Below are 144179 nucleotides of genomic sequence, written 5' to 3'. Positions count from 1 at the left end.
AAAATTTTGTACATTTTAAATTTACTAACAATATGAAAGTTATTCTTACCTTTACTTTATAAAAATCAGTAGACTTCACAACAATATTTTACAGTAAAAAAGACACGTGTACCACATCCTGAAGGTGGAACTTTTCAGAATAATACTTATACTGTATAATTCTTTAAGTATGCAATAGTTTACTTGCTAAAATGTAAAAACAAACAGAAGGCATTAAATAAATTGTGTATAAAGGTTTTCAGCAAAGTATGGATCATGTTAATAATTTAGAGGCCTTGGAAATGTGCATTTCAAATAAGATACAATAGTCTAAAAAGGCTAAATCTTTTAAAGGACTTGTTCTGACTTGCTTTCTTCTATGGAATTAAATGAAGACATTTTGAGAAATGGAAGGCAGTGGGCTCCAATGTTTTTTGGATCTCAATGTTCCTCAAAATATCTTCATAATATTCAGCAGAAGAAAAAAGTCATACATTTTTAGTAAGACATGGGGGTGAGTAAATGTCAGAAATCTTATTTTTGGGTGAACTGTTCCAGTAAGGACCCATGATTGTCTCTTTGAAACTAACCTTGGGTTTCAAAATAAGTTATAAGCATCTCCTTGATTCGTCTGACCAGGTGATGGGGTCAGGTCTTCAGGGGCTTCATCACCGCTGTCTTTCCCATCTTCACCTGCAACAAAAGTACATGCTTCATTTTCTAACTGCATTGCATTGAACTGCATTGCAACTTCAACTTGCAGACGTAAATAGACATCAACAAATATGACAGATGATGTCGTCATAGATGTTTAACCGTTACTTGTTTAGAAGTTGATGCCTCTCAGCATGTCGGCCATATCCTCCATGTTGATGATGAAGTGGGCCATGCTCTCGAAGCCCGCCTCTGTCGGCTCAATGTTGGAGGCCTTGGCAGTGTCTGTGATCCTGTCAAGGACGTCGTAGTGGCACTCAGACAAATATAAAAGTGAAGGATAGCTTTAGGTTCCATTCCTCCGTCTCCCTGCGGATTCTTGGAGGCAACATGTTTGTCTAGCAGCATCAGTAGAAAACTTGCATTTACTGAAGGAAATACCTCTGATAAAGTTAATGCTGAAATATCAACTTTCTAAACATATTTTCCCTTGTCAGGCTCAACATAACCATAAAAACAAAGATTTGTGCTCAACAAATAAGACTTTTCAATATCAGATTTTTCAGATATTATCAAAAATCCTAAATAAAGTATGTGGCAATGTGGTGCCATGCAGACTACTGTAGTTATATATAGCTATACTTTTATTATATTTATTATACTCTTATACTTTTATTATATTTTTGTTCCTACTTTTTAGGGTTGAATGTTTATCCAAAATGGCTAATATAGACATGCAAATACTGCATCACACTACACACATAATAAACATTAATTTCTGTTAATATTTGCTACTTTGTGTTAAAAATAATCTGCATTGATTTTTTTTTCCCATAACAGTTTTAAAATATTGCTTGACAAGGCCATGACAAGAGTAACCATTAACTAGTAAACAGTGATATGATGTAAAGACTATAAGAGAAAAAGATTCTGTTCTTAAAAGGGTTAAATATGGCATAAAATCTTAAAAAGCCTCAGCCTGAGGGATTTTACAATTCAGTCTTATACTTCTTTTGACATGAACTACATTTAACCACACACACACACACACTTATTTTGAAATAAATTAAGTACAAAAATAATCATTTTATTTTTAATTTGCAATAATATTTCACAATATTACTGTTTTAATTGTATTTTTTATTTAAAAGTTTGTAAAAGCCAAAAAATATAGCATACCTAAGGTTAAAATTATTCAGTTCAATACAATTATGAAAATATTCAAGTTCAATGAGTCTAAATTAAATGCAGACATCAGCAGAAAATTAATAAATGATAGAATAAGGGATTTCAATATGTACAGTACAGAATATTTCCTACAATATTAGGCCAGATGAATGCTCTGAACCAATGCATAATACTGTGGGTTGTTATAGGGATGGGAGGCTTGTTGAGTCATTGTTAATCATGATTGTTAGCCTTTAGAAGGTATCAGTTATTAATGAAGAACACATGCTGAATATGGTGTAGCTTAAAGGGACAGTTGACATAAACATTTTAATTAAGAAAGTCACACAGGTTTGGAATGACATGAAGGTGAGAAAATTATTTTTTGGGGAACTATCCCTTTAAGACACTCCTAAATGCATCACTCATAGCTGACTTTGCGTTCTGTGAACACAGCAAAGAAGAACACTCATTTTCGGACTAGAGGATACAGCAGCCGATTAAATCATAAAACCTGCAGCCCTCTTCATCACAGTTTCACTGCATACACAAAAAAGGACACATACTAAATCACTGGCACTTGTTATGCAGCCTATTTTGACACTCTGTTTACACTGAGAAGTGTTAGTTAAAAAAAGAGCAGTGCTGCATCTGAGGCTGCCACTTTATAGTGAAAGCTGTTTCAAAAAACAATTACACCTCTCCATCACATTTATTTAAAGTCTGTTTCCATGGACTGCAGTTCTCAGCCATGGTGAAGTATTGACCATTTGAGCCACCAGTCAAAGGACAGGGGTCTCCAGCTGTATGAGGTACTGCACATACAAACCTTCTCTTTCCTCTTGACAAGACAGATTACGACAGATGCTTCTTTAAAACGTCTGTGTGAATAATGTGCTCTTTTTAGGACAGACTATCATATTAGTTGCATCAATGACTTTTAAATGCACCAATAGAAATTGGAATAGAAAAAATAGAAACACTGAATATAAAGTTCAAAAGAGTAGCATTTATTTCAAATAGACTCTTTTGTAACATTATAGATGTCTTTACTATCACTTTTGATCAGTTGAATGCATCCTTGCTTTCTTATATACAGTCTTGTTCAAAATAATAGCAGTACAATGTGACTAACCAGAATAATCAAGGTTTTTAGTATATTTTTTATTGCTACGTGGCAAACAAGTTACCAGTAGGTTCAGTAGATTGTCAGAAAACAAACAAGACCCAGCATTCATGATATGCACGCTCTTAAGGCTGTGCAATTGGGCAATTAGTTGAAAGGGGTGTGTTCAAAAAAATAGCAGTGTCTACCTTTGACTGTACAAACTCAAAACTATTTTGTACAAACATTTTTTTTTTTTCTGGGATTTAGCAATCCTGTGAATCACTAAACTAATATTTAGTTGTATGACCACAGTTTTTTTAAAACTGCTTGACATCTGTGTGGCATGGAGTCAACCAACTTGTGGCACCTCTCAGCTGTTATTCCACTCCATGATTCTTTAACAACATTCCACAATTCATTCACATTTCTTGGTTTTGCTTCAGAAACAGCATTTTTGATATCACCCCACAAGTTCTCAATTGGATTAAGGTCTGGAGATTGGGCTGGCCACTCCATAACATTAATTTTGTTGGTTTGGAACCAAGACTTTGCCCGTTTACTAGTGTGTTTTGGGTCATTGTCTTGTTGAAACAACCATTTCAAGGGCTTGTCCTCTTCAGCATAGGGCAACATGACCTCTTCAAGTATTTTAACATATGCAAACTGATCCATGATCCCTGGTATGCGATAAATAGGCCCAACACCATAGTAGGAGAAACATGCCCATATCATGATGCTTGCACCTCCATGCTTCACTGTCTTCACTGTGTACTGTGGCTTGAATTCAGAGTTTGGGGGTCGTCTCACAAACTGCCTGTGGCCCTTGGACCCAAAAAGAACAATTTTACTCTCATCAGTCCACAAAATGTTCCTCAATTTCTCTTTAGGCCAGTTGATGTGTTCTTTGGCAAATTGTAACCTCTTCTGCACATGCCTTTTTTTTAACAGAGGGACTTTGCGGGGGATTCTTGAAAATAGATTAGCTTCACACAGACGTCTTCTAACTGTCACAGTACTTACAGGTAACTCCAGACTGTCTTTGATCATCCTGGAGGTGATCATTGGCTGAGCCTTTGCCATTCTGGTTATTCTTCTATCCATTTTGATGGTTGTCTTCCGTTTTCTTCCACGTCTCTCTGGTTTTGCTCTCCATTTTAAGGCATTGGAGATCATTTTAGCTGAACAGCCTATCATTTTTTGCACCTCTTTATAGGTTTTCCCCTCTCTAATCAACTTTTTAATCAAAGTACGCTGTTCTTCTGAACAATGTCTTGAACGACCCATTTTCCTCAGCTTTCAAATGCATGTTCAACAAGTGTTGGCTTCATCCTTAAATAGGGGCCACCTGATTCACACCTGTTTCTTCACAAAATTGATGACCTCAGTGATTGAATGCCACACTGCTATTTTTTTGAACACACCCCTTTCAACTAATTCAACTAATTGCCCAATTGCACAGCCTTAAGAGCGTGCATATCATGAATGCTGGGTCTCATTTGTTTTCTGAGAATCTACTGAACCTACTGGTAACTTGTTTGCCACGTAGCAATAAAAAAATATACGAAAAACCTTGATTATTCTGGTAAGTCACATTGTACTGCTATTATTTTGAACAATACTGTATATATATATATATATATATATATATATATATAGATATATATATATATCTATATATATATATATATATATATATATATATATATATATATATAGATATATATTATATATATATATTACTGACTCCAAATTTATCTAGTTGTGTTTTATATAGTATGTTTGGATATATTGTATGCATATTTAATTTGATTAATTTGATACTTGTATACTTCTTTCTCTTTTATACTATAGAGCACTTTGAATCAACTACATTTATGTAAAACGTCCCCTTAAAATAATGCTTGACTTGACTCGACTTGATATCAAATGTTGATATATTTTGATATAGTCTATGTATTCGGTCGGAAATGGCTAAAAATGGTGAATCAGAGGATCCATCATTTTAACTTCAAAACCATTGCAGCCAAGAAGATTCAAAATGTTAAAATGCAATAATTAAATCATAATGAAAATATTATGAATATATCACCCAATCATATCATAATTGTTGTGGTTTACTGTACCATGTATTTCTCACCTTGACAGTCCTACAAATATCCTTAATCTGTGAGATCAGAGCCTGTGTTCTGTCATTTCCAGCCACCAAGATGGCTATGGCTTCACTTAGCTCTGTCTATGACAAAACAAAGTGACAGAACCTCAACAAAAAAATTAAAGAAAGAAAACACATGACCAATGCGAAAAACATGTCATCTTTCACAAGAAAGCCATGTCAGACTTGGCTATGCAAATTGTGAGAACCACACTTACAAACAGAACAGCGTGTGAACTAAAGGCTGAGATTGTAAGAATGTTACCAGTCATGACTGGTCAAACTTTGCTGATTTGCATTTGAAATGAGTGATTCAGTGTTTATTGTGGGCCATGACTAAAAGAGAAAATGTCATCATAGCCACCTGGCAGAAATGATGGCTCTTTGGGAGTCGGTTTGGGCATTGACCCTGGAACGTTATATCATACAGTTACTGTACCTCAAAACCAAGAGCCACAGAAGTAGATATACAATAAGAAGAACCCATTTCCTACAATGAGAACTGACCTTCAGCGTAGCAACACTGCAAATAACAGATCAACATACGGTGTCCACCATGCACATGGTTATGTATTTGGAAAGGCTGGTAGGTTTAGTCATTGTTCATCTGGTGGCTGCTGAAGGGAGCGAGAGAGCTGAGAAGAGCAGGCACTTACAAAGGACTCAAACACAACAAGGAGGAGTGACTCATTTCTCAGAGCTAGTTGCACCCTGATACAAATACCTTCATTATTAGCCATACCACAAGAGGTAGAGATGGTCAAGACCTCAATACCATGTAGGTCAAGAATACATCGAAAAATGAGATAATTGCTGTGATGTTGCATTTTTTTTTTGAGCATCATAAAACACATTCTTCCTGTTTGCTTTGTTTAGAACAATCCTTCTTTAAACATAAGTGTCTTGGACCTATTTTAAGCATATTGTCTGTTCTGTAACATGCAATTTTTGGTGCTTGCTAAAGCTTATTGCAATTCCTTATACTAAGGGTTAGCGATGTGAACAAAAACTCTAACCTGTTGTAAACTTAAACACTGGATCATTTGTGCTACAGACATGAACAACACCTCAAATTGTGTGGTTTGTTATTGTGTTATTAATACTGTAGTTTTTAAAGTGATTGGATTGGATTTCATAGAGAGGGGGGAGGGCTCTTTTAAAGGAATAGTTCACCCAAAATGAAGATTTGCTAAAAATTTACTCAACCTTAGGCTATCCAAGATGTAAATTATTTTGTTTCTTCATCAGAACTGGGCTGGAGAAATGTAACATTACATCACTGGCTCACCAATGGATCCTCTGTAGTGAATGGGTGCCGTCAGAATGAGAGTCCAAACAGCTGATAAAAACATTGTATGAAACAAAATCAACAAAGGCGTTTTAACTTTTAACTTTTAACTTTTTTTAACTTTTAACCATCGCCTCTGGTCAAAATACTGGTCCATGATCCATAAAAACACTTCCTCTAATGAAAAAGTTCATCCCCTGCTGTCCTCTGTCAAAATACACTGGACTGTTTTAGAGCGCTTTCATTTTTAAACAATGCTTGATCTGCATACATTTCGCTCCTGATTCAGATGAGATTAGTTTTTCACTGGAAAAAGCAGTTTTATGGAGAGAAATATCTTAATGATGGATTTGTTTCTTACAAACACGCAGCTTCAGAAGTTTTTGGATGGACTGGAGACATGTGGATTACTTGCACGTTATTGTGATGTTTTTGCCAGCTATCTGGACTCTCATTCTTACGGCACCCATTCACATTCAGGATCCACTGGTGAGCAAGTAACATAATTTGCCCCAAATCTGTTCCAGTGAAAAAACAAACTCATCTACAGGTGGCCTGAGGTTGAGCAAATTTTCATTTTTGGTTGAACTATTCCTTTAAACCTGACTTGAAAAATGAACATAAATAATCGCTTCTGAAATGCAAAACGCTTGTTTTATTAGACATATTAGAGGCAGAAAAAAAATCTGAAAAAGACGAAATGTTGGTTGAGGCAGGAGCCATGGCCACTGATGGTCTGTGTATGTGTGTTTCCATGTGGGTTGGTGTTGATGCTAGAGAAGTTAGGTGAGATCAAGCCCCTTGCAATGTGTGAAAACTGCTGGGTAGCGTGCTATACACACATCTGTCTGGTTCACAGCGTCACACACCACAGTCTTCATTTAATTTCATCATTTACACCAAACAAGCAAAGTTAAACAATGTAAAAAAGCATTGTCTAGTTGACGAAGACACAAATCCTCTACCTTCTGTCTCTTGTAGATGTCTGGCAGCGGGGCAACATCACAGCCGAACACTGTTGATGTCTCACAGGTGAGGCAGTATATGTTGATCTTCTCTTCCTCATGCTGGTCACACATCAGCTGCTGTTGTTCTGTTTTGGGCTGGGGTGGTCTGTAGAGTCAAAACAGAAAAAGATTTATGGCATGACATAAAGGTTAAAGATTTGCATTGGAAAATAATAAGTTGCAAAATTGAGCTATGATCACTGTGCCCTTTTGCAAGGCTCTGACAAGAAGTTCAACAACAATCATAAAAGAATAATTATATATAAATACATTATATAAAAACTATATAAATAAATATACATTAATATAATTTATTTATTTAATGACACCACTAACATGCTATTGGAGTTAAACCAAATTGTCTTTTTTTCAGGGCAATAACAGCTTCTTACAATACCTTTTTTATAGCTATGACTTTAAGGTGTGTGTCTGTACAGAAACTGACTTTCATATACAGGTGCTGGTCATATAATTAGAATATCATCAAAAAGTTGATTTATTTCATTAATTCCATTCAAAAAGTGAAACTTGTATATTATATTCATTTATTACACACAGACTGATATATTTCATATGTTTATTTCTTTTTATTTTGAAGATAATAACTGACAGCTACGAAAATCCCAAATTCATTATCTCAGTAAATTAGAATATTACTTAAGACCAATACAAAGAAAGGACTTTTAGAAATCTTGGCCAGTTTAAAAGTATAAAAATGAAAAGTATGAACATGTACAGCACTCAATACTTAGTTGGGGCTCCTTTTGCCTGAATTACTGCAGCAATGCTGCGTGGTATGGAGTCAGTCAGTCTGTGGCACTGATCAGGTGTTATGAGAGCCCAGGTTGCTCTAATAGTGGACTTCAGCTCTTCTGCACTGTTGGGTCTGGCATATCGCATCTTCCTCTTCACAATACCCCATAGATTTTCTGTGGAGTTAAGGTCAGGCGAGCTTTCTAGCCAATTAAGAACAGGGATACCACGGTCCTTTAACCAAGTACTAGTAGCTTTGGCAATGTGTGCATGTGCCAAGTCCTGTTGGAAAATAAAATCTGCATCTCCATTAAGTTGATCAGCAGCAGGAAGCATGAAGTGCTCTAAAACTTCCTGTTATACGGCTGTGTTGATCTTGGACCTCAGAAAACACAGTGGACCAACACCAGCAGATGACATGGCACCCCAAACCATCACTGACTGTGGAAACTTTACACTGGACCTCAAGCAACGTGGATTGTGTGCCCCTTCTCTCTTCCTCCAGACTCTGGGTCCCTGATTTCCAAAGGAAATGCAAAATTTACTTTCATCAGAGAACATAACTTTGGACTACTCAGCAGCAGTCCAGTCCTTTTTGAAGTGAGACACTTCTGACGCTGTCTGTTGTTCAAGAATGGCTGGACACAAGGAATGTGACAACTGAAACCCATGTCTTTGTGTAGTAGTTTTTGAAGCACTGACTCCAGCTGCATTCCACACTTTGTGTATCTCCCCCACATTTTTGAATGGGTTTTGTTTCACAATCCTCTCCAGGGTGCGGTTATCCCTATTGCTTGTACACTTTTTTCTACCACATATTTTCCTTCCCTTCGCCTCTCTAATGTGCTTGGACACAGGGCTCTGTGAACAGCCAGCCTCTTTTGCAATGACCTTTTGTGTCTTGCCCCTTCTTGTGCAAGGTGTCAATTGTCGTCTTTTGGACAATTGTCAATTCAACAGTCTTCCCCATGATTGTGTAGCCTACAGAACTAGACTGGGAGACCATTTAAAGGACTTTGCAGTTGTTTTGAGTTGATTAACTGATTAGAGTGTGGCACCAGGTTTCTACAATATTGAACCTTTTCACAATATTCGAATTTTCTGAGATACTGAATTTGGGATTTTCCTTAGTTGTCAGTTATAAACTGAAATGTATCAGTCTGTTTGTAATGAATAAATATAATATACAAGTTTCACTTTTTGAATGGAATTAGTTAAAAAAACAAACTTTTTGATGATATTCTAATTATATGACCAGCACCTGTATACAGTACAAATAAAAGGAAATATTTTTTTTCTTGACTAATAGTATATTTCCCTAAAAATGTGAAAAGCTCAATAGCATAAAACAATTTTAATAGCAATCAAAATCTTTTTTTTTTTTTTTTTCATACAGCACCACAAAATAAGCAGCAGATTGTTTTAACATGGCTTTATAAAAATAGATAAGGGAACACTTCTAAAACTACATATAAAACTAAAATTTGAGTTAGAATTCTGCGTCCTACAATAATATAAAAAGACGGTCTCAATTCAATTCGGAATTACAGATGACATTGATTGTTATATCCATCTAAATGTGTATGTAATGATAAACTACATACAACAAGCATACTTTCTTTGTGACAGAAGAGGTACAATATCACCTTCCTTGGGGTGACTCACTATAATAGAAGCTAGTGTGAAATTTTGACTTTAAAGGCATTTACAACAGGTGCTGCATTTAAAAGTCAGTTGATGCAACAAATATGATAGTCTGTCCTAAAAAGAGCACATTACTCACACAGACGTTTTCAACAAGCATCTGTCTTAATCTGTCTTGTCAAGAGGAAAGAGAAGGTTTGTATGTGCAGTGTTGGCAGCAGGCCTGCTCAAAACAAAGTCTCTGTTTATAAAAGATTGCCATCCAGTGGATGTCTGCTGATAGAACAGTTACATAAAATGATATTAGGGTGGAAAGCAAGATCATAAATATAGGTTACAAAGCTATTTATACTTTTTGCCTTTATATTTGTCATTTTTTCTAAGTGATCTGAAAACAAATTCTCAAACTATAGAATATATTTGAATAAGATTGTCTGAAAATTACAGACATTCTTGGAATACCTAAGAAAATAAATAAAAATAAGACATTTCACTTCCATAATGTGATGTATTTCCGAGTTAAGTTATAATAAATTATAGGAATTAATCAGAAATGTTTATATTAGAATGGAGCCAGTTTATAATATTTGTGAATATTGACTGAAATCAGAAACCAATCAGAAAGCAAACAAGTAATAAAGGGTTGTTTAACTTATTTAGATGAAAGATTGCAAACACAAAACTATTTTTACTTTATTATACTATTTTTTATTTTAAGGAAATAGTCTCTTTTAATTTCAATATTTTTTTCTTATAAAATCCAGTTTATTATAACACACACTTGATCTTTTGTGTCTTTGAAACAACCTCTACATTCTGGTGACCTGCTTTTTTGTCAAAGACACTAATAAACATGTTACATTACGTATTCATGATAAGCACCTGAGTGTTTCTTACCTCAAAGTTCTTATTATAATCTTATTATACCCAATTATGCATATTTTTCACAGGAGGTCTCATGACACATTGTTTATTGCCGCAGGGATAAAGCGTCCTAGTTATATTTAGTGTTTTGGCTATGGATTGGAGCAGTCACCAGAGCCTCAGGTCCCATGTCTTTGTTGCATTTACGTGACGTGGCAGAAAATCTCCTACAAGCGGGTAAATCACATATTTGTGTCACTACACAGGGTTTAAGCCTCACTGATGAAACAGAACAAGTGTCGGTTAGTGGTGTGTCACAAGACTTTTGAAACACAATTAAAATCTGTTGGCATACAGTGTATTTTTGCTACACCGCTTGAGGTATTGATGGATCTCTATACAGAGAAGACTGCTTTGAAGTATGTACAACAAATAGCTTTCATTCATAGCAGTGCTTCCAGAACAGAAATGTTTGTTCTTGGTGTATGGAACAGGTCTGAAAAAAAAAAAAAAAACACACACACACACACACACAAAAAGTGTGCTTTTGAGATGCATCAAACTTGAAACTGACCCAGTAGACTCAGATTTGTAAATATCAATGATATTCTCCACTAGCAGGTTCCTCTGAAGGCCATATACACCGTGCCGGTCCAATACCACCTCATGACAAGACGGGCAACAGAAATGTCCCCCTGTGACACAGTGCCCCGGTTTTGCCAAAGAGGGTTGGAGGCCTGAACCAGTGAAGGATAAAAGATGAATAAATATTTATCAATGAACATGATTTAATGTTATAGCATTTCAGAGAGAGAAAAAAATCCCCTGAGACCTGAATTTTTATGTAATAAAGAAAGTAAGAGTTATGAAAAGAGCTTACCTGATGTAAAAGGCAAAACATGTGACCAATTAAAGCAACACTATGTACATTTTTGGCGCGTCCCGCGGAATAACATTCTAACCGGAGCTTCTTCTCCAAGTCTCCTATCTATGGCGATTCACGCAGGTATGTGTTACTCCGCAGCGAGTACTACCCGAACAGGCTACAACAGTCTAAAAATAATCACTTATTTTAAATGTAGCGTAGTGATTTGGGATAATATAAAAAGGCGGTTTGGAAGATTAATTTATGAAATTGATCATTATATATCATTAAGTAAAAGATGAGAATTATTAAGGATGGATAGCAGCACTCAATCATGTTAAAGTTTGTCCCAAAGGCACCCACTCCACTCCACTAGAGGGATCACTAATGGCTCCACTGAAATCTATGAAGGTAATACAGTAGCAAAACTCCAGAGGTTGAAAATCTGAATGTGAGAACTTGTCTTTCATATTTGTAAATTGAAATTTAGACTCACAGTTCTGATGTTAAAAGCTGAATCTTTCAATTTACAAACATACAATGATCAAAACACAAATAACAACACAAATGTTATCAAATAATTGTGTGGAAGGGATTTTCCTGCTTATCTGAACACATGCAAATTTTTCAAGGCAGAATCAATCAATTACAGAGAGCATCAATCACTTATGACAGTGCATTTAAATAGAGCTGCGTTTCCCAAGAGTATAGCCTATAATAAGAGAGCATTTATGTTTTTCGAAAAGGCAGCACCGAAAAATGCAGAAAAAACATAGGCTATATGTTTGAGTTATTTCACAATAAACCTATTGAAATTTTACCGTAGTTTGTGCAGTACATTTATTTTAATTTGAATGTTAAAAGTTCATATTGCTCATGTTCTATTCTGTATTGTTAATATAACACATACACTCTCTGAATAAAAAGGTTGCATTTTATGCATGCAACAGCCTATTACTGGCAGTCCCTTATGACAATGAACCATGTTAAAGTGAACATAGTTTAACTATAGTAAATAAGATTTCCTTAGTTGCCACTACAGTAAACATATTTTAACCATGTGTAAACAAAAATATAACCTAATAAGTAGCAATTAAGGCATATTGAATGTTAAAATGCATATCAAATATAAAGGTAAGTTGGTATTACCAGTTGTACTCATAATAATTAAATACATTTCATAATCTAAAAGTTCACTTTCGAAGTATCGTAATCAGTATCGATGATACTGGCCATTAAAAGTACTCTATCGTATCGAAAACAAAATATGTGGTATTATCCATCCCTATTGTGCACTTGTATATGCAGATGTGAGAGAGCAGAGCTGGGGGTGGAGCTTTGGTGTGAATGAAGACATTTTATTGATCGATGCCCAACCAATGAACAACGGCAGTCATCAAGTGCCAAGAAGGAAATTTCTGTTATATGCATATCTATCAATTATTTGTAAAACACTGCAAACTATTTTCACAGAATATCCTAAGCTTTTATAGGATTTTAAGACACTGCATTAATATTGTCATTCAGGTATTATCTGGTAGACAAATAATGCAATATTCAGCTTTTCACATCATAGCTGTGAGTGCAAATTTCAATTTACAGATATTAATATGAAAAGTTCTCACATTAAGTTTGAATCACCACCGTTGCTTGGATAGATGGTTGATTTTGCTATTTTGTTTGGAAGTATTTACTTATCAGATAGAAAATAGATCGCCTAACTGACAATATTTTGTCTAAAATGTTGGTTATATTTTTATTATATTGTATCATGATGTCCTCAATATCATCACGGCTGTGTTTCAGTCTTAATCTAAGCTAACAACTTCACATGAGGACCACAACAACTGCCCAATTCATGAGAATTTACACTCACATCCTTATGGTAAATGTAGTTTATGGTCGCTGTATTTGTTGTAAGCAATTTACTTTTAGGCTAATATGAGGTAATATATGGTGTAGAAAAAAATTTGAAATTCTCTTCAAGTTAATTTAACCACAGAACTTAATTTACTCGTAAATCCAAATCCATCATTCCAAAAAACCACAAGGAAATCCAGAGGGAATGGATAGCTTTAAAATGTTGATTATCTTCCAGGTTTTAGGACTACAAAACTGAACAGCTCTGTTAATTAATTTTCTGGATGATTTAGAGAGAATGATAGTTCAACATGATAAATAGGACACTGCCACACTATATATTAACCAATACCTGGTAAACATCATCGGCACACTTCCTGCAGAGATTATCCTGACAGGGTAAGATGACCACAGGCTTGGTGAATATCTCTAGACAGATGGGGCAAATGAGCTGCTTCTCTAATTTGTCCACTGAACTCGAGTCTTCCATCGCTGGTCTGAAGCCCAAAGTAAAGTTTATCCCAGACTGCTTTTTGGACACCTTTCAAGTCTATAAAACAAAGATCCTAAACTTTCTTTCCTTCTGTTATTCTTTGGTCTTTACTCTAGTGCCAATCTTCATCCAGATGCCCACTCAGTTCCCAACCGAGTGGCTGTAAATATATTTGGGCTGTGTTTGTACTGGCTTGGGTTATTGTCCAAACTGCACACCATCTGACATCACTAAAAGTGATGCTTAGTCCTCTATCACAGGGGCCCAGGGCCAAGTGAGAGAGGGGTAGGAGGACGGATTCCTCTGTACTGTATTATCTCTTGTAACTTGAGCAGAAAGTGGGAAGGCTGGCAGGAGGAGACGTGGCAGCTGGTGTGTGCGGCTTAAAAGCTAACAAGACAACCAGCCCATGAGCCTGAGCAGACAATAACATAAGACACTTAAAACAAAACCTAAGTACACTGAACACATGCCCTGAGTTGTCACTGGATGACATGAAAATGACACGGATTCTTGCAAACCAAATGTTTACATATTTCATATAAGAAACGTTTTCTTATTTTGTTACTGCATTTTTTTCCCAAAAGAGTTCGGTTGTTGTGGGCATGTCTTATTTTGTCATATTTCAATGAATCTCTTATTTACATCATGTCTATGCATTGTTTGTTATAATACAGGAATGTCAATACCATGTCGTTTTCAAATTAGCCGGAAGGACTTGAGTAGTTGTATCAGGTGTATTTAATTAGTGTTGAATAGGCTCTGCAGGGCTTCTCTCCAGGAATTGAGTTTGACACCCGTTATAATAAATGAATCAATTAGCGAAGAGGTATTCTGTTGCAGTTAATGCTTAACACTGAAACTTTATTACCTTTTTGAGATAATTCATTAAACAAGTTGCGATTTGAGGAGGAGTGTGCACTAATATTTTCAGTTTAATGTTTGCTCATTGTCTCAAAGACCATGACCAGAACAGGTGAACTATGATGCATATTCATATGAACTCCACCCAATGGAAAAGTCTTTTCACAGGAATTAAACCCAACACAAATATTTAGAACACGTGTCACTGTGAAACAATGGAGTGTATTTGACCAAAGTGATGGGGACACTATGCTGTCAACAAGCACCGTCCTTCGGATGAGACGTTAAACCGAGGTCCTGACTCTCTGTGGTCATTAAAAATCCCAGGATGTCTTTCGAAAAGTGTAGAGGTGTGACCTCAGCATCCTGGCTCAATTCGCCCATTGGCCCCTGACCATCATGTCCTCCTAACAATCCCCATATCTGCTGATTGGCTTCATCACTCTGTCTCCTCTCCATCAGTAAGCTGGTGTGTGGTGGGCGTTCTGGCGCACTATGGCTGTCGTCGCATCATCCAGGTGCTGCACACTGGTGGTGGATGAGGATATACCCCCTGACTATGTAAGCGCTTTGAGTGTCTAGAAAAGCGCTATATAAATGTAAGGAATTATTATTCTATTTTTTCATCTGAATATTTCTCATTGTACTGTTTTTGGTATTGATAATTTTTTTAAAAAGCTTGACTGTTTTAGGATGTTTATCATTGTAGGGTGGTTGTGTCCACACACTGCTAAGACACATATGCAAATACCATGTAAAAATGAATTTTGCATCCTATGTCCCCTTTAAGGCTAGATGGGATACACCTACAGCCAATGGGCATGCACACATCAATACTGCTAAATTTTAGTTACAATGAACAATAATTACTAGTGCTGACATTAATAAAACGCAATCTAATTGATTACACAAGGTAACATTAGCACAATGCTGACAACAAAAAATGTTACGTTGCCCCTCAGAGGTTGACAGTCATGCAATGCATTTCCCATGATGATACAATTTCTTTCATTCAATTTTTTTACTTTTTATACGCGTTACATCAAATGTGTAATGCCAAATCAGTTGGTGAATTCTTAGAAAAGCTTTTTTTTTTTATTATTATTTTCATTATTACTGTTGACTGTACATTTTCATTTTGGTTAATTTTGTCAAGTTTAATTTAAAAAATTTCAAAAGTAATTTATTTTATTATTATTATTATAAAACATGACAGTTCTGGTCCTGGATGCAGATCTTCATGCTAAAGTGTTATAAAAAAATACAAACTTTTAAGTTACAAACATTCTTCATATTTCCTTCTTTTGTATTCCACAGAAGAAAGAAATTCATAAAGGTTCGAAATAAAAATTACATAAAACTTTTTATTTTTGGGTGAACTTTACCTTAAATATTAATGCAAAAAAAAAAAAAAAAAATACTATACTATATACTATATATAATACTATATTGTAAAATAGCCCTTGATAATGTGGCTGCATGTGGACTCAATTCACAAATTAGCATGGGCTCTTATATTTTATTGCTTGAACAACCAGACCTTCCCCAAACGTCTAGGAAATAATTTTTGACCCACTCTCGGCAAAGCATTGAAATTGGACTGCAGCGGTCATCACACACCTGAATCTAACCTTTCCACATTACCATCACCTTGGTTAAATCTGACTGTGCACTTATAACAGGGCTGTTAATGAGTGTATGGAGTTGTACGCTAAGCTGATTACAAGCTTATGGGTACAACTTTAGCACATGAAGCTGTAGTGTGATGTTAACGATAACAGGCCTGAGCTACCATTCATTTCCAAACATAGACAAACAGTACAAATAAAAAAATGAAAACTTGAAAGTCATGTCAACATGGGTGTAAATTTAAGAATGTAACCATGCAGCAGAAGTAACAATCACAATAAGAATCATCTTAAAGTCAAAATTTTACAAATCCCCATTTAATTAATGTATTTTGATTCAATAATATAAACAGACAATGAAATATGTGATGCATTACGAACCATGCTGAATAAAAACAGGAGGAGAATAGTGATGTAATGCATTGGTTCTTGGCTCGTTTTTTGCTGTTGGTAAATTCAGACCAGACTTGGCTTTTCCCCCTCATCAAACAGGTTATTACACACAGCATCATAAAACGTAACATGTGCACTGGTGAAGAGGCCAAAACCTCTCAAATTATTTCAAATAATAGTTATCATTTGAACCCCCAAAAAGTGGCAAAGAATTTAAGTTGTTGACTGCAGAAATGGGCATTGTGCATTGAAATCAAGTTATCCAGTGAGCATAGCAGATAATATCCCAATGAACGTCTGCTTTCATCTCGCTTTCTTTTGGCAAGTTTATTCTCTGAAAGCAATATCCAGTTTTTATGGAATGAAGGAAAACTTCTTGGCTATAAGAAAATGCCCCACAAAATGCCAACTAGAATAGACAGATGACCATACACTACTTGAAATTACTACATACATTTCTATTTGCACACAGAAACAAAATGGTGTACAATCCAAGTATATACTATTGCATTCAGAACAACAATTTACAGGGAAAACATTTGGCATCTAATGTACTGACTCTAATGTAATGTTTCTAACAGTAATTGGCTGACTATTGTTAAGTCGTTCACATTTAACACAACGGGCATTTTCTTATTGCTAAAATCACGAGGCTCTTGCACATCCAAGTTTTGAAATCAAGTTTACACAGTGCATCGTTTCACTCAGAACAAATCATACACATTAATCTCAATTCTGATATACTAAAAATAAATAAGATCATTAAAAATATTTTTGTTGTCATCATATGTCCTAAGAGCACAAAGAAAGCATGGGTTTGCTCGATGATTTGGCATAGCGCTCACCAAAAATAGGGTTGATCCCATTTCAGCCCCTGAAACTTCACATTTACAGATATTCTCGCTTTCGCAGTTGAGAAGTAGTTGTAAGTGTTGAAGCTATTAGGTTTGCATTAGAAGCCTCCTATGAAGGTAGTGGGGAAAAAAGTGCATAGAAACAAACATCTTTCACCAGCATATTCAAGTGTTCTGATTTTAGGGAAATGTACGACCATTTCACATGGCTTGAAATACCGAGCATGGCACATCAGCTGACATGTGAGGCATCTGCCTTAACTTTAGTCAGAAAAATTTGTTACACTGCTATTTCTTGTCATTTGCGTACGATTGACCATTTCAATCTTAAATTAAATGCAATATAATGCAAATGTAACAGATGACCGCAAACTCTGCAAAAACACTGGCATCTAAAGAAGCAAACTAAAAAAGGTGCCATGTTGTGCATTTGTATGAAGATAAGTGGGAGGGGTTTTTGCATGGTCCTTTATTGTATAGTAGTGGCATGCTGTTATTGCTTTGCATGCACTCACATGATCATTCCACTCATGTCCATGCTTCGAACAAATTAAAATAAATAAATAAATAAATACCCAGAACCAAAAAGAAACACCCCAAAAGTACAACTCACTTCCTACCTGAAACACTGCCTAGTGGCATCAGTCTCATAGCTATATTATTTTAAAATGAACGGGTAGTTATATACGCACAGACAGACATACACACCAATGGAGACACAGATGAAGAGAGACTGGCAGAGGCTTCCTTGTCTTTTGGCAAACTGCCACTCGATTCCAGTGGGTTAGAGTCAGGGTATGGCTCAGTGGCACAGTTTAGTCCTTGTGCCATGATGCCCTGCGGTCAGCACACTACATCAGGGGCCTTAGAGTCCATCAGAAGGACCCCCTCAGTAATGACTGGGACCAGGACCAGGCGGGTGGCTCATTTCTGGGTGTTGTACGTGGACTGCCTGCTTGCGAAATTTGTGGACTCTGAGGTGTTGATGGTGGAACTGGGCTGGATCAAAATAGGGACATTTGAGCCTACAAAAAAAATAAGAAAAGGACAGAAAAACAGAGAATAAGATAATAAAGGACAGAATTAGGATGCTTTTGCTTTAACAAAACTACAAAACAAGGGTCGACCAAAAAGAGTTTTGGACAATGTCAAGATCAGAGTAGCCAATATGAAATACAGATATTATAATATTATTTAATTCTAATAATAAAATATATAATTATAATATATATATATATATATATATATATATATATATATATATATGGGTCAAAGACGTTAAGATGTCCGCATCAAGAAAAAATTACAAAAGTGATTTTGTGTCAATAGAAAGCACATTAAATGTAAGTAAAATGTCTACTTTTAAGGTTTTAAATAAGTTTTTAGAGAATAAAATGTCAAAATTTAGTTGAAATAATGTTACATTCATTTCAGTGTAACACAATATTTATGCAAAAATTCAAACAACATGCTTATTCTGACCTGTACATATTAAAATAACTAAATGATTAATGGAGCATACTAAATTTGATTGTTTTAAATTAGTACAAAATTCTTACTGACAAATGGGCAAATCCTAGGATAGTGGCAAATTTTAAACATGTAAAATTTAAACTCATTAGTATTTGGGGTGAAAGTAATTAATCTTTGAATATGTCATAAATAGATTTTTGTGTTAAATATGCCTGACAAGATTGTAACACTGAATGACATTTTACTGGGTGTCTTCTGTAAATCAGGGCAAAATGTATGATATTTATGTTTTGCTCAGAAAAACAAAAACAAAATTGCAATTAAATAAAACTGAAAACTTTTTACATTTTTTTCTTGGGGGGGGGGGACTACAACAGTTTAAAGCAGTATTACACTTTTCTTTTATGGTTAAACACTTTTTCGTCTTTGACCCATATATATATATATATAATCTCAAAATGGTCAAATATAAGATGACTTATCGGTTTATTAGCACTATCATGTTGAAGTGAATTAAGTTGTGGCATGAGTTTATGCAGATAAACGCAGACTCCATTTGCCTTTCATTTGTATGAAGCCATCTATCTAGAATTAGCCAAAAGTACGGAACATTTTACTGGAGATGCACTGCCTGTAGGTTTTGAATGTCTGAGGGATATGTGGGATTTCATAGCAGGAAATATACACACTGGGGTGTAACAGTACACAAACGTGATGGTTCGGTATGTATCTCAGTTCTGAAGTCACGGTTCGGTACGTTCCAGTACAGCAGAGGGAAAATTTAATATTTTTTATTATTTATCAGTGGTTTTCTGAACAAACAGCTCTTTCTTAAAATAAACTCAACTACAATTTAAATTTTCCTAGGGATAAAAATCTACTGAAGCTTAAGTTACTGTTAACTGAGTTTACAATTAACAACTTAAAAAAAACTTGATTGTAAACAATCAACACTTAACTTAAAAAAAGATATATGCCAACATGTAAATAGCACATAATGCGGTATTTAAAATAACTTCTAAATTTTATAAGTTCTATTTGTTGTTGAAATATATTAATTCACATTGGCTCTCATAACAGATTTATTTAAAAATACATTAAATAATTAAGACATTAACAGGTAAAGTAAAATTTGATGATAATAAACTAATTATATTTCTTTTCATTTATAGCAAACTACTGAGCTGTGGACACTGATGACTTCCTGATCATGTTTCATGTTTCCGTGGTTGAAACACTGATTGAGCAATTACAGGAGTCATAAGATGTTCATTCATGTTTATTTCGCTTTAAAACTAGTAGTTTTAACATGTACTGAGGCGTTTATATGAGATATGTCACGCCACATCAAAGAGCATCAAAACAGCATTTTTTGTTCGAATTTCCTGAATAAAATGGACATAATTTGAAAAATGAAACTCTGATTCTTATCAAAAGTAATAATACATGAAACTAGAAGTTTTTCGTGAAGTGGTTAAAACAATGCTGTATTTATTTAGTAATCATGTACCGAACCGAAATTTTTTGATACAAATGCGTGTACCGTAACACCCCTAATACATACTAGGTCTACACTGTTCTCTATAGTGAAGCAAATCAGATGTTGTTTCCTTGGAATAAGGCCAAAGATGGTCACAGCTCTGCACTAAGAAACATACCTCCCTTCCCTGATGCAGCTCTTCCAAATCACCGCCTCACTAACAGACAGCATCCATGTGTAGCAAAGAATGAAAATAGAGGATTTCTTAAATTGATTTATGCTTTACATTCTAGCATTTCAATAAAATGGGGGAAAAAAGCCCTCATATATAAATATAAATCTCTTATTTGAAAAAATGGAGAGGTAAAGAAAAAAAAGTGACACGAAACAGAAGTGGGATGGTAAAATAGAGGTTTGAGGTAAGATGAAGTTGACTTTGCTGAACAGATGGCTGTGTGACAGACCAGTGGTGCCTCTGTATGAAACTGCTCATGTTGACTGCATTTCTATCGATGAGATGCACCTGCTTTAACAGCTTTGCTTCATGCTGACACAACCTTCTCAACAGAAATCCCTCTTCCTGCTGACTCACCCTTGCACTCACTAGCCTTCTAACATCCTCTAACATAGTGAGTGGTTGTATTGCTGGATAATAATAATAACTGTTGTTTTTGTGTGTGTGTGTATTCTTTCAGCATTTGATGCATTAAAAGTTCAGAAGAACAGCACTTTTGTGAAATATAAATTTTGCAACAATGTAAAAGACTTAACACAAATGCACTTTTACAATTATATTTTTTATAATATATACTTACAATTATTCTGTTATTATTATTATTATTATTATTGATATATTACATATTATAAAGCTAGTAACCTCTCAACTGTGTGGTCTGGCTCAATAATAAACTAAAGGGTCAGATAGATCCTGGTCAACAAACTCCAAAACCTACAAGAGGTTCAAAGTACTTGGCAGAAAAAGGCTCGGCCTGACAACATGCAAAACAAGGACATCCACAGCACGCACATGCAAAGAATTAGTTCATGCACGGGCCTAGTAAAGCAAACACAACTCGAGACCTCAAGATCTGTAATGCAGGTCACTGGCTTTGGGTTTCAGTTCATTGCATAGTCTTTCCTTAAGAAAACATTTGTCTACTTAATGAGCTTAGAAGGTACTAGCACCATTTAATAAGCCTCAGTGAGGTTGCCAAGAGACTGGGTCTTAATAAAAGTCTGAAGTGACCAGATCACTAAATTACATAATGTTTTTATTACATATGTACCTTGTCAAAATGTATCGTGGTTTTACTAAAAAAATAAATGCATTTGAAAAAAAAACAAAAAAAACATGGTTATTATAGTCAAACTAAGGTAACCACAAATTAACCATGGTTTTGCTGTACTGAAAATGGCTTAACCATGGTTTTTGTAGGAAAAAAAACCTGTGGTTATACTAACGATAATCAATCCGCATGACTATATGCAATGCACACATTTAGAGCATGTGATCTCTGCAACACCCAGATGTACCAAACAGATCCTCCCACCTCTCTAATGAACATGGAGATGTTAGTCCTGTCTGAATCGATATGTGGAATTTTAGACGCTGGGTGACAAGAACTGTAACTCAAACGTTTTTTAGGGGCTAAAGGAAATGCTTGGAATCACAGACAAACACAGGGTTGTGTAGGTAAACAATCACAATGGAGTGACTCATGCTGTTAATGAACATTCAGAGTCTTACAAGTCATTTTGCATCCGGTATAGTTTCACTGCAGATTTCGGGACCAGGACTAGGTATAGGCTGGACAATAATTATTGTTTCACCTGTCGAATAAAAGGGAAACCATTATCTTATATTAGAGGTCACAAGAAGGATTTCAAATACAACAAAGTAAATCCTAAACAAAAACATTTGAATGGTTTGGTGAACCCGCAACGTGGCACTACTCCTTGTTTACTCAATTTGACAGTCATACATTTGCCAGGGCTAAATTTAGACGCAAAAAAAATTGACCAAACTCCATCTGCTTGCACTGCATAAATAACAGAAAGGCTATATTAACATCGGGAAGACAAGAGGTGCTCAAAATACCCAATGCCCTTGATGACTGATACATACATCTCTTGAACACTCAAAATGGCCGAGGACAGACAAGTGAAATAAGTCTTTTCTCATCTGACGCGTCAGTTTCAGTATTAAACATGAAGTTAAACTGAATATACCTTCAAGTAATTTCAAACACTAGATTAGACCAGAATACAGACCTGGACTATTTATATAAAACACTGTGCAACATTTTAAGATTGATAAGTGATTCTGACTACCGGTATTCAATTTGATATGAATCTGGATGCAATCTATTTTCTTTTAGACTACAAAACATGTCCTTTGTCATATTTATCTCATAATTAAAGGACTTGAGAGTATGAGACAAGCATGTTTATGATGTTGAAATCCCAAACCTCAAGAATGAACAAATATAATAAACAACCTCAGAAGGCGACCCAACTAAAGCAATGACATCTATATATATACAGAATGGGAGTTATAAACAGCTGCATGTTTGATGTTTTTGCTTGGTCTGTTAAATTTGTTCCTGCTGTTCATGCCACCTGAGTAACATCATGTGCAGAGATTAAGACAATGTCTCGACTGGAGCTGAGGCTTTAGCATTGAGTTTCTCCTTCTAAAATAAAGATGTTACATGGCCAGCAGTGCTTGATATTAATAAATGGATTCAGTGTATTTACTGTATTTTAACTAAATGACTGCAAGTTGCTACATTCACTGATGTCTGCCTAAGAGTTGTATATATTTAAAAAGGTTAAATTATCCACTACCATTCTGTTTGGAGTCAGATACATAAAATACTTTTATTTAGCAATGATGCATTGAATTTATTCATCGGAGCAATTCAATTCGCCAATCCCTGAGTTCAAAAGTCTTCTGAACAACTCGTGACATCAACAAACCATAAGCAATATGTTATCAGTCAACTATCTAAAAGAAGATTGTTACTAGACCCCTTCCCAACCAACTCAAGGCTCACCTCCACCATCCTGCTCTGCTTTGATCTGGGCCTCCAGGTCTTCTGGGTCCACGTACTGGTAGTTCTCATCCTCCTCTGGTGGTTTGCACTTCCCACAGCAGAAACAGCAGCAGCAACAACAGCAGCAACAGGAGAAAACGGCACAGCACATGACCATAGCCTGAAGCAGAGACACAGACCTCAGATCAGAGAAAGGCACATTTAATGCCACATCATTGGGAGAAGTTTGCAATATGCAACATCCAGCTACTAGCCAGATTTAGCCAGTCATTCACTATGTTTGTCATGCTAGGAAGTTTGAGGAGCTTTCTGAAAGCTCCAAAGCTGAAACACAAGAGAAATTATTGGCCAAAAACCTAAATACATCAGCATTTATTTATAGGTTTGGAAATCAAAACAGGCTGATGCATTTTAATCAGGCTCAGTTGTTTTGCTTTCTACATTAAGCTTATTTGAGAAAATTATAACATGTGGATCAAAAGTCAATATTATCTGTAAAGTAAAATCTAAATTTTTAGCACCTCAAAGACAAAAAAGCACACTAAATAACGTCTGTTAACCAAGTCCACCAAGTGCCTATAGTGCTAAACACTGTTTATTTTTGATTGCCTTTCCAAAAATACTTAACAAACAGCAAACTTCACTCCAAGCAAAACTATGTAATTCATTATTTCATCAAAACGGTCTCTCTGGGTGGTTAACATCACTTCAGAATTTCAGTTTAGGTCAACACATTGAGACAATAACATAGCTTTTTTTATGCAACAGTAAATAAAAGCTCTGTTTAAAGTGAACTGAGTTCTCACCTTGAAATACCACTTTGACATGAGAAAATAGTATTTGACACTCTCTTCTCCAAACTGCTCAGACACGTAGAGCCCCATGGAACCGTATTCATCGTAGATCTTGCACTTGGTCTCATCAGTGAGGATTGAGTTGGCATTGTTGATTTCTTTGAACTTTTCTGCAGCTTCAGGGTTGTCTGGATTCTTGTCTGGATGGTATTTCAGAGCCAGTTTTCTGTAAAACAAAAGGATTTTGTAAGTCCTGAATCTTCTGTAGAAACGAATTTTGCAGAAAATTAAAACAAACAATCAAACAATTGATCAAACTTTGATTTTGTATATGACGGTTATGCACAATACATAAAAAAAAAAAAACAATAATGATTTTTTTTTGCAGAACTTAATATTATATAACATTTTTTTATGAATCTCATTATATCCATATACTGAAATAAGTTTTGTCAGAATAAAGGCAAACGCTTATCACTTTAAAGTAAAGATAATTATTTTGTTTAAATATAGAAATAATGATACAATGCTGAACATAAAACAAGTTTTAATAAATGTATTAATAAATAATTTAAAACCTTTTTTGTTAAATATAATGATATTTGAGGTTTAATTATCTGGAGGTTAACCATAAAATAAGAACAAAAATAATAAAAATTATTAAATTAGCATACTGTAATAAATACTGAAAAAAATTAAAATAAATGGTACATTTTTTTAATTATAGTGCAATAATTCTGGTACATAGTGCAATAATTGGCAGTATGATAGCAGCACTGGTGAATGTGGTCTTGAATTTCTATAAACAGGTTAAAAATATTTTTTATTCACTATTTCTAAAGAAACCTGAAAAACTGCAAGTTAGCATCAGCATTTAGTGTACCTGTAGGCTCTTTTAATGTCCTCTGCTGTGGCTCCTTTCTCCAGTCCCAGTACCTTGTATAAACTTTCCCCTGTAGTGGACATCTTCCTCTGAGGCCTGTCAGAGGGTGGCTTGGTGTCTGCCATGATTCAACGCTGAAAAATAGGAAAAAGAGACTGAATTACGCATTTGCATATATAAAAAAAGCATTCATTTTTGTGTCCAATGGGAGCTGCTCTTCAAAGAACTCAGCATCACATTATTGACATATAGAACAATGTACACAGCCGAAGCAAGCAGAAAGCACCCAGCTCACACTGTGCAAACATAAGGTGTGACGAAGCTAAATCCAGGTGCAGCTATCAGATCAGGCTTATCCTTCAGGAAATGTTAAACACTAGAGACAAAACTTTTATGCAATGCTTTCTCTCATAATCACAGGTTGCAATGGTAGGCAAAGCAACGACTTCCCAATTCTCAATTCCTTGGCTTAAAATAATTATGTTTTCCTGATCTCACAGATTACATCTCCATGTTGACAAAGTCTAATAGCCGCATAAATATACATGACACCTTCCCTGATTATTAAAGCCTATTTTAAGTGGTTTAAGTCCTAGAGGGTCAACTGAGTGTGGATCTTTCGGAGACATACCTGCTGAACCACATCAACACTATTGTGTAATTAATAATTCTCAAATTGAAACTGGCACACATTCCTTTTCTATATTTCAATATATTTATTTTGAATGCTGTTCTTTTTCACTTTCTATACATTATATAATATGAAAAAAAAATGTTTAAGTATGATTACCACAAAGATATTAGGCAGCACAACAGTTTTCAACATTGATAATAACAACATTTAAAGTTTCTTTCAGCATATCAGAATGATCGCTAAAGGATCACGTGACACTGAAGACTGCTGAAAATTCAGCTTTGCATCAGAGAAATCAATTTTACATCCTAAGCGAAGAAATAATGGGAATTTATTTTATTATTTTTAAATCAAAAACCCTACTGTTGCACTATTCCAGTCTGTACATGTCCCAAACCCAAGGCCAAAGTGACTTTTGAAGCTTGAAATAATTCAATTCATTAATTCGAGAAAAGTTTGGAGGCAGTTAAGAGATGATCACACGGCCAGAGGTATCAGAGGCTGCTAAAACAATCAGAGGACAGATTCAGGTCTTCGTTAAAGAACGCAGTACACTAGAAAGCCAAACAATCACCCGTATCAGACTACAGCTGTGCAAGCTTCAGATAAGCCTCTGTTCACCAAGCTGTAAGGTTATCTCAGACTTAACTATACGGTCAATGTATTTCAGATGAATCTAGCAGCTGTGCCTCGTCTAATGAGAATGCACACTAATTATACACTTTCTTCCCGATGATGACAACTGGCTCAATGCTCCTAAAATGTAGCAGTCTGACATGATGAAGCTGATAGAACTTTATATGCCATTTCTATTCAAACCGCATGCAGCTTACGTCAACACTTGTTTTACTGGGCAGCACAAAATTGTTAAAAACTGAACAACAAGCGCTTTACAAGCCAAGGTAGCTAATATAATAACATGATTTTCATAATTCTGCCAGACGTTTGAAGAAGCAGCTGACTCGGAGGTCCTGAAATTTATTCGGCAGTAAAGATATTTAGAATGTTACAGAAAATTATATTTAAAAGAAAATGCTGTTCTTTTGAACTTTCTATTCATCAAAGAATGATGAAAAACAATGTAACATGGTTTGCACAAAAATGTGTTTAACATAACACCAAATCAGCATATTAAAATTATTCCTGAAGGATCATGTGACACTGAAGACTGCTGTAATGGCTGATGAAAATTCAGCTTTCCCATCACAGAATAAAATGATTTGTAATATTTTACAATATTATTGTATTTTTGATTTTTTTATTGTTCAAAAAGAAGTAGAAAACAGTATTTATTAGAAACAGTGATATCCTCTCCTCAACTTCATTGGCTTTCTACATGAATAGTTTAGATGCACTTGTAAACAAGTACAGTTGAAGACAAACATTCGCTGCAGACACACCTGGATCGAGTCCTGTAATGTTATGTGTCCATTGATAACGTTTATTTTTATCCTGCCGTGGATATTTATCTGAGGTATTATGATAGTCATCATATTTACACTACTTGTTGGCTGTTGTAACGTGCGTGTGTCCTTGTAAAACTATAATCCAATCTTAATCCAGTACAGATTACTATCCCCTTTAGACCCCGTATTTTCCTTCAATCTCACAATTTAACTATGACCTGCTTGGTTTGACCTGGACAAGTGTAACTAAAAAAAAAAAATCTTTAAAGCATAGTTAAAACAGGCAAACATGGAGTTTACTCAACTTTATTCGGGATTATTGGTAAACCTATAAGGATATGAGACCAAAGCACGAGACGTTACTGGCCAATTCACATTTTAGCGTCAACAAAACCACTTCGAATATATAACCCGTGGCAGATTTACATTCATATTGTGACACTCACACACGATGCTGACTGGTTTATGAGTTCATTATGAATGTGTAATCACTTTTATCAATGAAGCAAAAGGCTGACTAGGCAGTTAGCATTAGCCCGCATAGCCACAAGAGGAGATTTGTTGAATCTGGGCCACGATTTTAAGCATAGCCGATTAAAACTCACCTTGAACTGGGTGGTACTACGATATTGTAAATTGTGGCTGAATCATAGAAGACTCAGCCGAATGGTTCTTTAGATATCCTATGTACAGCTCCTCATTGTTATCGCCGCATGCCCTCTCTCCGAGGACGCGCTTGATTGTTGGAGTCGACTCTTTGAACCTCCAACATTCGACTCCTTTGAAAGACGGGGCGCAGTTGTACGATTGATTCAGTGGCCTCGAAGCTTTAGCGGAACCGAATCTCGTTTTATGGATTATGACTGTGGAATTCCATTGGGAGTAATCGATGCTTTGACTTTAATCTACTCAAATGATTCCATAACCGATTCTATGATGAATAAATGGGTAATGTAATCTTTTTAACAGTCAAGGCAAGAAGACAAATTAAACGCACGCACATAAGAAGCAAGCGACTAATTTATGACTTACAGTTATCCGGAATAAATTCATGTGAAAAATAATCAGGCTTTGTGTAGTTAATTTCGGTTTTTCAAAATAAAAGTCTGAAGCTCTGAGTTTAGTAATGACGTAAATTTGTAGGCAGAATGATTTTTCTCAAATTTACTCAAAATGATACAAATATAGTACTCAACAGCCTATTTACATTTTTATAATGAAAACTATTTTAAATATAAACCGTTTTAATTTTAGACAAGCCTACAATTTCATGCCAGTTAAAAAGCAACACATACCCATTTTTTTTTCCAGTTTGACAGCCATCATTTGTTTTGTGTATTGCACTTAAAGCAGATTTACTTATGCATTTTAATTGGTACAGGACAACTTTACTTTCAAGCCTTATTAGTGCAAAACACAAGAGTTCATTTATTAAATTTTACTGTATACAAACGGTTCAGGTGTTTATGTTGATATTCTCTCCCTTCATTTGTACCAGTACATTGCATTAGAACAACAGAGATATAGAAGAAAAAGATCGGAGAGTGCATTTTATTTTTTTATTGTCTAAAAATACAATTACAAAAGTTTTGCTAAGTGACCATGATTGCATGTAAAGATGTCTATATTGTTGTAAATGCAAATTAAAAAAAACATTTACATTTATACTACCAGTAAGAGCTGGAGTAGTACAACTGTTTTTTTTTGTGTAACAGTTTGCTAAATTTAGCAGATTTTTTGTGTAATATAATTAAATGAAATAACCGAAGAAATTCAGGATGAAACTAGTTTGTGGTTGCTTTAATGTTCATGTTTAAAATCAAATACTCAATATATGGAATTTTTTTGCAGTCAGTACTGAAAGTAACAATAAATCTGGGTACTTTCTCACCATCTGGAACTATATGGAGAGCACACAAACACAAATCATGGAATCAGTATGTTGCAAACAAAACATTTCCCTTTACTGCCAAATGTCCATGAATAGACTATGATGATCCCTTCACCGACCCAGCACAGTAGCCAGCAGCGCCATCCGAATATACATCCCGTTCTCCGCCTGTCGGAAGTAAGCAGCCCGAGGATCCGTGTCCACTTCCACACTGAAAACAAAATAGGATTATAAAAGACGGCAAACAAAACTCTGTATTCGGCACTCGTTCGTGTAACTTCCTATTTTGCCTGCTTTTTAATTAAGAAGAGCAGACCTGATCTCATTGACTCTGGGAAGAGGATGCATGACCACCATCTTCCTTTTGGCTCCCGTCATGATATGTGGTGTGAGGATGAACTGGCCGAAACACTGTCAAAAAACAAGTATACCATTTATAATACGATGACATGTCAGATATAAAAGCAGATGCAACGACCTCCTCAGCAAAATCTCTCACTGCTTTGTACTCCTCTTCAGAGGCGAATCGCTCCTTCTGTATTCTGGTCATGTACAGGACATCAGTCTCTGGAAGGGCCTCTTCAATGCTGTTAAACTCCTCCTGTGGACATATTTGGAGAAGTTTAGACACATTTGAGGGGCTGGGGGGAGCAATGCAAATAAAAGCAAGTAACAGTCCACTCCTGAATTCATACTTTTGATTGTGATGTACCTGTTTAATGCCTTTGGAGGCCACAAAGTCAATGATCTCGGCAGGCATGCTGAGGTTCTTGGGAGCCACGTAGCGCAAAGTGATCCTGTACTGAGTAAGAAGTCTAGCCAGAGAATGCACAGTGCGACCATGTTTCAGATCGCCTACCATGGTAATCTGAGATAAAAAAAAAAAAATAAAAAAAAAGCACAACATTCTGTTTGGTGATGCTAGTGGCACAGAAATGGCACACTTCGGCTCAAAGTGGAAACTTCAACAAGCTAAAAGTATAAGACGACAATATTTTTCCCCATGTGAACTCACAGTCATGCCATTGACTGTTCCCAGCTCTTCTCGGATTGTAAAGATATCCAGAAGGGCCTGAGTGGGATGTTCTCCGACCCCATCACCAGCGTTGATCACCGGCCGTCGACAATGTCTTGCCGCACTCTACAAAGCAAAAAGATTTTCAGTTTAGACTGAGACACAGACCAATTATATTTAGCAAACACTAAAACATTCATTCAAATTAATTTTAATTATTAAATGATAATACAAAATGCAATATTGATTGAAAAAGTGACAAAGATGTTACAATATTTTACAACGTTTTCCTATTTTTTAAAGTTTAACTTTCCATTCAAAAACTCCTCAGGAATTAATGAAAAATGTAAAAAAAAAATTATAATCATTTCACAATATTACAGTTTTTACTGCATTTTGATCGATTAAATGCAGCCTTGCTGAACATAAGTCACTAGTGTGCATTACTTAAAAAAAAAAAATAAAAAAAAATAAAATAAAATAAAAAAATGCATTAACATGTGACTCACTTCTACAGCTCCAGGTATGGGGTGGCGCAGAACAATGACATCAGCATAGCAGCTCATGGTGTTAACCGAATCAGCCAGAGACTCGCCCTTCTGTGTGGAGGATGTGGACTCGCTGAAATGCACCACTGACCCTCCCAGACGGTGCATTGCTGCGGAGAATGAACTGCTGGTGCGAGTGCTCACTTCATAGAACATGGAGGCCATGACTTTACCCTGGGAGAAGAGCAGCAGAATGGAATTAAATAAAAGTTTATAAGAACATGTTATTTCTTCTATGTTCAAGACATCAAGAGGTTTTGTTTCCAAGGGCCACAGAAGCCCATTCCTAAAGGAAGAGATTGATCTCAAACTGACACATCACAGCCAGATTGAACAACATCCTCCTGACTCCAGACTGATGCTGACTTGAGCAGTTAAATACTCCAGCTGGGGAAGGTTTATGTAATAAATGCTCAAAATGGGCTGTAATACACTATAAATAATCCAGTGACATCTACTCTGTTATGGGACAGAATGATTCTCCGTAATCCAAAAATATTGTGGTCTACAGATTGAATCAAGGTCCAATCTACTTATTCCACATTCTTCTAAAAAAGTCTTTAAGTGTGAGACTCACCATATACCTTCAGGCAAATAACATATCCCATCTCTATATACACTTCTGTTCAAAAGCTTGGGGACTGTACAATTTTTAATTGTAATCATTTTTTTTTAATTAATGCTCAGTAAGGCTGCATCTATTATATCGAAGTACAGTTAAAAAAAGGGAGGGGGGGTAATATTTAGAAATATTAAAATAAATTGAATGCATTTTAAAATGCAATTTATTTTTTGTGATGCAAAACTTTTAGCAGCGGTGATTTGCTGTTCAAAAAACAGTTACTAATTTGTTTAAACTTTTGAACGGTACTTCATTTAAAAACAGTACTGCCTTTTGCTAACATCTGAAATAATCTTATGACAGAACTCTGTGTGAATGTAATAATCTTTAACTACACATTGTTCCAGTAAATAGATAAGCATTCTGTAATTACACTTGCATTTAAGTCTCATGGGTCATTTGTTCTCACAGTAGAGTTTTCGATCACAGAACATATTGACTTTTGATCCAATAAGACAAGAACCACTCTGACTGATTCAGTCAGCCAGAGTCATTAGACTGATTCAAACTAATAACTCATGAGTTAAAGTCTGTGTAAAGCAATATTAAAATCACACCACAAAAAAAGGAGTGGTTTAACCACCCAGCCAAATTTGAATGATAAAAAAAAGGTTTAAAAATCTGCCATCTCTCTTAATTGTCAAATGCTGCTTCAAACTGAATGGATAGGCTTTCCCATCAGCTTAGTTTAAATGAGGAGACTGAGCTGCTTTGTGAATTATCACAACCAGGTAATTTGTATTAACTTGACAAAAAGTGAAGAATTTACTAATAGCCCGTATACCTTCAAAATATCCAAGGGTCTTTCTTTCTGCACCATCAGACGAAGATTATGAGCCACATTGAACAAGTGTGACATCTGAAAGCCCAAGACAGACAAAAAAGATTGATGAGCCACTGTAAATACAAAAATACAATATTCCTGGACTCGACAACATGATGTCACCTGTTCCTTGCTGAACTGGCGCACGGACAGGATGTGCTGGCCCACCAGCGGGTGCAGCAGCGGGGAGGTCTGGGGGTGGGGCAGGATCTGCTGCTGTCCAGCTGGAGGTGACAGGATCCTGGCCAGGGGAGGAGGGTGTGCATATGTATCCACTGGGGTAGCCAATTCTGATAATGGAAGCAGAACAACGTCACAATCAGCAACTAATACATCACTGCCATGTATCAGTAAATCTCACTTTATGGCAATACACTGGACATGGAGCTCATTGAGATCAACCTGATTCACAAGGAACAGCATGCAAACAAAGCATGGGCAATGCAGGAAGACAGACCATTATGTCTTGTTTTATTATGCTTGTGTAAAGACTAAAATATGGATATTCATTTTCAATTCAGACAGTTGCAGAATCATGAAACTTTGATATTGATTTGAAGAAACCATACACATCACATGGACTTTACCCATTGTCTTTTGGGGTTGTATGGTAGATCTTTTGAAATCTGCATATAAAGACACGTCTTGCTTGAAATATGATAATATTGGACCTGAAAATGGTTCGGCTGATGCATGGGACATGCAAGCTCAAACAAATGAACAACTGGTGCTAGCAAACAAAAGCTGACATCCAAATGAACCACTGTCTGAAATTAAAAATGTGATAATTTTTTAACTGTAAACCAATCATTTGCAGCACAGAGGTTCAATTGGCACATAAACCCATGCACAAGCTCTCAGGGGAATACACTGTATGATATCAGCACCTGGAGGCAGACCGGGATCGGATGCACGGTGGATACGAGGGGGGAGAATGAAGCGTTCGTCCCCAGTTGAACGGCGTGGGCTCGGGGCACGGCTACGGACCAATTGAACAGGTGCTGCCTGACGGAGACGCTCAGGAGTCACTGCCTCACTCACACGCTGTAATTAACAAACATGGTTATTTGTTTCCCATTACACCACAGAAGACAAATGGTTTGGTGAGTTGATAGTTTTTTTTTGTCATCCAGTACACATTAGAAAGCAAATGCTAAACCATAAATAATGCATGTCCAGGTTTTTGAAGGGTCAGTTCATGCATTACCTTAGAAGCATCCTTTATCACCACAGCGGTTCCTGGCAGGGCTGCTGCCCATGACTTCACATCCTGACCATATCCTGGAGGTACGAATACCTTATAACAAAAATAAAAATTAAGCATAAAAAAAAAAAAAAAAAAAAAAAATGTTGTGGGTGCTATTTTTCAGCACAAATATACAAAATACAAAACTGCTTTCAACATTGATACCAATAAGAAATATTTTTTTCTGAAGTATCATATGAAACTAATGACTGGAGTAATGTCTTTAAAATATTATTTCACAATATTACTATATTTTATCCAATAAATGCAGCTTTTGGTTTTCTTTCAAAAACATTACATAGCACTGACCCCAAACTTCTGAACAGTAGTGTATTCAAGCATTAGCTTTACCTGTCCATCAATATATGCCACCTCTCCTCGGAGCACCACCCTCATGACTTTCCCCTTCACTTTCATGCCCTCGAATGGTGTCCACTTTGACTTGGTGAATTGCATGTGCTTTGGAATCGTCCACTCTTGCTCCAAGTCCACCTGGAAAATTCGAGCATCACTTTGAAATGAGAAAACTTTGTAATTTTTAGGCAGCCATTCACCATCTGAAGCATGTCAGACTGAAATACCTCTACATAAGTGTCCTCTTGAGCAGGAAGAGAGAATATTTTACTGGGGTTTTCATAGAGCCTCTTGATGACGTCATCAATGGTAAGGCGACCCTCGCTGACGGCCGTGAGCAGCAGAGGCAGCATAGTCTCCAGACCCGGGTAACCCGGAGGTGGTTTCTCAGAGTTTTTCTCCTCTACTGAATGAGGGGCTATAAGTGAAAAATAAATACAAGCTTACAAGAACTATTCAGGTGTCACATAAGTCACAGGAAGACATGTCCGAAATCAATTGGAAATTATATTGCACTATAGGAAAGAATAGGCTTAAAGTCTGTACAAAGTTTAAATGCAGCTTGAAAGTTCAAGCTGAATTTTAAATTGATCATTTTGGTCTCAGATTAGGGATTTTGAAACAGGTTTGTACAATTATTTGACAAGCAAACAAGATTAGATGTAAAGAGGTGAGGCACAGCAAAGAAATTTCATTATCATACACATAATTTTTATTATTACCATGGTCTGTTGCAAAACAGTCAATGATGTCTAGATTTTCCCACAATGCCTCCATGTCCTCACGTGTACCAAGCATGGGCCGCACTTGTGCCCTGCCGTCTCCAATGGCAGGCACGTTATCGTCACACAGGAAGAGATGGTGAGGTGCCACTTCACAAGTCACCTGGATGCCCTTTTGTTTAGCAGCCCGAATGATCAAAATCTGAGAAACGATGTATAATTTTAGTTACTTACAAGTACCAGGAACTGGATGAAGGATTTACCATGACAATAAAAAAAATGCAGTTGTTAGACTACTGTTCTTACCTCTTCCTTCTTGGCAACATGGCAGATATGAACGGGTCGCTGATACAGCTGCGCCACCATCAAGATTGCGGCCACCGTCTGCTTCTCTGCATGCGCCACAATGGGCAAGTGCTTTGGCCACTTTTCAAAGTGCTGCATGCAAAGAAAATGGTAATCAAATTCTACAATATGACATGATAATAAAACATGTCAAATTTCATTGAAAAATTACGTTATAACATTTTTCAAACTAAATTTTAAATAAAATGTTTAAATACATTTGATTTAAAATGGAATAAAAATAAATGCATTGTTATTTTAAATTGATTTTATTTTAAATCTACTTAAATGTCTCAAATTTATAAATATTAACTTTATTTTACAACTATTTTAAAATTAAGGTAAAAATATAATGAATTGAAATAAAATATTGCTGTAGTTGTTGTCCTTACCTCCATCCACAAAGAAACATTGTCCATTTTCAAAGTGGAATAAGTGTCATTTAAGTACATCTTCAGACCAGCTGTAGAGCTTGCAATGGACGGAAGTAGTGTAGCGTTGTCTGATGATGCCCCCACAAAAAGAGCATAATCACAGCGGCACCCGGCCTTGGCGAGCTAGACATATTCATGACAGAAGAGAGTCCATAATCACAATTGGATGTAAATTAATAACCAACCCAATATGTAATTTGTTGATGTTACCTTCTGTGCCATAGCAAAGGAGCTGGGGTCAATGATGGCAGGGTTGGTATTGGGCATGGCGCACACCATAGTGATTCCTCCGGCCAGAGCAGCAGCCGTGCCCGAGGAGAAGTCCTCTTTATGGGTGGCCCCAGGCTCCCGCAGATGCACATGGACATCAATCAAACCTTTAGACATTCAAGAATAAATGGAATCAGCCATACCAATGTCATATACTAGTGCTGACAGCTCAAAGAACAACATCTGAAAGGACGTGGCATTACTCACCAGGTAAACGGATGAGTTTCTGTGAGGTCATGCTGTCTATGTGAGTCTTAACACGAGGAGCCTGACCAATTTGCCTCAGCGCCTGCCAACAACACATACATTACAATCTTCAAAACTTTTATGGCTACAACAGCATAAACATGTCGCCTTAAAAATGGTTTTCAAAGCAGGATCACAAACCCGATTCACTCAACATGCCACAAGACTAGTCAGACCAGTTTCTTAGAATAAAATAAATAAAACTGTTACACTTCCCAGAACATCCACCTGATGGCGCATGGACTTGTTTTGGAAAAGCATCTCCAATCTGTAATTTTTAATGATTCAAACTCTAAACACATTTTTTACGTCCAGAATTGCTGGTGGGGTATGATGTGTAAACCTTGCCAAATAAACAAACAAACCAAAACAATAATTACCTGAAAAATAAAAAATAAATCCTGAATTTAGGTCTAAAAATGTAAACGTAAATATAACCTGTAAAATGTAAACAACCGTGACATATCCATTTTTTTCACATAAAATACTTAAAAATGCATTACTACTTATCATAACCTAGCTTCGGTGTGTTGGACAATAGAATTAAATGTTTAGAACAGGAAGTAAGTGCTGATAATTTAAGAGCTGTTATTTTATGATGTGCAATTAACAGTATTGTATAAACATTTTAAATCATGACTACTTGTTTTAAAGAGTTTTTTTTAAATAAAATTATATAATAAAGCCCAACAACCTTTTGCACTAGTAATGCTGATTATTTTTATTGCATCATGCTGTCGAACTGTCGAGCGAGTGGTGTTCCTGTGGATGATGTAGTAGAGAATATGCTAGTCTCAAGAGAACCAAGTTTTGTTTACAGCAAGTTAGCAGAAGCTAGAGATTACGGTTTATACATTTTAAACTACGGTTATCTTTCTTACAAAGACACATTGATTCACTTCAGAAGGATTTTATTAAACTCCCGGAGCCGTGTGGAGTACTTTTTATGATGGATGTGTGCACTTTTTTTATGCTTCAAAATCTTGACCATCATTCACTGCCATTATAAAGCTTGGAGGAGCCAGGACATTTTTAATATAACTTGTTTGAATTTGTCTGAAAGAATAAAGTCATATACGGCTAGGATGGCTAAAGGGGGAGTAAATCATGGGATAACTTTAAATTTTTGGGTGAACCATCCATTTAAAAGCAGCCCAGGCTATACTACTTGGATCAATCAACATCCAGAAAAAAAGGTGCAGCTATTTTTCTGTTTAACTTTGATTAGTGTTGGTAAAAAAAAAAAAAAAGAAAAAAAAAAGAAAGGGAAATCAAGGCCTAAACTGACTATACAAAACGGCTTTTTTTCACCTGCAGAGCAAAGCGAATAAAACATTTAGCAAATGTCAAGGAATGGGAGGTCAGCAGCGCCATACAAGTGTCATTACTTTAGGTGTGATTCTTAATAGGGAGATTCACGAGTCAAGAAACTGGTGAAAAGTAACAGGATTTACAGAGGATTCGTACTTTCATCCTGAAAAAAGCAGCGGCGACGATAACATTCTCTTTCTCATGCATTTTTAATGGCCACATCTATAGCATAAACCTTTTATTTTGTTGGGTTGTTAATGAGAGTTCGTCACAGCTCACCTGAACAAACAACTTTGTGCACTTGATGTCAATGATGAGTGGAACAGAGTAGTCTATGGCCATTCGACGAGTGCGGTAACCTTTGGTCACAAAGGAGGACAAGCGTCTTCCACCAGAGTTTCTCATGGACAGATTGATGACCAAGTCAAAATGGTTCTCTTCCAGATAGTCCATGATGTTCCTTTGTTTGTCCTTATTTGGACAGTCACTCTCCTCTTCAAAAGGCCAGTCCACTGACATCACCTGACAGGAGACAGATAAACAAATAGAATTGCAGCGTTAAATGAGCTGTAAAAGAAAAACGCAGCAGAAACGTATTAAAAGACATATTTTAATAAATTACTATGTTTTTTTATTCACTGTACCTTGACTCCATGTTCAGTATAGAAGTCAGCAGTGCCTAGACTGGCATACAAGTTATAACCCAAACTCTCCAAAGTCTGGACTGTGGGCAGGAGCTCGCTCTTATTCTGAAAGAAGAATTTACACCGAATACATTTCTTTCACTTAAGAAACTAGATTTTCTTCATTCTCTGAAAAAAGTGAGAGTGAATGTGCAAAATGCGCACCACTATACTAGTGCTGTTGCTCATTTCCAGGGAGTTTCTATGTAGTTGTTAATGTGTTGTAAGTGGTTTTAAATATGTTGACATGCGGATGCTAATGTGATCTGTGAGGTTGCTAGAACACTGCTAGTTGGTCGTTTACATGTCCAGTTGAAATAGTCTTTCAAAGGGCCCCCTTCAATGCAAGTCTATACAATTTGTGATATACAAAGGACATAAATATATACACACGTACATCTACACACACACACACCAAATGCTTAATGTATAGCTCACAAACCACACGATTTGTGGTATTTTTATCTGTGGGAAACAGCACAGGACAATCAATTCACGCCAAATTTCAGGGTTACCGTTTTGTTAAAAGTGACTGGCTTTTATATGTAATGGAGTAAGCAGCTTTCAGTAATGTGAATTAGATTATGAAACAAATTAATATGAATAGAACTCAAATGAATCAACTTGCTGTAAAGTAATCCACTACCTTGTAACTGCCAATAGAGAGGAGAATATTCTTTTTAGGGATTTTGAAGCCGGTACTAAGCATGGCTTTTAGATAGGCCTCATATCGGTTTTCTCCGAAGCAGGCCACTTCTCCAGTGCTGGTCATCTCAACACCTAAAACCACATCTGCTCCAGCCAGCCGTGAGAAGGAGAACTGCGGAACCTGAGGGTCAAACGCAGATCTTTAGATCTTAGAAAATACTGAGAACAAAAACAGACATCACCAAGAGTTCAATACCTTAACTCCCACAATGCCAATCCCCTTCATCAGCCCAACAGCCTCAACTTCCTTTCCCAGTATGACTCTTGTTGCTAGGGCAACAAGATCGACACCAAGTGTTTTGGACACAAAAGGGAAGGAGCGTGAGACTCGCACGTTGCATTCGATCACCTTCAGCTGATCATCCTGTGAACAAACACACAATTTAGTTTCAGCATCAAATATTTAGAAATCCTAGCATTAAAAAAAATAAAAATTTACTCACTTTGGCAATGAGCTGCAGGTTGAAGGGGCCAGTGACCTGTAGCTCCTGGCCGATCGCGTGAACGATCATCTTAATGCGCTCCATGGTTTTCTGGTTGATGTCCTGAGGAGGAGTCACCAGAGTGGCATCTCCAGAATGAACCCCTGCGTTCTCCACATGCTCAGACACCGCTATGGCAATGACCACTCCGTCACAGGCCACAGCATCCACATCTATTTCCTGAAAGCAAAATATCACCATCAAATAAACACTGCAAAATTTGATAGTGCAAACCATGCAACCACAATAGGTTTAAACCGCTATATTACTAAAGAGCAGATCAGTGCTGTACTTGTTAACTAAAACTACTAAAAATTAAAATACATTTCCATAATTTAAATAAAGAAAACATAATATATAAATTAGATGAAAAACTTAAAAACAAGTTTATATTGTGGTAAAATACAATAAAGCTAGTAATAACACTAAAAATAAATAAATAAATAAATAAAATGAAAACCGAAACAAAAAGCTAATTAAAATATTAAAAAACTACATAAATAATACTTAAATAACACTAGTAAGGATGAACCAATATAAAAGTTCTGGATTATACAAACATTTTCAATTTATGATAACATATGGATAATATTTAAATTCTATAATATGTAAAAAATAAAAAAAATAAAATCTAAAATCTATAATTTTAAATCATTTTAAATGCTATAAGCGAGTTAAGGCATTACAACTGACATCATAATTTAGAATACTGAAAATATAATTTAACAGGATTATTTGAGACAAGTGGAAATCTAAAAGCTAAAAATAGGGGAAACAACCATACAATTAAATATCTCATTTGTATTGATATGAAAAAAAAAAAAAAACCTGAATACAAGCTGGTAGCCTAATCACACATTCATATAAGCATTTTCATGCAATCGTTTTCTTCCATTCTCACTAATTTAAGCAACACTAGCTACTAGAAAGGCAAAGCAACACTTTGGCATGAAATGAACGGTTATATTGTATTACATTCTCACCCCTGGTGACGTCTGTGCTGAAAAACATGTTCAACCAGTATTTTTTTTTTTATGTTATTTGTTATTTTGTGCCAATTGACTGCATTTCCTCATAATTAAATCCCTTCTCTCCCATATATCCAAAAATGCATTATACTATTAACTGGAACCACCTGAAGGAGGGTTCATGTTTTTATAGACTTTTTTTTTTTTTTACTAACCTTGGCTTCCTGAATGAACTTGGAGATGACGACAGGGCGCTCCTTTGACACTGCAACAGCATTTCTCAGGTACTTTTCCAGTTCAGTGTCTGAGTAGGCAACATTCATAGCAGCCCCGCTGAGAACATACGACGGCCTCACTAAGCAGGGATAACCCACGGTCTCACAGAAACCCACAGCAGACTACAAGAGAAATGTCAAAGGGTATTTGATGTTACAAGCAATTATAGAAGAACTCTTTGAACTAAATTAATTAACTTAATATCTTACCTCAGTATCAGACAGCTCTTTCCATCGGGGCTGACTGATTCCTATGGTGTCCAGCATCCTGGAGAATTTGAAGCGGTTTTCTGCAGAGTCAATGTATTCAGGTGAGGTGCCCAGGATCCTGCACTGCTGTCTGTGCAACGACATGGCGATGTTGTTGGGCAGCTGTCCACCCATTGACAGAATAATTCCCTCTGGGTTCTCCATCTCATATATATCCATCACCACCTGCAAGTAAAAACAGACATTTATAAGAAGCAGACAAATTCAATTTATTAAAATATTTAAAAGTAATTAACTGTCATGTTTAATATTTTATTATGATCTGATACTAGATATTGATATATTATTAAATATTTTATTATAATTTATAAATTATTTAAACGTTATTTTTATTATAAATGTTATTCACATTTATAGCATTTAATAATAATAACAACAATTAAAAACATTACAATTCTGAACTATCCATCTAATTTAAAAACAAATAAATCATTGGTAATTTTAACAAATTAATTTAAACATAATGCACAGTTTAAAAGGTGTACTATCGATTAAAGATTAGGTAAAGATCACAAACAATTTCGTAACATGTATGTGTTTAGGAGACTAATTTTAAGTCAACTTCAAACAAAGACAAAAGGCAATCTAAATGAAGCAGAATTAAATATCCATCATAAAATCCATAATATCAGCGGTTAAATGATAGAATTAGGGATACACAGTGTATTCGTATCCTAAGGAGCTTAAAAGTATTTCAGTTATCAGGACAACTGCTGAGAATACACCAAATATCCACATTTAATTTCTTACCTCAAAGGAGATCTCATCAAAATACAGTCTATCGCACATATCATAATCTGTGCTGACCGTTTCTGGGTTGTAGTTCACCATAATTGTTTTGTATCCCATCTGTGAAATGAATAGTTCACGAACACTCAATGAAATAATGAACTCGCATTTCCTACTTCAATTCAATTAGTCTTTTTCCTCTTTAATCTGCATGGCTCACCTTCCTCAGCTCAACAATACACCCAACAGCGCACCAATCAAACTCCACACTGCTTCCAATGCGGTAAACCCCAGAGCCGATCACCATGACATGGGGCTGCTCAAAAACCACATCGCTTTCTGAGCCGTTATAGGTCAGATACAGATAGTTGGTGTGGGCGGGCCACTCAGCTGCCACGGTGTCAATCTGTTTGACCACTGGAAGGATCTTCCAGTCACGTCTCATCTTCCTGACGGCCAGCTCAGTGCTGCGACAGGGGAAAGAGATTGGTCTACTGCAGCCCATATTAACTTTTTCTTGTAAAACAAGTCCAGAATTGACGCTTAAACAGCCTGATTTAGTAAAAGAAATATCAAAATAGTACATTTATATCTGTAACTCTAAATTATTCAGCATACCTTTGCACAGCTTGGGCGATCTGTTTGTCAGAGAAGCCCAGCTGTTTAGCTTTCCTCATGACCTCAGGTGGCATGGCGCTCTCATCCTTATTATACGCCTCTAGAAGTTTCTCATGGTTGGTGATATTCTTCATCTTGTGCAGAAACCAGTGGTCTATCTTGGTCAGCTCATAGAGCCGTTCAACTGTGTAGCCGGCACGCAGGGCAGCTGCCAGAACAAAGATGCGCTTGTCTGTGGGTGTCTGCAGCTCCTGAGATGAGACAAAATATATATATATAAAAAAAAAGATAATTTCATGTAGTTTTTTTTTTTGTCTACTTGCAAAAAAACAAATAAATAAAAGTTAGCCTGACATGGGAATGAGATTTAAGATGTGCAACTTCACAAGAAACTAGTGTTGTCAAAAGTACTAAATGTTGGTAATGAAATTTAAAAAATGTGATAATGCCAACATTTCCCACTAGCATTTTGTGAGCTGTTGAGGGGATTCTTAAATGGTGTTCTTGTGCTCAACAGATAAGTCTGTGATTGGCTACAATGATCATCACTTCACGCTCATCACGCTCTTGAAGAGTGTGAAACCATGATCATTGTAGCCAATCACAGACATATCTATTGAGCACAAGGACAAAATGGCCAATCAGAGGATGCACACAACAAAATGCTAGTGGGAAACGGTCACTTTTTTTTTTATTTCAGTACCGACATTGGTACTTTTGATAACACTAGGACAAACCTCTTCAGACGCTGGTTTGATGGTGTGGTCGAAACCAACACAGTTCTCATCAACCATTCTCAAAGCTTTCTGGAAAGCCTCTTCAAAGCTGCGGCCGATGGCCATCACTTCTCCTGTGATGGAAGAGAGCGCTGAATGAGATACAACATACTGGATAGCTGAGCTCAGAAAAGATAGCACCTTCTGAACTAAATATGCTAATTCGGCCTTTTTCTAATAAACAGAACTTTGCCATTTTAAAATTCACAAACAATATTTTTTTTAGAAAATGGTGCTTTAACAATTAAACATTTTTAACTATGATTATTAAATATGCACCAACTTGAATAACTTTGAAATGCAAACTGTAATAGTCCCTTTAACAATTACCATCAGCTTGGTTTAATATTACAGTTACCAAATTAGATAAATGTTGCTACAGCAATTCTAATGTAACTGGTAAGGCAGATATAAAAATCAATCATTTTTATAATTTCAAAAAAGTAGCAAGGAATAGCAAAAAGGTCGTTGTTTGTAAGAAGTAAAAATTGGTAAATTCAACTAAACATACTTTTCATCACTAAACATTAATTGCCTATTGCACTAAACTCTTATAAATCTGGTATAAAAAAAGACAGTGTTTTTATAGTATTTTACATTCTCTTATTTTTAATTTTCATTTTAATTTACATTATAATTTAATAGACTAAGTTTTAGTAATTATGTGCATTTAGAATTTTTGTTTGTCTATTATATTTCTATTTAGCTTTACATTTATTTCACATTTAGATTATAGATAATCTATATTTACATTTTATAGTCAGTTTATCCATCTAATATTTCATTTTATTTTAATAAAAAAAATGTTTTAATGGTTTTAGTTAACAATAACACTGGTTTGAAAATTACAATATACAGATTTCTACTGCAAATTTATTTCTTCTTTTTTTTTTTTTTTTGCATAGGAAGCTCACCGACGCTCTTCATGGAACTGCCGATTTTAGTGCTGACTCTGAGGAACTTGCTCAAATCCCAACGAGGAACCTTGACCACACAGTAATCCAGACTGGGCTCAAAGTTGGCAGTTGTTGAATTAGTCACTGAATTCCTAGAAAACAGTTACTTTTAAGCAACTTTGAAAAGTACAATATGAAGTGTACAATTACTTTCTGTATAATAGCTCATTTCAATAAATAAAAAAAGAGCTCACTTTAGCACAGGTAGAGGGATTCCCAAACTGAGCTTAGCGGCCACATAGGCCAGCGGGTAACCTGTGGCCTTACTGGCCAATGCAGAGCTTCGTGAAAGACGAGCATTGACTTCAATGATGTAGTACTGTCAAGACACAAAGAATGAGATTATGGGTTGATCGCTGCTTTTTAGAACTAATTTTTCCTGAATGATGTAAGCGACTAAATTACCTGCTCAGATTCAGGATTTAGGGCATACTGAATGTTGCACTCTCCCACGATGCCCAAGTGGCGAATAACTTTGATAGCAGTGTTTCTCAGCATATTGTATTCATAGTCATTAAGTGTCTGACTGGGAGCCACCACTATGGACTCCCCAGTGTGGATTCCTAGAGGATCAACATTCTCCATATTACAAACCTAAATGAGAAGAAACAAATGAGAAAAGAAATGTTAAAACAAACACACAAATGTGAACGCACAAAGTAAATTGGGATAAGTGTTTGTGTAAATAAAATTGACAGAATAAGCTCTAGGTGCTTCATACCGTAATGCAATTGTCATATGCGTCTCGCACCACTTCATACTCGATTTCCTTCCAGCCTTTGAGTGATTTGTCAACCAGGACTTGTGATGTGTGGGCGAAGGCCTGGGTGACCAATGTGATCATTTCCTCTCTATTATTGGCAAAGCCTGAACCCAAACCACCCAGGGCAAATGCAGAACGGACCAGAACAGGATAGCCGAGTCTTTCAGCGGCAGCAACTGCCTATAGGATAAATAAATAAATAATTTAAAATTTATATAATAATAATATCAAAAATTTTGACTTTATAATAGGCTACTATTTCCTAGGGTACCAATGGGTCTGTATACATAAAGATTTATTTTATGGTACATTTGAGATCAGAGTAATGAGCTTAACCTGTTCAACAGACATGGCCGCTTCACTGGGGGCAACGTGCTCATTGATTTCCTCCATCTTTTCCACAAAGATCTTTCTGTCTTCAGTCATCTCTATGGAAGCCACTGGGGTTCCAAGCACACGCACTTTGTATTTTTCCAGCACTCCTTGCTTGGTGAGCTCCACACCACAATTCAGAGCCGTTTGACCGCCAAATGTGAGCAACACCCCATCTGGACGCTCGTTCTTTATCACCTATTTGTAGAACAGCAGGACGAACGCTTGAACTCGAAAATGGTTTGGAGTTAAAAACTGTTTTTAAAGCATTATTAACATTTTCAAAATCTGTCAAGAAAACTAGACCATGTAAATTACTCCGAGATGGATAGCGTTCTCTTACCTGTGTGACATACTCTGGTGTAATTGGGAGGAAGTAGACTTTGTCTGCCAGGCCCTTTGAGGTCTGTACTGTGGCAATGTTCGGGTTGATGAGAACGGTTTGGATGTTCTCTTCTTTAAGAGCTTTTATAGCCTAAGAAAAAACAAAATCAAATAACATTGGGGGAAAAAAGTGCTTGCATATAATTTTGGTTAACTTATTACACAGATGATTAGATTACAATTATTAGACAAAATGTCTTTCCACTAGTCGACGGTTTAAAACACTCAGTCGTAAGCTTCAATTACTCGAAGATCAAGCAAGTTTCAAATTAAAACAGAAAACTGATAAAATATTACAACTAAAAACATTAGTTGGCTAGTGAGATGCGGCGACTCAAAGTTTGACAATCACCTGAGATCCAGAATAGTCAAACTCTCCAGCCTGTCCAATGGAAAGCCCTCCTGAACCTAGAACCAGAACTTTACGAGGTCGAACAAATGCTTCCAAGTCAGGAGATCCAGGGAAAGTCAGGTGCTCTGTTAGTTTTTGCTTAACTGCAAAAGTGATAAGGGTTCATGAATAATTAGTCAGGTCAACAGAATTAATCACATCAATAATAATGTCTTTCCAGTACATGTTAACAATCCTTTGAGGAATATGCTTGTTTGACAGTCATCAGTACATCATAACAAATCACCTGATTTTCCAGTTTTGCCCTCTTTAGCATCTTTGACTGTATCCAGGAACACATCAAAGAGACCAACAAGGTCAGTTGGGCCTGCCATGTGTTCAGGATGGAACTGGACACTGAAAATGAGAAGAATAAACATAAATTATCAACAACAATTTTATACAACATTTATGCCAATTGATAGTGTATGTAATGAAGACGCCAATGGGAAATGAAGGCCAACCTGAAGAGTGGTTTGTGGTTATGAACAATGCCCTCACTGGTTTGGTCATTGGCGTTGGTGAAGAGCACATCCCAGTCTTCTGGGAGAGTTTTGGGATCCACAGCAAACCCATGATTCTGAGAGGTGATGAAACAGCGATTTGTCCCTTTATGGATGCAGGGTTGGTTATGGCCACGATTACCATACCTGAAATATACAAGTCCCATGAATTAAATTGTATCATCTTATTGTGGATCTTAAAAAATGTACAATGATTCACAGACAAAAACCATGTCTGAACGAACCCGCTAACTGTCTGCTTCTGAAAAAAAAAAACAAAAAAAAACAAAAGACCTGTACACTGGCATCTCATCCGGCCTTGAGCACAAGCAAGCAAAGCAAATATCCCAGGACTCTTACAAAAACACTACCGCTTATCCCAGAACCAGACTAGACTGCTGAGCTCAGCAACAAGATTTCACACCATGCTGCTCCTTCATGAAAACTGGAATGGCATGGCTTTTTTCCTCTGCTAACCCCTTAATCCACTAACCATAACGTGATGCTGTCTGGTTCAATTACACTGTAAAAACCCTATTGTTATTATCCTTTATCTTGTTTTCATTACATTTTACAAAACAAGTACAAGTTTCCTTGAGAAATTAAATTGTACAACATATTGAGAATCACGTATCTTGAATATAAGAGCATTATATTAACCTTAATAAAAGACCAATTTAATAAAAGCCATTTTTACTTAATATCTTTATGTAGGTACAACCGCATTACATTTTACTTTTATTTCATATGTGATTTTAATAACATGCACAGCTATCCTTCAATTTTTCTTTAATAAATGTGATGACAACATCCAATAAAGGGATAGTCCATCCAAATATACATAAAAGTCTGTCATTATTTACTTTACTACTTTACCCTCATGTCGTTACAAATCTGTATGACTTAATTCTGAGGAACATAGAAGATGAAAATTTTAACTATCTTTTTTTGTCCGTACAATAAAGGTCAGTCGGCTTCGATGTTGATTAGTTCCCAACATCCAAACTGTATTCAACAGAATAAAAATGCATGCATGTTTGGAATGATATTAGGGTTAATACATGAAAATTTTCATTTCTGAGTGAACTATGTTTATGAAATGTGCTTTAGAAGTCAGCAGAAAGTGTAAAACATTAACAAGTTGCTTACTTCATTTTGTATGTCTTTGCGCCAATGACCAAAGATAGCAGCTGATGGCCCAGACAAATCCCAAAGACAGGTTTGGGATTCTCCACACATGCAACCTTCCGTATATTCTCTACGGTCTCCTTACAGTACTCAGGATTGCCAGGACCATTGCTGATAAACAACCCATCAAATTCTAGAGAAACACAGAAGCACAGTGATATAATTTTCTATTGATTACTAGAATTACTATTAGTGTCTAAAGTCTAGTAATATAGCCATGCAAAACATGTTCTAACCCTAAAACAGCAGATTACATGCATCTTTAAATAAGCATTTAGAAAAAACCAACACATGCTTCAGTAATATGTGGAAAACCATGCCATGGCTCACCATTGCTGTCTAGAGGATAATTCCAGGGGACAACGGTGACCCGGGCACCTCTCTGGCACAGGCAACGGATCTGGTTGTACTTGATGCCACAGTCTATGGCAGTGATTCTCACTGTGCCTTCTGGATTAAAAACTTTTGGTTCCTGTTGAATCAGGCATAAATAACTCAAGATATAAGCTGCCATTAAACAATATTAAATAAATTAAATTGAATCTGAGAACACAAAAGACACGTACTTTCATGGAAACTTCCTTAACAAGATTTCGGGTGTCTGGATTATCAAATGGAATGTCATTGGCAGAAGTTCCTTCCACCACAAGTTTTCCCAACATGGTTCCCTTTTCTCTGATCTTTTTGGTCAAGCATCGTGTGTCAACCCCTGATTTCACAGTTAAAAATGTATTATTTGTATTAATTCTAAAACCTAAACCAAATCACTTACTTCAAAGAACTTGTACTAACTGACCTTCAAGTCCAGGGATGCCTTGCTCTCGGAGCCACTGATCCAGAGACTTGGCGGAGCTCCAGTGACTGGGATTCTCAGAGAGCTCCCCAACAATCAGAGCCGCAGCATGGATTTTGGAAGATTCAAACCACTAGACCACAAAGAGGAATATTTAGAACAAATCATAGCAGTAGTATTAGAACAATCGGTTTTAGAAGCCTTATGAAATGATAAAAGTGCTACAGTGTGAATAAAAGGAAAAACACCTTGCTGAGTCCAAACTCTCCATCTTCATCTTCTGGAACACCATAATTTCCAATCAGCGGATATGTCAGAGTTAGTATTTGGGACTTGTAAGAGGGATCTGTTAGAGCCTCTGGATAACCCACCATTCCTGTCTGGAAGACTGTGGACACACAATATATGACTTGATGTCAAAAGTGCCGGTATTGTACATCAGTTACTTTTTTTACTTGATCGTTATTACAGATTGTCTACTTGAACGTTTACATGGAACCAATTTAAAAGGCTACATGCCAATTTTTAAAATGTTTAAAGTCTAACCAAATAAAGAAGCCAATAGAATATTAGTTGCGGTGAATCAAAAATGATTTTAAAAATAGTGAGATTATAGTAGTGTTACTGAAATTTCTACATCATGACCATCTTAGTAGGACTACTGGTTGCAGTCAGTATGAGGGGTATTGTCATTCCTAATGCAACTGCCTGCAAATATATGTCTAAATGAATAATGAGCATGAAATTGAAGGGGGAAACACAATTTATACTTCTGCCCTTCAAATGTGTTGGCATTCAATAGTCTGTCTTAGCCTTCAATGACAAAAATGCATACTTGTCAAACTTTGGGACATTTTCCAGATTTATTTTATATGGAGAATATTTTGGACTATGAGGGGCATTTAGGTAGATCGCCACAAATTATATTTTTTTATTTTTTTGGTCAATTGTCGTCACTGAGCAGAGCAGGAACCTAAAAATATGCCTGGGATGTCAGCCATGTGTTACACATGCCAAAGGAAGTCCCTATGATGAGTGTACACTTTTAAACGTTTAGCGGGATATTTTTAACTTTCTGATCATCAGTTACACATTTATAAGCCACGCTTTCCGGTCAGAAAGAGAGAGCAGCGGTAGAAAACAGGGCTGAGAGGGACACACATTTCTTGTACATTTCTTTTGATTTCACTGAACTTACCAACTTCACCGGACACTGAGGATACGGCACCGAACAGACGGCCTTTAAATGTTGTCCCGTCCTCCAATACTAAAGATGCAGTTTTCATCAACATGACTGAATGTTAGTATTCCTAACGCAAAAAGAATCTCAACGCTTAATAGTAAGGTATATGAACAGAACTGGATGGCCCGTGTGGCGCGTTTTCCCTCTTCGCAGAAGTTTCCACGTGAAAAGCACGCTGCATAAGGTGAAGATCACCCGGAGACGGATTAAATATATGCGATTGCGATGTTAGATATTGGTATCTAGGCCAAATATCATGCTGTCCTGATGTAGAAGAAGCTCATTTGCCGATTGCGATGCTTTAAGTTGGTTAAAGGTTAAATCTCTGGTTGGTAAATTAGAGATAAGTCCACGCTGTGCTCCATTCACAGCAGCGTGGAGCCGTGCGCATGAACTTCAGCTGGTTTTATACTAGCGTGCAAAACCACTGCGCGTCACCACGTCAGAAAGGAGGGGGCAGGGGCCTGCTCTAGGCTTCGTTCACAAAAATTACAACGATGCTTAATTATCCGCTTTCTTGAAATTTTTTATATAAAAAAAATTAATGATAAATTGCAAAAGTATCAAATATATCTCATGTATTTTAACCTGTATGTAAGGCTCACATTGAATACCCCAAAATAAAAATAAATTATATTGTAAATGTACAATATAACCACATTAGTGAAAATCAGAAAGTTCTATAATATAATAGATATACAATGCCACCTGCAGTGAATGGGTGCAGTCAGAATGAGCGTCCAGATGGATGAAAAAAAATCATCACAACAATCTACAAATAATCCACTTCACTTCAGTCCATTGATTAATGTGTTGTGAAGTGAAATGCTGTGTTTGTAAGAAACACATATATAAGACATTTTTCAACTTGCAAACATTGCTCCTGGCTAAAATTATGAAGCTTCCTTACATAATTTCCCTCCAGTGGAAAAGTCATCTTGTCTGAATCAGGAGAGAAATAGGCATAGATCAAGCAACTTTTACATGTGAAGCCCTTGACTAGCAATACCAAAGTGTTTTTTTTACATTTTTAATAATTTTTTTACTTGAATGTTTAGATTCTTTGTTATATTTGTTCATTTTTGCATCAGTTATTATTTATAACAATAAAGATAAAATAAAAAATAGCCATTATTAATCTAGCACTGATGATAAAGAAAAGAAGTGGGGGGAAAGATAATGTATGTTGCTAGATGATTTTGCTTTGGAACCTTAAGAAAATTTACTTAGCTGACTATTGACTTCAAACAGCTGTAGCTCAGTAATTTTTCATCCGATTCCAACATCATTATGAAGGTATTTTAATGGAGTAAAAACAATTAATACATTTTGTTTTTTGCTCATTGTGATTAATTTTGCCTAAAAGTATGCCTCGTTTGGCAAAAAAATAACCACAAAGCAGCTATTTACAGTATTTCTTTGTAACTCATTGACACGTGAACTTCTCCTTTAAATAACGCAATACTCTGTCCTCAATGTGTATGATGCTGCTCACTTTAAGCACTATTAGACGTGAATGAATTGATTCAGAAATTCGACACTTCCTTATGGATGCTTTAAATTTGACAAAGCAGTTTCAGAAAGTATTTATTGATCTCGTCAATTCGAGAATTTAGTTTTGCTTTACCAACATTTTTTAATTGGCTGTTAAAGTTTTATATAGGAATGAATAAATACACAAATACTGTCTAATCAGAATAACAGTGCTTTGGCAAGTTCAAAGGCCAATTTAAAAGGGGGGATCGAGTGGAAGCGTCAATCGTATTTCAGGGTTGCTGTGCCACTTTATCACAACCCTGCTAAAATATAGTCAGAGACAATTAAGGACTTTGATATAGTGGCAGTGCGTGTGCTCATTTGGGCCCCCTCCAGCTGGTGGCACCTTAGTTTGCCTATGCCTAGAAACGCTACTGCATCTACATCTCTGAAATCCCTCTATAAATGTACCTGCAAGGCCATTTGTTGCAAACAACCCTCCATGGCATGCCACACAGACCAGATGCCCATGGTTTTGTTGCAACATAGCTGGGAAAAATGCCTTGTAAGTCTGTGAATTCACATATCGGGAAACTGTTGAGATAACAATAAGCTCACTGTTCCGAAAACATAAAAACAGGTTCCGCCCCGCCCACTTTTAATATTTCGCATTTCCGCATTTTGTCATCCGACTTCCGCTAAACCGATAACGGCACGTCCGGTTACTAGTTTAGTAGCTGTAAGATTGTTTATGGCTAGCTATAACTGTGGCGAAATGACAAATAACGTTATGTTATAAATTGGTAGAACGATGAAAACGTCTTACGACGATCAAATGGTCTCAAATTGTCCCATCCATCGTCGCTGTTAACGTGGGTAATGTTAGACGATATGAAGAAGTGTCCAGAGTTAACCTATATATTTAACTGCCCTGTCAGAAGGAGTTGATGGTGCAGCAAGGGAAAATTATATGTAAAAAAAAAAATTTAACGAAGCTTACCAGTATTTACATAGTGAGACAGTGGGTCGTGAACTGTTACTCAGTGAGGGTTTTTTCGTCTTTTTAAAATTGAACGTGCAACCAGCCAGTCGAGCAGTCTAAACCTCTCAGCATGGTGCTGTTTAGTTTTGTGTGTGTGTGTGTGATGTTAACATACACGAAGTTATAAATGTTTAAAAAGTATATTAACGTGTTTGATGACCATCATCAGACTAAGTATTTTGTCTAATAACTTAAATGTACAGTGGAGTAAGGTAAGTGAACGTTTATGAATTACACGTTAGAAAAGGAGGAGGCTGGAACTTGGAAGTGAAAAACGCCTTATATCCAGGTATGCATAATTATTAGGCAGATTTTCTTTTACAAATAAAACAAGCCAAAACAAGATTATATATCACATATAAAAGATAAAATGCAAAAATAAAAGTTAAGATTGGTGTGGTTTTGAATTGGTAAATTTTACCAAAAAATATGATCAGAAAATCAACTTGCCTCTTAATTCTGCAGTGTATATGCAAAAGGTAAGGTAAAGGTAAGATTTGGTAGGTGTAGATTAAGTCTAATCAATGAATAATGTAGGTAAATGTCAAGTGTAATAATAATAATGAATGATTCTGAAATATGACAACTCTAAAATCTTTGAAATGTATTTTAAGTTTGCCATGTTCTGTACAGGGCTGAGGACCTGTAAGCTGCTCATCTGGGTTCCATCACAGCAAGTTACATGTGCCACACAATGAGCAATTCTGTGCCAAGACTGTAGCTAGACTACAAACCTTTTATTTTAAGTGTATGCTTCCTCTTGTCAGATGAGTTTCAGACAGGCTACCTGCTGCTTTCCACAAGATACTTGCAGCTTTGTAAATAAGCAGGAATGAGAATAATTAGGTTAAGGATAGGATATTATGTAATTGGGATGGGATGTAGAGGATGTGGGTGAAGACTAACTATATGAAATAAGTTGTTTTAAATCAGTTGTGTTAAACAAGAGACAGACTGTGATTTGTTTTTTTAATACATGGATAATTTAATATAAGTTGTATAAAATCATTTGTGATTTGTTGATCAGTGTTTGTTGTTTTCAGGAAGCAAGAGACACCTCCTACTGACCATCCTATAAAATTTCAACATTTAATTTCCATATGTAATAAACCAAGATGGAATTAACTTGAAAATTTGACATGACTTATTCCTTCAAATCAGAGATTAAAGATAAAAAAAAAAAAGATCAAATTAAGATAAATAAATATTTACAGCAGGTAATGTCAGGTGACACTGTAAATAACTTATTACAGCAGGTAACTTTTGGTGACATTGTAAAGGTTCATAAAAATATCTATTACAGCAGGTAACTTCTGGTGACATTGTAAAGGTTCATAAAAATATCTATTACAGTAGGTAACTTCTGGTGACTTTCAGCAAGATCAGGGGCATGTGGATCTGATCACCCTCACAGCTGTCCACTGCATCACTGGCGGTCTGTGGTCTAATTATCTAATTATCTGTGGAAATAATTAAACATTTTTACATTAGTACTTAACAATATATCATGAGTATTAATATATGATGGGACCCGAACTTAGAACTGTGTGTATGTGAGAGAGAGAGAGATGCATTAGAAACAAAACAGTATACACACTCTTAACTGTAGTTCAAACATAGGTCAGTATCTGAATGAGAAATGTAGCTAACTGGCCTGCTATCACCTGCAATCTCTGTAGCAGGAATAATGTGAGCTATTGTAATGTACTATAATATCTTGTACTACCGTAAATATTAAATAAATAGGTGGACAATGGTAATCATGGAAAATTCGTTGTACTTCGTTAACTGCTTGTTACTGATCTTATATGTATTCAGAGAACGGACTTCATAAATGTAACGTTAGGCGAGCAAACACATAGCTAGTTAAGGTTAGCTTACCCGAATCTGACAACCTTTTCATCCCCCGGCGTTACCTCTTTAACGGAACATCGTAGTCGAGCCATTTCTCGGGGTAAAAGTGTTCGTCAGTCGCCTTCCCGTCCATGAAATGGTACGAACACACATAAGAGCGCTTGGGTGGGCGCTTCAAATTTAGCGCCTTCATCCATTTCCTCAGGTGCTTCTCTTCTTTAGGTGGTGGGTGTAAATTGTAAAGTGCACCACAACACTCCGACCGCTTCACAATGTGTTCGCTACATCGTTGGTGCAATTGTTTTTTTAATACAATTGTTATGCAGCCCCTAACTGAGCATATAATACTTGATATATTTGCGTTTTGTTATCTAGCCACTAGCTTAGGTACGTTACGTCCGGGTCCCTCAGCCGGAAGTAAGATGACAAAACAAGCGCAATGGCGGCGCCGTTGTTGCCATGGAAAATAAGATGAATAAAGGAATAAACTGAATTATTTTACTTTACCCAAAAATGAGCAGCAACATTGACCCTTAATGTTCCATCCAGATTGTCAGGGGCTTCAACGAAAGTGTATTTGCCTGTTACCATGCCTGAATTATTCACCAAGATGAACACATCTCCAACCTCCCTTTTAACGTGCTGAAATGTTTTAACTTCATGAAAATGCTTGGAAAGGCACCTCCTGTGTGTGTGTGTGGAGGAAATTTATTTTTTATCTAAAATATTATTTTTAGTACTAGTATCATTTGTTTCACTGTACTAATGAGTGTTGTTTAGACTGTCTCTAAGTGCCTCATCATGCTTAATTTTTCATTGAGCTGAGGAAATCTATGTGAAGTGTGTGTGTGTGTGTGTGTGTGTGTGTACAAGACAAGTGTGAGACAGAAATGTAAGTCCGCGTCCACTCTGCAGTCAACATAACATGTTGAATTTTATTTTTGCACCGTGAATGATTTGTAGATTGTAAGTTACCAAAAACTATAGAAGACTGATTGTAAGTTACACACTAAATATTCTGTGTATTTTCGTGTATTTTCCCATTTATTTCCGAACAACATAAGTGTGAACATTTTTTACGGCCATTTAACATAGCGACTGCCATAAAAGTAATCAAGTTTCTTACCATTTCGATGAAGTAGCGAGTTTTAAAATGTCAATGTTTTAAGTGCTTTAAGACAATTTTCGCAGAATGGGGATGTAGCTCAGTGGTAGAGCGCATGCTTTGCATGTATGAGGCCCCGGGTTCAATCCCCGGCATCTCCAGAAATGGTTTTTCATTTAAAAAAACTATTTTTTATATATAATTATAATATGTTAGATTTAATTTAATTTAATCCAGTCTTTGTTCAAACGTCTCGTGCCGTTCTACGTAACCACGTCATACGTTTTTTCCTTGGCGACGGTAACCAGGGAGTAATCTATGTTAACTAAAATGTCTGCAGCCTGACTACATGGCTATATCAAGTAATACGTCCGTATAACTCCGCCGAAACTTTTATTAAAGGAAAACATGCAGCTAAAGTATCTGAAGACTCTTCTAACTACTCAGGTAAATATTTTAACCCGTTATTATTTAGCGACGCTAACTAACCTAACTAGCTCTTGGCAGTCCGCTATCTGTAGCCATGATGATAACGCTTCTTAGCTTAGCAACACTAGGATGCTTATGTATCCTGCCAGATTTCGTCTTATGCATTTACGTTGTGCCAAGAAACAGCACATTCCAAATATTATTTAAATCTCAGCAAGCGACTCTGCATTGAACAAGTTTGTCTGTAGATGACTTTTGTTTAGGATGGAGCTGCGAAAGTCACCTGTATGGCCTGGGCTCCTAACAACGCACAGTTTGCAGTGTGCACTATTGATAAAATGGTTATATTGTATGATGAGCTGGGAGAAAAAGAGACAGATTTACTACAAAGCCTGCAGACCCTAAAGTAAGTTATCAGGAAATTATTGAATTATTGAACTGAATATTAAATATTACAAATAAATGTTGTATTCTGTCAATGCTAAATGAAGCATGAAGCCTTATCATTTGTTGCAGAATGGAAAGAATGTGGTCAAGTCCATGGCATTTTCTCCTGATTCAGCCAAGATAGCATTGGTTCAAACAGACAACATTATATTTGTTTACAAAAATGGAGAGGAGTAGTAAGTACTTCATAGTTCATAATGCTACTAATAATTCTGGCTTTATTAGTGCCTTTTAAAATATAAGAAAGATGGCTCTCAGCTTTCTGTGGTCAGTCTGGGTGGCCAGTTTTAGAAAGATTTTCACACCACAATTCCATTCATTTCCTGAAACCCGTGCACACTAATCCTGCACACAGTATATATACACCACACATACAGTTCTACTCACAAGTTTGTCTGCAAGATGGTTAGAATTTGGTAAGAATTCAGCGGGATAACAAAAACAAAAGAAACAATGGCTCAGTGATGTTGAGGTGCTGCTTTGTCACTTGGGACAGTTGAGGGGCTGTGGAGATGATGTGTAAAAACATCTCTAAAGTGAGCAATACTTGTAGATATTTAAATCGCACATCTCCGTTCATTTCAGTAGTGACTCTTGTTTTTAAACTACAAACTGGATGTTCTCAAACTTTGTTTCTTAAACCCTCTCAGGTTATTGTGAAGAATTTGTCCAATGGCACCCAAGTGGTGCTGAAATCTCAGTATGGTTATGAGATAGAAAGTCATGGGGAAGGATCAATATCTTGTGGCTCACACCTCAGACACACTGCTGCTGGGGGACCTGGTGTCCAACAAATTAAGTGAGGTAGGATGTCAAATTTGGCCTTGTTTGATTATTTACAGTTGCTCTATTTCTTGTAGAGCACTGCGCTAGCAAGCAAGCAAGCGCAAGGTTGTGGGTTCGATTCCCCGGGAACACATGATATGTAAAAATTGATAGCCTGAATGCACTGTAAGTCGCTTTGGATAAAAGTGTCTGCTAAATGCATAAATTTAATTTTAATTTTAATTTATAACTAATATATATATGATATATAATATGTAAACAATGATTCTTGATCATTTAGTCTGTATTAAAATCTCTGTTTATATAAAACAGTCTGTATTGAATGTTTCTGGACCAGTTTTCTCATATTATAACAGAGTCAGTGTCTCCATCGGGTGGACCAAGGTTTAAATGTCTAATTAAAAGTTCAAGGGCTGTCATGGTTCACTGTGTTAATCCATGTTTAATTGAGTTTCCAAAGTCCTCTTATGGGAGCTGGAAGATATTTCAGTGTGACAAATAAGATAATGGTGAAGGGCCTTGGCTGCGGTGTCTCTCTGTCTCTGCGTCTTTCTGTGTAATGTAGTGGAAAGCAAAAGTTGATGGCTGTGTTGTACTTCAGTAAACAACATCACTCTCCTATTAAAGGTGGCGTGGCAGGGGTCCGGGGGAAGTGAAAAGTTTTTCTATGAAAATGAAATGGTACATTGTTTTTTATTGTTTTATTGTGTGTTATTAAGATGCCTCAGTCATTTATGAGAATGGTGCAAAGGGAAAACGACTGGGTTTAATGAATCATGCAGCCCTAGCTGATATAATTAAAGTCATTGCTGTCTAATTGTAAATTGCTATATTTTTGGGTAGGTGTGAATGATTTTCAATGCTACAGAGCTGGCGCTGGTGGAATATGGAAGCAATGAAATCCTGGGATCTGTTCGGACCGAGTTTATGTTTATCACAGTTTTTTATTTTTTTATACTACATTTGTTTAGCTTCATTAAAAAAATTAAAAATCTTTTTTGCCTTGTAATGGCTTTTCCTATAGAATGTTATAAGTTGTATATGTTGGAAAAGGAATTACACAAGCATGGATGTTCCAAAACTTCAAACAAGCAAGAAATTAAACAATGTTAAATATTATACTTTTTTTAAATATAATAATGTATATAGGATTTAGAATTTGATATTTTTAATGTATAATTTACTAATAATTATATTCAATAATAAATTACAAATATAGGTAAAATTAGAGTCCGTTCTGTTTTTATATGTAGCAACACACATAATTTTATAGTGAACAATATTTTTGTACAGATAACATGCTATTGCTGACCGCTAGATGGCGTTATTTACATTCGATTTCATAGCACTCCTGGTACTGTCATTCTGTCCTGAAAACTTCAATTGCTGTTGATACATACAGCTAGCTCTTACTGAGCAGACCTAGTCATCACAAATCAGCATTCATGTATAAAGCCTGTCAGGTGCTGTCAGAATGCAGTGCTTGGTTCCTCTTGATGGAGCACTGACAGGTCCCTCAGCACCCACAGGAAGTGTTTATTCCACGGTTTGTGTGTTTGTGTTTGCAGTGTGCGTCTGAATGAGAGAAAGCAGAGGGGGGGTGGAGGACAACAAAAAGTTGGCCTACCTCACTGACATCAAAACTATTGCCATTGGTAAGTTATTGCCCAGTACTTCGGACAGGGATATGATCTTAATTACTCACCAAAATGAAATAATCATTCTAATATAGAATACCGTCAAACAACTTTGGAATGTTATAAGATTTTGAGTGACCGAATTGTATTCAATTCAGATGATTTTTATAGTGCTTTTCAGGTGGTAATTAGGGATGACATCATTTTATTTTAAAGCTAATCATGTCTTCCTGCCCTGATAGCTCAGTTTTGCATGTCCCGTGTGATTTAAGATTAATTTTAGCCTACTGAGCGCATGCAAAAATGTGAATTATATAGTCACAGTAGCTCAGAAAGGAATCTCAGTCTGTTTTCATCAACAGCTTAATGAAATGACGTCATCTGTGGTATTGATTACATAATCATCTGTTTCTGCTCTAAATGGGACACCTTCTTCTTATGACCCATTATTTGATTCCACGGATAGAGGAACATTTGAGGGACAGTAGAAAGGTGTGTTGACATTGAGTAGCTTCGGACGTTCCCTTTCAATTAGATGGTGACCCTGCTGTGTCATCGTCATGGCCCTCTCCTTCACCGGCTACCGTCAGCCATCTGCCACACTTCTGACCACTTCCTGTGCTAATTAAGTCCTGGCATGCTCCCTCTGTCCTGCTTGCCTTGTTTCTTCTTCAGGTGGTGAAAATAAGAAACAACTTTCATCCAATTTATTTTCCTCTGACAGACAGCAGAGTGCTTTTCCCCCTCACTGATCCATGTGCTTAAAACCTGTTCAGAAAGTGCAAATTGGAAAGTGTTTTCCTCTCCCCCGCCCTCCTTCCCATCAGAATGGTGATTTGTGAACAAAGAATCAGAAATTCAGGGAAACGTCACAGAATTCATGATTCATGAAAGACTCATTGATTTGTCAGGGCACGGATGTTCGTGCCTCTGTTTTTGCTGCATGTCTTTGTGTACAAATGTGTACGGTGATGTTCATGGCAGCCATCTCCACATTTTTGTCATTCTGTTTATTATAGAATTATTTTTTTGGTGGGAAAAATACTTTATCCGTTCTTTAAAAAACCTCTTACTGTTTAAAAGTTAATTTCTGGCCTAGGATCAACAGAAAAGAATCTGTGTCTGGTATTTGGTGCATTCATCTCCCATAATCCTTTTCTCTTCCTGACTTTTCTTAGTGGACCTGGTGGGTGGGTATAATCTGGGCACTATAAACCATGACTCAAAGATAGACTGGCTGGAGCTGAATGAAACTGGGCGTAAACTGCTTTTTAGGAACAAGAAACTCACAGTAAGAGGCGAACGTCATCATTTAAGCTCTAATATCACTAATAAAATCAGAATGACTTGTCACTTCTGTCTCTTTCTCCACATTCAGCTCCACCTGTATGACATTGAGAGTAACTTGAAGAGCACCATGCAGAGTTTCTGTCCTTATGTTCAGTGGGAACCGGGTAGTGATGCAGTTGTGGCCCAGGACAGAGGAAACCTGTGTGTTTGGTACACCATCGACAGCCCGGACAGGGTCACGATGTTTCCCCTCAAGGTGAGCTGAAATTAATAGTGATTTTATTTACGTGGCTTTTCTATGTTATTTACCGTATTTTTGGACTATAATTCGCACTTTATTTTCATAGTTTGGCTGGTCCTGCGACTTATAGTCAGGTGCAACTTATTTATCAAAATTAATTTGACATGAACCGAGAGAAATGAACCAAGAGAAAAACATTACCGTCTCCAGCCGCCAGAGGGCGCTCTATGCTGCTCAGTGCTCTTGTAGTCTACCACAGAAAACATAGAGCGCCCTCACGCGGCTGTAGACGGTAATGTTTCCTCTTGGTTTTTGGTTCTAAATAAATGACACTTATAGTCCGGTGCGACTTATATATGTTTTTTTTCCTCATCATGACGAATTTTTTGGCTGATGCGACTTATACTAAGGCGCGACTTATAGTCCGAAAAATACGGTTAACACCTGATTCACTAATAGAACTATTCAAAGGGTTAAATATGCAAACAATTGCAAGGAATCGCACTACCACTGTGACCCAGACAACTAGGTTGTTTAAAATGAATATTTGTTTTTAATGTTTTTAAGGAAGTCTCATCCATGTTCACCCAAATTGCTCCTTATTGTTTCAGTTTCTTGTTTGAGTCCACTGTGTGTTTAATCATTGCGACAGGGTAATATTATAGATCTGGACCGACCCAATGGCAAAACTGAAGTCATTGTGACTGAAGGGGTTAACTCTGTCTCGTACCTTACAGGTAAAAACAAACAAACAAACAAAAAAATATATATACCACAGCCACCTCCAATAAGCATGGATTAGACTTCAACTTTTTATTTTTTCACCCAAAAATTAAATTTTGTCATTCTCATGGAACATAAGAATAAAATAATTAAAGAAATTAGAGATGATTGTTTTTTTTTTTTTTTATACAATGGAAGTCACTGACAGCCAATACAGTTTGTCAACCAACATTTATGTTCTGCAAAACAAAGAAAGTAATGGAGGTTTGAAACGACATAAAGCAGGATGAGAGTGATTCAATTATGACAGATTTTTGGGTGATTTATCCCTTTAAAAGACGTAAGTATCCTTATTTATAGCCGCATTGTGTGTATGTGTGTGTGCAGAGCTACAGCATTCCTAGAGACCCTGGAGATGTCGGCAGAGACAGAGGCCATGTGGAAAACTCTGAGTAAACTCTCCCTAGAGGCACAACAGCTCCACATTGCTGAGAGGTTAGACAGGCAAGACAGTCCACCCACCTCCATGACTCAGCCACTGCTGCGATGAATTCAGCATAGCTGTCCAGATCATGCGTCTAACCTTGACAACTAGGAACCAGTATAACAGAATTAATAAATCTTGTTGTTTCTCTGAATTCCTTTACAGATCATCTCAGCACAATTTTTTTGGTTAACTTCTATTGAATTTTACAAAGGGCCGTCGACCTGAGCAACAGGTGGAACAATTTTAAAGTTGCACATGTGACGTGTGTCAAATAGTGTCATGTAATTCGATACTGGGATACTTGCAATTGTAGGCAACACATTTCTTACCCTGCAATAAATTAAACATTAATATAATAATTTCCTTTTTATTTGGGCCACCTTAACAAACCCATGGAAGAATTTTCTATGTATTGTTTACCTACCCATAGACAGCACAGACACTGGCAGATGTGTGCAAATAAACATTTAATTACAGCCCTTGTACTATTGGTAATAGAAAAGACACCTTTCTCATGATTACATAAACACAATAATCTTACTGCCTTTCTTAAAGATTCTTTCATTCTATTAATAACATTGCTGCATTTATTTTTGTGCCTTTTTATTTGCTCTTAATATTTATCTAATTGGCAATACAGAAGAACTAAACAGTTACATATAAAGACATTGAATCAGCAAAGTAACAATGCTTTCTCAAAGGGGTTATATTATGAATATGTAATATTCCTTGATCATTTGAAATGAAAGTATTTACTGTAGGCACTCAAAATATCTTGCCCATCATTGGTCTTTTTGTTGTTTTTGATTGCTTCCACTGTCCTCGTTTGTAAGTCGTTTTGGATAAAAGCGTCTGCTAAATGAATAAATGTAAATGAAATAAATGTTTCTTCTATATATATATATATATAAACTGAATTACATTAGAAATTTACCTTAGGGAATGAACCCTGACCCTAGACCCCAAAACTGTCTTTAAGAAAGCAATATTTCCAATATTCTTTTCAAGGAAAGAATCACATTTTGTGTTTTTAATGCATGTTAGTCAAAAGAATGCATTAGTCAAAAGAACCTTAAAGAAAGCTGCTCTACGTGTTACATTTTAAATGCAGAAAAGTGTCTCAGATAATTTTCTGCCTAAAGAAAAATGTGTGTAATCTGGTGCAAAAGAGCAAAACCCCTTCACCTGAGGGAGGATAAAAGCTATAGCACTAAGCACCAAAGGTCCTCTTAAAAAGACATCCAGTCGCTTTAGGAGGCAGCGAGCATGTTTAGAGCTTTCCTTTTACTGTATAAGCATTTTTAAGAGGGTTTGAAGCTGGAATTTAAATTAGAGAGGCTTTAATAATGCAGGATTGGTGTGTTATATATAGGCTTATCTGCATTACATTTCATTGTTAATATCCTCTCCTGCAGGGTGATGGTACAGACCACTATCTGGTGAAAACACGATTGACCATGCTGGATAAGAACTTTAAACTTGCAGAGATGTATTACATGGAACAGCTAAAGAAGAGTAGTGGAAGTGATGGAAATGTACCAGGAGCTTCACATGTGGGATGAATGTATTGCAGTGGCAGAGGTAAAGGTAATATCGGTTTTAATATACAATATCATAAATATTCATAACCTCTAGTTTACATTTTTTTGTTTTATTTAGCCAAAAACAGGGATTCTCAACAGGTTTTGCCCAGAAACATTGGAATTCAAGTAGTGTTCCAACATAGAATTCTTTTTTGTACACAAGTAAACAAAATGTTTTTAAAATCAATAATTGCTGTTTATTACTGTCTAATATGCAATATTACCATGAATTTCAACAGTGTACAGAATGTTTTGGAATCTGTGAATGGATTCTGACTGTCTCTTGAATTTTGATGGGGTCATGATGCCAGCAGTCAATAATTTACAGCACAAAACATATTATATACAGCACAATCTATTATGTTTATTTTCATTTTGAGTGATTCCAAAGTGACGGTAAAGATTTTACAAAACAAATGCAGTTTTTTTTTTAATGTTATTTTGAACATTTATAATGTTACAGATGATTTCAAATTCTTTAGAGTCCTAAAAACATATTGTAGTTTCCACAAAAAATAAGCTGCAGCATAAAAAAAAAAAAAAACAGCATTTGTTTTGTAAAATCTTTACTGTCACTTTTGAACAATTTAATTTATTCTTGCTGGATAAAATGAAACTTTTGATCAGTGGTTTATATGCACCATTAAAATTAATCAGAAGTTAAAATGAAATAATTTTTTTCTTCTAGCTATAATAGCCCTGATCTCTAGGGGATTGCTACTTTAGAAACTCACCCAGCTTCTATGTAATGGTTGATAGCAGCATCCATTTGTTTCTGCTGCACTAGGTAGTCACCCCACACTTCCTCCAGCTTTACAACTTCTGCAGGAAAGGCAACGTGAGCCAGATCCACCGCTGTGGAAGCACAATGCAATCAGCAGAGGTCAAAGGAGGCAATGAATCTATAGCTCTGATGCTTCGCATTACAACCACTGACATATTGTTCCAATTGTAATGTAACACCCTATTCTGATTGTTCTTATCAGCTAGGCTCACCTTTCTTAAAAGAATTTCCCCTGCGGTAGCACTCCAAGGCTCTTTGATTATTTCTTGTCCTTTCAAACAGGTCTCCTGCCTGTTGAGTTTAATAATAATTATATTTATGAATAAATAGTGGTAAAACTATTTCCCTTAAAATATGTCAAACAATACCATGGCAGTGACTTGTGCGAGTGGTTCTGCAACTCATTTCAAAGTTATGAATGCATGGAACTTAACAGTTGCCATTATGTCAAGTCACATTGCGTCGCAGGTCAAACTCACCTTCTCATAAAACTCTCCTTTGATGAGATGTCATGGCTTGATAAGAACTTGTCTCTGCTCATAGCCAGCCAAGCAGCTTTGGCAGGAAGCTCTGCTTTCAGGTAGAGGTCAACAGCACCAGAGAAGTCTCCTTCATTCTCTTTTACTTCACTAGCTTTCTCATTCTGATTGGTCTCCATTAGGTAAGAATATAACTCTTTTAGAATAGAATAGAATAGAATAGTAGCAATAGAATAGTAACTCGAAATTTTCCAACTCTGGGTGGCCCTTGAAGGGATAAACACATTTAATAACAGTAAAAAAAAATAATATTTTGGAACATCACAGAGAGCTGTTAAATCCAGAAAGTATATATTACAACTAACAATTTAACTGTGCATAGATAAGATGTTAAGCAACATTAAAAATCTTATCAACTTTTATAAGGTATGTGAAAATATTGTGGGAACATTGATACATTTTGTGATAGGCCTTCATCTTCAAAAAACAGTGAACAAAATTACACAACTTAAATGAGACAATGGAATCACTCAAAATGAAAATAAACATAATAGATTGTGCTGTCTATAATATGTTTTGTGCTGTAAATTATTGACTGCTGGCATCATGAGGCCATCAAAATTCAAGAGACAGTCAGAATCCATACACAGAATCCAAAACATTCTGTACACTGTTGAAATTCATGGTAATATTGCATATTAGACAGTAATAAACAGCAATTATTGATTTTAAAAACATTTTATTTACTTGTGTACAACAAAGAATTCTGGTTCCATGTTGGAACACAACTTGAATTCCAATGTTTCTGGGCAAAACCTGTTGAGAATCCGTGTTTTTGGCTAAATACAACAAAAAATGTGCACTAGAGGTTATGAATATTTATGATATTGTATATTAAAACTGATATTAACTTTGCCACTGCAAAAAATAAAATAAAATTAAGAATAATTACTTTACAATAATTAAAAAAAATAAACAACTATTTTTCTTGTTAATTAAATGAACAGATTTGAAACAATTTAAAAAGGGTTTTATTCATTTTATTTTGAATTGAATAGTTGTAGGTATCAGAAACTATTCTTCTTTAGCTGTTCCATGTAATACATCTCTGCAAGTTTAAAGTTCTTATCCAGCATGGTCAATCGTGTTTTCACCAGATAGTGGTCTGTACCATCACCCTACAGGAGAGGATATTAACAATGAAATGTAATGCAGATAAGCCTATATATAACACACCAATCCTGCATTATTAAAGCCTCTCTAATTTAAATTCCAGCTTCAAACCCTCTTAAAAATGCTTATACAGTAAAAGGAAAGCTCTAAACATGCTCGCTGCCTCCTAAAGCGACTGGATGTCTTTTTAAGAGGACCTTTGGTGCTTAGTGCTATAGCTTTTATCCTCCCTCAGGTGAAGGGGTTTTGCTCTTTTGCACCAGATTACACACATTTTTCTTTAGGCAGAAAATTATCTGAGACACTTTTCTGCATTTAAAATGTAACACGTAGAGCAGCTTTCTTAAAGGTTCTTTTGACTAATGCTTCTAACATGCATTAAACACAAAATGTGATTCTTTCCTTGAAAAGAATATTGGAAATATTGCTTTCTTAAAGACAAATAGAAAACTGTTTATAAAATATCTTAAATTGAAATATTTACCAGTATTACTGCTACACATAATGGCAGCCATTGTAAGCTTTTTTCAAAGGCATTAAAAACAACTTACCAACCACAGACTTTTAAAGTTTAGTGTATACTTAATGTTTTAATATAATGTTTTTATTTAATTTTGTTATACTTTTCATTCCTTATAAAACTTCAAATGTTCCTTCTATCTCTATTCATGACCCAGTTAAAACATTTCCCAGAGATGGCTGCACCATAATTTAGCTGTGATGATTCTGGTGTATTATTGGGTTTACCTGTTCTAAAACATGACCAGGCATCATTTTATTTGTCCTTACCCAACTCTGTATTTTCCTCGCTGTTAAAGATGTTCCACCAAGGCCATAGAGGCAGCGATGGCAGCACGCCAGTGTAAGAAAGCATTGCACATACTGGACTGCAACAGGAGGACAAGACTGCCGCCAAATATTACCTGAAAATAGCTCAGCACTATGCTCCTGTACAGGAGTTTGAGGTCAAAAAGCATAGATTCCATCTGTCAGATATAAACAAATGCACTCACATTCCTAAAAAAATACATTCTTGTTTGAATCCGTGTAGGGGAATCTTTTTTTCTTTGATTTACAGGTGGCAGAACGTCTGTTTGTTAAGGGTGATCATACTAAAGATGCTATAGATATGTACACTCAGGCTGGGCAATGGGAGCAAGCTCATAAGGTCAGTGTCACATTATGCCTCTCTGCAAAGATAAATTTGACTCTAAAATAAACATTCATTAATGATAGCTGTATATTTAAGGGGCCAGTATTTTTGTTTATGATTAAATACTTTAGATCCCATATAGTAGATTTGCATTCAAAGAGAAAACTGAGACATGGATGGATGGAACTGCAACTTTTTTTTTTTTTCTTCTTTATTCAAATCATGAACAATTTAAATGATTACTAATCATCAGCGATTTACATTTGAATTATTATTATGTATAATAACATATCTTGTTCTCTCTCTGTCCGTCTCCGACACAGCTTGCTGTGAAGTGCATGTCACATGATGTGTTTGCCCTCTACATCAGCAGAGCACAAGAGTTAGAGAAACAGGGGAAGTACAAAGAAGCCGAACGGTAAAAACATACAAATACACACACTGCTGTTTCTCTAATCTCACCTTTTTGGCTGGGTTAATTTATAATAATTAAATAGTTCTTTTTTTTTTTTTTTTTGAGACAAAAGCAAAATGTTTAACTCTGAATAGAATGTCAACATGTTTGAGATTTCAGTCACATTTCATACTGGAATTCATACTTTGCATTTCACATATTTGAAATGTTCCTCTCTCTCTTTAGGCTTTTTACCACAGTAGATGAACCAGACTTGACCATCACCATGTAAAACAAGAACAAAATGTATGACGATATGATCCGTTTAGTCGCTGTTCATCACAGAGACCTGCTGCTGGAAACGCACCTTCACCTAGCCAAGGTTCAAGAGAGCATTTTGGCCATTCTTTTATTCTTCCTATTCGCATTTAGTTACTAAACACATTTGAGCCAAGTCTCTTTCAGTGGAGTTTTTTCTTATTTTCAGTAGATCCTTCAGATGGTCTGAGTGCTATGTGTTGTTGTTTATTATGTGTTTTATGTTCTGTCGCTGTCATTCTGTTGTACTGTGGAGCTTCTGTCACGAAAACAAATTCCTCGTATGTGTAAACATACCTGGCAATAAAGCTCATTCTGATTCTGATTCTGATTATAACAGGAGCTAGAAGCTGAATCCAGGTTTCAGGAAGCGGAGTATCATTACCTATAGGGTCAAGACTGGAAAGCTGCTGTGAACATGTATAGAGTCAATGATATGTGGGAGGAAGCTTATCGGGTGTGTGTTCACACTATGTGGCCTTTAATAAAACTTGAGTTTATTAAATCTAAATCTAAATGTTCAAAGTTCTTCTGCATGTCTTTGCAACAGAAAGCGAAGACCCATGGAGGAGCCAGTGCTGATAAGAAGTGACCTATCTGTGGGTAAAAAGTCTTGGAGGAGAGGCGGCATTTTAAACTGCTCAACAAGTTTGACTTTTTGGAAACTTCCATTGACTTTGCAGCTGACAACTTGTAAGTCTCTCCTAAGTCAGTGTTAGGACTTAATAGTGGTTTTCAGTCCTTTGATTTCTAGTATATTCAGGTATAATTAGTGCATACAGATAACAATTAACCATTGTATATAGTAAAATGAAACATTCTTTGTCTTTTTTTAGCACATTTGACTTTGCATTTGAGTTGGCCTGACTCAAAAAGGAAATAAGGAAAATGATTTCATGGCTATCCATCCATAAAATATGTGTATATTTTTCAACACTGTTCAATTAATATTTATTTTGCATAATGATTTCAGTATCTTTAATCCAACTGACTTCATGTTTTATTATGTGGTCATTGTGTATACATTGTATCATAGAATTTCTAAAAATGATTTTTTAATTATGGGTGACCGTCTGTCTATTTCTATTGCAGGCACGTCCATAACAAGGACTGGAGTAACGCCCAGAGAGTGGCAGAGGCTCATGATCCGGAAAGTGTGGCAGACATTCTAGTGAGCCAGGCCATGTTCTGTTTTGACCAGAAGGAATTCCAGAAAGCAGAGGCCTTCCTGCTAAGGGCCCAAAGGCATGAGCTAGCTATTAAATACTACAAAGTAAGAGTCCTCATTCCATAAAACACAATCTGTACATGGACAGTAAAACAAAATCTTCTACACTGTGGAATTTCATGGATTTGATGCCCATGCTGTTAAGGATAACCATGCTGTAGTAAACATCACCAAAAAGCACAGAGATCTAAACTTAAAGAACATTTTTAAGAAAAATCAGGGCAGCTATTTTCTGTAGTTTAAGTTTTACAGAAACAGAACGTTAAACAGAACAGTTGACCCGAAAATGTAATTTGCTCACACTCATGTTGTTCCAATCCCATAAGATTTAGGTCAAACATAAAAGCAGACATTCATTTCAATGAACTTTTTTATTGTAAAACAGTTCAGTTCAGTGTTCACAATCACTGGAAAAAAACAATTAATTGAACTGAATGTTTCAATCCTAAATGAATTAAAAAAAGAAATAAATCATGAAAGGAATCGAGCCAACAGCAATAAATGTTTAAAATTACTTTTAAATTACAAAAGACAAAAATTCATCACAATTATATTTTCATAAATTGTTGTCTTTGTATGAGCAATTGTAAGATTTCTTATGATAAGCTGATTATGAATATTAAGTTATGCAGGCTTTAAGTTGAGTTATTTCTTATCCAGGATGCTGGGATGTGGACTGATGCAATGCTGATCTGTAAAGACTATTTGCCCAGCAAGCTAAGCATCCTTCAAAAGGAATATGAAAGCAAGGGCAACTGGTAAAAGAACTCTCTTTTAACTCCACTACTGTCCGTTTCTTTTTTTCCTGCCTTACTTTCATATGTCTCATTTGCTGGATCAGAAAATCCTCCCTTGTTTATTGTCCTTCAGAAACTAGGGCTCTGCAGTTGTGCAGAAAAACTAGCAGCTCTGAACTACATTTGGATCCTCTTTTCGTTGCTTGGCTTCCCTCCTTTATTAGAACATGGAAGCTTTTTATCCTAAATTAAATCCATAATGAGCAGCTCATTAACGTGCAGACACGCAGCAAATCCATCTCCACTGATAATTTTCCTATTTTTAATGACTTGTGGGAAAACATCAAAGGCTTCTTCGTTGTCTTCCCTGGGAAGAAAAGGAGAAACATTTTGCAAAGTCAGTTCAAGGCCCACTCAGCAGTAATATAGGCTTCTTGTATCATTAACCTATTTTCAATCAAGAACTTGAACTTTCTTGGCATGTTATCCCTATAAATTGACTCTTCTGGTCACTTTATGATTCCAAAGGTGTCAGGAGACTCCTCTAACATGGACTTGCTGCTGAAGTGATGGATGAAGGTAAAGTCCAGACTCAGAGCCATTTGTCTGCACCATGTCCTAACTTCATGAAGAGCACTATTTTATTACATTTTCGATCTGTTTAAATTCATTATTTTATCAGTGTGATGGCAAGTATTATTAAAGTTTGACAGACTTTCATGTGCAAAATCCAGTCAATTTCAATAGAAATCCCATGCAACTGGGAATTTAGCATTTTATATATATATATATATATATATACACAGTACAGACCAAAAGTTTGGACACACCTTCTCATTCGAAGAGTTTTCTTTATTTTCATGACTATGAAAATTGTAGATTCACACTGAAGGCATCAAAACTATGAATTAACACATGTGGAATTATATACATAACAAAAAAGTGTGAAACAACTGAAAATATGTCATCTTGTAGGTTCTTCAAAGTAGCCACCTTTTGCTTTGATTACTGCTTTGCACACTCTTGGCGTCCTCTTGATGAGCTTCGAGAGGTAGTCACCTGAAATGGTCTTCCAACAGTCTTGATGGAGTTCCCCGAGAGATGCTTAGCCCTTGTTGGCCCTTTTGTCTTCTGTCTGCGGTCCAGCTCACCCCTAAACCATCTCGATTGGGTTCAGGTCCGGTGACTGTGGAGGCCAGGTCATCTGGCGCAGCACCCCATCACTCTCCTTCTTGGTCAAATAGCCCTTGATGCCTTCAGTGTGACTCTACAATTTTTATAGTCATGAATTGTAAGTTCAGTATTGTATCCGGTCGATATTTAAAAGCCACTTTTGAATTTTACGCAAAATTATGTTTAATATTTATTTATTTTTGTATTTACAGTTTTTACGAAGGTTTATTCATCTTTTCATGTCCTCCAGGCAGCAGAATTGGCCATTAAATTTGAATCCCATGACAAGGCTGTGGAAGTCAGTCAGGTCACGCCTGATTCAGCTCAGAAAGTACGGCGAGGTATGCTTCTTTTATTTTTTTCAGGAATAGAATCACATTCAGTCTATAAAACCCTCCATTTGACATTGACATTTGTTTTTCATTTTCCTCACAGGTGCAATTTTGTGCACAAATACTTGAAAAATCCCCCCAAAATACAAGCTTTATTTTCTTTCATAGTATTGTGTTTTGAGAGCGGCAAACCAAGAGGAAATAGTGCTTTCAGTGTGCTTGTGTGTCCATGTGTGCGAGTGTATATTTAATATTTGACACAAAAGCAATGTGACCACACAAAAAGCTCACAGACTTCATCCATTCTTCGGCGTCCTCGAGCCATGGACCTATTGAGATACAAAAAGGTTTTTTTTGTTTTTTTTTTCAGGCTGCTGAGCTCTACCTCAACCTGGACCTCATTAAGAACGCCACAGACGCATTCATTGAGGGAGAAGAATGGAACAAAGCTAAAAGAGTGGCCAAGGAGCTCGATCCAAGGTGAGCCCTTAGCAGACTGGTCGCCCCTAACAACGCTACAGCCAACAATGTGAGAGGGAGGCAGTGAAATCACTCTCTCGCTGTCAGAAAAATCACTCAGTGCAACAAATGCAGTGCATGACAGCACAAGGCCAACGGAGCACAGATGGCCTTCGCAGTTTATCTCTGACTGTCTTTTATTTACGGACAGAACAAAAGGTTTAGGAATCAAGTCTTAATGCTTTCCAGTTCTGCATGAGGTGTATTCTTAAAGATTGACTGGTAAAGAATAAATATTTATGTCTTATTGAAAATATCGTGACATCACTCGCTATAAGAGTTTGCCATTATTTCGGTTTTGTGACATTTCCTCTCTTCACAGGCTGGAGGAATATGTGGACAAACGCTACAAATAGCACCTGAAAAATCAAGGCAAAGTTGACTCTGTAAGTACACCATAGCAAATTCATTTTTTTTCCACTTTCATTGATAGAGATATTACAGAGAGGACTTCAGATGATGGGTCAAGGTTTGGCTGGTTAGCCCGGTGGTAAATGCTGGAACTATATCATAACAGAGGCAAAAAATCTTAAATAAAAAAAAAGATTTCAACATTGCTACGCTATTGAGAACAGACATATTTATTTTTATTAAAAAGTCCCTGAAATATAGCCATAGTTTTATTAATCACAATTTTATTTTAATAACTTGCATTTATTAGTGTATTGCAGGCAGAATATAAATTTTAATATATTGTTATATTATAGTAATGTTTTTCCTAATGGCTGATTTTATTTTGGAGGACTCCTAAAAGCATGAAATTGGCTTATTTTTTCACCTCCTGCTGCTTCTGACATCACAACTCAGGATAGTTGTCACTGAGATAAATGAGAATGCTTTCACAGGTATTGTAGGGAACAGGATTGTTAATCGAACTTGTGTCGCCCACATTAGCAGCTAGGCTCAAATTATCAGGGATCTACTAGCTGTCAGAATCCTGTTTGTTCAAACAAATAAAATCGATTTCCTAGCAATAGTAGTCGAGGTTAAAGAATGCATTAAATGAGCATAACATAATACTGCAGACTGCAGCTCCTCCTCTCTGGTACTTCATTGTTTTCAGTTATTGTTGGGAGGAGACAAAAATGGAGACGATTGACTTGATTCAATTTAGAATAACAGATATGAGTCACCTAACTGATGTGAGCGCTTGCCTCTCATTGCAATGCTTCACTGGCAGTTTGGTTACAATCACCAAATGATGCAGTTCAGGGCATTTTATTGAAAAGACTGACAGAAGGAGGACACTAGTTCAATGTACACTTATTAATGTTTAATGTACTCTTATTATTAATTGTCATGGTCTTTTATTATATTTATAAATATAATTTACATGGTTTATTTTGATGTTATTCATATTAATATATTTTATACTTTTTAATTATATAATAATAATTAATATTTTTAATATTTTTAGAAATAGTTTGAAATATTTTACAGTAAATCCTTATTTGTTATGTTGGTTTTTCTTTGTATTTCAGTCAGTATTCAATTATTTAAAAACATATATTAATTCTAATATATAAGAGAAATTATTATAAAATATATTACAAATAATAATATAAAAAACAATTGCTCATAATAATAATAATCATTAGCATTATTTTTTCATATTATTAATATTAATATTATTAATATATGTAATGTTATTAGTAATCGTTTGAATTTCAATTTGTCCTAATATTTTTCCACGTTTTTCGATCAGTTGGTTGGAGTAGATGTGGTGGCTGTCCTTGACGTACGCTGAGAGAGGACAGTAAGAGAAATGTATTGACAGCCTCAAAACAGGTGCCAATTCATGTGTTCTTCCACCACAAACATCTCAGTGTGGAAACATGGCAACATTTTCACAGAGTATCTGCTTTTCTCTTCTCCAACAAAATTTTAAGGTCCTACACAGGTACATCGCTCTGTATGCCACTCACCTGATCAAAGAGGGTGAGGCAGAGAAAGTACTCACTCAACCTTTACACCCAGCATGGCGTGCCACCTTATTCACAGGTACATGGACACTTGTCTGCAACTCTTTTATTTTACAAAAGAAAACAAAATGATACATGATGAAGACTTTTGGATCTCATCAGACACATCTAGTCAGTATTAATTCTGTATTCAAAGTAGGAAAAAGTGAATTTTACAGTATCTCTTTGCTGTGCAGTGTGAAAGACTTCAGAAGCTAATTCTCCAGCCCATGAGGAGTTTGAGCAGATGCTGCTGGTTGCTCACTATTACGCCACACGCTCTGCAGCCAAAGGCATTGACCAGCTGGTGTGTATATACTTCACAGCAGATCTTTGTTTTATGCAAGCAGTATTGTCTATGCTTTTTGATATTTTCACTACCATTCTAAAGTTTTGGAGTCAGTAAGCTTTTTAAATACACTTAAATTTGTATTCAGCAAGGATGCTGAGTTTCTGTGCAAGTAAGCTCGATCAGTTATGCTACAAAAAAAATGTAAATAAATTAAGCAGCACAACTGAACTGTTTTCACCACTGTTTCCTGTGCAGCAAATCATATCAGAATTATATGAAAATAGGTGTTTTAAATTGTAATAATATTTCACAATATTAGTGTTTTTATTGCATTTCATCAAATAATTGCAGCCTTGGTGAGCATAAGAGACTTCTTTTAAAAAAACATCTTACCGACCCCAAACTTTTGAGTGGTATTGTACCTCCGAAGGAACCTGGTTTTAGACAGACTTCTAAGACTTCATAATGTCATGTTTAATGATCTAAAACAAATTTATGTGAGCTTTAAACATAACCAAAGTGGATATTTATGACGACAGTGCTGATTTCTGAGTGGAAATGAAATGGACAAAATTATATTTATAAATTAATCTACTGCTTTCAACTGCTCCTTCAATTGCTATTTTTATTGTAACTTTTTAATAACATTTCTTACACGACCTAATTTCAGTAATTGTTCTAAATTTTCAGGGCATTGAGGGCACATTGGATGCTTTAGATCATACAGACTTCCAGGATACAGATATCCCATTCGAGGTCCCTGTACCTTTAAAACTACATATCACCATAGGCCTTTTTTCCACAAACACTGCATAGGTGCTCATGTATTATTATTATTTATTTATTTTTACCCTTTGAGTAAACTCTTCCCATTGGCTTTGTTTCAGGTGGAAAAGAGGGAGGAGATCAGGGAATGGGTTTTGACTGTGTCCATGGACCAGCGGGTGGAACAGGTGCTGCCGAAGGATGAGAGAGGCACATTTGAAGCTTCCCTAGTGGCAGCCGGCACTGGCATCCGGTCCCTACCTTGCGTCATCACAGGTGAGGCCATCTGCACAAAAGACTGTGATGGTCGGAGTTGAAGCAATATTTCTTTCAATTGCTTGTGAACTGGTTCTTTTAAAGAGACAGTTCACTCAAAAATAAGAATTCATTCATTTACTCATCCTTGTGCCTTTCCCAACCTTTATTTCCTCTATGGAACACAAAAGAAGATTTTTTTTGTTTGTTTTTTGGTCCTTCCAGGGACAGTCAGTGGGGTCCAGTGTTGTTTTGGACTCCATTAACTTTCATTGTACAAAAACAGCTCAAACATTCTTTAAAATATCTCCTTTAGGGTTAGCAGAGAAGAACAAAGGTTTTGAGGGTAAGTAAGTGATGACCAAATGTTTTTTTGGGTGAGCTGTCACCTTCAAGTGTGTAATTATAAAACACAAAACTTTCTTTTGTTTGGAACACAGGTTACACTGTCCTGCGCAATAAAATTGAGTTCAAAAGCAAATAAAGATGAATGGAATAAATTCTTTATGGCTACAAAGATAAAAGTTTGTCGTTGTTACCTCTGAGCTTTCACAATTAGTCTTCAATCACACCACAATCATTTGATTTATAATTAATTTGCTCTTTTGATCAAAAGTTAACACTCAGGACTGAATTCATTAGAGTGAGTTAAATGCTCTCTTTCGATGTATTTCATCATTGTTTTTTATCCTTGTTGGGTGCATGTGCAGTTTTGGCATTACTTCACAGTTTGTCACCTGCAGTGATTTGATCATGATTGCTTGTTTTTGTCTCACCCTTTAGACCACTCACAGTCCAGAATGTGCTGAAATTTATCACACAGTGGTGCGGAGGTCTCTCTTCAGCTGGATATTCCTTCCACTGAGATCGGGGAAGGTGCACAATATCTATTTCTCTATCTGTCATCATCCTGTTCTTCATATTCACCTCCCAGCCGTTCTGCTTAAACATTTAACCAGCCTTTTTCATTCTCTTTTCCAAAAGCAATGTTCACTTCTCAGTCATCATTCCTTGGCCATTTTTTAATAGCTGAAGTATCATAAGGTCAGTGCCTGAAGGTCATTCAATGCGTGTGTGTTAAATAGGCTTGACTGCAGAAAGCCTTTGAATATATCTTCATTTGAACATAATATGTAACTATAATACACATTCCACTAGTTCATATGAGTTGGATATTTTGATATTTAAGCACTTAATAAAAAATAATAATAAAGATTGTCAGTGTTCTCATGGACATTTGTATGAAGATATTAAACAAATGAATCTTCAGCTGAAATAAAAACCAGATATTATGTCCACATTTTATGAATCAGAATTATTGTTTAACTGGTAGGTGTGATACAATTTCTGAGATTTCAGAAGGCAATATGCATCATATTTAGAATAAATTAATTGTACGCAGTAAATTATCAATGGTATTGACTAGTGTAGTTTATTTGTTATGTATAATGATCAACTGGTTAATGATAATTAATAGTTACCTGTCAAACAACACCACCTTGTGGAGACAGTAACGTGTTGGCGTGAAAGAGGACACTTACTCACACTTGCACTCTAGTCTGGGATAAATTTCAGTTCTCATGATGTAATAATAATGTGGAGTATCTATTTATGTATTTTTTTTTTTTTTTTTATTCACATCTTTGTTCCATAAAAACGCATTAAACTATGAGGCATCATTATACGGCTAATATTTTAATATGTAAAAATAGGTTAATTAGTAGACTTGTGGTTGGCTTTGGTTTCAGTTTCTAGTTATTATATAACCGGAAGGATCATTACACTGATGGTGCTTAGTTGCATTGCTTGTATGAAAAAACAGTAAAGAAATAATTGGCACAAGGAATGATTCATGGGGTCAGACCGCCCGAACAAGTAAAGTCTAAAGTTTTGGGAGTCATGGTTAAAGTACAAACAGTATGCTAATTTTCTGTTTAAGCATATATAGGTCTGTCATAAGTTAGGTTATGTAGTGATAAGGGACGTTTGTCTTACTGTTAGTGGACTATTTGCGTTGTGCCAGAAGAAAGTTTATATTTAGCCTACATTTTAATCATTCAGCAGAGGTTTGAAATTCTTTAAAAACTCGAGTTAATTTAAAATAGTTGTATAATCTGCACCCTGAACATACACTGATGTTGTCGTTTGCCTTCTGTGTCCAGTGTGTACCTGGTAGTTCTGCTCTTCTCAATAAATAAATAAAAATTCACAGATCTCTGTATTTGTTAATAACAGTCCATGTTTCCAACATGATTTCTTTGATTTGTAATTTGAAATTTCTTTATTGTTTCTCATCCAGTAACTCTTCATTTAAATTCACCCATGTAAATCCCATTGAACTCACTCTGTGTCCCCACGTCCTTTACAAATCAACATTTACAAAAACGAACCAACTCGCTGATTGAATTTGGCAGCTGAATTTAATCTGCGACCCAAATATTCTTTTGATGAAATATGCTAATATGCTACACCTCTGCCTAATGAGGTCGATCAGACATTATGCAGTGTCCTTAAATACCCTTTACAGGACAGGCCTATAGCATTTTCGTCAAGGCCGCCCAAGGCTTGAGTCTCAGAAAAGGCCTGTTTCTAAAAGGCGGAAAATTCTGTGTTTTCATGATTTCTCGTTTTTTCTTCTTATGTCTGACAACTTTAGTGCACTGGTTCGAGGTTACATCATTCACTTTCAGTTGTATGAGGCCTTTATGTCGCGCGGACTGCTCGTGTTTGTTTCATTCTCGAACATTTGAAATGAAAATTCCACCATGTCAAGTAATAACCTACACCCGTGGTTTCTCCATTTATTCTTGAATCGTCTGAACTGAACGCTAAACGGACGAAGCGTCGCATGTAGGACAGGAAGAAGGCCTGCACGTTCGATACTGGGTTTAATTACGGGGTTTAATTACATTTAAACCTCTAGTGGAAATAATACATCGTTAACCTTGATTTCAACGTTCATGGACGAAAAAAAAACAGTGGTACAGAAATATTTATGACGCAACAACAGCATGATTTCTTTGGCGTTTAGAATCTTTTTTACGTGTTTGCCTTATATCATTTAGATTTATTTAATTAGAAAAGCGATTAAGCAAAAGCCTAGGCCTATACATTTCCAAAAGCAACCATTAAATGACCTTGAAAAGTAAGTATACGGACTAGGAATAGCCTACAGGGATGAAACATTGAATTGGATCTACAGACCTATCTCTAAAAATTAACATCCGCCTATGAAGTGAAAATGAAATATTGTGAAAACAGCTGTCATGTTTAAGGTGCCTATAAAGCTAATGTGTAATGCGCGTGTATGTCGAAATCCGCCAATAGAAGCGTTACACTGTTTAAAATAAAGGCTCTTCAGTGGTCCTCTTAAATTGAGCAGATAACCATGAAGAAAATGTTTGCTGCATACGGTTCTTGAGTTGGCTTTAAAACTTTCTTGATGTTGCATTTTATGTTCTTCGGATGTTTTTTAACAGTGGAGTTTGCTATTTTAAATTATCCATACAAAACATTTTCTAGAACCAGAGGATAAAAATCTCTAATAGGTCCTTAAATGAGTCTTCCGGGGATTTATCTTGCATCTTTTCGACCACAAATAAAATTTTGATTTTGTGATGTGTCATTTTGAAATTTAAATGTATATTAAATATTGCTTATAGGGTTAAAAGCTTGCGGCCTGCATCTTAATTACTAAGAACCATTAACACCCAGATTGTATTGTAAAAATAAAATGTAGACAGATGTTAGACAACCATTTCGTGTCTGAAAATAGACCTGTAAAGATTTAGAAGATATTTTGCCTTGGGTAATAAACGTGTTCTGATGGATGGAAATGTGAAATGGCAAATATTGAGTAAGAAGAGAGAGAAAGAAAAAAAAGAAATGTGTTAAGTGAATGTGATTTATTGACAAGCTAAAATTATTTACACGTATAAATACAATACAAACGTACATGCTCAATATTTTCAGTAAGGACATATGACAAGTGTCACTTTCTAGAGGACCAACTGCTGTGGTCCTGAACGTTCAGAAATTCAAGAAACCAGTGCGTTCTGTTTAACTCGGTTGTCACTGTAGGCCTCACAGCTTTCCTATCCACATTCTTAATCTTCTCCTGAAGACATCGTGTCCCCACACAGGTTTGCGCATGAAACTACAGTATGTGACATTTTAAAAGCATTCTCTAAATAGACAGTAAATGACAAAAAGACGTTTCATCAGACCTCAAGTTGTGTGTTAGAGTTTTAAACTATCCATAACACTCAACAATATTCAATATTAGGCTCTTTTGCGCAACACAGAATTATGGAAGAACGCAATTAAATATTAAAGCTCAGTTTGGCCGCATTGATGCGTCGGCTCGCCTCCACACGCGCGCTCTCGCAAGAACTGAACGAAAGAAAAATGAGAACTGTCGTGCATCGCAAAGCACGAACTACATGCGTTGCGCTGGTCTGTCATAAAAACAATCATTGATGATATTTGCCATCTCTCTTGGCATTCACCGCGTGCCTTAATTGTATGGACATTTAAATCAAGGTCCGCTGTGAACACGAAGAAAAGCAGGCCTGTTTGCAACCACAATCTTCAGAACCGCACCACTATGCTACAGCAAAGATGCTGCACCAAAATGTCTACGTCCTCCTCCGACTGGTGCATCATCAGCATCCAACATTGCACAGAGCATCATGCATCCTTAAAGCATCTGTACATCACATAATAATTCAAACAAGCGCTCCCATTTATTACATTACCTATTTTTTTTCGAATGTGATATTTCCACAGGACAGTACTTATCTCTCCATCATGTGTTGATGCAACATAAGGCCCGAGTGATGGCAATAAAAAGAAAGCGTTCAGTGGCTTGCTGCAGTTGGTCCCTTGCTCAACTCCCATGAGATATATATTGGGGGGAAAAAAACAGTAGAGGGCCCATCTGGCTCCTCACCAGCTTTGTCAAGTCTTGCATACACTAAAATGCTAATGACCTAGATAGCTCATGCAAAATGCAGCAGAGGTAAGAAAGAAGGGGGAAACTGGGGGACTAAACCAGAGACACCGCCGCCTCTTGTGGGGGGTCCGGCGGGGTATATGTTAGAAGGTGGGGGCAGTTGAAAGCACCTGCATCAGAAGGGGGTTAACTAAATATTGGGAAAAAAGTGGAGGGGACCATTTGTCAGAGCCAACCTTGCACCATAGACAGAAAGGAAAATTTCCCGCAAATAGTATTTTAGCTAATTAGGCGATCCATTCATTGACTAACATTCAGTACGAAAATCAACGAACCTATTAATATAGCCTGGCATAATCTGATACAGTCGCACCTCAATGCATTTACAGTCAGCTGTTATATGCGCTATAAGAAGGAAAACAGAAACATGCTCTAGTAACACGGACGCAGTTGGTTGACATTAACAATTTGTACAAATAATGCACATTGATTTAATCAAAACTTACACAAATACACCTTGCGAAGCAGGATATAAATAATAGGTTTTTATCCCCCGAGATAATAATTGTCCATATATCCAGTTTGGGGAAATGTCCACAAGGCAGTAGGTGCAGAAGAGCGTTCTTCCAAAACCATTAAATGTTCCGCATCCTTTTGCGCACCTTGATGTTGTAGGATGCGACATAAATCATTTCCGCTTACTGTGTTGCATCACTCAAATTTCTTCGACATTAACGAAAAAAAACAAGAAAGCAGGAAAAAAACACACACACACTAGAAGCAAATAGCCAGAGCTGAAGGTTTCTGTGCTCGTAAGCAGAGTCGGTCATCATGTGAAATGGTGTGATGCAGAGCGCGATCTGAGAGAGAGGAGGAGAGCAGCCCAGTTTATCACACACACTGAAGCTCTCCGTCCTGCTCCTCTGTTCCCTTCCCTTCTGAGAGGATTATACTCTGGTGGAAAGAGGTGGCATCTGTCGGGTTACTAAACATTTGACGTTTGGAAAATAGTTTCTGCACGTTTCATGATGCACATGTTTTTTTTTATGCCATCGTCGTGATTTCTAAAAAGCACTTTTTTATTTCTATTATTTTCTCAATGTGCAATTCGTGCGCAGTACTCAAACTAGTTTATAATCTGAGCAAGAATAAAAATAAGATTTTATTAAAAAATTTTATTTTTACATTCTTACCCCAACATAAAATGCAAAGCTCTTATGGAATGCGTATTGCCAAATATATACCGCGGGCACCTCAAAGAAATAAGATTACGGTTCATCATGATTCCATTGATCTTGTTAATATTTCGAAGTAAACGTTTTCAGGTGAAATAAATATTTTGTTAACACCGCAACAAACCCTTAGAAAGTATTAGTTCATCAAATTGTGTCCAAAAAAGAAGGCCGACTCCATATGGCCTGTCATCTGCGCGCTGAGTCCCATCCCCCACGCGCGCTCATCCCTCATGCCGCATTGATTTATTGTTGAGCACTGATTTATCTTTATCTTTTCTCATTTACTGGTCATTTTACACGAAAACGTTCCCACCGACTCCAAATCACTGATAGTTCTCACAGTTAGGGATGTAAACCCACAAAAGCTCATCGGGCTTATTTAAAAAAAATACGCAGGCCTCAACCTTTAAAATCTTCAGCGAGTTTTAAGGGAATTTGGTCATTTTTTGATGCGCCTCGCGAGGTTCGTCTCGCTCATTCCGAATTGTCTTTGTAGATAATTACCGTAAACTACCTTAAAATGTGGTGAATACGTTTGTATATAGCTTACACTTTAAACTTGAAAATAACTACAATAGGCCTAGGCTAGCCTACAATACGTAACCAAGGAAAGCACTAAAACGACATAGGCCTACTGTTCATCATCTTCTGTGGATTATCTACACTTTTGTGTTGTGTGGGTTAGTACCCGTCCATGCACTTGCTTTGAGGTCATCAGTGGTCTCCTGTTCCTGTCTTGTGTTGCAGTTTAGAGGACTGTCGTCTGCCGCACGCGTCTCGAACAAACACATTCGACACGCGGTGAACTCCAGATGGCAAAGCTTTTCAATCCACCCTTATGCTGACGACACATGGATAAAGACACTGTCTCTGAGTGCTCGCAGACAGCCAACACCTTCAAGCGCCCGGCAATATCACCCCATTAAACAAAGAAGTGGCTACTCAAGTGTCCTGTTTCTGTCTATTATTTATTGCAGATATCCCATAGTTATAAACCCTTCTTATGAATGCGCTAGGCTAAAGTTCATTCTATAAACCCATATCTTAAATTCACATAAAGTGATATTGGATTTAAGAACTGATGTAACTTTCCTAATACCTATACCATCATATATGCGCTGACAAGGAATTTAAGCGCAAAATTATAAGGAAAATCCTAAACGTAGGCTTCCACTGATACAATCACATAAACATGATTTTTTTAAAATATTACAATATATGTGTTTGTAAAGCATGTTGTGAAGTAACTATGCCCCGTGGTGACGTAATTTAGTCTACAGCATTATATAAACTCACATTAAGAGTACTAGTTTTAAAAATAATTGCCACACCACGCAGCCATCAAAAATATAAATTAAACGATGAAAAGTGCAGACACAAATGAGTAGAGTACCACTTTTTATTAAAAACAAATTCTAAGCTCATAAACCTTTTTGAATCACTGAGGAAGAAATGTCCTCAAACACACCATAATGACCAGGGAGCACAAGGTTAAAGGTAACTATAATTACAGGTAAGATTTGATTAATGCACGCTTACGTATTTACAATATATAACCGTTAAGTAACGAGCATGCGCTTGTGCAGTCGTTACACAAGTGCATCGCGTGCAGCGTGTTTGTGCTCATGGTCGCTCGGACTTCAGTTCGTTTGATTTGGCGTAATTTTGTCCAAAACAGAATGGGAGAAATGTCCTCCAAAATACGAATGCCGTCTTCGGAGGAAGCGCTACCTGGAAGGCAGCAGAGCATGAAAGTGTCAGGTATGGCATTGTGAATTTATCTTTCTAAGTTCACGTGCAAATCCGCTGTCAAAACAAGACAGAGCCTTAACGTGTTAAGACGCGATGAGATGGATACAATCTTATAGGTTACGGAACTGCAACCGAAGCTTACTTGTGCAAAAGACAGCTATGCCGGGTCTTCTGCGGTCGAGGAAACGAGGGGCTTTTTTTTGTTTTTTCTGGAACTGTGACGCGCATGCGCAGTGATACAGTAAGGTCAAATCATCATTTTGTTGTGGACGGTCAGATAGCGAATGTTTGCAGACGTTATTTACTCTTATTTGCCTAATCAATAATCAACCCCTAGATTTTTTGTTATGAGACCTTATAGAAAGACCATCTTATTTAGCCATTTTCTCTTTTTCATTTTCATAATTCTTCTCCTTAAAGTACCATTTAGGTGAAGGACAGTGTTTTCAAAGTAAGTCTTTTTTAACTGAGTAATATCTCCAACAGTCTTGGCATTAAATATTCAATATCTTTCTCCTCAGAGGCAGGAGTACAGAGTAGTAAAGGGCAATAAAAGGCACACTTGCAGTGGAGCAGTACAGCTGACTCAGGCTCTTACATAAAAATGGAAATGCTGCTTCAAGTAGTGTGAAGAGCTCTGATGGGAACAGGAGGCCTGCTACGAATCCTAAATCACACCGTTTGACATAATTCAAATAAAAAAATAAAACATCTAGTTAAAATAGTAAGTAGTTATTTAGCAGCACTTTTATCCGGTGTGAATTATAAAGTGGGTACAGTTGTTAAAGGGACAGTCATCCTGGGATTAAAAGAATAGTTTATACCATCAATAAATATAGGTGTTTTTTTTTCATAATTCTTATACCTACGTTATTCCAAATATTTTAATATTATAATTAACAGTATAAACATTTTTTATCCAAAGTGGGTGTGATCTTTCTTTTTTTTTTGTTAAGGAGCATTCCTCCTGGAGTTAAAATAATAATTTATTCAATTTATATATATATATATATATATATAATTTCTTTCTTTTTTTTCCACACCCTCATCTTGTTCCGAAACCTTTATATTTTTTTTCCTTGGAGAAATTGCATGAGCAATGCATGGGTTATTTCTTTTTCATATGGAAAGAAAGGAGCATGCACAATGTTTTACAATTATCCTTTTTTTGTTCCACTGAAAAATAACAGCATATGTTTAGGCATAATAATGATAGAATTTTCAGCATTTTTTGAGAAACTATCCCTTTTAAAGTGCATCACTTGTCTTGCTCAAGGGCACAATAGTGATAACAAGGCCTGTTTCTTGCGAACTAGCAATTTTCTGCCTTTTAGCCTTGGGCTATAGCCATATTCCTTGTCCTGTCCTCCCAGCAGCAGGTCCGAGTGGACATTTCCCTTCGAGTTTTGGAGATATTGCCTTTGCATTAATTTTTCAATGAACAGCAGTGGACTTAAATTATAAAGGAAGCTTTAGATTAGGATGATTGGATATTGTTGTAACTCTGCCTAGAAGTTAATAAGTATAAAAATATAGAGTTTGCAACACCTCGCTCTCAGTAGCATCCGCAGACTGCTTGACATGCGACTCACATCGGTGTTCAGTGCAGTGGCATGAAGCGAGCCCATGCAGGGATCCACGCCTTCAGACTGCAGAGAACTGATTATCAGCACTCAGCTCTCAAGGCTTCCCTTGGCAACGGGACTCCACCACGGAGCTGGAAGGTTGCCAGGTAACACTCTGCAACACTGACACATGCGTGTCTTGCTTTGAAGATGTAATGAACCTGGTTGAAGGTTATGGACCACAGAACAGATGGAAGAATGAGATCAGAGCTTAGGGCAGTGCGATGTCTCTTTGAACACGAGTAGCTCTTACAAAAATCTTTGTGGGCATTTAGCTCACATGGTGAGGAAACTGGTTCAGTTCTTTCAAGTTCTGGAGTTGGTGTGGTCTTTTGGAGTGGGATTGTACTACTTTTTAAAATTTGTATTAATATGCAAAAAAATATTTCCCACTAGTTGAAATTGCTTGAATAATTAAGATTTAGTTTTCTCTGTATTTTGAAAGAAGTCTCTTATTCGCATGAAATTAAAGAATTATCAGAAAAAAAATTACACTTTAAAATAACCGTTTTCTATTTGAATACATTTTAAAATGCAATTTATTCCTGTGAGGGCAAAGGTAAATTTTTAGCAATCATTTTAACTATTCATTTTCGAAGAATCTTGTGACACTGAAGACTGGAGTAATGATGCTGAAAATGTAGCTTCACCATCAGGGCCGTGCAGAGACATCTGGAGGGAAAAGTTGCTCAGAGTATAAAAGGGGAACATGGAAACAAGGCTTTAATTAGGGCTTTGCTCAAAATATCAATGCAGCAATATACTGTGAAGCATTTCTTTCTGCATATACATGTATCGATATGAATGCTTCTCTATTAATACTGCAGCAAATGCTGTGACGCAGTTTTGAAAAAGAAACAGAACAGAAAACACCTTTAAAAACACCATAATAATTTAGAGTATGAGAAAATCAGCATGAGCCTTTTTTTAAGGACCTCTATGTCCTTATTATTTTTAAGGACCTCTATGTTTAAAAAAATTCTGTAGTAATAATAATAGAATAGTTTTTAGTTAGATAACATAAAAAAGACAAGATGCCCACTAAACTTTTCTCAATCAATCAGCAAGAACAAAGATGAACAGACACCTTTGTAACTATGTGTTAGCTACATTTAAAAATTATATATTTTAATTTGAATGAAATGTAAATTCGTCACCTGCACTTTATTTGGTCAGGTGTGTTCACAAGCAAGTGTTAATAAGAGAAAGGATAGTCTGTGCATTAAGTTTTTTTCGTATCTAAAACGAGGCGATGTGAACATCATAGATGGCTGAACACTCTCATGCAGTGTATGTTTCATTCTTACTCGAAGCCGGAGAGAAAGTTCAAAACGGACTCATAGAAGTAATAACTTTTGATGTGCATGATCTGCTGTAGCTGAGCCGAACAAAAAACAGAAACATTTTGACTGATGAAACATGAAGAAAATAGACACATGATTGCGAAAATATATGGTTAATGTGTGTTTTTCAAGTCATCTCCAGGTAATAAATATATACAATATGAGTAATGCAGTGCTAATCGACATATAATTAAACATATTTGCTGCATTATTTTGTGATAAAAGTGGGGAAAAAAGTGTTTGCAGTAGCCTACATAAATCAATCATAAAATTGTCATTGGGAAAATATTGGAAAAAATATATTATAGAATACAAATGATTGGTTATTGTCCAGCAGTGTATTTGATTTCTTAGTCAATTAAAATAAGAGATAAAAAATGAATAAAATCTGTCACTCAGACAATAATAATAATAATAATAATAATTAATTAACTTATTAATTAATGAAATCGTCAGGTCATCATGTGGATCATTTTATTTAAGGCTAAATTATAATTCCTTAATTTTACTAATAGTTATATTGGTAAGGCGTTAACAAAAAGCAGTTTAATAAAAAAATAGCCTTGACAAAAGGGCACTTTGGGCATCAAGGGGAAAAGGGGCATGTGCTCAAGCACAGGCAAGCTATTTCCAGTATTTTCAAAAACAACTTTGGACCCCGTTTACTTTTATTGCATTTACAAAAAAAAAAAAAAACCTTTCAAGTGCTTTGTATATATAGACAATAGACATTTTAATTTGAAACAGACAAAAAAAAAAAAAAAAAAAAAAAAATATATATATATATATATATATATATATATATATATATATATATATATATATTAATCTGGGTGGATGCTTGACCTTAACAAGAACTAAATGTTTTGATTCAGTGTAAAAGTATATTTTACAATTAGCAGGCAAAAATACAGATAAAACTAATTAGTGGAATTTCAAATAGTCAGTCAGTCAATTAGGTAGTACAGAATAAATGTTTCACTTGAAAAAAAGATTGCTCATGCATGTCTAATAACGGTGTTGTTGTATTGAAGCATGTGGTCATATTAAAGTTTGTCAGTGTAATATAGATCAACCACACTAGTTGTTCATTTGCCATAATAAATATAATAAAACATTTTGTGGCAATGCACGGTTTGGTTTCTATATAAGTGAGGAAGTTTGTTTAGGGAGGGCGTCCTTGGGGCTGTCCCGCTTTGGCACTGCATCCCTGCCATGTCCCCAAATATGGCAGTAGTAGCACAGGAGGTGCTTTTTGGCACATGGAGAATGATCGCGCCACTGAAAAGAAGAACAGCAGCAGGATTTTCCCCAGATTTGAAAGTGAATAGGTGAAACACAGAGCAACTCTTGAGTGCCAGTGGCTAACAACGGATGGAGCAGATGTGTGGCTGAAGGAGGGACGTCGGAGGTGTGGGGACCCCGGGGAGATTTGGATGACAGACATTCCAATGTCCTTGCGTGTGTGCATCTGGCGAGGGAGAAGGGGGGACCGAATATGGATGAAGGTGGCAGGGAATGGCAGAGAAGAGAAATTTATTTATTTCGAAAAGAGCCTAAATTGGCTCTTTTCGGGGGGAGCAGGGGGGCCCACAAGCAGACACAGGCTGGAGCTCCGCCAGGGTTTCACGGGAAAGTTGCCATGCCGGGAGTGCGGGAGCACGGAGAGGGAGAGGAATGGAAGAGAAAAAACCCAGGCGAGACTTGGCAGGGTTCTATCGCAGCTCCCTTTGTCTGTTTGCTCAGCTTTTGCGCAAAGGAAATCAAAAATACCCTGAGTGCAGGAGCTCAGCTTCAGTGCTAAAAAACAAAATCTTAAAAGAAAACGGCATTATATTTCGCTGGAAGCTAGGACAAAAGGACAAATATTGTAATCAATGAGCCGTTTTTTGAGAATTCTGGATAATTTCCGTTTTTTTGGACTGGATTTTTGAAGTTGTTTGCGCTAAGAGATGATCATGCGTTTTCAGGGGTCTTTGTTATCTTAACCGCAAATGAAGATGCATCTGACTTGTTTATGTTCTCACTTATGGCTTTACTATTACTGGAATTACAAACGGCAAGTGCCAAAGAAACCTTTGCACCTCTACGATTGGACTAAAAAGTTTTGTTTTTACTTTCATAACTTCTAAAACTTAGGGCCAGAACCAAGACGATTCTTTCCTAGGTGGGAAATGGATGTTTTTGTCTTGGAAGAAGATTGGGGACACTTTCCAAGTGTCCTCATTAATGGTCTTCTTTCTTTGAGGTGTTTCTCCAGAAAAGTAAAACCATATTCCAAAGGCTGTATGCATTTGAACATGCTTACATCAATGAAGGCATGAGGAGACTGTTTTGTTTTGAGGTGATATTCCAGTCTTCTAACTATTAGGAAGTTTGATGCTGTACAAGAAGGAGATGAACTGTTAGTCAGCCATTTTTGGTGCTCAAAAGCTTGCGGTCAACAAATGTCTGGAGTACAAAGAAGGCCTTGATGTTGATTTCCTAACATCTGTAAGTGGCGTCTCTTTCAAGCCAAATAATGCAGTATTATCTCATATTAATATTGATGCTGATGAGTCACTGTTAGAACGGTCCGTTGTTATTATCAGTTTATCATATTTATTAAGATGTGATGTACTTTGAGGTGAGTATGATTTCCTCTGATTCTTGGTCTGCTTTTTTCATACAACCTTTTGTAGTTCATGCCTGTCCATTATCCTTTATTGATTTTATAGGTTCCTCTTACCAACCTTTATACTAATATACTGTTTTTTTTTTACACATTGGCATTGCTTATTGTTATTGGAGGATTCTGGCTACATCGGCAGTCTGCCAGTTAATAACTGTGAAAAGGGCAAGAACAGAGAAGAGTCAGAGAGAGATTTTGTTGATTCTGTGCCAGGCTGATAGAGCACGTGCATTATAATGTTTGGCGTTATAGTTTGATATTATGGGGTCTGAACAGGCCTATTGGTTTTCTATCAATACTCAAAACTTGCAAAGGCCTAAACTTTTTTTGGTGGAATTTCAAACGTGGACATTTCATCTTTAATCACTAGTTTTCACTGTTCTGTGTGCCATTTCTGATTTGTTTTATGAAGTAGAAACATTTTTTCCCCCCTTTTTGCTACCAGCATCTCAGAACAGCTGCTTGGGCAACTGTAAAATGGCAGTTGGAAACTCTCCATTGCTTTCCATTTGCTAAAAAATTATTATTAATTATCAACAAGATTATTCTTATACCACCTGGATAGATCTAAATTAACAACCTTAATTGTCTTTGGAATATGTTCATGTAAAGCTAATCTGTAGAGTAGATTTAGGCATTTTTTTTAACATTTAGAGTGAAATACTACTGCAAAGCACAAAGTACCTCAGGTAAACCAATTAAAGTACGTGCAAATGGATCACAAACTGCTCTACACAACACTTAGCTGTTTTTTACAGCACACAACATTGATTAGACAGAAGAACCTTACATTTTTGAACACTGCAAAATGTAACAATTAAGTATGGTACGCTCATATTGGGGGGCATTAAGATTTTATGTTCTGAGCACCAATTCAGCATATTAGTATGATTTCTGAAGGATCACTGAAGACTAGAGTAATGGCTGCTGGAAATTCACTTTTGCCACAACAGAAATAATCTACATTTATTTTTAAATAGAAAACAGCTGTAATAATATTTCATAGCATTACTGTTTTTACTGTATTTTAATCAAATAAATGCAGCCTCGGTAAGCATAAGAAACCTCTTTGAAAAACATTGTATGTATTCAGTATTTTTATTATTATTATTTTTTTATTATTTATACTTTTTTTAACATCAGAATTGTATCATTAGTCAGAACTAGGTTCCTTAAGGTGTGAAAATTTTTTTGGTTTGAATATAAATATTATTCTTTTTTTGAGCTCTTGAGCTTTTTTCCTGTCTAAGTGACTAGTAGAACAGTCGAACCATGCATGTGCAACAGTGGCTGTAAATTATTCATGACTTCCTTTGCAGATAATATAAAACCTGATATGTTTGCATGGCTTTTCTCAGCAATACAGTTTTGAAACCTTTTAATATTTGCAGAGAAGCAGTGTGGATTATTTTATTTGATTATTTTAGAATTGTCTTTCTCTTTGCTGATCTACTGTATTGAATGTGAAGTTCTTTAGTATAAATCTATGCCAAGATCATGGTTTTGACGTCCAGCGAATGTACATACTGATAAATGGACACCTTGTAAGTCACTTTGGATAAAGGCGTCTGCTAAATGAATGAACGTAAATGTAATCTGACCTTTTTAACCCTAATGTGTACAGAAAAGGAAGACCTTGAAGTTTGATGTGATTAAGTAGATCATATAAAAATCCTGTTACACACTCCTCCTGTCTCCCACAGTGCTCTTTGCCCTGCTCAAGAACACCTCTGTCAAAACACAGTACTTGTATTGCTTTCAGCAGTCGTCTGACCTGTCTGTCTTGTCACAAATTTACAAAAGATAGTGGTTGGCTTATGTACTGGCTTAATGATTGTGTAATATTTTATTACAGACAAGGTCTTGAATTGGCTCGCACTTCATCAGCATGAGACAGCATAAAAGAAACATTCTGGGTTCAGAAGCTAGGCTCGATCAATAAAAAAATAATGTTGGCTTTTCCATCAGCTTGTAAAAATTGTGCATACAGATTTGCATTTACTATGGAAGTCTAGGACATGGGCAAGTCGTCTGGAGATAGTCCACCCCCCAAAAAAGTGTCTTCCACGTTGGGGGATATGTGTGAAAGTTTCTTTAATCTCTTTAAAAGCATTGTTAACATGAAAAATTCCTAACATTACTTGCAAATCAAATTAATTTTTTTAGCTTTTGTCTTCAGATAACAATAATATACATGCAAGAACACCAAAAAGAGAATATTTACATTAAGATACAAGTTCATCTGCTGTAGTCGTACTGCTAAAAAAAAAAAAAAAAAAAACGGATTTATACTACAGTGCAACTAAAATAATGCAAATTTTAGTATATAATTAATGTAAATTATTTTTCCGATTTCTGCTTTTAAAACCACCAGAATGCATTGTTCAGTATGATGGTCTGTGAGTTTGCTGTAATTGACAGCCTATCAAAGAGCCTTTGACAAAGCTTAGTTTGCTTTTCATTAAAGTTGCGATGTAATTGAAGTAGCGACAGATCTTTTCTTTTCGTAATGTGATTATATATAATCACATGTAGGGCAGGATTTGGTTCTATCCATCGATTGGATGGAGGCAGATGTAAAGCTCAGAATATTATAAAAAAATATATAAGCATGGTTGAATTATTCAATTTGAGATCAATAACATGCATCTAAAAAATAGATTTGAGATGCTGACTTTTGGAAGTGCTGCTGATGGGCATACATAATAGCCTTTGAAATTTCTGTCTTGCTAACTGATTGGGATTATTCCAAAACTGATATCTGTATTTTTTTAGGCCAAATGACATCTTCTTCGTTGTTAAAGCTGTGATTTATCTCTCTTTGTGCAACATGGTGGAAGTTGGAATTGCTTAGAACGGTTGAGTCCAAGAACAGAAGACGATAAATGAATATCACTGTGTTGAGTTGGTGGATTTGGCATCAGTGCTGGGTGTATGTTAAATTCCAAATCTCTCAGCTTGAAGAGTTGTTTCAAGAGATCAAAATGATTCTTTCTGAAAATGTGTTTGGATTCCTAATGCAGGTTCGCTTTGCTTTGAGGACGCAACAGTCCACCTGTTTGTCTGAACAAAGAACTGAAAGAATTAAATATATGATGTGTTCTGGGTCCTACAGTGCATTTCATTTCACTGTTTTTACCTCTGGTGAGCAAAACCCCCTTTAATCTTAGCTCCAAAGGACTGCACTGATGGACAGGTGTGGAGCGCTAGTCGCCATGTTTGATGTTGACACATAATCGTAAGATGAAGGGAGAAGGAAGCCTTTTCACTCACAAAGAGATCTCTCTCACTCCTTCACCTCTGTGGCCACACGTCTACCCGTTACCAGCTCATTAGTGAGCAGAAGGGTAAAACCCTGTCTGTCGCACATGCCCTATGTTGCAGTACGAGAGTCGTCAGTTCCATCAATCACAGTAGCGTCTAGGCTGCTATTTTTAGGAAGACTTCCAGTATGAAATGTTCTGTAGTTGAAGCAAATTTGGTAATAATGTCGGAAACATACTGACCCACCATGATTTAAGTGCTTTTTCCTTAATAAGTGCTGAGGAGACGTATAAAAACAGAATAAATACTTAAAGATTCAAATTGAATTGAACATTAATTTGTGTTGTTGAGATATATAACATGACATTAGGGGTTAAAGACTCATTTCAGCTGATAATGACTCATTTCAGATTGATAATGAGTCTCTGGATGTGTTTGTAGTATGCAAAGGTATGTACACTGGCCACTGTATGGACCATTTAAGTGTCTTGAAGATTTAATATGAATTGACACACAGCAATAAGCTGATTCATAAGGCTCTGGATGCATTCAGAATTGCGTAGTACTAAATTACCAATACTTTTTTTTTTTTTGTTGCAGTATGTGAATGTATGTACACTGCAAGATTCAGTATCAGTCGGCACACATTGTTGAGTTGATTTATAAAGCTCTGAATGTGTTCACAATTGCATAATATTACACCACTAACACCTTTTTATGGTATTTAAATGTACAATGTGCAATATGCAATTAGTATAAGACTACTATCTGCAGTGTTTGTCATGGTACACTATACTGTTTAACATACATTTTTGCAAAACAGTGGGCGGTATACATTATATACTCTGCAGCATGCCGCAAGCAGTACACTAGTATCCTTTTCCGAACAGCTTTATTTAATCACCGTGACAAAGGAAGTGATTAAGTGTTGGGCATTTTACAAAATGATAGTCTCTTGGCAGTCCTTGTGTTTGTGGTTGACTGCATGCTGTTGCCAATGGTGACAATATCAAATGAACTGGAATGAACTGAACACTTCCATTCCACAGCTGAACATGAAGTATGAGGAACACATTATCCATGTAAATATAGCTTTGTATTTGATGCGGCATTTCTTTCTAATTTTGCCTCTTCCATTCTCAACAATCTCTGTTGTTCTCATTCTCTCTAGCCCTCCCCCCACCCTCCTTCTGATTGGTGGAATTAACTCTGCAGCCTCCTGTTGTGAATAATTACTTTTGATCCAATGCGGATCTCTCTCTTTCTCAATTCTCTTTCCTCTCACCCTCTTTCAGTGTTTTCAAATTTCCCTTTTCAAAATTCTTTTAATTTTTTATCCTGGCAGTCACGTGCCTATATCACAAACCCCCTTGTAAACATATATACAGTCTGTATTGAGGTGGGTTCTAGAGTTAAGGATCTTTCCGCTCTGTTCATTTAAGCAGGAAATTATTGTGGTAGATGATAGACTGCATTGAATAGTAGTCATCACATCATCGTCAACTCTCAGCACTTCTTACTTTGGTTGTTAAAGGGATAGTACACTTTCAAATAAAATTTTGGTATGTTTTAGCTTACCTCAAGGACATCCAAGATGTAGGTTTTCTGAAGCCGTATGATAGCTTTGTGTGTGGAACAGATTGATATAGCTTGTAACATTTGTGTTGGCATAGATAAGTGTGGCACATGAAGATGCACCAGTACTAAGCACTTAAAGTCACAATGAACTGAAGTAGTGACAGATATTATCTTCTTCGTATTGTGATTTAAATCTGAGTGAAGCAGATTTAATAAGATGGTTTTTAAAAATGCACAAAAAATTGTGACTGTATTAAGCCATGTTTTATCCAAAGTATATCAGTTAATATTATAGGCGTTAAGGTTCCACTATGTGAAAACCATTTGGGGGGGGGGGGGGGGGGGGGGGTGAAATGCTCGTTTTCACTCAATATCCTGTTAATCTTGAGTACCTATAGAGTAGTACTGCACCCTTCATAACTCCAAAAAGTCTTTAGTTTTATTATATTTATAAGAGGAAGATAGTCTGTACCGATTTTTCCCGGAAAAACACGAGCGCCTAGAGGCGTGACGTGTGGGCGGAGATAAAGAATCACGAGCGCCAGTAGGCTTTCGCGTTGAGAGTGTTTGGAAGCTGTGACACAGATCCAGAGGCTGAAATTTAAGAAGAGCAGCATCAGCAAATGCGTCTCTATGTGGTATGTACTGAAACTGTATATATTTGCTTAGCGGTTTTGGAAAATGACTTTTTTTTTTTTTTTTTTTTTTTTAAGCTGTACATGTGGAAAGTGCAGTTTGATGTCAACATCGCAAGTTGTTTACTTGATGTGCTTAAGCGCTGATAGCTAAGCAGATATTTGAAGCAGTTTTACTCACCGCCTGCGCCAACACACGATCGTGACCCTTTTCCGTTGGGACTGCATTATCCTTAAGAAATAAATGATGTTCAAATCCGTCGTCAAACTGGGCCTTGTTTGTAAAACAAGCATCTTCGAAATGCAGGGAACAAACAAAAACACTTGCACAACTCCGTTAATGCTCTGTAAAAATAAACTCCATCCACTGGTCCCTTAATGCTGTTTCTCTTTTGGTAATCTGTGCAGGGTTGTCTTGCCCTGGCAACCAAAAACACACTTCTTTTGTGACTTTTCGCGACGCTCTCGCTCTGATCAGTGAAATGTTTGTGCTCAGCCTCGCTATACAGGAGCGCGCGCTGTTCCGGCAGAAATGCCCTTAGGACCCATATAAGGAAATTCCGCTCCATCTAACGTCACACAGAGCCATACTTGAAAAAATCTTTCCGAAACTTGTGACAAACCGGAATCGGAGGTTTTTTTGGAACAAAAATACTCCTTCAAACGTACAACTTAATTTTTGAAACTTTGTCCATATTTAGCATGGGAATCCAACTCTTTAACAGTGTAAAAAACTCAGTATGCATGAAATAGCATTTCACCCCCCCTTTAAAAAAATCATTTGTATTCGTATCTATTGCTATTTAGTTTTTGTTTTTTAATTATGTTGTGTCTCACTGTGGCTTTAGAGTCCACGACAAATTTCAGAGCTATGAAATATAACTCTTAACTCTACTAACTCATAAGAAATAAATGTACAGTGTTTTTTTTTTCTGTTTTTTTTTTTTTTTGGTTTTATGTTGGTTTCTGATTGGATTTTGAGATGTATTGTAATCAAAAAATTATGCCATACATCACCAGAATAAAGTCTGTTTCAGCCTAAGATTGAGTTATGACATTTTGATTAAACATTATGAGGTTAAAAAGTATAATAATGAAAGCTATGAATGGATGAATTATTCTTAAAAAAGATCTATACCATGCATTTACAAATAATTAGAATTTAAAATTTCGGTCTGTTTCTCACACAAAGCCAAATGGCTTCTGAAGACTTGAAATAGAGGGTGGAAGTCATATAAACCTGCTTTTATAGCACTTTCATTATCCTATTCTTTCTTGTCCTTTTTGAAGCTTTCATTAGTAAGGGTGGAAAAACAGCAAGAATATTCTGCTTAACATATCCTTTTGTGTTCCAGTGAAGAAAGAAAGTCATATTACCCTTACTGGAATGACATAAGGCTTAGTAAATGATGACAGAATTTTAACCTTTTAAATGAAGGTAGTAGTGATATTTTGTCTGCTCTTTCTCTTGCGCTGATCTCTGTTCTTCACTCCTGGACATCTTTTGAAAGTGGCAGGCCACCTCTGGACAGACTGAAAGGCAGAGGAATCATCATGTCCTGCGCTCTCTCCGCGTCCTTAGTGGACCACATGCCTGCACTGCTCTGTTCCGCCTGGCTGACCTGTCAAAAATGTTCTAGTCACACGAGTGGGCTTCTACAGCGTGGCTGCATGGAAATGATCTGGCACCTTCGCATAAATTTTTCATGGGCCTTGCCTTTAGATGTTCCCATTCCTTTTGAAAATCAGATATTTCAAAAGGCCCATCCATGCAGATTACCAGTGTCATTGTGGCCCTGTGGCCGAAGAGTTTGAATGTAGTGCTGCCTTTCCACCGCAGGAGCTTTACCCAGGAACTAGGGACTTTGGCTTGGTACTCGGTGTGTTTCCACCGCAGGAACCAGGAACTAAATAAAGTTCAGAGTAAAAAAATGCAGCTCAGAAAGCATAGACAGTAAAAGAAATGGACACAGCGACCCCATTGGAACTCAATTGAGACAAGTGAAGCCCATTTTTAGCGTTTTTTAGCACTTCCGTTTCTGACGCGCAGACTCAAACGAAGCTTGACGACGCCAGCAACCTGTCTGACAGATGTAAATCTTCTAAGTGGCTGTGCGTGCAAACTGCCATCGTTAATCTTGCAGAGACGGCGAGCTTGAGCGGGGAGTTCTTTGTAGTGAGTGAGCAGGAGTAAGTATTCTGATTAATTATTTTGTATAGTATTTTAAAATGTAACACCAGTACGCCATATTAAGTTAATTGCCTGCGAGCTTCTCCTCCTGTCTGTACGGTAATGCGACAGAGAGTCTAGTGGTTATGACGCAATCGTTAGCCTATTTTTTACAAAAACTGTTTCTACGGGGCCATAATGTAACATAGAAGGTAATGGAGCCCTTTATACATTGTCGTGTATCTTTAGAAATAAATAATGGACAAACGGAGTCTTTAAACGCCTCAGATGTAAAGTTATTCACTGTCAAAGTGACGCCAAAATGAATGGGAGTCAATGGGAATGCTAACGCAATTGAAGTTCTGCTAAAAGATGGCAGCCCCCAACCAACTTCAACTTCCGGTCGAGTTCCTTGCCACCTGTCAGAAAGTCCCTGCTGGCGAGGTGGTACTTTTTCAAAGTTCCGGAACTTTCGGGGGCGGGACTTTGGCGCTAAACATGCTGATTGGTTGAGTTCACGCAGCATTGGTTGAGTTCAACCACCATTTATTCGGATCAACATTTTCAAAATATTACTGTTATTGTGTCATGAAATGTAATTTTAAAAGTATTTCAGACGAGAATGTAGTTGCTTAAAACTCAAATTTGTTGTTTATTTATAAACACAGCGCCTATTTAAAAATGTGTTTTGCCGATCTCGGAGACGGTGAGCTCCACACGATCAGCGGGAGCTCAATGATCATCTATCCGAGGAGAAGCAGCCTCACCTAGGCTAGACCTTCTGATATGTGCTGCTGGCTCTGATGTGTCTTTAGTGGTTAAACATAAAATATAATTCAGCTGCGGGGTAAATCTAACAGGTCTTCTTTGATCTGTATTCAATTTATCTATATGTTAAAATGCAAATTTATATAATATTTCGTTTCATTATAATAGCTGCATATACACATATCCCTGAACTAAGTACATTTCTGCAGCTGTTATTATGCTTAAATGAAAACCAAAGGAGCCAGTGATATTTGATATCCTATTTCGTTTTATTATAAATATACAGAGAGGAAAATTACAGGATTCGCATCGTCGTGGACATCACACTCCCCAGGCGAATGCACAAAGTCTGAACCAACTACCGATGATGCATGTCCAAAATCAGCATACTTTTTTTTTTTAAATCAGCGGTACTTTGTATTGAGAAACGCGTGCAGACCTACGTCACCAGTCTATTTGCCTAATCTTCCCGGTACTTTACACCACGGTGGAAACGCAGAAAGCAACAGGTTTGGGGGGGAAAAGTTCCTGGGAGAAAAAGTTCCTGGTAAAAATGTTCAGGTTAATTTCGGTGGAAACGCGGCATGATGGAAGTTGCCCACCTGGAGCATCGGTGTCAAAACACATTGTTGTTCAAATCTGCTAACAATACCTTTCCAATCAGCCTTGAGCACCCCCAACCGCACCCCCAGATGGAAATTGCTTTAAATGTGCTGGCATATAGGATAGGTAAGTTACGTAGGAGGGGGAGGTTGAAGTGTCTTTGCAAATGCAAAGAACGTGTCGGCTGGGAACACTGGGAATTGAATTACAGGAAAGCATAATGCAATCCTTGATATCTACCTACTCTGCCTAATGAAATCAGCAGATGAAAGCACAGCTGGACCTTCTTGCAGGATATTACTATGTGAGAAAGTGCTTAGCTGGCCGAGAGAGGGGGTGGAGAATGCCAGCACCTTTGGGAACACTACGTGCATGTTCTAAAACCACTGCATGCTCTTTCCATTTCAAAAAATGGAACACTTTTGGCACTTTTGTTGGGTGATGATGGGCAGTGCAAAAACTGTAGACTTGTTAATACAGGTTTAATTTTTTAATTTATTTTTTTCTAATTTGTTCTTGTAGTATTGGCTAGTAGTGGGTTATACAATTAATATTATTATTTATCAATTATTGTAATTTATATACCAGTCAAAAGTTTGGAGTAATAAAGCCATTCAAATGTTTCTGAAAGAAGTCTCTAATACTTACAGTAAGTCTTCATTTATTTGATAAAAAATATGAAATATTATTACAATTTAAAAGAACGGTTTTCTGTTTAAATATATTTCAAAATGTAATTTATTCCAGTGATACTCCAGTCTTCAGTGTCACATGATTCTTCAGAAATCATTCTAATATAATGTATTTTTGCTCAAGAAGCGTTTCTTATTATCAATGTTGAAAACCGTTTTTTGCTGCTTTTTTGTGGAAAAAGTAGGTTTTAAGTAAAATTTGAATGGATTGAAAAATAATGATAATACTTTTATTTAGTGTAGCAAGAAGACATTATTGATCAAAAGTGACAGTAAAAACATTTTTAATGGAACAAAATATTTCTTTTTCAAATCAATGCTGTTCTTCTGAACTCTCTATTTATTAAAGAATCCTAGAAAATCTGTATCTCGTTTTCCACGAAAATATTAAGCAGCATTTGGTATTTTCAACATTGATGATAAGAACCCTTATTAATAATTGATCACCAAATAGGCATGTCACTGAAGGTGAGACTTCTTAAAATAAATCTGAGTTATTCTAGACTTTTCATTTGTGCTTCATTTATTTTGTGAATTTTTGTGGCCTGATTTAATGGATGGGGATGTTGTTGCTGACCATTTTTCATGGCAAAATCCGATTCCAATGTAGGTCTTTTCAGATCGATTGCTTTTGTTTATAGGTACAGTGAGAGGTTAAGTTTGGATTTTGGTGTTGGGGAACACCAATTATGGTACACTATGGTATTATTTGACATGACGCATTTCCACCCCTAAAAAGCAAAATTATCTTTTTTAATAGCACTTTATGCACAAAATAAAGGAAAAAGAACAGACAACTGTAATTCAGACCAGCAGGTATGGTATTGCTTATGAGGTATTTGGTGTAATACTGTGGTGCAGTAAAGTAAATGTAATATTATACCACAGGCTTTATGATATTTACTACCTCTCTCCGACAGCTTAGTTTGCTGGGTATCCTTTTGGCAGATGAGAGAGTCATAAATCAAAGAGATAATGTAATGTTGCACCTTTAGCGCACCACAACAAGGAGCAGTATCACCTTATGTAACTGACTTGCATGCTTTTAAGACTATTATCTTTTTAGCTCCCTTAATTGCAGGTAAAACAGCCGGCGCTGAGCTGCCCATTATTTTGGCAGAGGAAAACAGCTGACTGCTACATGGCACATCTTTTATTCACAGTTTCAGCTGTGCCACACAAATGCAAGTAGGAGGATGAGAGAGAACTTTAGCTTACAGTAATGACATAGCCACAAACTGAAACAATCCTCCTCTTGACTTCAAATGCGCCTTTGTCTTGCTGCACAAACATTTGAACCAAACAGAAAACACAAGAAAGTGGCCGCTTTCTTTGCCAGTTGTTTTTAGATTATGTATTTGTGGCTTCTGATTTTTTTTTAATCCTTGTTAACTTCTGAGGATTTCATCTAATTTTCTTCTTTCTTTGCGTAGCCATTAAATAATCAGCATTCAGTCCACACCAACCTTCGTGAGTGTATTTATGTGTTTGTTTACATCCCCATGCTGGCATGTTACAGAACAGTCTGTTTGCTTCTAATAAGCTTTTTGCGGTCGTTCCATACAGGCCAGACTGTCCCTGGAGGTCCTGTCCCAAATCAGGCCCCCTGACTGGGAGAAGGATGCATGCAGGGCTGACACATGAGTGTTTGGCACATGCCAGGTTGCCTGCTGGGAATACCATCCCTCCCCACATACAGCTCTCATGCCCTCATCATCCGCTCACCCGCTTGGCCTGACCGCCTCCTCCTCTGTGCAGGCTTTTGTTGAGGAATTTTCTATTTTCTATAAAATAGTTGCAAGCTAATGGATTTTTCCTTTTATTCATTGGACGTGCTGAGCGATGACTCTCTCGACACTTCTTAAAGGTGATTTACAGTTAAAGGAACTTGGGCTATTTTGTAATGATTCTTTAGCTGAGTGGGTTTTATTGCGCTACTAAGCTGTGTTATTAACAAACTGCCGATTTGGCCCATCCCTGTGGGACATGCTGAAATGCTTTCTCCTTTTCTCTGCTAGTGAATAAGGCCTTTCTCTCTCTTTGAGGCAGTCCAAAGCTTTTACAGTGTCACGAGAGAGGGTCCTGAATAGTGAGCATTCCCGCATGCGGCCGACAAACACACTCCTGCACATTTAGTGGAACGAGTTCCTGCTCAAACACGAAGAAAAACAGTGCTGTGCTTCACTCTGACAAAGCCATAAGCCATTTAAAGGGTCATGAAACCCCAGGCTACTTTTTCTGAGATTTTACACATTATGCACATGATAAAAGATAATCATTAGCATCCAGTAATTTTAATTGTTGGAGAAAACTGAGATACAACTATTTGAAAATCTGGAACCTGAGGGAGCAAAAAATCTAAATACTGAAATCTCATTGAAAGTTGTCCAAATGAATTCTTAGCAATGCATAGTTTTGATATATTTACAGTAGGAGATTTATAAAATATCTTCATAGAACATGATCTTTACTTAATATCCTAATGATTTTGCCATAAAAGAAAACTCAATAATTTTGATGCATACAATGTTTTTTTGGCTAGTGACTTAATACCCCAGTGACTTAAGAATGGTTTTGTGGTCCAGGGTCACACATGTTTTCAATGCAGAGTGAAAATATCTGTGCATTTATTTTTGTTTTTAACTCAATGGTTTTAACCTCTTCCACCTCCTGTGCTCCGCTCCATGCCCAATTTTTTAGCATTTTTTAAAAACTGTGGTGGGAACTAACCAGTGCTGAAACAGGGGGCTTCATGACCCTTTAAGCCACACTGTGATTTCAGTTTTATTTTGATTATTCGTGCAGCCCTACTAGAGGCCCTTAATAGTGTCTACCAATGCCTATGATTTTATTAGCTATCACTTATAGGCATTGTATAATTGAATATTTACAATAATTAACAAATAGTAAAGAAGTAATACATTTTGCTAACTAGTATTATTGAACTAAAGCAATAACGGCTGCCATTGCAATTCCACTTACATGTTTGTATGTTAAACCAACTGCCATGTATTATGTAGAATGCCTTTTACACTGAAACCATGCGAGTCTGTATGTGACTTAGTGTCTGTATCAGGCATCAGATGCCCCTACTTTATTAAATGGATGCAATTCACAGTGTAACATAAGAACCTAAAGTGTTCTGAAAGTGTTATGGATCGATTTTCTCCCTTTTGAATGCTGTTTTCTCAGACAGAGCTGCATATGAAGATGTTCCACCAGTCCACCCATGTTTTGCTCATCGGATTCGGCTAACAAGCACATTATCTTGGTGTTGAGTTCATGCAATCTCAATCTTTCACCTTCTCATCATCCCCAGCTGTATGTTTGACTGCAGTCAACCGCTGGACATTTCAAAAGAACAGCGGATCTCTTTCTTGAGGATATGGACATCTGGGAACCTATTGACCAGCTTAATGGCTGCACATTAAAAGCATCCTGGATGACATGGCCTCTCCAACACACAAGTGCCTTGTCTCCCCTTTAAGCTCTGTAATGGATAAGAGCTTGGCCAGAGTCTCATGTCAGCAATATGATTGCCTGCTATTTCCTCCATGCACAAAGAGACTAGATTCACTTCCAGACAAAGTGCTTTTACGGTCCATATAGGCCAAACCTTCTCTGCACATCACAATGATGCAAACTAGCATGGGAGGAATTCTGTCCTTCTTATCCATTTCTGCTTTACAGGAGATAGTTAAGGGCCAGACGGTGTTCAAGTGCCAGTTGTTGCTGATTTCTTACCATGCGTAGGTTCGCCAGTTTTGTCTCTCCTTTTTGTCTGATTATGATATGTTGGCAGTGCTGCAGACACGCAGCCGGTATAATCAGCTAAAACAATGGGCCGTAATAGCTGAGAGCATAGCCGCTCCTCTCATCAGATCTCATTATAAAGACAGACGCTGTGTCGCTAACGCTAGACGACACAGGCGTGGATCAAAGTGCATGCCTGATCGCAGAGAGTTATCGAACAGGCCGTGTTTTTGTGGTAAATGAGGACATCGTGCTTTGAAAGTTTATTGCAGTATAGATGTATGGAGGCTATCAGCAGCACTTGTGGTCTGTTTTAATGGTCAATGACGAGAGTGTCTGGTTGACCAGTGATTTATTCTCCATCCCCTATCAGACCGGACCATGCATAAGAGCCATGCGTAATGTTAGAATCCAAGTTTTGGAACTTGGAAGCTAATGTATGGTCATAGTTGAAAACACAATTAAATGTTGTTCAGAGAACATGCAAATGCTTCTAGCTACTCAAGCTTGACTTCAGACATTGCTGTGCTACAAAATGCACATGCACGTTTTACTCTTAAAATGCCTCCTTGCTAAATAAAAGTATTGATTTCTTTAAAAATGTATTTTATATTTTTTATCAAGATGATTTCTCTTCCTGGAAAACCGAGTGGAAACCAGGTTTCCTGTCTGTAAACATTCTTTTAAAAAAGATCCCTACACTATTTCCCCCCCCCCGAAATGTCAGAACAGGACAGAATACTGTGTTAGTCAAACCATTTTATTATGTATTTAGGTATGTATAAACTCCATTTTTTATGTTTTGTCTCTGTTGCATACAGTAGCTGTAGAGTATCAGCTGGAACAGCCTGAAAAGAACATGGTCTGATTTGAGAAGCAAAATGTATTATTATTAACAGTTTTGAAGATTTCAGTCCTTCCCCATTCAAGCAGACACTCCAGCTCAAATAACTGGAAAAAGATGCCCAAGGGAGACCAAGATGGTCGCCAAGTGGACTGATCTGCTTTAAAATGCTTTGCATGTTACTTGACCCTACTGGAGGATACAGTGACCGATGAGGAAATGGATGAATGAACATAGGCATAGGAATGTATCTGAATGCTTAGGCAGAATGAAGAAACCATAATATAAGGCCTTTTTCAAGTTGACAAGCATTGCAATTACATTGCTGCTTCTTCTAACAGCTGCAGTTTTCTTCTTTGAAAAGCTTCATCCGGAAATGACGTAATAGTGTCTGATCATTTTTCTGTCAGTCCTCCATTAGTCTAACATTCTTGGTTTCCTTCGTTTTTGAATTCTTTCCCAGGTCGTCATTCTTCTTTCTCAGGCTGTGCCTACTCTCCTCCTTTCTTCCTCATCCTGCTTTCCTTTCAACCCCTCTTCCATCGCTCCCCCTCCCAAAGTCTGTTAGTGATTGCCGCGTCTGCAGTGTCTCCTGAGTCATCAGCAGTGCTGGTGTAATGGTGTGGAACTAGCCAAGGTGAATGGTTATTACTTATTGAGCTCCTGATTGCTGGGCAGAGACTAGCAGCCATTTATTAGCACTTGAACAGCATGGGTTCAAAGTAAACCGACTTTCTCCTTATCTGTTGTTGCAATGTTTAATGTTAGGAGTGAAACTGCGGCAGCAGACATTTATGGAACATTTTTCTTTTTTTGCCATGGTTAATTTTCATAAAGATGATTATATAATAGCAAAAAAGGATGACGTGTTTTTTTTTCTAACTAGTAATCTGTATTTATGAGGAATAATGAGAAATCAAAGACTCAACAGCCTAAACAGCTAACATTAACCATCTAGCTTGGCTACATAAAATTTAGCATGTTATGTACATACTTGGTGAACAATATAATGAGCTGTAGCAATTACAGTAGTAAACATGTGGTAACAATATGTGGCTTTCTTTGTTGATTTGCCACTTGCTAATAAATAGGCATGTATTGTTACTTTAAAACCATATGCGGACTGGAGAAAGCTAGCTTTTAGCTGTTAGCATTCCCACATATTGCTCGGCTGGTGCTTTAGCCAATGGCAAAAGCTCTAAAGTACATTCAGTACTTCCTGTGGCATTTACGCTACTGTAGATGCAACAAGTCACCTATTCACAGAGCATCTACCTTAAGGCGGCACAAAAGCTTGTTTGGGGGGTAGCACAAACTGAATAGGATGCAAGTTGTCTTGATAGAATCTGAGAGATATATTTGGCACCATAGATGGCTAATTGCACCAGCGCACCGAGTACTTTCAGATCCTTTTCTTTGCAGCCATTGACAAAGTGGGCTCCGCAGGGCCACATTATTGTGAGGTTCCTTCTAGACAAGAGAGCAAGACCCCCCAGTCCCTTTCCCCTCCCAGCACACACATTTTTCACAACCCCTTAACTCAACTGATGTTGGCCACTCTCGCTTTTGTTAAGGGTGCATTTGGCCCCAGTCCACTCTTGGTGTCGTGGCTCTTAATGGGTTTCCCTGTGCATTGATTGGAGTCAAGTCCACAGGGAGGCTGCTAGACTGCAGAGGGACCAAAGGGCAAGGCCTAAGGGAGCTGGAGGAACCCTTAACAAGAACCCTTAACAGTAAAATCTGAACTCCTGTGGCACCATCATGGCTGCATCTCGCCTATCTCTCAAGGCTTGTCGATCAAAAACATCCAGAATAATAGATGCTGACTGGACATCAGCACCATTTGATGAATCATTTGTCATGACTGTATGAAAAATCTAATCACTCCACACTCAACCACGTAAATTTTCCTTTATTTAACTGACAATAGGAGTGATTGAGTCTGACAGAGATGTATCTTATACATCACTCGGGGTCAGTAAAACAGTATTTTTTTTTCCTGCTTGCTTGTTTGGGCCATAAGTTCAGATTTATAACTGCCCTGTTTTCACTGGCCCCAAAACAAAACATTTTTTTATTGTATTTTATTTATTTTTTATTTAATTTAATATAAATAAATTAAATAATTAATTAATAACAGCAATATTATTAATAATTATAATAATTTATTATCAAATTGTAGTGGTAGTAGTACATAATAAAAATAATATAATACACTAATTTAGATTTCTAATGTTTTGACATTTCTTTAATCATTTTTTACATTATATTTTAGCCTTAATTTTAAAAGACATTTATTTATTTACAGTGATTTTGAGTTTAATTGTCTCATTTTAAGTGTATGTGTGTGTGTGTGTACGCACACACACTGTATAAATGCATATTTTTAATGTACAATAACAATTTTTTTTTATGTTATTGTACAATTATATATCTTTATGCCGTAAACTTTCAAAGATATAAAATACATGCTCAAAAAACAACAACTAAGCAATGGCATTGAATTGTGACTCTGTAGTAATGGATGATGAATGCTGAATTCATGAATATCCAAGAAATGAAAGTAACCCAAAAACCCAAAAAGTGAAATATCCCTTTAACCTCCTGTACAGATGAAGCAGTGCTTTAATGAGTGGACTGCATTTATGGCCCCGTCTAAGAAAACAAACCAATAGTCCCCCGTTTCTGGAGACTTTTGACTTTGAGAACAATATTGTTTGAGTGGAGGCTGGAGTGTTAAGCTTTTGTTGGAGTTAAAAATTGCACTTTTAGGGAAAAGACAAAGATTGGGTCCTCAATCGTTGTGGACAGGGATTGCGGGTTCAAGATTGTGTGACTTCATATTTAATAAGCACATCATCCATTCTATGAGTTTCAAAACTCTATTTTTTTTCTGCGAGAACTTGACTTCTGTAATATGTTTTTGAACCCTCCTGTGTATAAGTTATTGCTACTGGTTGGAAATTGTGTATAGTTTAGAGACATATACAGAGCAATAAATCAAGCATATAGACCAATAATTCCATCTGAAATGGCAGTGCTATAGTGTTGGGTTGAAGTTGTTTGATATTATTTCTTATGGGGTCTTCGCCCGACTATTATTGCCTTTAGAATTAAGTTGATCTTTCTCAATCATTAGAAATCCATCTATGTTATGGAGCTTGTATCCAGATTGTTCTGTCCTTTTTTGGTAAGTCTATCCCATTTTTTCTAACGTTTATTTTTTTATATTTAGCCTTTTATTTATTTCAATCACATGGCTCTCAGGAATACTGAGTTTTGATTGGTCAGTCATGGCATTCATCAGTCAGTTTCTGCCTATCCAGCTGAATATATTCACCTTTTGTGAAAAAAAACAACCTTTCTCAAAAAGGTATCAAAGTATAAATCCCTGCTTACGCAGAAGTTACTTTCAGACCAAGCACTTTTCTGATTTTGCATGACCAATCTGAACTTGTTACAAAATATTTTTCACTTGAAATTAAATAAAATACTTGCGAAAAAAAAAAGGTAAATGTGACTGCAAATTTATTACACCTCGGACTTCCATTTTTTTGTTCAATTTAAATGCAACTACTGACCCACTGATAAGTGAATAAAATGAGAAAGTAGTAATTTTTAATGTACTGTAAGTGTCCTTCATGCTCAATAATCTAAGGCCTGTCAGTAAAGATCAATCTAGCATTTGTCTATTTTGAATTAAGACAAGCCATGATGACTCTCCTGAGTGCTGGGTCCCTGCCCAGATGTTTTGTGGTATTTGACCACATTCTCATTTCCTAATATGGCCCCCACTGTGGAATCAAAGCAGAGCAAACCCTCAGAGCCTCATCTGTTCGGATGCTTGATGCTGACAAATTGTCCATCTTGGTAATGTATTTTAATGGCTCATTCAGTCCTCATCTAACTATCCACTCTTCTCTTCATTCCAGGATATTGTGAAATTTGTAATTAGCTGTTGGACCGAATATGTTTATGTATAGAGTAAATGTGCGTGTTGAATCTAAGATGTTAATGTTAAATAAATCTGCATGAGCACGACTTGTTTATTAATTGATTTCCCTTTGCATAAAAGGATAATTATGGCTCATTTATAGTTTGTCATCTTCGTTAGCAGTCCATTTTCCCTCTCTGGTGTAGTAGTGTTGCCATATTGCAACATATCATTTTTGTTCACTTTCCCACTTTTCAATAAATAAATAAATACATTAATTAATTAAAGAAAAATAAATAAAAACAAACAAAGTACAAAATTTCCTATAATTGTAATATGCATTTAAAAACATTTCTACACTTTTCTGAAATTTTTTGTTGAATCACTGATAGATTAGGTTAGATATTTTGGTGCACAGATCAGCTTTATGTTGTTAAACATTTTGATAAAACTTTATGCATTAACTATCTCTTTCTGTCTGTACAGTGAGAAAATACATTGTCACCATATGATTATTCTACAACATAAAATATTTTTAATGCGTTTCCTTATTGAGAGTTATATGCCATGCCATAACTTATGTTACTGCAATTGTTTATGCATTTATTTATTATCATTATTATTATGATTATCATTATTTTTATATGAGTTACAGAGCAATGTTTTTGTTTCTCCAAAATTGTCAGTTAAATTTATATTAGACCTATGGTATGTCAAAAAAATGATGTCAGAACATAATGCTTTCCATAGAGGTTTAAAACAGTAGAACATGTATGTGCACAAGTGCAAGGACGGAAGGTGACTGGCTTTCCAACAGGGCCTTTTTTTTAAATTGAGAATAAGTAATTAACCTCCTGCTGCAAACCAGTTTGAAGCTCTTTTCATAGAATAAAACTGAAAAATGTAAGATAAGATTCAAAAGTGCAGAAGGAAACAAGTGATAAGGAACTTTCATTCAAAACCTATTGCTATTAAAAGTATAAATATTGTATAAGAGGAGTCTAGACAGAAGGACCCTGTAAAATCAGGATGGAGACCGTTTAAAAGATGTGTATAAGTGTGTGTGTCTGTGTGTGTACAAACGTGAATTGCAAGCTAAAACCGTATCAAACCCACACAGAATTGAGTTGGAAGAGGATTGGGTGGCTGCCTCATTTCAACACAAATGAATTAAATCAAGCCTCCCATGCTATTACAAGGAACATCTCCAACACATTCTGAAGTACCGTAGGAATGTTTTTTTTAAGTTCTTGTTTGCCAGCTCACAACTCATTCAGTGTCTCCTTGAGAACCTTTCTGAACGGCTTCTTTGCTAAACTGTTTACAGAAGCCTGGCTGAAGAAGAACGCTAGCCAAGCTAATTTCACCTAATTTCTCTTAGCATTTACCTGCTGTTTGTGTTCGCCACTCATAAGTCTCCGGCGTAGCACTCTCAGATCGAAATGGCTGTTCTCTGCATCAAGGCGCTCTCACTCTGCTAAGATAATTGCTATTATGGCTCACAATAGCCATAATGGTACTAACAGTGGTTGTGAAGAAATGATGCAGCTGATGACGGCCACTGGGTCTGTTATTAAAAAGAAAGGAGGCTTCTCCAATCAGTCGCAGACCGCCATTAGCCTAGCATGCCCATTCATCACTGTCACTCTGAATAGAGGCAGTCAGGATGGGGGTGGAAGGGGATGCAGAGAGACTCTGGAGGGGGGGGGGGGAGGGGCGAGGCACGTGCTGCCTAAGTCACGGGTCTGTCGTCTGGCTGCGTGTGCACTCTGACTCCCATGCCTCATGGGCCTGCTAATCTGCAGGCATGGAGGAAGCCATTGGAGGAGGGAGGAGAGGTGCACGGCTGAGATAGCATATCGCCTTGCACACAGAGAGCTCACTATAGTCTGATCCCCTCTGCACAACCATTTCCAATCGCGTTTCACAGGCTCTCTTCACCACAGAATGGGGAAAACAAAAGCGCTGAGAGCTGCACTGTGGCTGGACTGTTTTTACATTCCTTTTGACATACACGTACGTCTTTGCTGGAGTGATCTTTGAAGTTGCTTAAGCAAGCATTATTCAGTATTTCCAATCCATCCCTCACCCCTGTTAATTTCACAGTTTTCCTTATTTTGTCACAGTTTTGTCTTGGAAAATCATGTCTATTTTATGGTGACTGTAATGACATAGAATTTTAGATGATGAAAATGTGTGTCCTTACTTTGCCAGTCCTAACTTTAAATCAAATTTTCATGAAAAATATAAATACTTGAAAGAAGTATTTTATAAGAGGACATTATTTAATCAGAAATGTGATAAAACATTAGTAATGTGAAATATTATTACAATTTAAAATAAGACACACACACAGAGACATATACAATATATATATATATATATATATATATATATATATATATATATATATATATATATATATATATATATATATATATATATATAAATATATATATAAATATATATAAAACACATATTTCTGTGATGGCAAAGCTAAATTTTTTGCCTCATGACTCCAGTCTTCTCTTGACACATGATCATTCAGAAATCATTCAATGTGGTTTTGGTGCTCAAGAAACATTTTTAAAGAAGCATGCTTTATATTTTTTTTGTGGAAAGCATGATACATTGTCTCATGATTCTTAGAATATAGAAAGTTGAAAAGAACAGCATTTATTTGCTATATAATTTTTTTAACACTAAATGTCTTCACTGTCAGTTGAATGCATCCCTACTAAATATTTGTTTGTTTGTTTGTTTTATTGATTTCTTTCATGAAACCCCAATCATTTGATTGGTGGAGTGTATATAAAATATTACCCCCCCCCCCCCCACACACACACACAGATATTTCTTGACATATTGTAAAGAACCAACATCGGCTTGTGGTCACTTGCCTCATTTGCAAATAAAAACAGAGACAACGTTTCAGCTACATGATGTGGTTCTAAAAATCGTTTTCCATTTAATGATCCATTTAAGTTGTGTAGTAGTACAAAATAGTTTTTTTTTTTTTTTTTTTTGTACAGTAGAAGAGCATCAGTGACCCTTGGTTATGATCAAGAACGTCTTGTCACAGACTTTAAAACCTGAAAGGCCAGTGAGCTTCTGTCATGTAGTGTAGGTCTACGCTTAGCTTGAGGCTTCAACTGTGACGTCAAGCTTCTGATCACAATAGTGATCAACGAATAGTGTATTTGTTTGTTTGCTATTCATAGGGGAATACTATTGACTTATTACTGGCAGTCCTTTCTGGCAGGCTAGTTTCACTGCTGGGAAACTGCCCAAAATGTTATGGGGTGTTTGACCACATCTTCCTCCTTCATTAAAGTCACTGCAGAGTAATCAATGAGTCTCGGCCCAGAAACATTTGTCCTGGCAGTTTTTTGTCACTAGCTCTTGCCTCTCAGAAGAGCATCATGCTGACAACTTGGCATGCGCTTGAATCACTTAATAATCTGTTCATTTGAATCAAATGAACAGATTCAATAGAATGAATCAGACTCTCCAACGAGCTACATATGAGACAATTGAAAGAACCTTCCAACAAGAGCCAACTGAATAGATTCAACTGAACAACTGTTACGCTGTGATAAATGTTAAGCTATTACTTTTAGGTAGATGCTTCACTTGTTAAGAGTAGAATACTAATGTGAGTGGCGTAGTATTCAGCCTGTATTGGCTGTGGGGGTAGGGCTGGGATAGATCAATGGAGACCTGATGAAGGAAACTGAGAGCTATGAACATGTTGTAAATGAGTGTAGCCATGCCTGCAGGATCATCAAAGCAAGAGAGAGGGAATATTATGTTGCTAGTTTGAATTTTCAGCCAGTGGATCACTCCGTACTCTATCTATTATAGATTAATACAGCATCTCACCGCCGTATCTAACAATCTGTTTAGATGAGAGCAGATTCAGTCAACACTGGCCTAAAAAGATGATTAATTCACAGAATCAGACCCCAGATTGATCCCTGCACGGTGATGGATTTTGTGCCATATCTCAGATCATGGAAGTTTTGAAAGATGATATTTAAAATATCTAAGCCCCTTTTGGATTATGCCTGTTAGGAATTAATTTATTTGAAAAATTATTATCATCATAAAAAGGGCATTGTGAGCTTCTTAAAAAAGGGGAATTCTGTGTCTGTTGTCAAACTGCAGATACAAAACACATTTTTATATTAAATCAAAATTATGTAAAAAGTATATATATATATATATATTAGTATTTTATTAATTAAAAGGGACAATTCTGCATCTTAAAGATTTTTTTTAAATTAAATACATGTAATATGTTACATTTAAAATTATGTTAATTTATAACTATGAGGATTTTCTTTAATCTTGTGTTTGTTTTTCCAAATATGTGGCAAAATGAGTTTAAAGTGACCTGGCCAAATGATACTGGTGATCATAAATTATGGTGACTTAAATACCGCTTAATATTTGTCAGTTCAAGTTGGCTTTTCTTTGTGGAGCTCTACATATTTAATAGAATATTCATAGCTATGGTGTGCGGTGCTGAAATAGAGCAGCACTAACTCGAAGAGCGCTGCGGAGGAATGGCATTGGCTGGCAGAGAGTGCAAATGCCAGCACGGATAAAGACTTTCCTGTGATTAGCCTCATTATTTCGACAGTTTTTTTTCGGCTTCACGAAAAAGGCTCCTGGGCAGCCTAGTTATTCATCCAAAACCCGGACAGAACAGTCTAAGAGAGCGGAAATGTTTGCTTTAGGGGTGGGACTGTCATGGCGCTGTCTTGCTTATTACACCCCGTGCAATGTACCGTTCTCTATCCTTATAAATGTTAGATTTACACATCAGTGAAGTTTGGCTATTCATGAAAATGGTTTTGGGAGCCTGTGTTTTTGTGGAGAAGTTTTTGGAAATGATTGTCAAAAACCTACAGAGCAGAAACGAGATGTACATACAAAGTTATCCCTGCACAGAATTTCAGTCAGTGGAATGCCGGGTGTGCATATGCAAAGAAAATGTAATTAACAAATTCATGCTATGGTTTCTTCTTCAGGTGTTAATTATTAGATGAAATCCACACAAAAGAAGTTTGAGTGAGAATGATATTATTTTCTCTGTTTGCCAAGAACAAGATAATTAGGCAGCACCAAAAAGATGTTTGTCATGCTAATAATTTTCTTGGTTTTGATGAACAAATTATCTTAGCACAGCTCTGTATTCATACTTGAACTTGAAACATTAATTTTGAGAGCCAGTAGATGATATTTTTCTTTCTTAATCCATTAATGAAGGCCTGCCTCTTTCAGAAAAGCCAAAAGAGCTTGTGATCAGCAATGATTAATAAAATGTAAAGCACTATATGAATTTCAGTGATGCTGTGGGAGAGATGAATCAAAGGACTGGGGTGGCAGGGAATACTTTGGCACGTGGCACTGGATAAACAAGGGGTGGGGGGTTATGAAAGATGCACAGAGGGAGGGACGGATGGATGGATGGAGAGAATGCTTCATAATACCCCCTCCCCTCCCCTCCCCTCCCTTCCCACTCCGTTGTATCTTTCTCCCCCCAACCTCTTCGGCTGAGAGGAAAGTGTGCCACGCTTAGATTTGAGCCATTAGTATTCTGTCTCGACTCATTGTCTTTGGCTGCTGACATTTACATTTAGATTGTTTATCTGACTGTGGGGGGTGTCCGACCATTAATGAATATGCTTCTGTTGTTCCAGAAAGGCAGCAATTACCGGCTCTGTGTTAAGATAATGAAAGTAGAGGGATGTGGTAGGTGGGCATTAGCCACGGCAGAGAAAAGGCCTTGGTGTGGTTGTGCTTTTTTAGACACTGCAGCAAGGGATGAACTGGAGGAACACAGAGGACTCTGTGCCGCTTTCCCTGTCATTCTGCAGGCAGATCTCTCCCGGTCTATTGATTAAATATAATGAGGGATTCGGGCATAGACACGCATGCAAGCTTGCAGCTTTTCTCAACTGCGCTAGAATGCAGGTTTAAGGCCTTACTGTCAACACCTTTCTGTCAGCATTAGATGAAAATCAAACAAACATTTTTTATAAATATATTTAATGTATATAAGTATAATTATCTATAACAATAATAATAATAATATAATGTAAAATATATTGCCTATATATTTTTATTTATTTATTCTTACATTTTACTTGTTAATCATTATTTTTATATTATAAATTGTGTATATACATATACACAAGAATGTGATGCAATGTTATATGATTTCATATTTTTAAGTTATTGTTGGATTTCTATATCATTTATAGAAATGATATACATTAAATTATTTTCTTAAATCTTTATCAATTCTCATTATTATGTAGTATATAGTACAGTATATAGTATATAATTATATAGTATATAATTCTTCTCTGTTATATTATATCTATATTTATCCTTAAAATATTTAATCACATAAATATCACAGAAATATAGTTCATCATCTTGATCATTATTTTCGCTCTTTTCATTAAATGATTTGAACCATGTAGGTCTGAAAGATTCATTAGTGAATCATTCCGAATTTGTATTATAAAAAAAAAAAAAAAAATCCATATCTAGGTCATGTAAGTTCATATGAGTTATTGTACTTTTCCCCCCCCAAGATCTGCTTCCAAACGTCAATCTGGGTCTGTGCTCTGAGGTCAGGATGTAAGTGCTTTGGATGTAACATGATGGAATGGGTTGAGATGTAACCATACACTATAGCACAGAAATCCAGCTAAGGTGAGTGCTGGCCATTAGAGAGCAGGAGCGTGGTGAGAGGGTAATAGAAAGCTCTGAATCTCAGCATGGGCAGTGGCTCGGTCACTCCTCTCACATTCAAAGGCAAAAGTGCAGCCACTGAACCAACCCTCGACTCTTGCCAGTCCTTATTGTAAGGCAAGCTACTTTTTCCCAGAATGACGCACTGCAGATCAATAACACTACTCCACTCTGTGCGTATGCATTGCAGACCGGGCCTGAGAAACATATGGTGACTGATCTGAATGGCTTGCTTTTAACTGTTTTTATTGTGTGTACTGTGCATAGTTTGCAGATTTTCTATATGCATACAGAACACCTGTGTGACCTCATTCATTTCAATGTGCTGTATGCAAACATACCGTCCTGGGATGCTGTATCACATAATGCAATGTGTGCGACTTGTCCATTTCAAGTGTGACAAATAAACTGGTTATGGTTCCATTGCTTTTTCACAGATTATTTGATTGGGCTAGAAAAAGTTTGCAATGAGGTATGCAGTTTTGTGTATCTTTCAGTTAAGTAAGTGGATAAGCTGTGAATTTCCTACCTGCTTCAACGTACAACAACAGAAGTGTGAGAAAGAAACCGAAACCATTCGCCTTAGTAAAAGTCAGTGTACAGTATTTACGGAATGATGTTGATACTGATACTTCAAGGTAAAAAAATTGAAACGCGAAATTATCATTTAAAATTAATGTGGAGCAGTGAGGTGAGGTCATCTGCATGCTATTTTTACACTCTAGGTTATTTTTTTTATGGTTTGAAATGGTATGAAGGTGAGTAAATGGTGATAGACTTTTTATTTTTGGATAAAATAACACTTTAAAAACAATTCCAATTCTTTTAGAATTATTACAACCCAAATGTTTATCTTTTTATACTCATTGATATTGAATTAAGTGACTACAATAAATGTTTGCTCAATGTACTGTATGGTTTAAGAGAGTGTTGAGCGGTTGAAACAGATCAGCACTGACAGTCTGAATGTGAAAGTGATTTAATGAAGTCTGTTCTAATGCTTCTCTTCAGTCCACTTACACAGATTAGATTAGAGCTGTGGCCTCCACAGAAAGCCTCTCTTTCACTGTATTGTTTGAGTGCCATTTTAATTCTAAAATGGAAAGGTTTACTGCGCCCAGAGAAGGTCACTCTGTTTCACCTAGGATTATTATTGTTGTTGTTTAAAATCACCGCCACGTTTCAGGAAGCCCTTTGTCAAACACACCACTGACTTTGGATGCAAACACAATTTCTAGATATGATAAACTAAAAGGAGGATCTAAAATGAAAGAAAATAGAGTCAGCATTAGACTGAACATGTAACAATTTATTTATGAAATTTATGAAAACAATTTATGAAAGAAAATTGTTGTTAGTTGTTAATAATGGAGCATAATTAAGTTAGCATTTAAAGCTTTTCCCAGAATTAAAACTCAGAGTGGTTTAACCATCCACTTTTGAAGAAAGTGTGGCCATGAGTGATACAGCGAACTGCTGCTTGGCATGTACTGTAGGTCTACCATCCGCCTGGCTGTATTGGCATGCTCTGCTGCCATGGCAACATACTCGTACAGTACGTGCATGTTGAAGCTCCGGCATGGCTGCGCCCAGATGTTGAACTCAGTGACCTTCATTTATTCTAATCCACACAATGGTTTCCCATGCCTCGGCCCATCTGTATCCCTGTCACATGTTAAAACGTCGCATTGACATACATTAATCCGACCAGGTGTTGACCCCCCCCCCCCCCACACACACAGTGCGTAGAAATGAATGACCATCATTCCACCTTCCTTGATAAAAATGACTTTCTATGCGTTCTGACCTTCCCTGTCTTTTCCCTGTCTTCTTGGTGCTCCTTAAGCGAAAGATAAAGGAATCAACCCAAAACTTAAGGGTTGAACTTAATGAGCTGTGTATGAATAGAGCCACTATCCTCCTGGGAGTTTCTTCCCTACTGTGAGCTGCGTTGGGAAGAGCACATTATGAAATCCTTTTGACATTGTGTTGATTTATAAGGGCACTCTCTCCATTGTTTCCCCTGTGTTCTGCAGCTAAACACGCCGTGAATGGTAACAGGACAGTGCCACCGTTCCCAGAGGGATTGCAGATGGTCTTATTCGGTAAGTGATCCGAGCTGAGAGAGGTGTGTGTGTGTGTGTGTGTGTGTGTGTGCGCGTGTCATCACGGCGTGGGGGTAGATCCAGCTAAAATGACCGGTGGTGGAAGGTAATTAGTCCCCCCCATGCACCCCTTCAAGAAGTGCAAAATCAAAACTGCAAAACGAGAGGAAAATAAAGGGAAGGGTTGTGTGATTTAATTGTGTACTTCTGATTAAGGTCTCTTTAATAAATTCATTTGTTCTCAAACTGTGTAATTCATCATGGCAGACAGGAATTAAATGGCTGTTTTATTACAGGGCCTTGTATACAAATAAATTATATTTAATGTATGTATGTGCCTTTGCAATTCACAACCCCCTGCTGAGAGTGATGAAAGGTAACTCTTACCTTTGGCTCCATGAAAATTTGCCTTTCTGACTGCTAGACGGCATGAACAGCACTCACCCTCATTTACTGAACATTTACATCCCCCGTGTGAAAGCGTCATTTTATAGTCTTGGCGTTTGGGCGTCCCAGTGGATCTCTGTAATTGAGCTCCAGATTCTAGATTCTCCATCATGCGCCTTATGCTCACTTTTCCACAGCAGCTTGTAAATCAGAAAAATCTGGTCAAGCTGACAGTCGTGTACGTATTTTATTTAATTTTTTTTTTTACAATTGAATTACTTTCTGCCCATGGGACGTTGTGGTAGATAACGATATACTAGTTACCCTCTAATTTATTTTTACTGTTATAGAGGGGAAAGTATTATTTGGTAATAAATGCTTATAGGCGGTGTTAGTTTTATGGTGGTTGATGTGTTTTTATTGGCCCCGAGTAAATGTGTGATGGAGGAGTCTTTAGTTTACAGAGCTTTGAATTTTAGGGGTTGTTTTAATACCAATGGGAAGATGCTAGAGGAGACTCAGCATCCGCAGAAAACAAAAAACGGGGAAAAGACAGATAAAATGTTTTTTATTGTTTAAACTAAAAGGAGGATGAAAATGATTTTTTTTATTGTTTTGAAATGAGTTTCTTATGCTCACCAAGGCTTCATTTACTTGATCAAAAATACAGTTAAAAACTGTAATATATATATGTATATATGTATATGTATATATATGTATATATGTGTATATATATATATATATATATATGTATGCATATATATGTGTGTGTATGTGTGTATATATATATATATATATATATATATATATATATATATATATATATATATATATATATGTGTGTGTGTGTGTGTGTGTGTGTGTGTGTGTGTGTGTGTGTGTATATATATATAAATTAATATTATTTTTTTCTATTTTAATGTTTTGATGTTTACAATATAAAAAAAAAATTATGTGAATCTCCAAAGCATAAAAAAAATATCAAAACGCAAAATCAAAATCTTTTTTTTTTTTAAACGGGAAGTCGTGTAGTCCACTTCTATATTTCTTTCATGGTGTTGCTTTTGTCTATATGTGGATATCTAAATAGTGAAAACAACAACATTATTTTGCTCTAACATATCTCAAAAGAGACATTCAGTTGCTGTCTTATTAACAGCCATTGAATAAGTTTTGTGTTTTTGTGTTCAAACAGTTATAGCAGTAAAGCATAGTGCTAGCAAATAAAAAGTCATGGGTTTGATTTTCCATGCAATGTAAACATGCAAAGTATAAATTTCAATTTCCATAAAATGCGTACATGTACTATAAATATTCTGAGAATCAAGGCTGTCCTTTTCATTTCCACCAAAAGTAGAAATATATTAAAAAATGTTATCTCAATTATGGACCAGTTATGGTCTGTGGCTATATAAAAGGAATATTTTTTTTATTTTCTCTTTTTAACACAGGTATGGGTTGTTTCTGGGGAGCTGAGAGGAAGTTCTGGGTGCAAAAGGGGGTCTATTCCACTCAAGTGGGCTACTCTGGCGGTTTCACCCCAAACCCCACCTATGAAGAGATGTGCACAGGTATGTGATCTAAACTCCGCTTTTAAAAAATTGCAACTGTACTGTAACTGAGTACCATTTACAAGCTTTCAGTGACTTATTGTCTTCTCTTCTTCTTTGTTTGTGGAGCTCTAGCTACATAAAAAAGATAAACAATATGAGCATCATAAATTGAAGTTGAAATGTAAAATATAGATTCATAGCAGCAAATGATTTGGTAGGACAGACACAGAAATGTCTTATGTGGCATTCTAAAAAAGGAAAAAAAACTATAATGCATGCGAAATATCAAGAACTGAAGAAGGAATTATAAAGAAGGAGGGAATTTTAAGCCTATAATAGAAATGCTTTAATTGGAGAGCAGAAATCAGATGTACAGAATTCATACAGTAATTACGGTCTTGTTCTTTTTGTAACATCTGCAGCTATCCAGATTGCATTCATATATGCTTATATCTAAAATGATAACATATACTGCTCATATAACAATAATCTGGTAACTGGTTTATATACAAAGACAAAATAACATATGCTCATACTGTTGAGGTTTGCCCATGTAAAAACCAACATGAAGCTTGTACCCAAATGAAATAATCAAGATGAGCATTTTTGACATGGGTGGATTTTCCTTTGCTGTGCCAGATGATTTTTTTTGGATCTGAGCCTCTCCTTCATTATCCTGGATTCAAGGTTTTGAATATTAGGCTTCTTTAAAAAACAAGAGAGGAAAACCGAATATGAATGCAGTAGTCCAAAATGGTGGCTAGAGTATACATTTTTTTTTTTTTTTTTTTTTTTACTAAATTATACCTATATTCAGCAAGGATGCATTAAATTGATACAAAAAAATATATATATTTATATAGATTTCAAATAAATATTAATGAAAGAATCCTACATAAATATGTATGATGGTTTACACAAAAATATTAAGCAGCAGAACTTTCCTGCAAATCAGCATATTTAAATGATTTCTGAAAGCTCATGTGACACTTAAGAATTTAGCAATGGCTGCTGAAAATTCAGCTTTGCATCACATGAATGAATTACATGTTAAAATATAATTAAACAGAAAATATAAAATAAAGTATGAATTATGTAAATGGACACACAATTTTTTTGTTTCTTTGCAATTATATATTACAAATAATTCTACATTCTGCCTCCTGACGTGCTTAGTCTAACAAAAAGAGTTTTACTTGCACTCAAGTTTTCCTCAGCTTGGAAGAGCATGACAGGCCTGGGCTTAATTTATATTTAAATTCCTCCTTTTTCTAAGAAACCGTACATTTTAAGAATCTAAGCTGTTGTATAGCTGGGTGTGATGATTTAGCAGGTCCTTCACTGCAAGCAGAACTTACGTAGGTATATACGGCATGGGGTGCTGAAAACTCAGAGGGAGCTGTCCAGTGGGTGGTGCTGAAATGAATGCTGGTGCTGAAATGGCTAGCAACACTCTGTGCTCCATACATACAGGGTTTGAATGCTGACATCCTTTTGAAACAAGCAACAAGATTTCAAAAGAAATGGAAAGTTAAGACTGGTGTGCTCCTAGATATGATCTGTAATTGTGTGCAAATGCATAGCTTCATTTCTTTTTCACCAAGACCTAGTGGGTTGCATTGATTCCTACATAGGCAGCTACCATCTAAGGCAGCATCTTTACTAAACTAAAACCTATAAGTGACAAAACAAATTAAAAAGGCAGAAACTCTGAGCATCATACAAACAGGGCTCAGAATATGAATCTAATCTAATAGGAGTCATCTTTAGTGTTTATTTTTGCTGTGCCATCAGGGTGCGCCTGTGAGGTCTTAAAATGTAGACAGCCTATTAGGTTTGGGAAGGGGGCGATAGAATCATTTACTGGATTTTACTCTTGTATGTGAGGGGGAAGGGAAGCGCTACAATCATATGAAGCTCTCTTTCAATGTTAATCTCAGTCTTGTCTGCACAAGAGCATGTGTTAACCTGGGATTAAAGGGTACAGACATGTCCACCAATCAGAAACACGCACTAAAGATAAAGCCAACAATGCAAATAATCATAGAAAACAGCATCTTATGGCTCATTCTACAAAAAATGTGGTATTTTTGTCCAAATTCATTGGTTAAGCAATTAAGACAATATACAGGTATATTGTTTCAAAGTAGTTATATAGAAAATGCTTGTTTTGATTAGGAAGTATTCTGTTATCAACCACAGAAGAGTGTGTCAAAGTAATGCATGTAAAAAATAAATATATATTTTTTCTTAATATATCTAGTTATTTATTTATTTTGATGTTTTCTTCTCAACTTCTCCTTGCTGTATTAGCAAGTGAGCACATTTTTATTGGAAAAAATAAATGTATCATTCTTTATCTCTGTATATTTATGTATCATAGGTCTGTGTAATGTTTTTGAAGGAATTGCTGCTTTTATTTAATCAGAAAAACAGTAAATAAATGTTGTCGGTTTTACTATGTCTATATATTACTATATCTTATTCATTTGATGGCTCCAGTCCTCAGTGTCACATGATTCTTCAAAAATCATTTCAATTTAATTTTTTATATATATGTGTATGTGTATGTGTGTGTGTGTGTGTGTGTGTGTGTTTATGTTTTTGTGTTTGTGTGTATTTTTAATTGTAAAAAGTCTGCTGTCACTTTTGATCAATTTAATTCATTCTTGCATGCTGAATCAAAGCATTAATTACTTAAAAACGTACTGACCCCCTTTGAACAATAATGTGAGCGTTTGTGTGTGTGTGCAATTAGCACAGCGTAATTTAAAATGTATTAAAAAAAAAAAACTTTAAAAGTCACCTTATTAACTAGAAAAGGCATCCATTTCATATAATGAAAAACCGAAGCACCCATTTTGCAATGCAGAATTAGAGCTGCACAAAGAGAGAACATGAGAGGATGGTGTGCTTGTGCCTTTGCAGCATCTCACATAACCTTTATCTTAAAATTTCAGAGGATTGCAGTTTTCCCTGCTCCCACTTGTATTAATGGTCAGTAAAAAGCACTTCCCTTGATACCTATACTTGCATTACATCTGTACCTTTGCTTAGATAGAACGTATGTCTCAAGCTGCTGCAAATATGGCTGCCTGCGGTCGACCTTCAGCTCGTCTAGAATGGCACAGCCTGGTGAGGAGGTGGGTGATGGGATTACACCAAAAAAATGGGGGGTTGAGAAAAAGGATTTGAGCTGGGAGATGGGAAGAAAAAGAGGCGAGATGCTTCAAAGAGGAAATGAAGACGGGAAGAAATCCGAGCAGAGCGAGAGGAAGATAAAATCGAGAGGGAGGGAGAAATGGATGAATGTAAAGAGAGGAGTGGGAAGTGTAGGAACGGGTTCAGTGGGTTCATCACTCTCCCATAAGCCAACATTCATAACGCAGTTCGAGGATAATGCTGTGGGCTCTTATGGCTCCATTAGAACGCCATTGTCTTACCGCTGCATATGAACATTTGCATAAAATGCTTACAAAATGTTACAACAAGTGCAGAAAATTTTCATTTTTTGCTTTCTTTTTTTATACTGCACATGAGTGTTTCTAAATCTGTTCTATAAAAAAGATGATTAGAGTGAAATATGAACAGATGATGTATCTGCAGTATCCAATATTAACAAGTGCCAAATTCAAGTACTGTAACATTTGATTTTGGTAAATAAAAGTTGGCCATTTTATAAAGAATTACATGCTTTAAACTGAATTGTGACAATTGACTTGACACATGTAATTCCCATCTGCTAATGAAAAATCATCACATATCATTTACAAAATGTTCCTCAAAGTTCACCATTTAGCAGTATTTAGCAGTCACTGCGATACTATTATTATTTTTATTTTTTTTGTGATTTTTTATGATGCTGTGAATGACATAATAACCTATGATGTTTGCTTTTGCATTTTGCATTTGCATTTTTACACTGCCAAGAGTATAGGTGTGAACTGAAGTGACAGCCCTGGGTGTATGGGCAATGGTTCTCCATATCTGAGCTCTGATAATGTTACTACCCCTCTGCCGTCTTGCCTGGTAATGAAAATAACCCCACAGGTTTGTCCTTTATTACTTTTTTAATATCAAAGCAATATAGATTTACTGGAGATAACGTAGAGGACGCCCCCCCCCATAAGACTGAAGCAGAGATTATTAAGCAGACTTCTTTGGTAATAAATTAATGATGGGAGATATGGAATTAGGACCTCTGTTTTTCAGTTTTGGTGTTCTAGTCACAGCTGGTTGATTCATTTGCAACATGCTGCTCACAGCCCAAAATATAGACTATACATACTAGACAGGACAATACTATGAATTGGGTTTTTCTGGATTCAAATTAATGTAAACTAAAAAATAACAATGAAAAAAAAAAAAAAATAAAGCACAATTTAAACAATTGGAATTTACATTATTTACAAAAGTTACATTATTTAAATTGTGTATTTTATAGTATTATTATGCAATTTTAGAATTATTTAAAAATGTTTTCTATTTTGATATATTTTTAAGAAACATTTATTTTTTATTATTAATGCTTAAAACACTTATGGTGCTCAATATTTAAATGGAAACCATGATACCATGATTTGACATTTTAGGATTCTTTAAAGAATATAACATTTTAAAGAATTTTATTTTTGTCGCTTTTGATGAATTTAATGTGTTGTTTCTGAATAAAGAAATATCAGTTTCTTTAAAAATGTATATTGTTTATATAATTTCTTTATTTACTGACAATTGAAGAATAAAGCAGTATTTTAATAAAGCAGAGTTTGACTTTGACATTGCAAACTACAAACAAGGTGCTAAATGTTACATTTTTTTATTGCAGCACAGTCCGTGTCATTTTTTAAAAGTGCAAACACAACCTAACATTCACAATCAGTCTGCAAGTCAGTGCCATGCAAATTGTGTTTCACACATGTTTGTGTTTTTGTGCCATTTTTTTCTAGTATAATTTTTAGTGAATTGGGCCCTAAACAATTCCAATGAGGGCAAATAAACAATACTATCAGCTGGTGCAGTGAATTCCCCCATTGCGTTTTTAACTTCAACAAGGCTTATTGCAATTGCATTTAATTGTCTGAATACTTTCATGAAACTTCAATGGCTTCTGTAGGACAAATAAAAAAATAAACCTTGCAGTTTTGTTCAGTGCTTGTTATTTTAAAGACATAGAAAAAGAAAAAGCATCAGCAGTTCTCATTTTAATCTCTGTCTGAACCACTTCATGCCTTACTTTTTGAATGCTTGTAATGGCTGGCTGTTGTTTGAATCCAACCTTAAAGACAGCGTAATCGTCAGGCAGAGTAGGTAATGCATTGTGTATGTTTGTTTGATGCTCCTCTATGCTTCTCCTCCACGCTTTAACCTGCAGTGAGTCATTTCAAAATAATTTCTTGTTGTTATGAGTCTGTCTAAGAGAAGGAGAGCTTCCTCTAGAAGTTTTTTTCATGGTTTCCTTCTTCAGGTTGCAATTCTTTTTAGCTTATAGAAAAGCACCCAGCTGATGCTATGACACACAGGTAGATCAACTGTCCTTGTACTTTTATGAAAGGGTCAAAAGACACATAAAGGTAATCAATATGGAGGACTGACCTTATCGCCGTAGATGTGGCCAGTCAAGCCAAAATCAGTGACCCTTGATGACCTCAGTGGATTGGGACTGCAGGCCACCTCTGTTTAATACGAGCTTGTGTGCACACTGTGACTCTTTTGACGATGATGTTTACACCATAACCTCTTCTCCTCACACAGGTAAAACTGGACATGCAGAGGTGGTGCGTGTAGTCTATGAGCCTGAGAAAATCAACTTTGCACAGCTGCTCAAGGTATTTTGGGAAAGCCACGACCCTACTCAAGGTAACATTTCATTCTGTCACACACAAAATCTTTCAAAAAAAATCTGTTATCATTAACTTTCCAAACCTTTCATTCTGACTTTCTTTTTTCTGTGGAACACAAATAATTTTTTTTTTACCTATGCAGTGAAATTGAATGAGAAAATATTGAGCTCTGAAAAGTACCTTAAAAGTAGGCCATAAGACTTTGTGTGATCTTATTGAATGTTTGCAACTTTTATTGCATGTGATAGAGCAACCAAAACATTCTTCTAAGTGTGTTCTTTTATGTTTCACAGAAGAAAGCAAGTCATACAGGTTTTGAAGAAATGACAAAAATGTCCTTTTTGGGTAAACTCTCCCTTTAAGATCATATTTAGTTCATTACTAGTTGAAACCCAATACAGTAGTTTTGTTTAACACTGTATTAATTAAAGAAAGGCTAAGCACAAAAAGCCATTTAAAAGCCTGTAAAAAAAGCTCTTTAACATAATACAATCTTAAGTTCCAGTAGTTTGAGAGCCACAAGAGGCCCATCTTGAATTCACAAAGAGGAGAGGCAACGGTTTGAGTGGCTGCAATCATGACCAGAGGATTCAGATCAGAGATTAAAGTGTCTCACTAACCAATCACATTCAGTCTGATGGAGATGCCAAGTATAATGCTCTGATTGTGTCTGTGGTGATGACTAACTCTCAGCTCTTTCTAATGTTCACACTGAAATCATTATGGTTTAACTTAAGTTTTTTTTTTTTTTTTTTTTTTTTTTTTAAAGGTGCACTAAGTTATTTTTACAGTTTTCCAGCTCAGAAAATTGATATAAAATAATGTATAATCACATGAGGTAAAGACCTCAGTCAAGTGTTCCGTCCAGTACAATACAGCTTTTTCAGCATAGTTAATGTCCTCTTCCCATCCAACAAAAATATCTTTGCTGAATCTATGAAGTCATATCTGGATCAAGAACAGACAAAACAGAGCTTTAATTGAAATTGCACTCTTCCCAAGAATTTCTTATCTTGTTGATTTGGGAGTTTGTTTCCCAAGAGACTAAAGTACTAATAGATGCTAATTTTGGACAGAAGATGCACTCAGTGGCTGAACTGCATGATTACATCATGGTTACATGACTTACTTTAGTTCTCAGATGTCTATATAGAGTTTAAGATTGAATATAAAGGTGTAGTTAACTCAAAAATTACATTTGTGTCGTAACCAGATCCTCAAACACCCTGTTTTAGCACTGACAATCACTACATTTTCTTTGATAGGAATGCGCCAGGGCAACGATGTTGGAACGGTCTATCGATCAACCATTTATGCGTATACACAGGAACAGCTCAGCCAGGCATTGCACTCCAAGGACGAATATCAGAAGGTATCCCTCTATACAGGCCTTTCATATCTTTCCCCTCCATATACAAACAACCCTCAGGTGATCAGTTTGTGGATCACTGGTTCAATAGGCTTCAGGATCCAGATATTACATGGGACATCAAGCACCAAAAGCAAAAATGTCCCTGAAAATATTATTGATATTATAGTTTTGGGATCTCTGCACTCTTCAGTCTACAATCCCCCCAAAAATGCTGGGTTTTTTCACCCCAACTTTGGGTCAAATATGGACTAACCCAACCTTTGGGTTAAACATTTAATATAAAAATCTAACCCAACTGTTTGGTTAGTTCATATTTGACCCAAAGTTCTGTTGAAACGACCCATCATTTTTAAATAATAACACAATACATTTGATAAATTATACAAAAATATAATCTATGAAAAATAAATAACAATGCAATAAACAAATATATTTAATTATTTATTAATAATTAAGTAGTATCATTTAGTAGTATCATTATTAGAGTTATTGTTATTGTTGGTGAGTATTGGAATATTAATGTGATGGTGTTAATTTCTTCACTTACTCAATGCATTTTAAGGCAAGTTAGGCAACAGGCTTAGTATTGTATTTTCCCTCCTGTCTACGACCATATCACGAACACACCTGCAATCCACCGGGTGACAACCACTGCTTTTAGAAAACAAAAGCTGTTTGTATCGACGGTACCCTCATATAATGGTATGCTCACACCTCTGGTCCCCAAGTGGACAGTAAGAAGGGACAGGTGTTGAGGATTACAGCCCTCAACGGTTCTTGCTCTGTTTGAGAACCTGCGAATCCATCCCAGATGAAAGAGGTTTTCTGCTAAGCAGGGAAATAGAATCTTACACATGAAATGGTAATTCTGTTTGTCTCGTAGACAGCTTGGAGAAGGGAGACTTTAAATCCGTGCACGAGGAGGTTCAAAGCCTTTCGGCATTGAGTGTGAATGCTGCCATCTGCATTATGCATATCTTTTTCCCTAATTGCAGAACAGCTCTGTTTGTCGAGCCGAAAATTGAGGTTTCTTGGTCTTGGTGGTGCATTGCATTACAAACCTGCATGCGGTTCACGTTAACAACCCCACCCTTTCCGTCAAAGCGAAGCCAGTTAGAACAATAGAAGCAGAGGAGCTGACTGTAGTTCTTACAGGCACTAATCTTCCCTACCATACCCCTGTAGTCTCATTTTCTTCTTTCAAAACCCTTCTCTCCCCTCTTTCCCTTGTGCATGATAATAGTTGTTTTTTTTTGGGGGGGGGGGGGGATTTTCCCTTCTCATTCCTTCAGATCAGTCCACAGTCTGAGATGAAATTAGTAGCTGTGTGTTCTGTACCTCACCGAAGCACTCATGCTCGGTATTCACGCTTTTACACATTATGGATAGTGTCGCATTAGACACATTTAACTATTGACGAGATGACCTTGACTGTCTCATCGTCGTCACAGAGTCCTTTCTTGCACTTCACATCAACTGTCGGCTGCTTTTGTGCTGGGGTTTCTGCAGCCTCTCTTTCCACATCAAAAGAGCCCAAATGAGCGGCGCAGTCACTCTTGCCTCAGCCCTCCATTTTAAACAAATGCTGAACACAATATCCAATATCTTTTCCTGTGATACTGTGCATTTGGTAACTCAGCAACTGATTCTTGGTGAAGGGAAGGATCTCACTGGACACTGATGTTCGCAGATACACTCACACATGCTCACAAATGAAGTCCTCGCTGTTCACAATCATTATTTTAGAGGCATATTAAGAACTTTTGTGGTGGAATAGATTTAATGATTTTGAGATCAGCAACCAGGGGATTTGAAGTGTCCAAATGAAGGAAGTGTCTTTTCTAACACACACACACACACTTATTCTTACAGACACAGGGTGTAGTGTTGGAACCCTGGGGATGAGAAAAGGGGACACAGGCCTCAGAGCGGGAAAAGCATATGTGTGCCATTTGTTTTTTCACGCAGCACTGGCTCCAGCTGATAATGACTCCCAGTTGTCTGCACCATTGGCCTCTGACATCCTGATCAGCTTCTTACTTCCAAAATCAGACACTTTTTAAAATCTATTTAGAATTTTACAGAGATTTGGTCTTCAATGCTGACTGGTTACAGCATTTGATCCCATGCATAACTTCAGCTTATGTGTTAGGTGCTATATCTCCTAGCATATAGATTCTGCTTTTTGAATTTGCATAATAAAGTAATGATGCCTTTTAATATTTTTTTATTCTGTTTTGTAAAAGGCCTTTTGTTTCTTATTGCTTTGGCAGAGCAGCCTTTTTGATTAGAGAATGTTTCAATGTTAATTGCTTTGTTTTCTTGCCCTGAAATTTCATGGACAAGGGTTCTGTTAATGACTGGAAATGAGAGCCATTCTATGGTCCTCTAAAATAGTTATGTTTCATAAAAACAGAGTATGAACAGATGTTCTTCCTCTTAGAAAATGGGTAATTTTCAGTTTGGTATGTTTCATGGTTGAATTCATGTTCATAGGAAAGTAGATTATTGCAGCAATGTGGTAATGCAAGATTTTGTTTTTGTATTTTCCTGCTTTGGTCAAACAGAAGCAATATTGACTATACTGGATCGTAACAGTGACATTTCCATATCCAATGTAGTCAGTGTATCACATTATTTGGTGATACAACTTGACTTGATTAGGTCAGAGAAACATGTTAAAAGAATTTGCATTGGAAAAAAAAGGTTAATTTCGATTACTATTAGGCCTTTTTTAGACATCTACCATGGGATCTCTGGGAGCATATAGCGAAGGCTATTTCAACTGGACAAACATGAGGGTTAAATCAAATATGCCCTGCAGCACTCTATTCTAGCTGGTCAGATGAAGAAGACAGGAGTTTATGAAGCTGCATGCTGTCAGAGAAGATTTTAGCTACACAAGGCTCTGCATTTCTCTGTTTCTGTTCTGAAACGCCTGCATACTCACACGCTCCCTCTAACGGCCATCTTTTTAACTACATCTCCCTTTTCTCTTTCTCTTACTTATTCGCTCCATCCTCCATTGTCTGCTGTCTCTCTCCCTCTCTCTCCACCCACTCCACCCCCTGCTGAGCCATCTGCGCTTCAGCAGGCCCTGTCTCCATGGCAACAAGGGAGGCTGCGCTGCCTCCTATTGGCCCGCTGCCCAAACGGCGAGGCTGCTGGGGGTCGAAGGTCGTCTGTAGAGTGCCGCCTCACCGGTGTTCTAATCAGCTGTTGACCTCTAGCCACAATGAAATGAGTGTCAGAAGGCAAGGGGTTAATAAAGCCTGGTCTGACTGGCAGCTGGGTCCATTATGAGTGAGGGACAGGAGAGGGAGCCCGGTGAGGGGGGTTGGAGGATGCTGGAGATGAGGGACTCCGGTCTTGGGTTGGGGGCCCATCTGTGTTGCATAAGGGAAGATTTGATGTCATCATAAATCTTGTTTGCAATGCTGTGTGTGGCTCCACTTGTTTTAAGCTGCTACGGTTTTAGCCTGAGGAGTAAAATTGCCAGTCTTCAGTGAAGGTTTTCTGTCGCTCCGATAAGAATGCTCAAGTGTGCAGATGCAGATTTGGCATAGTGTACAATTTTATGGATTAAGCAAGTATTTTTAGTCTTGAACTTGTCAGCCATTTTGGATTCCACCAAAAAAAAGGTGTAAGAAACTGCTGTTGAAGTAGGATATATTAAATGGATGTACTGACATAAGAATTGGAGAAAAATATTTTATATAATGTTAAATAACACTCAAAATCCTGACAAGCTAGGTTTTCTGGAAGACTGTTGAGATGCATTAACTGTTTTATGTACATCCATTTCACATGTTCCAAAAACCATGTCCAAAGATCATGAGTGCTTCATAGGATATGAAAATATAATACTAATAGAAAATATGGCTCCTTGGGGCAGACTTGTTCTCTATGAGAAGAGTGACTCTTCTGTGATATTTAAAGTCTTTAGCTCAAACGGAGTAGTGAGGCTGATGTTTTCGAATATTGTGAATTTAACCAGCTAGTTGCTAGGCAACCATCCATTCCATCCATCCCATAATTACACAAAATGTAATTAGCCATAGACCCTTCACACATGCAAAGTTCATTGAGTTTCACCATAGGGATAAAACGTTCAAAGCAAAGAATATTAATAATAAACCAGCACCAAAATGAGAGCAAGAGGTTTTTTTCTACTTTGCCTAGAAGATCTACAAATCTGGCTTCACTGGAAATTTGTATTACAGTCACATTTCTCAGTGTTTTTTTTTCTTAATATTTTGAATGAGCTTTATTTGTTTACTTTTATTTTTATACTTTCAGTTTTCATTTTCATTTTAGTTACATTTTAGCATTTTTTAAATACTACTATTAAAAAAAATATTAGGCCATATTATTTTATTTTATTATTTTTAAGTTTACTAAATTTACAATTAGTTTTTGGTCTAATATTTATATTTGGTTTTGTTTCAACTTGTTTTCAGTGTTTTAATATTCTTAGTTAATGATAATAACCCTGCTGGCCACTGCAGCGTGCCTCCTAATTCTTCCCTCATTTTAGCTGATATCTGCACACATTTACACCACTGACCTGCCTTGGCATCTTCGTTCAGATCACCTTCCAGATGATTCTCAATGCAAAACATGAATGCCATAAGTTAGCATCGCTTTTTTCCAAGAGCAGACCATATTAATGAAGAAAGTGACGATCACTCAGGGTTTAAATGAAGGAGATGGCTCTTATCGACCTCTGCAAGATTGTTTGATATTCAGTATCCTGGTCATACCTTTTCTTGTTTCGTTATGGACCATTAATTGGCGGAGACGATAGCACCATTCCGCATAAAATCATGTAAAATTCTGGTAAAAGTAACCACAAGGGGGCAGTGTGTTTTATCCACAGGGGCAGCGCTCCATTCGTCCACCCCCTGCCTTTGTGCTCATTTACTCTCTCTCACTTTCTTTCCTTCTCTCTGTCCTCACGTCTCAAGAACTTGGTGTGGCATGTTCCCATCTATTATCATCTCAATTAAGGGCTAACAAAAGACAGGTTTTTCCCCTCCGAGGCCTCTACATGTGTGGTTTACCTAGTCTCTGTGCGCCCTGAGCAAAATCCAGGAGATTGACTGCAGTCCACCAATTACACCTCCCCATCAATGTCTGCAAGAAATCACAATGGCCTTAATTAGCGACTGCAGGCTCACTCTATTACACACTAGCGCAGTTAAAGCCCAGTCGCACCTTCACCACCAGTCTGCATGGATAATATAATGTGGGCTGTAATTACAAGGGAGGAGGTGTATCGGAAGTGGGTGTTTGTGGCTTTTTTACTTTTATTGTGTGGCCTTCCAATTGATTTTTCAAGGAACAGTTCACCCAAAAATACAAATTCTGTAATTATTTACTCACCCTCATGTCATTCCTTCCGTGGCTTTTTCTTCCAGGGTCCAATTATTATTATTACAATTTTTTTTTCATAGGCTGCGTGCTGACTTTTTGTTGTTGTTGTTGTTGTTGCTGCTGATGAATATCCCAACCACACGATCAATATAATGTTAGCAGATGAAGATAGAAGCTGGAAAACTCCAAAAAACGAAACAACAAACACCACAAAGGATTAATAAAAGTGACCCATATGACTTGTTTTCTAAAGTCATGTGACAGTTTTGTGTGAGAAATACTCAAATTCATGATTCACTTTCAGAAAATGTAAAAAGCTCTGATTCGTAAATAAATCATGGGATCATTCTTTTCAGTCAGATGTTTAATGAATCAATAAAACCAGTCTGAATGATTAATTCACAAATCAGACTAATAAATGTAAAATGATAAATGTATAAATAATACATTGTTTCTTGTGAAATGATTGGAGATTGTATATTTGGGTCAAATAATCCTTTAAAAAAATATTTTCCAAAATGCTATGGCATGAACTATTGTTGTTTTTTTTAATGCTTTTGTAAAATAATTATATTTTTTAGGCATACACATATAACTTTGCTATAGAATTTAACAGTTCACTAGTTTGCTGCAGTGTTATTTTAGTATTATTTAGAGTTTATTTTCATTTAGGTCTATTTTTTAGTAATCTTATGTGCCTTTTTGTCATTCTTATTAGCTTTTTATTTTGTATTACTATTTAAGTTTAATTCATTTCAGTTTCAGTTTTTATTTATTTTCGGTATTTGTTTTTCAGTAATTTGAGTTCTTCAAACTTTACTTATTTCGCTTAGCTGCCAAGGGAACATCTATAATTTTCATTTAATTTAAGATTTTAATCTCATATTTATATTTATTTCATTTCATCTTAATTTCAGTTAACAAAACTGTGCTTAATAGTTTTATAATGTGGTTAATACTTTTAGTTAATGAAAAAAACCCTGGTTTGCCAGTGCCAGTGTATTTTGCCATCAGTGGCCCATGCCAATGTTTTTGACAGCTACAAAACAGACAGACACAGAAAGAAATGATGGGCCAGATTAGACTGCAGTGGACTGATGTGATTAAACTGAATGAAGAAGGGAGCCGAGGTGTTTGGACGAGTATTTTCTAGGTCTCTTGGTTTGAGGTATTAAACATACTGTACCTGAGTCTCATTATAGAGTGTGTGTCTGTGTGTGACTGCGGGCCATGCGTGGACTAATTAGCTTTTCCCCCGGCCGCTCTGCGACCGCTCCTGTTATTTCCTGACCAGCTTGCCAGGCCGTCAGCCCCTCTTCCCCTCCCCCACGTGTGGCTGTTCTAAATGGAGACTCAGTGCATGCTGCTCCTCGACATCCTAATGTACCCGACCAGTTGGTTTAACAAACACGGTGCTGCCAACCATCTGCCGGCCAAATCTGTCTTCAAATTGCTTTAGTAACAAACTGAACTTTTCTTTGCTCAGTTCTGCTCTCGCTTCCTGCATCCTGCCTTCCTCAGTGTGCTGCTCTCTGCTCCTCGACCCAGGGCTCTCTCCTGCTCCTCGCAGCTGGCTATTGCTATTTTGTCTTGTCTATTCTGTTCTCATCTCATCTCATCTCATCTCATTTAGGTTCCTTTTATCTTGTTTTTTTCTCATCTTGCATGTTCTTGTCTCTTAACATTTGTTCTTAGTGTACATCATAGAATATATATTATTCTGTTGTAGTATCGTCTCATCATTTCTCTTTAGCCATTGTGATCTGTTGTCTCGTCTCATCTCGTCTTATTTATTCCGACCTCTTCTCATCTCGTCTCATCTTCTCTGATCTCATTGTCATCTAATTTCGTCTTGTTTTACCTCATCTCATCTGTTTTATTGTTTTGGTCTCTTGTTTTCTTTTCTCATCCTCCCTTCCAGTGTTATACATTTCTACATTAATTTTGTATTTTTTTTATGTCAACATTTTTGTCTAGTTGTAGTAATATTGTAAAAAATGCATAAATATTGATATTCTATCAAAGTAAAAAAAATAAAAATAAAAGGTTTAATAGAGTAATTGTTTAATTCATTGGTGTTTCATAAACTGTTTTTTTTTTTCAAATGATTTTTGTCAATTATTTTATTATTTTAGTCAAATTTGAGTAAAAATAACTCAAATTAATGAATGACAAAACATTGATAATAATTAAAAAAAAAACATGGTTATCTGTTAATTTGTCATCCAGTGTTAATGTCAGTCTTTCCAAACAAAAATTATTAATTAACACTTTTTTTTTTACATTTGAAAAAGAAATACATGAAAAAATAGAAACAATAAACAAGAAACAATAGACAGAATATATTTTAAATCAGTTATACAATATCAAATGTTCTCATCAAATAAAATGTTACTTACATAACTAAAATTAGATTACAATGTAGTCAAATTGTAGTTGAATGACATGACATGAAACTAAGTTTAATGGAGATTTTCGTCTAAATAAAAAACTATGACTAAAACCTAGAACTGTAAAAAATGAATTGCACTTCTTTTTTTCTCTCTTTTCTCTGTATTTTACACCTCATAGTTTGACACATTGCATCTCATAAAGAGATTCTAACGTGTCCAGAGAAACTTTGATTATTTCCTTCTGTGTGATCTGAAATCTAATTAAAGCCCACAAACCCAAAGCATCAGAGCACATTTATGCCTACAGTCGAGCATGACCGAACTACTGTCTCCAGATCAGATGGCTGGCTGTCTTTATGGGTTTGTCTTCCCTCTTTACCATCTGACCACTGGTCCTCCCATCCCATTTTCTCCCCTCGTTGTTCTTCTAGCGACTCCAGACTTCATTTTCCTTCATGAAGATATCCTCAAGAGACCTCAACAAATGCTATAGAACAGATTTTTGGCACGGGAGAACACATGGCCTTAAACATCATTATGGACAGAAGCACAGAGCTGCCAGGAAATAAATGGTGCCACCTTCCTCAACAGCCATGCCAGTATCACTGCCAGCAGATGAGTTTTCAAAGACACAGACCCTGATCTCAAGGGCAAATCCAGCACAAAAGCAAATGCATGCCCTCTAAAGCGAACCAGTTTGAACTACCATGCATAGGTACCTCCACCCTTAGAATCCTTTAGATGCGTATTCTCTATTTATTTACCGTGGTCCAATATTTCACATTTCACACTTCTGTAGTAAGTTTTGTCTGTGTATAGACACTGCAGGCGGTGACATAGCACACATCTGATTTCCTGTGCTCAGGAAGTAGAAATCAGCAGAGACCATGACAATTGAAACAGTTTGTGCATGGATCTCTCATCTAATTCAGCTAGTTATCTGAATAAGGTGTTAAATAAGAAAGACAAAATAATGCAAAATATGTAGAGCGGTGGGCCGCGAGGACTGGAATTGAGAACCACTGTTCTATAACAATGCTTATTTTGTCTTCAAAAAAAAAATGTAGGTGTGGTTTATTTGACACATTTTGCCTCAACCTCATATAATTTCGAACCTGAATGACTTTATTTCTTCTGTAGAACACAAAAGACAACCTTTTGATGGATGTGTCTGGGTCATCCTGTTGTTTTGGGCATTTTCTTTAATTGTATGAACAAAATAGTTCAGAAAGAAGTCAGTTACACATTATTTTGATAGTCCACTTTAAACATTCTACTAACTCTAAGTTACTAAAGATTAAATCTGTGTCTGTAATGTTGACAAGTGATCTCAGTCCTGGAGACGAATGTCTGCTTCTATGCAAAGACCTGTAATAAAATATGCTCGAACGGAGTACATATTTGAGCATTTTGAATGTTCAAGTGGCATCAATTAATCAATGGAAGTTAATTAATTTACTAAAAATGAATATTCTGTCATCATCCTTGTACACCTTGCTAGTACTGGGTTTGACCCCCTTTTGCCTTCAGAGCTGCCTTAATTCTTCGTGGCATAGATTCAAGGTGTTGGACATTCCTCAGAGATTTTGGTCCATATTGACATGAGAGCATCACGCAGTTGCTGCAGATTTGTCAGCTGCACATCTAATGCGAATCTCCCGTTCCACCACATCCCAAAGCTGCTCTATTGGGTTGAGATCTGGTGACTGTGGAGGCCATTTGAGTAAAGTGAAGTCATTGTCATGTTCAAGAAACCGGTGTGAGATGATTTGAGCTTTGTGACATGTGCATTATCCTGCTGGAAGTAGCCATCAGAAGGTGGGTACAGTGTAGTCATAAAGAGATGGACATGGTCAGCAACAATACTCAGGTAGGCGGTGGTGTTTAAACAATGCTCAAATGGTACTAAGGGGTCCAAAGTGTGCCAAGAAAATATCCTCCATACCATAACACCACCACCAACAGCCTGAACCGAGGGGACAAGGCAGGATGGATCCATGCTTTCATGTTCTTTACACCAAATTCTGACACCATCCGAATGTTGCAGCAGAAATTGAGACTCATCAGACCAGGCAACGTTTTTCCAATCTTCTATTTTCCAATTTGAAAATTGTAGTGAATTGTAGCCTCCGTTTTCTGTTCTTAGCCGACAGGAGCAGCTCCTGGTGTGGTCCTCTGCTGCTGTAGCCCATGCGGTTCAACGTGTTGTGTGTTCAGAGATGGTATTCTGCATATCTTGTTTGTAACGAGTGGTTATTTGAGTTATTGTTGCCTTTCTATCATCTCTATCCAGTCTGCCCATTCTCCTCTGACCTCTGACATCAACAAGGCTTTTTCGTCCACACAACTGGTGCACAACTGGATATTTTCTCTTTTTCGTACCATTCCCTGTAAACCCTAGAGATGTGCGTGAAAATCCCAGTATCAGAAGTTTTTGAAATACTCGGACCAGCCCGTCAAGCACTGACAACCATTCCATGTTTAAAGTCACTTAAATCCCCTTTGTTCACCACTCTGATGCTCGGTTTGAACTTCAGCAAGTCGTCTTCACCACATCAAGATGGCTAAATGCATTGAGTTGCTGACGTGATTTTTCTGATTAGCAGTTTGTGTTACCAAACAATGTAACAGGTGTACCTAATAAAGTGTCCGGTGATTGTGTGTGTGTGTGTGTGTGTGTGTATAGTTAATATAAAAGTTTTCAGACACACCTCTTAATTATTGAGCCATGCAGTGTGCATTTTCTGAGCTCAGTATATTCAATCCTGGCACCATAAGCTGTTATTGTAGAAAAAGAATTTTATGAAATTTCTTTAGAGATTTATGCCTTTATTTCTCATTGTAAAAGATAAAAATATTAAGGTTGGGAGGAGGGGTAAAAAATGGCAAAAAGATTAAAGTGAACTTTTCCTTTAAAGTCATAATTTGGAGTATGTGTATATTACCTTTAAAAGTAGTTAGTCTTTGCCTCTAATATTCCTCTTGTTAATTTGATGCTAGCTTTATGACACCTTGCTTTTTCCTTCTAATTTTACTGTTTCCCTTCTTTAGTTTAAAATTGCTTCACCAAAAAAATTAGGCTGCTTATCTCTGACTCTCACATTTCTCTCTCTTTTTTTTTTTTTTGTACTTAACCAGGACATGCAGGTATTTGCATACCAAATGACTGATCTGTCTGACACGCAAATTAATTAGTCTGAATTTCAAGCGTGCAATTTCAGCATGCAAACAAAACACAGGAACATGTCACCAAACAGCTCAGCACCACGCCATCACCTACTCCACCGCATGTTTCAGAGATGACTCCGTAATCATTTCACTCCTGACATTTGGAGGGATTCAGAGGTATATTAGCATCCAATGCACAAGGCCTGATGTCTTTTGATTTCTTTGATCCTATTTTTAATAGCACCTTCCTGTTTTTTTGGTTAATCACAATGTAGATTGTATTCTTATCTAAACACTATTTGAATCTATCTGAGATAAAGCATCATTTGAGCTCATACAGCACCAAAATAACGGTCATTTGCATTTAATCTCAGTTGTCTTTCCAGTTAAACGAACTGACGTGTCGCATGTAGTCAGCGTTGACATCATCCATCACGGTGTCCCTCAGAGTGAAGCTTAAGGTCTTTGTCTTCATTCTTTGAATTAAAGAGGCTGTGCATGAGGTCACTGGAATCAGGCCCTCTGTGTTTGTCTGTGGATGGTGTTTGTCTAGCCTCTTTGTTTGGGAGGACTCTGGGTCCCTGTAGGCTGACGACCCCCTTTCCGAAGCCGCATGAATTGAGCATCACTCATGGGTGGGGTGAACCGCATGCTCCCTGGAGGTACAGTGACCCCTGACCACGGGAGGCATGTGGCATAATGAAGATATGATTGAATAAGTGCACAAATGAATAAAAGATAGAACTGACATGCAGAGAGAAACACTCATCTTAGTCTCTCTCTTAGTGTCTGCTGATTGAAGTAGATCTATTTTACAGACGGGCCCCACTTAAAAACATAACCATATGCTGTCCACACTAGACACGATTTCAAGTCAAAGCATTCAACGATTTCTACCTGTGACTTGTTCCATGTTTGATTCATATAAAAATGACTCTTCCTCAGAGAATAAAACCATTTGCTGGTTTTGAATGGCCGTCTCAACATCAATGCCACTCAAGGAGCTCAAGGACAAAAGGATGAGGTGAACAATAACGACAGACCAGAGACCATGTGCCACACTGGGGACTGGAATTCAATTGTAGGCTAGAGTCAGGCTAAAACAAAAGGATAATGAGAATAAACCAGGCGACATCTCTTTGCTTTTTATTCATTCATCCTCATAGCAGTTTCAAATCAAAGAGCCGGACATTATTTACATTCCTTGTGCTCAGCTGCTATAAAAAAAAACCTTTTTTTTAATTTGAATGTTGTTCTCTACATCAAAGACACATAAAGCTCAGTAAATCCTCCACAGAGAAAGGAAAGAGGTTAACATAGGATAAATAAACCTAAGATTTGCATTTGAATTCACTTCCTATCTGTACTATACAGTGTGTGTGATTACTCAGTGTTTTGAAGATGTTTTTTTTTTTAAATTAAGCTCACCAGTGATGCATTTATTTGAGCAAAAACACAGTAAACAGTAATTCCATAAAATATTACAATTTTAAATCTATATGTATATTTTTTAAATGTCATTTATTTCTATGATGACACTGCAATGTTTTAAGTGCCAAAATGTATTGAACACCAAATGTATTCTGACAGATTTTTTTTCAGGATTCTTTCATAAATAGAATATTCAAAAGAACTGTATTTTCTTAACCGTGTAAGTCTTTACTGTCACTTTTGATCAGATAAATGCATTCTCGCTGAATAAAAGTATTAATTTCTTTCAAAAAGCTGATACCAATTAGACGTTCTTGCATTGGTATAAAAATAAAATGTGACCCTGGACCACACAACCAGCCTTTAGTTGCTGGGGTATGTTTTTAGTAATAGCCAAAAAAATTTGTATGGGTCAAGATTATAATTTCAATATTATATTATTCTTTTATGCCAAAAATCTATTAGAATATTAAGTAAAAATCATGTTCCATGAAGATATTTTGTAAATTTCCTACGATAAATATATCAAAACTTAATTTTTGATGAGTAATATGCATTGCTAAGAATTCATTTGGACAACTTCAATGGCGATTTTCTCAGTATTTAGATTTTTTTTTTTTTTACCCTCAGATTCCAGATTTTCTAATAGTTGTATCTCGGTCAAATATTGTCCGATCCTAATAAATCATACATTAATGGAAAGCTTATTTATTCAACTATTCTCAATTCAAATCTCAATTAAACACTTATGAAGACTGATTTATAATGATACAAGTGACATGAACATACTGGTACATTGCATGTACAATTTAAATCTCCAGTACAGCAGTAGTCATACTAAATGTTTTACTGCACACTACCCCGATAGACTAATCAATATCAAGTATTCCAGAGTGAGTGTAATAATACTTCCAGTTTTCTAAATGAACAGAAAATTAAACTCATCTTAATGTTCTCCATAATTAGCTCTTGGCTCACAGCTCTGGTCTGTTTTCAGGAAGGTTCTTGCTTCAGCTGTTCATATGTGTGTTCCAAATGTAGAAATGGAAATTGACAACTTGATATGCTATTATCAGTAAATTGGTCATATACCTCTTCTCTTTGATAGCACAAAACTGTGTCATGCTGCCCAACAGCACGTCTCCTTGGTGACTGTTCCTGCTAATAGCTGCACATGTGATGGAGAGGGAGCTGGTGATGGTGTGTTGATGGGTGGAGCCAACCCCTGTGCAGGGCATCAGAATGCTGGGATTTGCTGCATTTGGCTCATGCCAGCTTGGCCAGCTGCTGGTTGGCACTTGCCTGCTGAGAGTGGTGGTTGATGGAACAGACCCGGAGTTCTTGTGCGGTGTTATTCGTGAAGGCATTGCTAGGCCATGTCAGATGGCTTTACTGACTCAAAACAGAAAAAAATATCACACTTTTACTTACTTTTTATGATTACATAAATGTTTAAAATATGTATATTTGATTTCAAGTTCCTGGTTAGTTCAGAAAACAAAGGAAAAATGACATTATAGTGAGACAGTTGTGAACTCTGAAATGCCTTTCACTGATTCACAGATTCATTTGGTCTGATTCAAGACACTAAGGCACTTAGACACTAAGGTGACATCATGTATTACAGACCTATAGGGCCCTTGGCGCAAGTCCACGAGGGCGCATTGAGAGGTATTTTTGGGACAGACTCGATTGTCACGCCAGAAATAATGGTGTGGTCTGGTTGCTTTTGCTTCTGCCATCTGGGCATTAGACAATATGTACATGCTTCTATAAATAATGTATACAGTTGTAATAATACATAATGTTCCTTTTGAACTAAGATTACAATTTTAACACATAATAAATGTGTGTGAGTTTCAGATAAATTTACAGTTTTAAATATAAATACTAGGTTTACATACAGTCATTGGCACTCTTGGTAAATATGATCAAAGAAGGCATTCCCATTTAAAGTTCCAGTCATGGCTGATAACTGAATATGCTTTAATTTGTTTTTGGACGAGCTAGGATATTTTTTCTTGTAACCTTCCAAAACAACATGTGTTGATGTAGGTTCTGTTTGACAAGGTTTTCTAAGCCAGAGACTCAACTATTTTCTGCAATTCTCCAGCTGTGACCCTTGGAGAGTCTTTAGCCACTCAAACGCTCCTTCTCACCATGCATTAGGACAATATAGACACCTGTCCTCTTCCAGGCAGTTTTGTAACATTTCCTGTTGGTTGGAAAATCTTATTTATTGCCCTGATGGTGGAAATGGGAATTATCTCTGCTCTAGCTCTTTAGTAAAGCCCCTCAGTAAAGCCCTGACATTTGGTTCTATTTATTTAATGAATTGTAATGCGATCGTATTATTCAACGGATTATTATGTTTGCGATATCAATTGCTCTTGAGCGAAATCTCCTCCCATCCGTTGTCTGATTGGCATTTCGCTAGGATTCCTGGGTAGTTAAAGTGTGCAGAGCCTGCATCTATGCGGGCTTCGTGGAAGACCGCTTCAAGGGTACAAAGGGGGCACTGCTGAGCACACTTCAGAGCATTAAAATGCTGAATGAGGACCGCCTACGGACTGCACGCGCAATTTAAGTCCACCAGACCGAAAGTACACATGAAGTGCGCCATTTGGGACAGGGCCTAATTTGCGCAGCAAGTTCATGAATCTTTTTGACCGACTCATTAAAAATAACTGGTTCTTAAGAGAACTTTGTTCAAGAATTGGACATTGGGGGAAGTTGCATTCATTGTTATGTACAGGAAACACTAAAGCCTGGGATGTGTATATACAGTAGTCAACATTTGAAGTGGATCAAAAACAATTTATTAAAGTTGTCCTAAGACAAGAACGCATGAAGGTTTTATTGAAGGCATTTATTTGATGAAAGGTTTTGATCAACTTCAAATGCTGACTACTGTATATGTATTAATTATTATTATTTTATTATATATATATATTTATATATATATATATATTTTTTTTTTTTTTTTTTCTCACTTGTCTCATTTTAGTCACAATCTGAGCCACAACCTGTGCATCTATAAAAGAAATATCTCATGTATTATTTTCAGAAGGGTGCATACTTTAGAAAAGACCATTTTGGCTGTTCTGGCTGAACTGAGGCTTACGTTTATCAAGATATATCATGCCACCAGATAGACCATCACCAAATCATTTTTTCTAACTATAATAAATTAGCCTGGGCTGCCATGTAAATGCATGCTGGTCTTGTCAGCAGTTTTATTTTTATTTTTTTAATTTTAAGTGTTTTTTTCAAATTCCATGACAATGTAGCAACCTCAATTTTCTGTACAGAATGAAATTTTTCATCTGGTGAAAGCCTGCGCATTTGCCTGCATACCTTCCAGTTGAACCTGTATTAATTTGTCTTAATTGGCGGAGCTCCCTGTGGCCCCTTAGGGCACCTGATGGATGGATGGATTGATAGATGCACAGGGTTTGCTAGGACTTTATAAAAAGAGAGCGACAGAGAGAGAGATGATATGTCTGTACCTAGTCTCCTGTCTCCTGCAGCTGCTCCTAACAGGTGCATAACTGCTTCTTGCCAGATGGTCAGCAAAATATGGTAGTTGGCAAGTTCCTTCACAGAATCAACCCTCCCTCTCACACAGGCACTGAGACGTAGAGATGGAGAGAAAGAGGTTAGAGAATGGGAAAGTTTGGTGACTAGGTGCTATTGCAAGCAAAACTCATTTTTCAAAACCTTGACTTGTAAGGCATGTCAGGTGTCACAATGTCAAAAATTTAGAGAGTTCTTATGCAGCCTTTCTTTCCAAAGATGGGAAAGGCAGAGGACTTGAACAATAAGCCAACTGAGGCAGTGTGTTACAGTCATTTACTAAGGGATGTTGTTGGGCACAATACAAAGTGCAGCTTTAATAAACAATGGCAATAAAATGTATTTTTATTTTATTAATCCGTGGTAAAAATAAACAAAATATCCTTTTAAATCAAACTTTTCAAATTGCCAATATTAATATTCATATTTAATATATTTTCATAATATTCTAATTTCAATATATTAATATGGACTTACATTAATACAAAAACAAAACAAAGAAAGTAATATAATTCTGCAGACATTTCCACAATGCATTGTGTAATTAAAATGAGTAAAACACCTTTGGAAAATTCCTTCATATTACCACAGTACACTGGACCCTCTTTTACAGACTTTTTTTTTTTAGAGTGTTGGTGTAAATGTAAAATTGACTTGCAGCCACAGTTGGCTCGCTAACAGCTTTTAATGTGGCTGATCCAATCAGATTTCAGCATCAGAACTAGCTGTTTTATTAAGTTCAGATGTCCTCGGGTTAGACTGTCCACAGGTAAAGGTGGGTTGTGTAACTGTAATCGGGTGCGGTGATCTCTTTAGTTTCACAAAAGCCACAGTCCCACTGCTTTCTCTCATCGACCCCAAACAATCAAACTCTGACTGAGAAAGAAAGACAAACGGAGGCAGATCAATATAGACTCTCTATTCACCAGCCATGTGGAAGCCGTGGATGCTGTAGGGATCATTGGGAGTGTGTGCCTGGCCTCAGGCTTTAGGAGTGCAGGGTACTCATACTTTCAATAATCCTCCTAACGGACTACTTTGAACATCTGGAATGAGAAGTGAACATCTGCCATTCCCTCTCAATTTAGAAATCTCCATTACTCCCTTTGTCTCTCACTAAACGAATGTTGCACTGGCACACAAAGTATTTACCATGCGCCTGAAAGAGAACACCAGGATGTTAAATGTAATGGAAGAATATTGCCAACCCTAAAATATATTTATTATTACATGTACAATTCTGTTAAGAAGTTTCACCCTGTAAGATATTTTTGATTTTATGTTGTCTTTTCTTTTATTTACCAAAGCTACATTTATTTGATCACAAATATAAAGAAAAAAAAATTTTTTCTGTTTTATTATATTTTTAATTGCATTTTTTAGCACATTACTCCACTTTCAGTGTCACATGATCCTTCAGAAAACATTCTGATTTGCTGCTTAAGAAACATTTCTTATTATTATTAATGCTAAAACCAGTTATGCTACATAGTAATTTTGTACAAACCATTATACGTGTTTATATATATGGATATATATAATGTTAAAGATGGTGGAAATATTTTAAAAAATAATCTTTTTTTTTTAACTTACAACGTTTTTTAGTGAAAGGGACCTTTATTTCAACATTTGAAATCAGTGGATAAAAACAAAAAGGCTTGATTTATGTAGATTTCATATCATTCTTCTATTTTGTTCTAAAATAGGAAACTTACTTTAAGGCTACAACAAAAATACACTGATCTCAGCAGGCTAGATGCATTTAAACAATAAATGGCACTGTATATTGATCATAAATGGCCTTCTGTCGCAGATGCTGACTGAAGAGGGTTTTGGAGCCATCACTACAGAAATAACAATGACTAAGGAGTTCTACTATGCAGAAGACTATCACCAGCAATACCTCAGCAAGAACCCCAATGGCTACTGTGGACTGGGTGGCACCGGGGTCTCCTGCCCAATAGGGCTGAAGAGTAAAAATTAGCATGCTTTTACTGTCCTTTGGTTAGACAAATTGATATTAACTTGCCTTAATTGAAGCAATCAATAATACAATGACCAGACCACTGCAATACATGAAATTGTTGGATATAAAAATTATATGTGTGTTTTTGTGACCAATGTGTTTGATAGCAAAATCTACTGACATATTCTGTGTAATGCAATGTCATAGGTACATTAAGTGTGGCTTAAGTGCCTATATAATTTTTAGGTCCACTGTGTACTTGAGATTTAAATAAATGGTAGACACATTCTTGTCTATGGCAGGCAGGATTATGGGTTCATGTTTGTGTGCTTGTTCTAGATCCATCTGTCTGTTTGATTCGCATACATATCTATTCATCCTTCCATCTGTCCACTACCTACATGTATGTGTTTCCTTCCATCCCAGCCATGCAAACAAGCATTCTTGTCCCTTTCTAAAAATGTGAGTGCATATTTCATCTCCTCAATTAAAGACTGGACTGCAGTCCCACACAAAAAAACACAGCCTCTTGCATTCACACAGGAGAATCTGTGTATGTTGTACCAGGAACGCTGTGAAAAACAAAACCCTTTGATGATGGCACAAATAACTGTGCATGAAAACCAATTAGCATTCATAATGCAAAAAAGTGTTGTTTAAATAAATAGTTGACTACAACGGGTGCTGTCACTTTAAGAATGGAAAGAGCAGAACAGGAAACACAAAATTCTACCCATGGCTTCTAACAACATTATTGAGGTCTTATGAAGCGAAATGATTGGTCTGTGTAAGACAATTATTTTTGTGTGAACTATTTCTGGGGGGGGGGGGTGTACATTAATGCCATTGCGTCAAGCAGGTAAACTAATCTAGAAACTAGTTTTCTTTATAACTGTGTTTATAATTGTGCTTTGGCAAACTGTTCTAACTTTACCTTTGTGTAGTTTGATTATTGACTGTGATTTTACCATTCACAAAATAGAGCGAATGTGATATTCTTCTAAATAGTGAGCCAAAGACACAAATGCTTAAGTGTTCACAGCAAAAATAGGTATATTGGAAAGCAATTGGTGTTTATGGAGGGTCTCTGGTGGGTTTGGGCATGTGTAGTTTTGGCTAATCCTCTGAGCAGGTGGCTACCGCTCCATGCACCTATTCCTGTGCCACAGTCGAAGAGGGTCTCTCTGGGCAAGACTAGCATTGTTGCTCCTGGCACAGCTTCTAACAGGCTGCTTTCTGCAATGCTGTGAAACAAGGACACTCGATGACGCACGCACTTTGGTCCAGGAACCTGGGCCTGGAACACAAACACACACACACAGTGTTGACTTGGACTAGGCAAGTTAGTGACTCAGGTCACAAAAGTATATATATTTCACTTTAAAAGTTTATGAAGTATGCAACGCCTGATGAAGGTCACATGACCAAAAGATTTCAATTTAAAAAAAATGTTTAATTGTTATATTTACTTTAAAAAGACAAGCACTGATTCTTGCTTGCATAATGCTATACGATGACATTGAAATTAAATCATATTTAAATGAGACTGATCGCTATTTTATTGCAGCCAAGTCTCAAAACTACAGTAATAAATGTGGAATTTAGCTAAAATGTATTTTAAAATTAGGTTAGAGTACTTGGCAGTAACAGATGGTATGACTGCCATCTTCTGGTGGATAGTGAAACTCCATTTGAAGACAACCATTATAAAAATGGTAGCAAATGGGGATTTATTTTTGTAATTGAGATGATGCCTTCTGATAAAAGTTTACTTTTCTAAAATAATTTAATTCTTCTAAAATAATAATTGTCTCAACATTGAAATAAACACCAGTCAATATCCTTTATAAGTATGCATTGTGGTTTAATCACGCTTTCTCTCTTGAAGTAGCCTAATAAAACAAGTGTACACATTTTGGTTATTGTTGTAAGCTGCTGAATCTCAACTTTAAAAGCACATTTGATCATTGGTATTAGCCAGCTAATTAAAAAATATTATAATGTCATTATCATTGTCATGTCATCATCTAAAGTGTCTAATCCACTTGACCTACAGTATAAGGAAATGAGAAATTGTTAACATTAATATACTAAATAAAATAACTCTTAAATTGCTCCGTTTAGCCCGTAGCGTCAATGCCGGTCCATTAGAGGGCAGAAATTGCATCATTCTTGATGCGAAGCACAACTCGTATCCTCTAATCTAATCTTTTGTTTCAAAGAACTGATTAAAAATCAGCACGATGTAATTGCCAACACGATGTAATTACCAACACGTGGTTACAAAAGTCATCAGAATATAATATAATATAAAAATCAGCCATTTGAACGAATCAAACGAATGAATAAATGACTCGATTACTTAGTCATTAAGACATTACCACCGCCTACTGGCAGTTTTAGTTTATTATTTAGTGTATAATTTCATTAAAGAAATAATTTGATATTTTTATAGTAATAATAATAAAATTAAGAAACTAAATTATTAAAGTTATAGTTCACCCAACCAAAAATAACAATTCTGTCATC

The 144179-nt window shown here is 36.5% G+C and overlaps 3 protein-coding genes and 2 pseudogenes across 7 annotated transcripts; 2 read left to right on the top strand and 3 right to left on the bottom strand.

The window, feature by feature from the left end:
• Window positions 1-577: 577 nt before the first annotated feature.
• On the bottom strand, window positions 578-18404 carry LOC113051068 (tripartite motif-containing protein 54-like; annotated as a pseudogene).
• LOC113051033 (dnaJ homolog subfamily C member 5-like) lies at window positions 17202-28341 on the bottom strand. 3 transcript variants are annotated; one of them, XM_026214638.1, is made up of 7 exons: window positions 27905-28341; window positions 25260-25393; window positions 24389-24602; window positions 23583-23742; window positions 22274-22356; window positions 20705-20743; window positions 18480-18598 (listed from the first exon to the last, which is right to left on the bottom strand). In XM_026214638.1, exons 2-5 carry the CDS (start codon window positions 25382-25384, stop codon window positions 22277-22279), a joined length of 579 nt encoding a protein of 192 aa, XP_026070423.1. In that variant the 5' UTR covers window positions 25385-25393; window positions 27905-28341; the 3' UTR covers window positions 18480-18598; window positions 20705-20743; window positions 22274-22276. The 3 variants fall into 3 exon arrangements, with proteins under 3 accessions (XP_026070422.1, XP_026070420.1, XP_026070423.1); XM_026214637.1 differs by lacking the exon at window positions 20705-20743 and having other exon boundaries at window positions 17202-18598; window positions 27905-28340; XM_026214635.1 differs by lacking the exons at window positions 20705-20743; window positions 22274-22356 and having other exon boundaries at window positions 17202-18598; window positions 27905-28337.
• Window positions 28342-28844: 503 nt separating this feature from the next.
• Window positions 28845-49626, bottom strand: LOC113051032 (CAD protein-like). Its single transcript, XM_026214634.1, has 43 exons — window positions 49184-49626; window positions 48234-48373; window positions 47989-48118; window positions 47759-47901; window positions 47523-47664; window positions 47154-47325; window positions 45966-46151; window positions 45749-45858; window positions 45463-45605; window positions 45070-45201; window positions 44691-44924; window positions 44313-44534; window positions 43997-44185; window positions 43786-43910; window positions 43550-43683; window positions 42597-42709; window positions 41860-42110; window positions 41462-41708; window positions 41263-41361; window positions 40453-40677; window positions 40183-40365; window positions 38961-39179; window positions 38714-38881; window positions 38456-38638; window positions 37771-37875; window positions 37406-37648; window positions 35777-35858; window positions 35510-35676; window positions 35258-35422; window positions 34827-34958; window positions 34521-34722; window positions 34026-34216; window positions 33796-33936; window positions 33406-33495; window positions 33086-33242; window positions 32322-32488; window positions 32160-32234; window positions 30715-30927; window positions 30206-30331; window positions 29903-30058; window positions 29690-29791; window positions 29507-29601; window positions 28845-29401 (listed from the first exon to the last, which is right to left on the bottom strand). The coding sequence occupies exons 1-43, from the start codon at window positions 49275-49277 to the stop codon at window positions 29302-29304; spliced, it is 6693 nt and encodes a 2230-aa protein (XP_026070419.1). The 5' UTR covers window positions 49278-49626; the 3' UTR covers window positions 28845-29301.
• Window positions 49627-54835: 5209 nt separating this feature from the next.
• On the top strand, window positions 54836-76104 carry LOC113051067 (intraflagellar transport protein 172 homolog; annotated as a pseudogene).
• Window positions 74681-142328, top strand: LOC113051030 (mitochondrial peptide methionine sulfoxide reductase). Of its 3 annotated transcripts, none has more exons than XM_026214633.1 (6): window positions 74681-74767; window positions 114520-114588; window positions 116427-116546; window positions 122280-122384; window positions 123634-123740; window positions 141498-142328. In XM_026214633.1, exons 2-6 carry the CDS (start codon window positions 114576-114578, stop codon window positions 141666-141668), a joined length of 516 nt encoding a protein of 171 aa, XP_026070418.1. In that variant the 5' UTR covers window positions 74681-74767; window positions 114520-114575; the 3' UTR covers window positions 141669-142328. The 3 variants fall into 3 exon arrangements, with proteins under 3 accessions (XP_026070418.1, XP_026070416.1, XP_026070417.1); XM_026214631.1 differs by lacking the exon at window positions 74681-74767 and adding an exon at window positions 81592-81841; XM_026214632.1 differs by lacking the exon at window positions 74681-74767 and adding an exon at window positions 86360-87293.
• The last annotated feature ends 1851 nt before the right edge of the window (window positions 142329-144179 follow it).

This window comes from Carassius auratus, chromosome 31 (assembly GCF_003368295.1).
Source record: "Carassius auratus strain Wakin chromosome 31, ASM336829v1, whole genome shotgun sequence".
Classification (NCBI taxonomy): Eukaryota; Metazoa; Chordata; class Actinopteri; order Cypriniformes; family Cyprinidae; genus Carassius; species Carassius auratus.
This window is presented reverse-complemented; position numbering and strand designations above follow the sequence as displayed.

Bases quoted from the DNA above. Each gene is read 5' to 3' on its own strand.
- LOC113051033 (XM_026214635.1), bottom strand. From the start codon at position 25,384: ATGGCAGACACCAAGCCACCCTCTGACAGGCCTCAGAGGAAGATGTCC. The intron at 24,603-25,259 runs GTACACTAAATG...TTTGTTTTACAG, and splicing joins GACATTAAAAGAGCCTACAG to AAAACTGGCTCTGAAATACC. The intron at 23,743-24,388 runs GTGAGAACTCAG...TCTCTGCTTCAG, and splicing joins TGTCAAAGTGGTATTTCAAG to GCTATGGTCATGTGCTGTGC.
- LOC113051032 (XM_026214634.1), bottom strand. From the start codon at position 49,277: ATGTTGATGAAAACTGCATCTTTAGTATTGGAGGACGGGACAACATTT. The intron at 46,152-47,153 runs GTAAGCAACTTG...TGTATATTTCAG, and splicing joins GCAAAGACATACAAAATGAA to GTATGGTAATCGTGGCCATA. The intron at 38,639-38,713 runs GTATTGAACTCT...TTTGACCCTCAG, and splicing joins TTGGCATTGTGGGAGTTAAG to GTTCCGCAGTTCTCCTTCTC.
- LOC113051030 (XM_026214631.1), top strand. From the start codon at position 81,706: ATGGTCGCTCGGACTTCAGTTCGTTTGATTTGGCGTAATTTTGTCCAA. The intron at 81,842-114,519 runs GTATGGCATTGT...TGTGTTCTGCAG, and splicing joins GCAGAGCATGAAAGTGTCAG to CTAAACACGCCGTGAATGGT. The intron at 116,547-122,279 runs GTATGTGATCTA...CTCCTCACACAG, and splicing joins CTATGAAGAGATGTGCACAG to GTAAAACTGGACATGCAGAG.